This window comes from Budorcas taxicolor, chromosome 6 (assembly GCF_023091745.1).
Source record: "Budorcas taxicolor isolate Tak-1 chromosome 6, Takin1.1, whole genome shotgun sequence".
NCBI lineage: Eukaryota > Metazoa > Chordata > Mammalia > Artiodactyla > Bovidae > Budorcas > Budorcas taxicolor.
In genome coordinates this window covers 84,870,260-84,991,231 of record NC_068915.1, presented here as the reverse complement: position 1 = coordinate 84,991,231, position 120,972 = coordinate 84,870,260, and the positions used below count along the sequence as shown (strand labels likewise).

At 37.7% G+C, this 120,972-nt stretch overlaps 2 protein-coding genes across 2 annotated transcripts; both read left to right on the top strand.

Annotated features, from left to right (window-relative positions):
- Positions 1-24,816: 24,816 nt before the first annotated feature.
- Positions 24,817-47,331, top strand: LOC128049411 (UDP-glucuronosyltransferase 2C1-like). Its single transcript, XM_052641626.1, has 6 exons — positions 24,817-25,537; positions 33,513-33,661; positions 35,507-35,638; positions 37,515-37,602; positions 38,742-38,961; positions 47,052-47,331. The coding sequence occupies exons 1-6, from the start codon at positions 24,817-24,819 to the stop codon at positions 47,329-47,331; spliced, it is 1,590 nt and encodes a 529-aa protein (XP_052497586.1).
- An 18,592-nt stretch (positions 47,332-65,923) lies between these two features.
- On the top strand, positions 65,924-101,186 carry LOC128049854 (UDP-glucuronosyltransferase 2C1-like). The gene is made up of 6 exons (XM_052642174.1): positions 65,924-66,644; positions 71,811-71,959; positions 73,492-73,623; positions 91,837-91,924; positions 94,828-95,047; positions 100,907-101,186. The coding sequence occupies exons 1-6, from the start codon at positions 65,924-65,926 to the stop codon at positions 101,184-101,186; spliced, it is 1,590 nt and encodes a 529-aa protein (XP_052498134.1).
- Positions 101,187-120,972: the final 19,786 nt, after the last annotated feature.

The window sequence follows — 120,972 nt, the reverse complement described above, 5'->3', positions numbered from 1 at the left end:
AAGCTATGAAAAACCTAGTTCAGTTCAGTTCATTCCCTCAGTCATGTCTGACTCTTTGCAACCCCATGAAGCTCAGCATGGCAGGCCTCCTTGTCCATCACCAACTCCCAGAGTTCACCCAAACCCATGTTCATTGAGTCGGTGATGCCATTCAACCATCTCATCCTCTGTCGTCACCTTCTCCTCCTGCCCTCAATCTTTCCCAGCATCAGGGTCTTTCCCAGTGAGTCAGCTCTTCACATGGAAAGACATACCACAGTCTGGAATTGGAAGAATCAATATTATCGAAATTTCTACAGTATTCAAGGCAATCTGCAGATTTAAAGTAATCCCTACCAAATTACCAATGGAAATTTTCATAAACTATCACAATTAAAAAAAAAAAATTAGAGAGACACAAAATACCCTGAATGATGAAAGCAATTTTGAGAAAGAAAAAAAGAAGTAGAGAAATAAGCTTTCCCAGGAACACTACAAAGCTATAGTCATCAAGACAATATGGTACTGGCACAAAACAGATATAGATCACTGGAATAGTATAGAAAGTCCAGAAATAAACCCACAGACCTATCATCAATCTCTAACTGTGGATAAAAACACAGGATCTTCAATAGGTGGTTCTGGGAAAACTGGAAAGATATATGTAAAGAAATGAAAATAGAACATAATTTAACAACATACTCAAAAATTAACTCAAAATGGATTAAAGACCTAAATGTAAGACCAAACACAAAAACATACTTTGAATATCACAATGATATCTTTATTTTTGAATTGTTTCCAAGAGTATTGGAAATGAAAACAAAACTAACAAATGGGATCAAATTAAACTCAAAAGCTTTTGCACAACAAAACAGAACATAATCAAAATAGGAAGGCAATCTTTGGAGTGGGAAAAAACATTAACAGATGAAGAAATAGACAAGGGATTAATCTTCAAGATATAATATTTCAGCAACGCAGATAGACCTGGAAGTTATCATACTAAGTGAATAAGGAATACAGAGAAAGATAAGTACCACATTGCTTATCTGTGCAAAAAGAAAACAGAACTTATTTACAAAACAAAAAGTCTTACACACTAAAAACAAACTTAAGGTTACAAAGTTCAGTTCAGTTCAGTCGCTCAGTTGTGTCCGACTCTTTGCAACCCCATGAATCGCAGCACGTCAGGCCTCCCTGTCCATCACCATCTCCCAGAGTTCACTCAGACTCATGTCCATCGAGTCCGTGATGCCATCCAGCCATCTCATCCTCTGTCGTCCCCTTCTCTTCCTGCCCCTAATCTTTCCCAGCATCAGAGTCTTTCCCAACGAGTCAACTCTTCACATGAGGTGGCCAAAGTACTGGAGTTTCAGCTTTAGCATCATTCCCTCCAAAGAAATCCCAGGGCTGATCTCCTTCAGAATGGACTGGTTGGATCTCCTTGCAGTCCAAGGGACTCTCAAGAGTCTTCTCCAACACCACAGTTCAAAGCATCAATTCTTCAGCGCTCAGCCTTCCTCACAGTCCAACTCTCACATCCATACATGACCACAGGAAAAACCATAGCCTTGACTAGATGGACCTTAGTCGGCAAAGTAATGTCTCTGCTTTTGAATATACTATCTAGGTTGGTCATAACTTTCTTCCAAGGAGTAAGCGTCTTTTAATTTCATGGCTGCAGTCACCATCTGCAGTGATTTTGGAGCCCCCAAAAATAAAGCCTGCCACTGTTTCCACTGTTTCCCTATCTATTTCCCTTGAAGTGATGGGACTGGATGCCATGATCTTCGTTTTCTGAGTGTTGAGCTTTAAGCCAACTTTTTCGCTTTCCTCTTTCACTTTCATCAAGAGGCTTTTTAGTTCCTCTTCACTTTCTGCCATAAGGGTGGTGTCATCTGCATATCTGAGGTTATTAATATTTCTCCCAGCAATCTTGATTCCAGCTTCTGTTTCTTCCTATCCAGCGTTTCTCATGATGTAGTCTGCATATAAGTTAAATAAGCAGGGTGACAATATACAGCCTTGACGTACTCCTTTTCCTATTTGGAACCAGTCTGTTGTTCCATGTCCAGTTCGAACTGTTGCTTCCCGACCTGCATACAGATTTCTCAAGAGGCAGGTCAGGTGGTCTGGTATTTCCATCTCTTGAAGAATTTCCCACAGTTTATTGTGATCCACACAGTCAAAGTCTTTGGTATAGTCAATAAAGCAGAAATAGATGTTTTTCTGGAACTCTCTTGCTTTTTCCATGATCTGGTAACTCTGCCTTTTCTAAAACCAGCTTGAACATCAGGGAGTTCATGGTTCACATATTGCTGAAGCCTGGATTGGAGAATTTTGAGCATTACTTTACTAGCATGTGAGATGAGTACAACTGTGTGGTAGTTTGAGCATTCTTTTGCATTCTTTCTTTGGAATTGGAATGAAAACTGATCTTTTCCAGTCCTGTGGCCACTGGTGAGTTTTCCAAATTTGCTAGCATATTGAGTGCAGCACTTTCACAGCATCATCTTTCAGGATTTGAAATAGCTCAACTGGAATTCCATCACCTCCACTAGCTTCGTTCATAGTGATGCTTTCTAAGGCCCACTTGACTTCACTGAACGCAGGCGGCTGTGAGCCAGCACACTGAGCACAGCCGAGAGGAGATATGCCACGTCCGAGGTCAGTGGCAGTGGCCTAGAGTGCCAGGCTGTGATGGCGCAGGAACGGCCCGAGAGAAGCTACCCCACATCCGAGGTCAGGGGCAGTGGCCAGGAGGAGACACTCCGCGTCCGAGGTCAGGGGCGGCGGCCAGGACGAGCTACCCCACATCCGAGGCCAGCGGTGGCCGGGAGGTGACACCTCGCGTCCAAGGTCAGGGGCGGCAGCTGAGAGGAGCTACCCAGCGTCCGAGGTCAGGGGCGGCCAGGAGAAGCCAAATCGTGCCCGAGGCCAGGGGAGGTGACCCTGAGGAGCCACCCTGAGCTAAAGGCCAGGGGAGGCGGCTGGGAGGATCCACCCAAGGAGAGGTGGCTGAGCAGGCACAGGAGGGCCTAGAGGAGTTATCTCACATTGAAAGTCAGGAACGGTGGCGGTAAGGAGATAGCCCTCATCCAAGGTAAGGAGCAGTGGCTGTATTTTGCTGGAGCACCCGTGAAGAGATACCCCACGCCCAAGGTAAGAGAAACCCACGCAAGATGGTAGGTGTTGCAAGAGGGCATCGGAGGGCAGACACACTGAAACCATACTCACAGAAAACTAGTCAATCTAATCACACTAGGACCACAGACTTGTCTAACTCAATGAAACCAAGCCATACCCGCGGGGCAACCCAAGATGGGCGGGTCATGGTGGAGAGGTCTGACAGAATGTGGTCCACTGGAGAAGGGAATGGCAAGCCACTTCAGTATTCTTGCCTTGAGAACCCCATGAACAGTATGAAAAGGCAAAGTGATAGGATACCAAAAGAGGAACTCCCCAGGTCATTAGGTGCCCAATATGTTACTGGAGATCAGTGGAGAAATAACTCCAGAAAGAATGAAGGGATGGAGCCAACGCAAAAACAATACCCAGCTGTGGATGTGACTGGTGATAGAAGCAAGATCCAATGCTGTAAAGAGCAATATTGCATAGGAACCTGGAATATCAGGTCCATGAATCAAGGCAAATTGGAAATGGTCAAACAAGAGATGACAAGGGTGAACATAAACATTCTAGGAATCAGCGAACGAAAATGGACTGGAATGGGTGAATTTACTCAGATGACCATTATATCTACTACTGCGGGCAGGAATCCCTCAGAAGAAATGGAGTAGCCATCATGGTCAACAAAAGAGTCCGAAATGCAGTACTTGGATGCAACCTCAAAAACGACAGAATGATCTCTTTTCGTCTCCAAGGCAAACCATTCATTATCACAGTTATCCAAGTCTATGCCCCAACCAGTAATGCTGAAGAAGCTGAAGTTGAATGGTTCTATGATGACCTACAAGACCTTTCAGACTAACACTCAAAAGAGATGTCCTTTTCACTATAGGGGACTGGAATGCAAAAGTAGGAAGTCAAGAAACACCTGGAGTAACAGGCAAATTTGGCCTTGGAATGCAGAATGAAGCAGGGCAAAGACTAATTGAGTCTTGCCAAGAAAATGCACTGATCATAGCAAACACCCTCTTCCAACAACCCAAGAGAAGACTCTACACATGGACATCACCAGATGGTCAACACCAAAATCAGATTGATTATATTCTTTGCAGCCAAAGATGGAGAAGCTCTATACAGTCAACAAAAACAAGACCAGGAGCTGACTGTGGCTCAGATCATGAACTCCTTATTACCAAATTCAGACTCAAATGGAAGAAAGTAGGGAAAACCGCTAGACCATTCAGGTATGACCTAAATCAAATCCCTTATGATTATACAGTGGAAGTGAGAAATAGATTTAAGGGCCTAGATCTGGTAGATAGAGTGCCTGATGAACTATAGAATGAGGTAGACTACTATATTTCAAATAGTTGAACCAATAAGAACTTACTATATGATTGTGCGTGTGTATATATATATATATATCAGAGGAAATTCTGCTCAATATTCTGTAGCAATGTAAATGTGAAAAAAAATTTTAAAAGAGAAGATATATGTATTTGTATAACTGAATCACTTTGCTGTACACTTGAAACTAATACATTGTTAATCAACTATAATCCAATATAAAATTAAAAATAAAATAAATCTCCTTGCCTTAACATCTCTTAAAGTGTGTGTTTTTCTGGCATTAAGTGATGATCTCTTCTGTACCTAAAATATCTAGAAGAGTTATCAGTAAAAGAAACACTACAGAGATCTTCCTGTTCAAATGAGCACAAAAATAAAACCAGAAAAAACAATCCAAATAATCTAACCTTAATAGAATATGAAATCACATAATGTCGGGTTTTCAAATAGTACTTAGAAATTATTATGGATTTGTGTTTAAGACTGAGTAAATATTTCCTAACTCAGTGTTTTGTGTTTTATCAAGGTTTTTTTTTAATTTTTTCACTTCAAAGCAGTTGCTTTCCATTTTAATCCATAATACGAAGTACATACTTCAAAGTTCAGCTCAACCTCCTATAAACTGATTGAGATTATTAAGGACAGATCTTTGGATTGTGAGTTTCATGCATTTGGTTTAAGATTTAATTCAAGCAGGAGTTAACCATGAAGACTGTGCAAGGCTTCTGCATCCTTTTCGTGCTGCAGCTATGTCTCCTTGACTCTGGGAGGACGGGCAAAGTTCTTGTATGGCCTGTGGACTTTAGTCACTGGATTAATTTACAAGTTATTCTAGAAGAGCTTCATCTTCGTGGGCATGAGATAACTGTCCTGGTACCTTCACAAAATCTTCTGATTGATCATACCAAGATTCCTATCATGTGGAGATCCTCCAGGTTTCAGCAACTGAAGAAACTTTCATGGAAGAGCTCAGTACCATGCTCTATGAAGAAATTTTTGAACTGCCAAACTCTCATGGTGGGAAATTCAAATAAAACTGGCAAACATAGGCAGAACATTTTTATTAACAAGCAAAAGAATGTGTGACAGTGCTATCACAAACAAGGCTACAGGCAGGCTAAAGGCAGCCAAGTTCGATGTCTGTATTGCCGACCCTTTAAGTTTTCGTGGGGAATTGGTGTCTGAACTCCTGAATATTCCATTTATATTCACTTTTCGGTTTTTCTCTGGGAATGTCATTGAAAGACTGTGTGCTGGGCTTCCTATGCCTTCTTCATATGTTCCTGGTGTCACATCAAGACTGACAGACAAGATGACTTTTATACAGAGGCTGGAGAACTGGTCACTGTATACAGTGAGTGACATGACATTCATATTATGTATTTCCAGAATGGGATGAATATTACAGCAAGGTTTTAGGTAAGAATAGTATGTATATAATAAATATTCTTATATTCTATAAATAATGTAAACATTTATCTGACTGTATGAAAACTTACAAATGGTATTTTAGAGTGGCTACACTGTTGATGAAAGTGAAAGAGAAGAGTGAAAAAGTTGGCTTAAAGCTCAACATTCAGAAAACGAAGATCATGGCATTCGGTCCCATCACTTCATGGGAAGTGGCAGACTTTACTTTTTTGGGCTCCAAAATCACTGCAGATTGTGACTGCAGGCATGAAATTAAAAGACACTTACTCCTTGGAAGAAAAGTTATGACCAACCTGGATAGCATATTCAAAAGCAGAGACATTACTTTGCCGATTAAGTCCGTCTAGTCAAGGCTATGGTTTTTCCAGTAGTCATGTATGGATGTGAGAGTTGGACTGTGAAGAAAGCTGAGCGCCGAAGAATTGATGCTTTTGAACTGTAGTGTTGGAGAAGACTCTTGAGAGTCCCTTGGACTGCAAGGAGATCCAACCAGTCCATTCTGAAGGAGATCAGCCCTGGAATTTCTTTGGAGGGAATGATGCTAAAGCTGAAACTCCAGTACCTTGGCCACCTCATGCGAAGAGTTGACTCATTGGAAAAGACTCTGAATCGGGGAGGGATTGGGGGCAGGAGTAGAAGGGGACGACAGAGGATGAGATGGCTGGATGGCATCACTGACTCAATGGACGTGAGTCTGAGTGAACTCTGGGAGTTGGTGATGGACAGGGAGGCCTGGCGTGCTACAATTCATGAGGTTGCAAAGAGTCAGACACGACTGAACGACTGAACTGAACTGAACACTGTTTTCAATGTAAAAATTAATAACATTTTGTTTTGGTTTTGTATCATATGATTGAATCATAAAATTCCCTCCTCTAGGGGATCTTCCCCACCCACAGATTGAACCCGGGTCTCCTGTATTTCAGGTTGATTCTTTACCATCTGAGCCACCAGGGGAACGCTGATATATATCCAAGAAGGAATATTCTCTATATTTAAGCTTCAGTTTTTGGAGAGTCTGGAAAACTCAAATCTGACAGTGTGTTTAATTTCCATAACCTTGGACTACTCTGTGTTCTTGCTTCTCCTGTTTCAGAACCTGTTTTCTTTATGATGAACTTGCTCTTCCTAAGGCTTTATATTTGTGTTCTATGAAGGAATGGTTAATTGATGACCAGGTTTGCAATGTGATGAGCATGAAACTAGAAAATAAATAATGTAGTTTGGTTTCATTTGGTCATGTTTTCAAAAGTGTAAAAATTAAAGAAGACTTTTTCATATAGGACCATGTTTCTAGATTTTTACCTCACTTCAGTGTTTTGTTCTTGTTCTATTTAAGGTTAGAGGTCATTAGAAGTCAACTAGTGACTTTTGACCCTGAGCATAAATTTTGTCTCCATTTGAACAAGCCCATTTACCCCTTTTATTTTGCTTTTGAATAATTTATTTTATTACGTTTATGTGATTATGGTAAGGAAATTTTGCATAAGAGGCAAATTTCCTTATAGAAAGCAGTACCTTTCATGTATTAGTTAGATTTTTAAAGGTATTACTAACATGCAGCATTGTATTAGTTTCAGGTGGTGACAAAAAATTAGTCAATAGTCAACCTAGAATAGTATGGAAGATTTCATTTGAGCCAATATGAGGATTATAACTCTGGAGAAAATCGGTCAGGAAGCTCTGAGGAATGCTCTGCCCATTAGAAGTTAAAGAACTGTCATATAATATTTTGAAGGAAGGGGTTATTCTTGAAAGTGTTATCCATCAGAACATTATATTGCCAGTTTATGTAGTCCTAAAAAGTGAGTAGTGGGTCATTGTGACCCCTTAAAAGATTAAGGAAAGAATGTTAGCTTATAATGAGTTACCTTGCTGGTGCCAGGAGGAAATTACTTTTTTTGTAGAGTAAACTTTCCTGTGTCTTCTAAGGGGATCTAGTTAATGTATAATGCAGAAGCACATTGCACACTAAAACAGGGAGTGCCAGGCAGTGGCTCAACTGGTAGAAAAATTTTTATGTAAAATTATGCTTGCCGACTTAAAATAATTTTGTTTCAACACAGATATACAACAAGATGATTAGATATTTGTACCTATTGTGAAATAATCACCAAATAGCTCTCCATAATATCTGTCACTATGCATAAATGCAAATAGTATTTATTTGAGAACTTCTAATTTCTACTTCTGTCATTTTTGAGGTTGGACCCAAGTACTTCATTTCACACTCTTTTCTTGACTATGAGGGACCCTCCCATTTCTTCTAAATGATTCTTTCCCACTGTAGTACACATAATGGTCATCTGAATTAAATTCACCCATTCCACTTCATTTTACTTCACTGGTTCCTAAAATGTCTATATTCCCTCTTGCTATTGCCTTTTTGATCACTTCCAATTTATGCTGATTCATGGACTGAACATTCCAGGTTTCTATGCAATATTCTTCTTACAGCATCAGACTTTACTTCCATCACCAGTCACATCTACACCTGGGCATTATTTTTGCTTTCGCTCCATCTCTTCATCATATCTGGAGTTGTTTCTCCACTCTTCTCCAGTAGCATATTGGGCATCTACCAACCTAGGGATTTCATCTTTCAGTGTCATATCTTTTTGCCTTTTCATATTGTTTGTGGGGTTCTCAAGGCAAGAATACTGAAGAGATTTGGCATTGTCTTCTCCAGTGTACCAGGTTTTGTCAGAACTTTCCACTATGACCCGTCAGTCTTGGGAGGCCCTACAGGCATGGCTCACAGTTTCACTGAGTTAGACAAGGCTGTGGTCTATGTGATCAGTGTGGTTAGTTTTCTGTGATTGTGATTTTCATTCTGTCTGTCCTCTGATGAAAAGGATAATAGGCTTGTGGAAGTTTCCTGATGGAAGAGAACATCTGTGGGGGAAACTGGGTTTTGTTCTGATGGGAAAGGCCATGTTCAGTGAATCTTTAATCCAATATTCTGCTGATAGATGTGGCTGGATTCCTTCCCTGTTGTTTAGCCTGAGGCCAAACTTTCAACCCATGCCTCCACCAGAGACTCCTGAACACTCAAAGGCAAGTCTGGCTCAGTCTCCCATAGCCTCCAAAGTCAAATTCCCTGGGGGTTCTCAGTTGGATTTGCTGGATTCCCAGGTTGGAAAATCTGTTCTGGGTCCTAGAACTTTCTTAACAGTGTGAGAATTTCTTTTTTATAATTGTTCTGAAGTTGTATGTCATCTGCTCAGTGGTTCCTTCATAGGTTTAATGGAGACCTCCTCCATGAAGCTCATGCCACACACTGGGTAATCCAGGTTTGCTGCAGTCAGTCCCTGTTCCCACAGCAAGCCACTGCTGACCCAGACCTGTGCACGAGACACTCAAACAATCAAAGGCAACTCTGGCTCAGTCTCTGTGGGAGGGATGTCTAGGTCTTGGTGGGCACAAGATTTTTCTTGAGTCCTCCAAGCATCTCTGGCAAGTATGGGGCTTGATTCTAAATGCAATTTTGCCCCTCCTAACATCTTACTTGGGCTTCTCTTTTGCCCTTGGAATTGGGATAACTTTTTTTGGTGGACTCTAACATTCTCCTGTCCATGGTTGTTCAGCAGCTAGTTGCAACTTTGGAGTTTACACAGAAGATGAGCACATGACCTTTTACTCTTCTGTACTGTTTGTTGATGTACTTTTCATCATAGGGGACTGGAAGGCAAAACCAGGAAGTTAAGAAATACCTGGAGTAATAAACGAACTTGGTCATGGAGTACAAAATGAAGCAGGGCAAAGGCTAACAGAGTTTAGTCAAGAGAAGGAACTGGTCAGAGCAAACGCCCTCCTCATCAGCACAAGAGAAGACTCTACACATGGACATAACCAGATGTTCAACACTGAAATCAGATTGGTTATATTCTTTGGAGTCAAAGATGGAGAATAACTATACAGTCAGCAAAAACAATATGTGGAGCTGACTGTGGCACAGACCATGAACTCCTTATTGCCCAATTCAGACTTTAATTGAAGAAAGTAGGGGAAACCACTAGACCATTCAGGTATGACCTAAATCAAATCCCATAAGATTATACAGTGGAAATGACAAATAGGTTTAAGGAATGAGATCCGATAGAGTGCCGAAAGAACTATGGACAGAGGTTCATGACATTGTACAGGATCAAGTGATCAAGACTATCCCCAACAAAAAGAAATACAAAAGGCAAAACATCTGAGGAGTCCTCACAATTAGCTGAGAAAAGAAGAGAAACTAAAGGCAAAAGAGAAAAGGGAAGCTATAGCCATCTGAATGCAGAGTTCCAAAGAATAGCAAGGAGAGATAAGAAATCCTTCTTAAGTGACAAATGCAAAAAATAGAGGAAAAAAATAGAATGGGAAAGACCAGAGATCTCTTCAAGAAAATCTGAGATGCCAAGGGAACATTACACGCAAAAATGGGCACAATAAAGAACAGAAACTGTATGGACATAACAGAAGAAATTAAGAAGAGGTGGCAAGAATACATGGAAGAACTATACAAAAAAGATCCTCATGACCCAGATAACCATGATGGTGTGATCACTCACATTGAGCCAGACATCCTGGAGTCTGAAATTAAGTGGGCCTTAGGAAGCATCGCTATGAACAAAGCTAGTGGGGGTGATGGAATTCCGGTTGAGCTATTTCAAGTCTTACAAGATGATGCTGTGAAAGTGCTGCACTCAATATGCCAGCACATTTGGAAAACTCAGCAGTGGCAACAGGACTGCAAAAGATCAAGTTTCATCCCAATCTCAAAGAAAAGCAATGCCAAAGAATGTTCAAACTACCGCAAAATTGCACTCATCTCACACACTAGCAAAGTAATGCTGAATATTCTCAAAGCCAGGCTGCAACACTGCATGAACTGAGAAATACCAGATGTTCAAGCTGGATTTAGAAAAGGCTGAGGAACCAGAGATCAATTACCATCATCTGTTGGATCATAGAAAAAGTAAGAGAGTTCCAGAAAAACATCTACTTCTGCTGTATTGACTGTGCCAAAGCCTTTGACTGTGTGGATTACAAAATAATGAAAAAATTCCAAGAGATGGGAATGCCAGACCACCTTACCTGACTCCTGCAAAGCTTGTATGGAGGTCAAAAGCAACAGTAAGAACTAGACATCAAACAACAGATTGGTTTCAAGTTGGGAAAGATATACATCAAGGCTGACATATATCAAGTATAACCACTCCCTGCTTATTTAACTTATATGCAGAGTACATCATGCAAAATGCCAGGATGGATGAAGCACAAGCTGGAATCTAGATTGCTAAGAGAAATACCAATAACCTCAGATCTGCAGATGACACCACCATTATGGCAGAAAGTGAAGAGGAACAACAGAGACACTTGATGAAAGTGAAAGAGGAGAGTGAAAAATTGGTTTAACACAACGTTCAAAAAATGAATATCATGGCATCCAGTCCAATCATTTCATAGAAAAAGATAGGGAAGCAGTGGAAACCATGACTTTATTTTCTTGGACTCCAAAATCACTGCAAATGATGACTGCAGCAATGAAATTAAAAGACCCTTACACATTGGAAGAAAAGCTATGACAAATCTAGACAGCATATTAAAAAGCAGAGACATTACTTAGGCAACAAAGGTCCGTATAGTCAAAGCTATGGTTTGAACCAGTAGTTTTTTATTGATGCAACTGTTGGACCATAAAGAAGGCCAAACACCAAAGAATTGATGATTTTGAACTGTGGTGTTGGAGAAGCCTCTTGAGAGTCCCTTAGACTGCAAGGCGATCAAACCAGTCAATCCTAAAGAAAATCAATCCTGAGTATTCATTGGAAGGATTGATGCTGATGCTGAAGCTCCAAAATTTTAGCCAGTTGACATGAAGAGCCATCTTACTAGAAAATATCCTGATGCTGGGCAGGAGGAAATGGGGATGACAGAGCATCAGGTGTTTGGATGTAACTACCGTCTCAGTGGACATGAGTTTGAGCAGGCTCCAGGAGATGGTGAAGGATAGGAAAGCCTGAATTGCTGCAGTCCATGGCACTGCAAAATGTAGGACATGAACAAACAACTGAACAACAACAATAACCACACTTACACAGACATATGGTTTCCTTTTCTGTTTTCATAGGCTGCCTTCTTGTTTTGTTGATCATTTCTCTTACTGTGAAGTGTGCAGTGGCTGGTACTTGGAATTAGTTCAACTAGTTCATTTTTCATTTTGTTCCTTATACTTTCAGGTTAGTTCAGTAGCTCAGTCATGTCCGATTCTTTGAAACCCCATGGATAGCAGCTTGCCAGGCTTCCCTGTACATCACCAGCTCCCTTAGCCTTCTCAAACTCATGTCCATTGAGTCGGTGATACCATCCAACCATCTCATCCTCTGTCATCCCCTTTTTCTCCTGCCTTCAGTCTTGCCCAGAATCAGGTTCATTTCCAGTGAGTCAGTTCTTCACATCAGGTGGCCAACGTATTGCAGCTTCAGCTTCAGCATCACTCCTTCCAATGAATATTCTGGACTGATTTCATTTAGGAGTGACAGGCATGATCTCCTTGCAATCCAAGGTACTCTGAAGAGTTTTTTCCAACAGCACGGTTCAAAAACATCCATTCTTCAGTGCTCAGTTTTCTTTATGGTCCAAATCTCACATTCACACATGACTACTGGAAAAACCATAGCTTTGATTAGAGGGTCCTTTATTGGAAAAGTAATGTCTCTGGATTTTAATATGCTGTCTAGGTTGTTAATTGGAGAAGGCAATGGCACCCCACTCCAGTAGTCTTGCCTGGAAAATCCCATGGACGGAGAAGCCTAATGGGCTGCAGTCCATGGGGTTGTGAAGTGTTGGACACGACTGAGCGACTTCACTTTCACTTTTCACTTTCATGCATTGGAGAAGGAAATGGCAACCCACTCCAGTGTTCTTACCTGGAGAATCCCAGGGACAGGGGAGCCTGGTGGGCTGCCATCTCTGGAGTCGCACAGAGTTGGACTCGACTGAAGCAACTTAGCAGCAGTAACAGCAGCAGGTTGTTAATAGCTTTTCTTCCAAGGAGCAAGTGTCTTTTAATTTCATGGCCACAGTCACCATCTGCAGCTCTTTTGGAGAGCAAGAAAATAAAGTCTCTCAGTGTTTCCATTGTTTCACCATCAATTTGCCTTTAAGTAATGGGACCAGACGCTATGATCCTAGTTTTTGGAATGTTGAGTTTTAAGACAGCTTTTTCACACTTCTCATCCACTTTCATCAAGAGGCTCCTCAGTTACTCTTGGCTTTCTGCCAGGACTGTGGTGTCATCTGCATATCTGAGGATCTTGATATATATACAGGCCATCTTGATTCCAGCTTGTGCTTCATCCATCCTGGCATTTTGCATGATGTACTCTGTATATAAGTTAAATAAGCAGGATGACAATATACAGCCTTGACGTACTCCGTTCCCTATATGGAACCAGTCTGTTGTTCCATGTCCCGTTCTAACTATCTTCTCTTGACGAGCATACAGATTTCTCAGGAGGCAGGTAAGGGGGTCTCATATTCCCATCTCTTGAAGAATTTTTCCATTGTTTTGTAATCCACACAGTCAAAGGCTTTGCCACAGTCAATAAAGCAGAAGTAGATGTTTTTCTGGAACTCTCTTACTTTTTCTGTGATCCAACAAATGATGGCAATTTGATCCCTGGTTCCTCAGCCTTTGCTAATTTCAGCTTGAACATCTGGTATTTCTCAGTTCATGCAGTGTTGCAGCCTGGCTTTGAGAATATTCAGCATTACTTTGCTAGTGTGTGAGATGAGTGCAATTTTGCGGTAGTTTGAACATTCCTTGGCATTGCTTTTCTTTGGGATTGGAATGAAACCTGACCTTTTGCAGTTCTGTTGCCACTGCTGAGTTTTCCAAATGTGCTGGCATATTGAGTGCAGCACTTTCACAGCATCATCTTGTAAGACTTGAAATAGCTCAACCGGAATTCCATCACCCCCACTAGCTTTGTTCATAACGATGCTTCCTAAGGCTCACTTAACTTCGGACTCGAGGATGTCTGGCTCTATGTGAGTGATCACACCATCATGGTTATCTGGGTCATGAGGATCTTTTTTGTATAGTTCTTCCATGTATTCGTGCCACCTCTTCTTAATTGCTTCTGTTACATCTATACCATTTCCTGTCCTTTATTTTGCCTATCTTTGCATGAGATATTCCCTTGGTATCTAATTTTCTTGAAGAGATCTCTAGTCTTCCCCATTTTATTGTTTTCCTCTATTTCTTCGCATTGATCACTTAAGAAGCTTTCTTATCTCTCCTTGCTATTCTTTGGAACTCTGCATTCAGATGGATATATCTTTCCTTTTCTCCTTTGCCTTGAGCTTCGCATCTTTTCTCAGCTATTTGTAAGACTTCCTCAGACAACCATTTTGCCTTTTTGCGTTTCATTTTCTTGGGGATGGTCTTGATCTCTGCCTCCTGTACAATGTCATGAACCCCTGCCCATAGTTCTTCCTGCACTCTATCAGATCTAATCTCTTGAATCTATTTGTCATTTCCACTGTATCATCATATGGGATTTGATTTAGGTAATAACTGAATGGTCTAATGGTTTCCCCTACTTTCTTAAAGTCTGTATTGGGCAACAAGAAAGTCATGATCTGAGCCACAATAAGCTCCCGGTCTTGTTTTTGCTTACTGTATAGAGCTTCTCCATCTGCGACTCCAAAGAATAAAATCAATCTGATTTCACTGTTGACCAACTGGTTAAGTCCATGTGTAGAGTCTTCTCTTGTGTTGTTTGTAGAGACGGTTTGCTACTAGTGTCTTCTCTTGACAAAACTCTCTTATCCTTTGCCCTGATTCACTTTGCACTCTATGCCCAAATTTGCCTGCTATTCCAGGTAAATTTCTTCTTCTGCATTCCAGTCTCCTATGATGAGAAGGAAATCTTTTTTGGTATTACTTCTACAAGGCCTTTTAGGTCATTTTAGAGCCTTTAAACTTCAGCTTCACTGGCATTAATGTTTGGGGCATAGACGTGGATTACTCTGATATTGAGTATTTTGCCTTGGAAAGCAGTGGAGGTCATGCTGTCATTTTTGAGATTGTCCCCAAGTACTGCATTTTGAACTCTTTTGTTGACTATGAGGGCTACTCAGTTTCTCCTAAGTGATTTTTCCCCACAGTATTGGATATAATGGTCATCTGAATTAAATTCTCCCATTCCAGTCCATTTAAGTTCACTGATTCCTAAAATATTAATGTTCACTCTTGCCATCTCCTGTTTGACCACTTCCAATTTACCTTTATTTATGGACCTAATATTCCAGGTTCCTATGCAATATTGCTCTTTACAGCATCGTACTTTACTACCATCCCCAGTCACATCTACAACTGAGTGATGTTTTTGCTGTGGTTCTGCCTCTATTCGTTCTGCAGTTATTTCTCCACTGATCTCCAGTAGCATATTGGGTACCTACCGACCTGGGGAGTTAGTTCATTTTTCAGTGTCCTATCTTTTTGCCCTTTCATACTGTTCATGGGGTTCTCAAGGCAAGAATAATGAAGTAGTTCATCATTGCCTTCTCCAGTGGACCATATTTTGTCAGAACTCTCCACCATGACCCATCCATCTTGGGTGGCCCTACACGGCATGGCTCATAAATTCATTCAGCTAAACAGGCTGTAGTCTATGTGATCAAATTGATTAGTTCTCTGTGATTGTGGTTTTCAGTCTGTCTGCCCTCTGATGGAGAAGGATAAGAGGCTTATGGAAGCTTCCTGATGGGAGAGACTGACTGAATGGGAAACTGGGTCTTGTTCTGATGGGCAGGGCCATACTCAGTAAATCTTTAATCCAATTTTCTGTTGATGGGCTGTGTTCCCTCTCTGTTATTTGGCCTGTAATGAAGATAATGGCAACCTCCTTCAAAAGGTACCATGCTACATTCAGTGCCCCAAATCCTGGAGAAGGCCACTACCGACCCATGCCTCTGCCAAAGACTCAGGATAAAAAGAAATCCAAAAGGCATAATGATTGTCTGAGGAGGATGTTGATTAAAAAAAGATGTACAACTTGAGAGTTGTGAGTTAAGTTTTACTGGGGGCAAAATGAGGACTGCAGCATGGGAGGCAGCATTTCAGACAGCTGTGAGAAACTCTTCCAAAGCAGCAGTGGGGGAAAGACAATATATAAGGTTTTGGTGAAAGGGGAGTTCAATACCATGAAGCACTCATTTTACAAAAGGCTTTTTTTAGTCATGAGGAAGTGATATCACCATGAAGGGATTTAGTGCTTCTCTAGATATGAGGTGATGCAAGGATTGAGATCATAAAATCTATTCCTAAAAACATCCATCTAAAAACCTGTCCCAGCAGATTCCCTGGAGCACAGAGTGCCTCACTTCACCCTGAACATCCTCAGGGGTTGTTGAAGGTCAACAGCTATAGCAGCATAGGGTTCAATCTCCTTAGAGGCAGATACCAAATGCCTTTGTTGTTCAGTCAATGGCAATGCCCTTGGTAAAGTGCCAGTTTATAGTTGACAGGGCCTCATAAATAGCTTTAAAAAGAAGAGAAGCAAAATTCAAGGAAGAAAAGGTATACCAAATTTAATGCAAAGTTCCAAAAATTAGCAAGGAGTGGAAAGAATGCCTTTCTCAGTGATCAGTGCAAAGTAATAGAGGGAAACAACAGAATGGAGACTAAAGATCTCTTCAAGAAAATTAGAGATACCAAGGGAACATTTCATGCAAAGATGGGCTCGATAAAGGACAGAAATGGTCTGGACCTAACAGAAGCAGAAGATACTAAGAAGAGGTGGCAAGAATACAGAGAAGTACTATACAGAAAAATCTTCAAGACCCAGATAATCACAATGGTGTGATCACTCACCTAGAGCCAGACATCCTGGAATGTGAAGTCAAGTGGGCCTTAGGAAATATCACTATGAACAAAGCTAATGGAGGTGATAGAATTCCAGTTGAGCTATTTCAAATCCTGAAAGATGATGCTGTGAAAGTGCTGCGCTCAATATGCCAGCAAATTTGGAAAACTCAGCAGTGGCCACAGGACTGGAAAAGGTCAGTTTTCATTCCAATCCCAAAGAAAGGCAATGCCAAAGAAGGCTCAAACTATTGCACAATGGCCCTCATCTCACATGCTAGCAAAGTAATGCTGAAAATTCCCCAGCAAGGCTTCAAAACTACATGAACTTCCACATGTTCAAACTGGATTTAGAAAAGCGCAATGAACCAGAGATCAAATTTCCAACATTCGTTGGATCATTAAAAAAGCGAGAGGGTTCCAGAAAAACATCTACTTCTCTTTTATTGACTATCCTGAAGTCTTTGACTGTTTCTGTCACAACAAACTGTGGAAAATTCTGATCTGTCTCTTGAGAAATCTGCACGCAGGTCAGGAAGCAACAGTTAGAACTGAACATGGAACAACGGACAGGTTCCAAATAGGGAAAGGAGTACATCAAGGCTGTATATTGTCACCGTGCTTATTTAACTTAAATGCAGTGCACATCATGAGAAATGATGGACTGGATGAAGCACAAGCTGAAATCAAGATTGCCAGGAGGAATACTGATAACCTCAGGTATGCAGATGACACCACCCTTAAGACAGAAAATGAAGAAGAACGAAAGAGCCTCTTGATAGTGAAAAAGGAGAGTGAAAAATTTGGCTTAAAACCAACATTCTGTAAGCTAAAATTATGGCATCTGGTCTCATTACTTCAAGGCAAATAGATAGGAAAACAGTGGAAACAGTGACAGATTTAAATTTTGAAGGCTCAAAAACCACTGCAGATGGTGACTGCAGCCATGAAATTAAAAGAATGCTTGCTCCTAGGAAGAAAATTTATGACCAAACTAGACAGGTTATTAAAATGCAGAGAGACATTTCTTGGCCAACAAAGGCCCGTCTAGTCAAAACTATGGTTTTTCCAGTAGTAATGCATGGATGTGAAAGTTGGACTATAAAGAAAGTTGTTCATTTCTATTCAGTGGCTCAATCCTGTCTGACTCTTTGCAATGCCATGGACTGCAGCATGCCAGGCCTCCCTGTCCATCACCAACTCCCAGAGTCCTCTAAACCCATGTCCATCGAGTCGGTGACGCCATACAACCATCTCATCCTCTGTCGTCCCCTTCTCCTGCCTTCAATCTTTCCCAGCGTCAGGGTCTTTTCAAATGAGCCGTTTTTTCACATCATGTGGCCAAAGCATTGGATTTCAGCTTCAGCATCAGTCCTTCCAAAGAATGTTCAGGACTGATTTCCTTTAGGATGGACTGGTTGGATCTCCGTGCAGGACAAGGAACTCTCAAGAGTCTTCTCCAACACCACAGTTTAAGACTATTAATTCTTCGGTGCTTAAATTTCTTTATAGTCCAACTTCATGTCCATGGATGACTACTGGAAAATCCATAGTTTTGACTAGACGGACCTTTGTTGGCAAAGTAATGTCTGTGCTTTTTAATATGTTGTCTAGGTTGTCCATAACTTTTCTACTAAGGAGCAATCATCTTTTAATTTTGTGGCTGAGGTCACTATCTGCAGTGATTTTGGAGCCCCCCAAAATAAAGTTGGTCACTGTTTCCACTGTTTCCCCATCTATTTGCCATGAAGTGATGGGGCCAGATGCCATAATCTTAGATTTCTGAATGCTGAGCTTTAAGGCACCATTTTCACTCTTCTCATCCACTTTCATCAGGAGGCTCTTTAGTTCTTCTTTGCTTTTTGCCATAAGGGTGGTGTCATCTGCATATCTGAGGTTATTGTTATTTTTCCCAGCAATCTTGATTCCACCTTGTGCATCCTCCAGCCCAGTGTTTTTCATGATGTACTCTGCATATAAGTTAAATAAGCAGGGTGACAATATACAGCCTTGATGTACTTCTTTCCCTACATGGAACCAGTCTGCTGTTCCATGTCCATTTCTAACTCTTTCTTCCTGATCTGCATACAGATTTCTTAAGAGGCCGGTCAGGTGGATGGGTATTCCCATCTCTTGAAGAATATTCCACAGTTTGTCATGATCCACACAGTCAAATGCTTTGGCATAGTCAATAAAGCAGAAATAGATGTTTTTCTGGAACTCTCTTGCTTTTTGCATGACACAGCAGATGTAGGCAATTTGATCTCTGGTTCCTCTGCCTTTTTGAAAACCAGCTTGAATATCAGGAAGTTCACAGTTTATATACTGTTGAAGCCTGGCTTCAAGAATTTTAAGAATTACTTTGCTAGTGTGTGAGATGAGTGCAGTTGTGTGGGCATTTGAGCATTCTTTGGCTTTATGTTTCTTTGGGATTGGGATGAAAACTGAAATTTTGCAGTCCTGTGGCCACTGCTGGGTTTTCCAAATTTGTTGGCATATTGAGGGCAGCACTTTCACAGCATCATCTTTCAGGATTTGAAATAACTCAACTGGGATTCCATCACCTCCACTAGCTTTGTTCATAGTGATGCTTTCTAAGGACCTTTTGACCACACATTCCAGGATGTCTGGCTCTAGGTGAGTGATCACACAATCATGATTATCTGGGTCATGAAGATCTTTTTTGTATAGTTCTTCTGGGTATTCTTGCCACTTCTTCTTAATATCTTCTGCCTCTGTTAGGTCCATACCATTTTTGTCCTTTATCAAGTCCATCTTTGCATGAAATGTTCCCTTGGTACCTCTAATTTTCTTGAAGAGATCGCTAGTCTTTCCCATTCTATTGTTTTCCTCTGTTCCTTTGCACTGATCACTGAGGAAGGCTTTCTTATCTCCTTGCTATTCTTTAGAACTCAGCATTCAAATGGGAATATCCTTCCTTTCCTCATTTGCTTTTCGCTTCTCTTCTTTCACAGCTGTTTGTAAGCCCTCCTCAAATAGCCATTTTGCTTTTTTGCGTTTCTATTCCATAGGGATGGTCTTAATTCCTGTCTCATGTACAATGTCACGAACCTCAGTCAATAGTTCATCAGGCACTCTGTTTATCAGATCTAGTCTCTTAAATCTATTTCTCACTTCCACTGTATTATCATAAGGGATTTGATTTAGATCATAACTGAACGGTCTAGTGGTTTTCCCTACTTTCTTCAATTTAAGCCTGAATTTGACAATAAGGAGTTCATGATCTGAGCCACAGTCTATTCCTGGTCTTGTTTTTGCTGACTGTATAGAGCTTCTCGATCTTTGGCTGCAAAGAATATAATCAATCTGATATCGGTGTTGACCATCTGGTGATGTCCATATGTAGAGTCTTCTCTTGTGTTGTTGGAAGAGGGTGTTTGCTATGACCAGTGAGTTCTCTTGGTAAAACTCTATTAGCCTTTGCCCTGTTTCATTCTGTATTCCAAGGCCAAATTTGCCTGTTACTCCAGGTGTTTCTTGACTTCCTACTTTTGCATTCCAATTTCCTATAACAAAAGGACATCTTTCTTGGATGTTAGTACTGAAAGGTCTGTATGTCTTCATAGAACTGTTCAACTTCAGTTTCTTCCACGTTACTGGCCGTCAAACCTGTGCCTCCACTGGAGACTCCTCAACACTCATAGGCAAGTCTGACTCAGTCTCTTGTGGGGACACTGCTCATTTCTCCCAGCTGCTGGTGTGTGCAAAGGTTTTTTTTTCTGTTTGTTTGCTTTTTGTTTGTTTTGTTTTTGTGCTCTCCAAGTGTCTGTGTCTCCCATCCTATGGAAGTTCTATAATGACGTCCCACTGGCCTCCAAAGTCATATTCCCTGGTGGTTCTCATCTGCTCACCAGCTCTATGGTGAGGCTAATGGTGACCTCCTCCATAAGGGCTTATGCCACATGGTGCATGACCCAGGTCTGCTGCCGTCATAGTCCCTGTCACTGAGGCAGGCCACTGCTGACCTGTACCTCTGCAGAAGAAACTCAAACAATCAAAGGCCATCCTGGCTCAGTTTCTTTGGCATCTGTGTCTTGGTGCGCACAAGATTTTGTTTGAGCCCTCCAAGCATCTCTGGTGAGTATGGAGTTTGATTCTAACTGCAATTTTGCCCCTCCAACTGTCTTGTTGGGGCTTCTCCTTCGCCCTTGGACCTGGAGTATCTTCTATTTGGAGGAATCCAACCTTCTCCTGTCGATGGTTGTTTAGCAGCTAGTTGCAATTTTGGAGTTCACACGGGAGAAGATGAGCACGTATTCTTCTACTACTCCATCTTAATATCAAGATACAGTCCGTGGAATTCTCCAAGCCAGAATATTGGAGCGGCTAGTCTTTCCCTTCTCCAGAGGATCTTCCTAACGCAGGGATTTAACCCAGGTCTCCCACACTGAAGGTGAATTCTTTACTAGCTGAGCCACCAGGGAAATCCACTTATATTTTAGATATCAGATTTAAATTCACTGCCATAATGAATGTCAAGAATTATTTCCCCCCCCCCTTTTTTTTTTTGAGGATTTTATGGTTTTAGGTCTTATATTTAAGCCTCTTATCCATTTTAATATAATTCTGTAGTGGAGTAAGATCCGAGTCTACTTTTATTCTTTTCTGTGTGAGTATCTTTTCTTTTTTTTTGGTAAGAATTATTTAAAAGATTATCTTCTTTCATTGAGTATTTTTGGCTTCCTTAAGAAATATTTGTTGACTACATATGCATGAGTTTTTCTTTGGGCTTTTGCTTCTGTTATAATGGACCATATGACTGTTTTTAAACCTGCATGTATTGTTTTGATTAATATAGCTTTATAATATTTCTTAAAATCAGAGTGTGTCCTACCTACAGTTTTGTTTTTCTTTCTCAGGATTGATTTGTCTATTTGGAACTTTTTCATTCATATGAATTTTTTATTATTTTCCTTGTTACTAATTTCAACAGATGTATCTCTAATACTGTATCATTACTAAAACTTATGTTTATTCCAAAAAAACATTAAAAAGATATAGTTGTGATCTCTTATTTTATATATCCACTTCCTTTTTCCTTTTTTTGATTGAAGTGCATAGAATTCACCTGCAATGTAGGAGATCACAGTTCAATTCCTGGGTCGGGGATATTCGCTGGAGAAGGGATAAACTACCCACTCCAGTATTCTTGGGCTTATCTTATGGCTTGTCTGGTAAGGAATCTGCCTGTAATGTGGGAGACCTGGGTTTGATCCCTGAGTTGAGAAGATCACCCTGGAGAAGGGAAAGGCTACCCACTCCCGTATTTTGGCCTGGAGAATTCATGGACTGTATAGTCCATGGGGTCACCAAGAGTCACACACAACTAAACAACTTTCACTTCAGTGGAAAAAAGGAAGTGACAACATGTCTATGCAATATTTCCTCTGAGAAATTATGCAACAACTCACAAACAACATGAGTGCTTCTAAGAACTCTGCTGCCCTGCAATACGGAGTATGTTCAAAAAGTCATATGACTTAATCAAGGTCTACATGTTGCACTGAAACTTCTTCTGGGCATTTTGTGACAGAAACAGGTGCTTATATCTCTAGAAATGAATGACCCTATGAAAAGTGGACAGAAATTCACACATCCATGCTGAGAGTTCAACCTACAAAAGACAACACTGAGAAAGATAACTTAAAACTTTATCAAAGTGACATTTTCTGAGTCATGGATTAAGCCTTGAATGATCTACAACTGGACTGAAGCTGTTTGTTTACTTCTGATCCCAGCAGTCTGACACTCAGTTTAGGAACATCTTCTCCAGTGATAGGATATTACTCTGTCCCTGATTCTTCCATAGTTCTTAACAACTTTGAATATTCTTTGGTGGAATATATCAATAATCTGAGAAGAAGAGTAAAAATGTGGTAAATAGAAGAAACGCATTTGTTTTTACTCTCATCACTGTTAAAATGTTATGTTATAGATAGAATTTGGCTGTTCAGAATTTAAAATCTTCATTATATTATGTATTACAAGTACTTTTTTCAAAATTTAAAAATATAATGCATAATTTATAATGTTTTATGTATAAATTATAAATATATACTATTAATATATATCTGTATATATTTTAGGGCTTCCCTGGTGGCTCAGATGGTAAAGTGTCTGCCTACAATGCGGGAAACCCGGCTTCAATTCCTGGGTCGGGAAGATCCCCTGGAGAAGGAAATATAAATAAACATACAATAAATATATGCATGAATATCAGTTCAGTTCAGTTCAGTCGCTCAGTCGTGTCTGACTTGTTGCGATCCCATGAATCGCAGCACGCCACGCCTCCCTGTCCATCACCAACTCCCAGAGTCCACACAAACTCACGCCCATCGAGTCGGTGATGCCATCCAACCATCTCATCCTCTGTTGTCCCCTTCTCCTCCTGCCCTCAATCTTTCCCAGCATCAGGGTCTTTCCCAATGAGTCAGCTCTTCACATGGAAAGACATACCATAGTCTGGAATTGGAAGAATCAATATTATCAAAATTTCTACAGTATTCAAGGCAACCTGCAGATTTAAAGTAATCCCTACCAAATTACCAATGGAAATTTTCATAAACTATCACAATTAAAAAGAAAATTAGGGAGACACAAAAGACCCTGAATGATGAAAGTAATTTTGAGAAAGAAAAAAAAGGTAGAGAAATAAGCTTTCCTAGACAACACTACAAAGCTATAGTCATCAAGACAATATGGTACTGGCACAAAACATATATAGATCACTGGAACAGTATAGAAAGTCCAGAAATAAACCCACAGACCTATCATCAATCTCTAACTGTGAATAAAAAACCAGGATCTTCAATAGGTGGTTCTGGGAAAACTGGAAAGATACATGTAAAGGAATGAAAATAGAACATAATTTAACATCATACACAAAAATTAACTAAAAGTGGATTAAATACTTAAATGTAAGACCAAACACTAAAACATTCTTTGAATAAATCACAATGATATATATTTTTTAATATATTTCCAAGAGTATTGGAAATGAAAACAAAACTAACAAATGGGATCAAATTAAACTCAAAATAACAAAACAGAACATAATCAAAATAGGAAGGCAACCTTTGGAGTGGGAAAAAACATTTACAGATGAAGAAAGAGACAAGGGATTAATCTTCAAAATATAATATCACAGCAACACAGATAGACCTGGAGATTATCATACTAAGTGAATAAGGAATACAGAGAGAGATAAGTACCACATTGCTTATATGTGCAAAAAAAAAAAAAAGAACTTATTTACAAAATGAAAACAGACTTAAACAATAAAAAATACTTAAGGTTACAGAAGGGATTAGCAGATGTAAACTACTATATTTCAAATAGTTGAACCAATAAGAACTTTGTGTATATATATATATATATATATATATATATATATATATGTATGTATATATAAATATATATATAGCAGAGGAAATTCTGCTCAGTATTCTGTAGCAATGTAAATATGAAAAGAATTTTAAAGAGAAGATATATGTATTTGTATAACTGAGTCACTTTGCTGTACACCTGAAACTAATACATTGTTAATCAACTATAATCCAATATAAAATTAAAAATAAAATAAGTCTCCTTGCATTAACATCTCTTAAAGTGTGTTTATTTCTGGCATTAAGTGATGATCTCTTCTGTACCTAAAATATCTAGAAGAATTATCAGCAAAAGAAACACTACAGAGATCTTCCTGTTCAAATGGGCACAAAAATAAAACCAGGAAAAACAATCCAAATAATCTAACCTTAATAGAATATGAAATCACATAATATTGGGTTTTCAAATATTACTTGGAAATTATTATGGATTTGTGTTTAAGCCTGAGTATATATTTCCTAACTCAGTGTATTGTGTTTTATCAAGATTTTTTTTTTTTTCACTTCAAAGCAGTTGCTTTCAATTTTAATCCATAATACAAAGTACACACTTCAAAGTTCAGTGCAACCTTCTATAAACTGATTGAGACTGTAAGGAGAGATCTTTGGATTAGGAGTTTCATGCATTTGGTAAAAATTTAATTCAAGCAAGAGTTAACCATGAAGACTGTGCAAGGCTTCTGCATCCTTTTCGTGCTGCAGCTATGTCTCCTTGACTCTGGGAGGACGGGCAAAGTTCTTGTATGGCCTGTGGATTTTAGTCACTGGATTAATTTACAAGTTATTCTAGAAGAGCTTCACCTTCGTGGGCATGAGATAACTGTCCTGGTACCTTCACAAAATCTTCTGATTGATCATACCAAGATTCCCTATCATGTGGAGATCCTCCAGCTTTCAGTAACTGAAGAAACTTTCATGGAAGAGTTCAATACCATGCTCTATGAAGAAATTTTTGAACTGCCAAAACTCTCATGGTGGGAAATGCAAATGAAACTGGCAAACTTAGTCAGACAATTTTTATTAACAAGCAAAAGAGTGTGTGACAGTGCTATCACAAACAAGGAGTTACTCAGCAGGCTACAGGCAGCCAAGTTCGATGTCTGTATTGCCGACCCTTTAAGTTTTTGTGGGGAATTGGTGGCTGAACTCCTGAATATTCCATTTATATACACTTTTCGGTTTTTCTATGGGAATGCCATTGAAAGACTGTGTGCTGGGCTTCCTATGCCTTCTTCATATGTTCCTGGTGTCACATCAAGACTGACAGACAAGATGACTTTTATACAGAGGCTGGAGAACTGGTTACTGTATACAGTGAGTGACATAATATATTCATATTATGTATTTCCAGAATGGGATGAATATTACAGCAAGGTTTTAGGTAAGAATAGTATGTATATAATAAATATTCTTATATTCTATAAATAATGCAAACATTTATCTGACTGTATGAAAACTTACAAATGGTATTTTAGGGTGGCTACACTGTTTTGAATGTAAAAATTAATAACACTTTTTTTTTTTTGGTTTTGTGTTATATGATTGAATCATAAAATTCCCTCTTCTAGGGGATCTTCCCAACCCACAGATTGAACCCGGGTCTCCTGTATTTCAGGTTGATTCTTTACCATTAGAGCCACCAGGGGAACCCTGATATATATCCAAGAAGGAATATTCTCTATATTTAAGGTTAAGTTATTGGAGTGTCTGGAAAACCCAAATCAGACAGCATGCTTAATTTCCATAACCTTGGACTACTCTTGCTTCTCCTGTTTCACCACCTGTTTTCTTTCTGATTAACTTGCTCTTCCTAAGGCTTTATATTTGTGTTAATTGATGACCAGGTTTGCAATGTGATGAGCATGAAACTAGAAAATAAATAATGTAGTTTGGTTTCATTTGGTCTTGTTTTCAAAAGTGTAGACATGAAAGAAGACTTTTTCCTATAGGACCATGTTTCTAGATTTTTACCTCACTTCAGTGTTTTGTTCTTGCTGTTCTATTTAAGGTTAGAGGTCGTTAGAAGTCACCTAGTGACTTTTGACCCTGAGCATAAATTTTTTCTCTGTTTGAATAAGCCCATTTACCTGTTTTATTTTGCTTTTGAATAATTTATTTTTTATTACGTTTATGTGATTATGATAAGGAAAATTTGCAGAAGAGGCAAATTACCTTATAGGAAACAGTACTTTTCATGTATTATTTAGTTAGAATTTTTTAAGGTAATACTAACATGCAGCATTGTATTAGTTTCAGATGGTGACAAAACATTAGTCAATAGTCAACCTAGAATAGTATGGAAGACTTCATTTGAGCCAATATGAGGATTATAACCCTGGAGAAAATCTGTCAGGAAGCTCTGAGGAATGCTCTGCCCATTAGAAGTTAACTGTCATATAAGTTTTTGAGAGAAGGGGGTTATTCTTGAAAGTGTTATACATCAGAACATTATATTGCCAGTTTATGTACTCCTAAAAAATGAGTATTAGGTAATTGTGACCCCTTAACAGATTAAGGAAAGAATGTTAACTTATAATGCGTTATCTTGCTGGTGCCAGGAGGAAACTACTTTTTTTGTAGAGTAAACTTTCCTGTGTCTTCCGAGGGGATCTAGTTAATGTATAATGCAGAAGCACATTGCACACTAAAACAGGGAGTGCCGGGCAGTGGCTCAACTGGTAGAGAAATTTTTATGGAAACTTTCGCTTGCCAAGACTTAAGATAATTTTGTTTCAACACAGGTATACAACAAAATGATTAGATATTTGCACCTATTGTGAAATAATCACCAAATAGCTCTCAATAATATCTATTACTACACATAAATACAAATAATATTTATTTGAGAATTTCTAATTTCTACTTCTGTCATTTTTGAGATTGGACCGAAGTACTTCATTTCACACTCTTTTCTTGATTATAAGGGACCCTCCCATTTCTTCTAAATGATTTTTGCCCACAGTTCAGTTCAGTTTAGTTCATTTCAGTTCAGTCACTCAGTCGTGTCCGACTCTTTGCGACTCCATGAATCGCAGCACACCAGGCCTCCCTGTCCATCACCAACTCCTGGAGTTCACTCAGATTCACGTCCATAGAGTTAGTGATGCCATCCAGCCATCTTATCCTTGGTCGTCCCCTTCTCCTCTTGCCCCCAATCCCTCCCAGCATCAGAGTCTTTCCCAATGAGTCAACGACATAATGGTCATCTGAATTAAATTCACCTATTCCAGTTCATTTTAGTTCACTGATTCCTAAAATGTCTATATTCACTCTTGCTATTGCCTTTTTGATCACTTCCAATTTATGCTAATTCATGGACCGAACATTCCAGGTTCCTATGCAATATTCTTCTTACAGCATCGGACTTTACTTCCATCACCAGTCACATCTACACCTGGGCATTATTTTTGCTTTCGCTCCATCTCTTCATTATATCTGGAGTTATTTCTCCACTCTTCTCCAGTAGCATATTGGGCATCTACCAACCTAGGGATGTCATCTTTCAGTGTCATATCTTTTTGCCTTTTCATACTCTTCATGGGGTTCTCAAGGCAAGAATACTGAAGAGATTTGACATTGTCTTCTCCAGTGTACCAGGTTCTTTCAGAAATTTCCACCATGACCCGTCAGTCTTGGGAGGCCCTACAGGCATGGCTCACAGTTTCACTGAGTTAGACAAGGCTGTGGTCCATGTGATCAGTGTGGTTAGTTTTCTGTGATTGTGGTTTTCATTTCTGTCTGCCCTCTTATGAAAAGGATAAGAGGCTTGAGGAAGTTTCCTGATGGAAGAGAACATCTGTGGGGGAAACTGGGTTTTGTTCTGATGGGAGGGGCCATGTTCAGTGAATCTTTAATCCAATATTCTGCTGATAGGTATGGCTGGGTTCCTTCCCTGTTGTTTAGCCTGAGGCCAAACTTTCAACCCTTTCAACTCTGCATTCAAATGGGAATATCTTTCCTTTCCTCCTTTGATTTTTGCTTCTCTTCTTTCACAGCTGTTTGTAAGCCCTCCTCAAAAAGCCATTTTGCTTTTTTGCGTTTCTATTCCATAGGGATGGTCTTAATTCCTGTCTCATGTACAATGCCACGAACCTCAGTCAATAGTTCATCAGGCACTCTGTTTATCAGATCTAGTCTCCTAAATCTATTTCTCACTTTCACTGTATTATCATAAGGGATTTGATTTAGATCATAACTGAACGGTCTAGTGGTTTTCCCTACTTTCTTCAATTTAAGCCTGACTTTGGCAATAAGGAGTTCATGATCTGAGCCACAGTCTGTTCCTGGTCTTGTTTTTGCTGACTGTATAGAGCTTCTCCATCTTTGGCTGCAAAGAATATAATTAATCTGATATCAGTGTTGACCATCTGGTGATGTCCATGTGTAGAGTCTTCTCTTGTGTTGTTGGAAGAGGGTGTTTGCTATGACCAGTGCGTTCTCTTGGTAAAACTCTATTAGCCTTTGCCCTGTTTCATTCTGTATTCCAAGGCCAAATTTGCCTGTTACTCCAGGTGTTTCTTGACTTCCTACTTTTGCATTCCAATTTCCTATAACAAAAAGGACATCTTTCTTGGATGTTAGTACTAAAAGTTCTGTATGTCTTCATATAACTGTTCAACTTCAGTTTCTTCAGCGTTACTGGCCGTCAAACCTATGCCTACACTGGAGACTCCTCAACACTCATAGGCAAGTCTGACTCAGTCTCTTGTGGGGACACTGCTCATTTCTCCCGGTTGCTGGTGTGTGCAAAGGTTTTTTTTTCTGTTTGTTTGTTTTTTGTTTGTTTTGTTTTTGTGCTCTCTAAGTGTCTGTGTCTCCCATCCTATGGAAGTTCTATAATGACGTCCCACTGGCCTCCAAAGTCATATTCCCTGGGGGTTCTCATCTGCTCACCAGCTCTATGGTGAGGCTAATGGCGACCTCCTCCACAAGGGCTTATGCCACGTGGTGTATGATGCAGGTCTGCTGCAGTCATAGACCCTGTCACTGAGGCAGGCCACTGCTGACCTATACCTCTGCAGGAGAAACTCAAACAAAGGCCATCCTGGCTCAGTTTCTTTGGCATCTCTGTGTCTTGGTGTGCACAAAACTTTGTTTGAGCCCTCCAAGCATCTCTGGTGAGTATGGAGTTTGATTCTAACTGCAATTTTGCCCCTCCAACTGTCTTGTTGGGACTTCTCCTTTGCCCTTGGACCTGGAGTATCTTCTGTTTGGAGGAATTCAACCTTCTCCTGTCGATGGTTGTTTAGCAGCTAGTTGCAATTTTGGAGTTCACACAGGAGAAGATGGGCACGTATTCTTCTACTACTCCGTCTTAATATCAAGATACAGTCCGTGGAATTCTCCAAGCCAGAATATTGGAGCGGCTAGTCTTTCCCTTCTCCAGAGGATCTTCCTAACGCAGGGATTTAACCCAGGTCTCCCACACTGAAGGTGAATTCTTTACTAGCTGAGCCACCAGGGAAATCCACTTATATTTTAGATATCAGATTTAAATTCACTGCCATAATGAATGTCAAGAATTATTCCCCCCCCTTTTTTTTTTGAGGATTTTATGGTTTTAGGTCTTATATTTAAGCCTCTTATCCATTTTAATATAATTCTGTAGTGGAGTAAGATCCGAGTCTACTTTTATTCTTTTCTGTGTATCTTTTCTTTCTTTTTTTTTTTTTTTTTGGTAAGAATTATTTAAAAGATTATCTTCTTTCATTGAGTATTTTTGGCTTCCTTAAGAAATATTTGTTGACTACATATGCATGAGGTTTTCTTTGGGCTTTTGCTTCTGTTATAATGGACCATATGACTGTTTTTAAACCTGCATGTATTGTTTTGATTAATATAGCTTTATAATACTTCTTAAAATCAGAGTGTGTGTTACCTATAGTTTTGTTTTTCTTTCTCAGGTTGATTCGTCTATTTGGAACTTTTCATTCATATGAATTTAATAAAAAATTCATTTTTTTATTATTTTCTTTATTATTTCATTCATTTATTATTTTCCTTGTTACTAATTTTAACAGATGTATCTCTAATACTGTATCATTACTAAAATTTATGTTTATTCCTAAAAACATTAAAAAGATATAGTTGTGATCTCTTATTTTATATATCTACTACCTTTTTCCTTGCTTTGATTCAAGTGCATAGAATTCACCTGCAATGTAGGAGATCACAGTTCAATTCCTGGGACCGGGATATTCGCTGGAGAAGGGATAAACTACCCACTCCAGTATTCTTGCGCTTCTCTTATGGCTTGTCTGGTAAGGAATCTGCCTGTAATGTGGGAGACCTGGGTTTGATCCCTGGGTTGAGAAGATCACCCTGGAGAAGGGAAAGGCTACCCACTCCCGTATTTTGGCCTGGAGAATTCATGGACTGCATAGTCCATGGGGTCACCAAGAGTCACACACAACTAAACAACTTTCACTTCAGTGGAAAAAAGGAAGTGACAACATGTCTATGCAATATTTCCTCTGAGAAATTATGCAACAACTCACAAACAACATGAGTGCTTCTAAGAACTCTGCTGCCCTGCAATATGGAGTATGTTCAAAAAGTCAATGTGACTTAATCAAGGTCTACATGTTGCACTGAAACTTCTTCTGGGCATTTTGTGACAGAAACAGGTGCTTATATCTCTAGAAATGAATGACCCTATGAAAAGTGGACAGAAATTCACACATCCATGCTGAGAGTTCAACCTACAAAGACAACACTGAGAAAGATAACTTAAAACTTTATCAAAGTGACATTTTCTGAGTCATGGATTAAGCCTTGAATGATCTACAACTGGACTGAAGCTGTTTGTTTACTTCTGATCCCAGCAGTCTGACACTCAGTTTAGGAACATCTTCTCCAGTGATAGGGTATTACTCTGTCCCTGATTCTTCCATAGTTCTTAGCAACTTAGAGTATTCTTTGGTGGAATATACCAATAATCTGAGAAGAAGAGTAAAAATGTGGTAAATAGAAGAAATGCATTTGTTTTTACTCTCATCACTGTTAAAATGTTATGTTATAGATATAATTTGGCTGTTCAGAATTTAAAATCTTCATTATATTATGTATTACAAGTACTTTTTTCAAAATTTAAAAATATAATGCATAATTTATAATGTTTTATGTATAAATTATAAATATATACTATTAATATATATCTGTATATATTTTAGGGCTTCCCTGGTGGCTTAGATGGTAAAGTGTCTGCCTACAATGCGGGAGACCCGGGTTCAATTCCTGGGTTGGGAAGATCCCCTGGAGAAGGAAATATAAATAAACATACAATAAATATATGCATGAATATCAGTTCAGTTCAGTTCAGTCGCTCAGTCGTGTCTGACTTGTTGCGATCCCATGAATCGCAGCATGCCAGGCCTCCCTGTCCATCACCAACTCCCGGAGTCCACACAAACTCACGCCCATCGAGTCAGTGATGCCATCCAGCCATCTCATCCTCTGTTGTCCCCTTCTCCTCCTGCCCCCAATCCCTCCCAGCATCAGAGTCTTTTCCAATGAGTCAACTCTTCGCATGAGGTGGCCAAAGTACTGGAGTTTCAGCTTTAGCATCATTCCTTCCAAATAACACCCAGGACTGATCTCCTTCAGAATGGACTGGTTGGATCTCCTTGCAGTCCAAGGGACTCTCAAGAGTCTTCTCCCAACACCACAGTTCAAAACCATCAATTCTTTGGTGCTCAGCTTTCTTCACAGTCCAACTCTCACATCCATACATGACCACCAGAAAATCCATAGACTTGACTAGACGGATCTTTGTTGGCAAAGTAATGTCTCTACTTTTCAATATGCTATCTAGGTTGGTCATAACTTTTCTTCCTAGGAGTAAGTGTCTTTTAATTTCATGGCTGCAATAAATATAAATTTATATATAGTTATAAATTAATAAATAATTTATAGAATTATTCATTAAAGCATGTCATAGTTATGTTCAAATAATTGATGAGAAAATAAATAAGAAAATGTTCATTTAAAAAAATTGAGAAACTATTTATAAACCTCTTGGGGGGTAAAGGAATTTTAGGATAAGAGCACTAGGTTAGACACAAAAATGGTCCAAAAAAATCCTATAGGGCAATAAAATCATAATTTGGGAAATGATAATTTCTACCAGACAGAAATATACCAGTTAACAATTAATTTCAATGTATTTTAACTCCAAAGTTAGAGAAAAGTAAAAAACAAACAAACAAACAAACAAAACATAAAACGTGCACACATTTTCCAAAAGATATGTGCTGAGTATGAAACTGGATATTGTAATCACCAGAGTCAAGGCCCTCATTTGCTGAGATTTGCCTTGATCTATTATTGCAGATAGATCTTCCTAGGAGTGCAAAATCCCTTATATTTTTCTAATAAAAACTTTAGCACACTTAGAACATCAAGGAGAATATACACAAAACCATGAAGTGAGAAACCAGATAGCTATGATTTCCTCCCATCAGTGACATGGAGCACATATTTCTAACGGACACCAAAACTCTGGGTAAGATTAGCTATAAAATAGAAACTATTTCACCACTAGATTATTATGCAGTGCAATATTTTCACCAAAGAGGACAAAATCTTGTAAAATAGGAAATTTCATTTACTCTAGCAAAGGAGACAATCATTTTAAGAACTGTATTAAAAGTATTCAGGATGTAATTAGTTGTGACAACACACTTGAAAATAATAGAAAAAAAGATGGGTAAAACGCAAGTTGTTTTTCAACATAATCAGAGGCTTTTGGAGCAATGAGGATGAGATAAATTGGAATTCCAGAAAAAAAGGTGCGACTCTACCACAGAAGGTTGAGAATCGCTACCTAAGCTTCTTGTACTTATAGGAGCACCTGAGTGGGCTCAGGCTTAGATCAAGATGAAAGACTTCATTGACAGAGAGAAAACAACAGGCTCTTGGCTTTGCTCCATACTTAAATCTGTGTTTGAAAGTGAAAGTGATAGTCGCTCAGTCCTGTTGGATTCTTTGCGACCCCCTGGACTATACAGTCCATGGAATTCTCCAGACCAGAATACTGGAATCGGTAGCCTTTCTCTTTTTAAGGGGATGCTCGCAACACAGGGATTGAATCCAGGTCTCCGGACATTTCAGGCGGGTTCATTATCAGCTGAGCCACAAAAGAAGCCCAAATCTGTGTTTACTTATTCATAATCTGACTATGTGTACTCTTCAAGGTAAAAGTTTTTCAGTTGATTTAACTGATTCAATTGATTTAACCTGGGTTGCATAGGCTCGGTACTGGTCTTTAAGAATTTACTTAGAAAATTAGGTGAAGATATATCTTTCATTTAATATATCAGATTCCTTTCCCTCTCTTATCCTTAACTTTTATTCAGGAAAACCTACCACACTATGTGAGATTATGGGGAAAGCAGACATGTGGTTGTTTCGAAGTTACTGGGATTTTGAATTTCCTCAACCTTACTTACCTAATACTGAATTTGTTGGAGGACTGCACTGCAAGCCTGCAAAGCCCCTACCTAAGGTAATTAAATGTGCTTATTATTGTCCTACATGAATGAAGTGTGAGGTGTTAGTCACTCAGTTGTATCTGACTCTTTGCGACCCCATGAACTGTAGCCTGCCAGGCTCCTCTGTCCATGGAATTTTCCAGGCAAGAATACTGGAGTGGAATTGCCATTCCCTTCTTCAAGGGATCTTCCTGACCCAACTATGAGTATTTATCTCAAAATGATTTCTGGTTTATTGTTAACAATATTTGGTCCCCAAACGGAGAAAACAGACATATAATTTAATGGTCATTATTTTCTTAGACTATACATTACATTAAGAAGGTGAATAGCCTTTATTTTGGATTATGTATTAGTATCTAATGAAGTAGTCCTCAATGTTTTATTTTCTTGTTCAAAGTCCATTAACCATTCATAAAAATGTGTTTTATATAAATTTTAAACTATTTCCTAGTATCTTATAAATATTATGCTATAATTGAACATAGAGCTATCATATCTTTAGTCAAATCATCTCTAAACATAGTGTAATGGTTAATTTTAAGTGTCAACTTGCCTGGCCGGGTACCCAGGTATTTAGACAAACATTTTTCTAGAAGTTATTTAGAGGTTATTTTTAGATGAAATCAACTTTGAAATATGTGGACCTTGATTAAACAAATTACTCTCCATTATGTGGGTAAGCCTCATTCAATTAGTTGAAGATGTGACTAGAACAAAATTCTGAATTCTGCCTGTAGGCAGCTTTCAGACTTGAACTACAGCAGTGGCTCTTCTCTGAGTCTCCAGCCTAATAAACTGTTCTGCAGATTAAACTTGACAGTCTCCATAACCATGGGCATGAGTGCTAAGTTGCTTCAGTCTGGTCTGACTCTTTGAGACCCCATAGACTGCAACCTGCCAGATTTCTCTGTTCATGGGATTCTCCAGGCAAGAATACTGGAGTTGGTTGCCATTTCCTTTTCCAATAACTATGTGAGAAATCCCTTAATATAAATATCTTCCCTGTTTTTCAGTTTCACGCCTCAAAAACACACTTTTTTTTGTCTTACTTAATTGGCTTAGTTTTGCTAGTATTTAAACAGAGGTTGAAAAGATTTATTTCAATATGATTAAATATGTTGTCTTTATTTTTAATTCAAAGCTATATATTTCTACTATATTCCTATAACCCTCAGAGTATGCTTTATAGGTATTTCTGCATTACTTGTCTGATCAGGAGTTACCTGGCTACTTCATTCATAATTGTATATGTGGAAGATTATATAAAAAAACAAATCTAATCAAAATAGAAAATAGAAGTTTAGAAAACAAAGAAAAGTAAATATACCAAAATTATGTCATTGTACTGACCATGATTCAGCAGAAAAAAATGAAAACAACCTTATTAGCATCTAAGGCTAAATAAAAATTGCAGCACCAGAATTACTTAACTTAAAGGTAGAAATTTTCTCTGCCAGCTACTGCTATGTAGACTTGGACAAATTACTTAACCTTACAGAGATAGATCTCCCATCTGTAGATGTATACATATCTCATAAAATCACCATATATCTAAGTTAAATGATACATGCAAAGAGTTCAGCAAATGGCAAAAGATAACAGGCAGTCAATAACTTGTAAACACAAATACACATGCACAAAGACACACTCATACCTCAATATGCTTTACCAAATGAGCTTTTAGTAACAATAATTTTTAATTCACCTAATAAGGATTTCAGGTCATCTATTATACACTGATATCATTAACATATGAATGCACAGAATTGCTCTAATAATTCAGACACATTGAGAAAAGAGTGTGGCATCTATTATAACTGTAAGCTTTTATATTACAAAGACTGTTTTTTTCACAGGAGTTTGAAGAGTTTGTTCAAAGCTCTGGAAAAGATGGAGTCGTGGTGTTTACTCTGGGGTCAATGATCAAAAACCTCTCAGAAGAAAAGTCTAATATGATTGCATCAGCCCTTGCCCAGATTCCACAGAAGGTCATTTCCCCCCTTCTCCCCCACCCAGGGACAGCTGTTTTAAAATCCATGAAGTTCACAGTAAAAGTATACTTGTACAATGTAGGAAAGGGTATTGATATTGTCAGTCTCAACTTAAGTGAGCTCTAAAGAAAATGTATAAATGATAAAAGGGGATATTTGATTGCTGTCTTGCTTTAAACCTGGTATTTTTAACAGGAAATTATATTGCAGTATTTTCTTTAAATAATAAATGAAAATTAATCATTTGCTACCGTTAAATCATCAGTCAGCTTTGTGCATTAGGTTTTAAGGCATCCATGTAACGTAACACTTCTTGCTATTCTTATATGTCTTTAAATCTGAAGCATATAAACAAGTTACAAATAACATGACAGAGAATAAAGGAAAAGATAGTCAAAATAATAGTCTTGATTCTCAAAATGTCTTGGGACTATATTTTCTAGTAATTACTGATTTTGAGCATTGTCATAGTTGAACCTGGAAATAAGAGCTTAGATTCTAAAAATAATCCTAAATAATGATTGTTCTAATAATGCTAAATAATGAATCCTAAAAATCATCCTAAATGAAATCCTAGATAGTGTTTCTTCAATATTTAAAACTTTAACAATACAGTAAAAGATTTAGGAGTATACTTTACAATGTTCTAGCTTCCCTGGTGGCTCAGAGGTTAAAGCGTCTGCCTCCAATGCGGGAGACCCGGGTTCAATCCCTGGGTCGGGAAGATCCCCTGGAGAAGGAAATGACAACCCACTCCAGTATTCTTGCCTGGAGAATCCCATGGACTGAGGAGCCTGGTGGGCTGCAGTCCACGGGGTCACAAAGAGTCGGACACGACTGAGTGACTTTACTTTATTTTACAATGTTCCAGCAAACTATCATTTTTTATTGATACCATTGAGTTTTAACTGAGTGACATATTTCTTCTCAGTTCAGTTCAGTCGCTCAGTCATGTCCAACTCTTTATGACCCCATGAGTTGCAGCATGCCAGGCCTCACTGTCCATCACCAACTCCAATGGGTCAGGAAGATCCCCTGGAGGACAGCATGGTAACCCAATCCAGTAATCTTACCTAGAGAATCCCCATGGACAGAGGAGCCTGGCAGGCTGCAGTCCATGGGGTTGCAAAGAATCGGACACAACTGTGCGACTGGATGCCATGATGGTTACACAATGTGGATGTTTTTAATGCCGCCAAACTCTAGACTTTGAATATTTTAAAATGATAAATATGACTATAAATATTTTACTGTATGAGTCTACATTACTGGTAAGTATGTAAAAAATAGTTCAAAAGAGGTAAATAACATTCCTCCCCTTTGCCTCTGAAATCTTTGTCTCAAAAATCCCCTTTACCAGAGTGGCTTAGTAACACTATATATATATTTCTTTCAGATACAGATTGTCATTTTTCTTCATCTACATCTTCATCATTCGTCTTCATTGGGTTAAGTCAGAATTAACCCGAAGATGAAAGGCTATTGACTAGGATCATTGCAAGCCTTTGAAAACATGGCTGTAGTGTTTATGGTTTAAAAACATTCATTACCTAATTACATATGGACTCAGTTTGCTTGTGCACTACCTGGAGGCAAAAATTTTGATTGAAGTGAAGTCACTTAGCCATGTCTGACTCTTTGCAACCCCATGGACTATAGCCTGCCAGGTTCCTCCATCCATGGGATATTTCAGGCAAGGATACTGGAGTGGGTTGCCATTTCCTTCCCCAAGGGATCTTCCCGATCCAGGGGTCAAACCCCAGTCTCCAGTATTGTGGGCAGATTCTTTACCATCTGAACCATCAGGGTAGGTTAACTTCTTCTGATAGGATGTGATTCTAAAATCTTCTAATAAAGACATTTATCTTAATAGGTTCTGTGGAGATATACAGGAAAGAAACCAGAAACACTAGGAGCCAATACCCAGCTATATAAATGGATTCCACAGAATGATCTTCTTGGTAAGACCAAAGAGAAGAAAAATAAACAGAGCTGAATGAGGTATAATGTGAATGATTATTCAATAATGGATATCAACAAATTTGTATTTAAAATAAGAAAAAAAAAACTTTAATGTGTTCTTCACATTGCTTCAGGAGTTTTGAAAGAAAGGATTATTCATGACAATTGTTAAAGACTGTAAGGCACACTTTATTCAAGACCATCATGATAAGTAGAGTTATTAGTGCAATGGACTTTTACAATAAAACAGAAAGACTGGAAACAATTTGTATGAAGAAAGAAAAATGGGGAATTTATCACAAAAGAACATACTGAAAGTTCATTGGATGGAAAAGTGCAGAGCTCAACTGACCTAGTAGAATGCTTGCTAAAATTGGGCAATGCAGAGATAGTGGAGCCACAAAATCAAATTCTGGTTGAGAAGAGTTCAGAGGAACCTGACTAGACTTTGGTGACTCTCCCATTTATGACATAATCCCTCCCTCTTAAGGATCAAGGTCAGAGAGATTACCTTTAGATGAGGCTTTCATTAACTTTTGTATATAATATTGCAACACACTCCTGATTCTCTTCACCATATTTTCACACCTCTCTTCTCCATGGGGGGGAAAAAAATCTGGCAAACCATTTCAGCTATTTTCATATATAATATAAATGGCTGCATATTAGTGTATATTCAAATGCAAATCCTGTTTTCTTAAACAGAGTACACCATGAACTAATGTAGCCTATCTTTCTAGCTTGTTATGACAACATTTTCATATTGACACCCTGCACATGTCACCTCCTCTTTCCCACCTACAAAAAGATTAATTTCTTCAGTCCCTCCATTCTTTTTTATTGATGTATTCTTCCTGCAACAACTTGTCAAACAGGCAAATACTCTCCACCATATATTTTGCAGGAAACTTCTTAGTTGTCTGTGGAATGACTTAATGCTTTAATCACTAATTATACTTAGCCTGGAGTAATTAATTGCTGCTTTCTTAAGAACCTATAAGAATTTGTACGTGTTCTTATGACACAGAATTATATGGAAAATGTTACCTAATAGAATTTGGTTTATGCAGGTGTCCTGATTTTCTGTTTCTGACACTCTTACAACTTAGAATAATACTTTTTTTCTTTCAATTTTTAGGTCATCCCAAAACCAGAGCTTTTATCACTCACTGTGGAACCAATGGGATCTATGAAGCTATTTACCACGGGGTCCCTATGGTTGGAATTCCTATGTTTGGTGATCAGCATGATAATCTTGCTCGTATGAAAGCCAAAGGGGCAGCTGTCAAAGTAGACTTGCGAAGAATGACAAGTGAAGATCTGCTTAATGCTTTGAAAGCAGTTATTAACAACCCTTTGTGAGTAGAGAATATATTCTTAACTAAGAAGCATTTTGTTTTTGAAAGAATAATCAGCTTTATATAATTTGAAATTGACAAATTTTGCATAATTTAGAGTGTGCCTAATATCAAATAAGATTATACTTCCTAAATTTTGTGAAAGTATTTTGTCACCTACTACCACTGGGTGATAGATTATAACCTCAAAGAAATACTACATTTATTTAAAGAAAGTAATCTATTGTTTAAAAGATGAATTTTTAAATTAACAATAATTTAGGGAGAATTTAGGGAATACAACAAAATCATAAAAATAAAAATGAAAAACCACTCAGGTTTCCTCATGTCAGTTCAGTTCAGTTCAGTCGCTCAGTCATGTCCAACTCTTTGCAATCCCATGGACTGCAGCATGCCAGGCTTCCCTGTCCAACATCAACTCTCGGAGTTTGTTCAAACTCATGTCCATTGAATCTGTGATGCCATCCTCTGTTGTCCCCTTCTCCTCCTGCCTTCAATTTTTCCCACCATCAGGGTCTTTTCCAATGAGTCAGTTCTTTGCATCAGGTGACCAAAGTATTGGAGTTTCAGTTTTAGCATCAGTCCTTCCCATGAATATTCAGGACTGATTTCCTTTAGGTTGGACTGATTGGATCTCCTTGCAGTCCAAGTGACTCTCAAGCCTCTTCTCCACCACCACAGTTCAATAGCATTAATCCTTTGATGCTCAGCTTTCTTTATATTCAACTCTCACATCCATACATGACTACTGGAAAAACCATAGCATTGACTAGATAGACCATTGTTGGCAAAGTTATGTCTCTGCTTTTCAATATGTTGTCTAGATAGTCATTGGAGATGGCAATGGCAACCCACTCAAGTACTCTTGCCTGGAAAATCCCATGGATGGAGGAGCCTGGAAGGCTGTAGTCCATGGGGTCGCTGAGGGTCGGACACGACTGAGCGACTTCACTTTCACTTTTCACTTTCGTGCATTGGAGAAGGAAATAGCAACCCACTCCAGTGTTCTTGCCTGGAGAATCCCAGGGACGGGGGAGCCTGCTGGGCTGCCATCTATGGGGTCACACAGAGTTGGACACGACTGAAGCGACTTAGCAGCAGCACCAGCAGCAGCAGCAGTAGCAGCAGGTAGTCATAGCTTTTTTTTACCAAGCAGCAAGCATCTTTTAATCTCATGGCTGAAGTCACCATCTGGGTAGTTACAACCAATACCAGTTTAGAAACTTACTTCTGGTCTTTCGTTGTGTTAATTTATAAATAGAAAGAAGGCCCCAGCCTCCCTTTCCCTGATAGAGAGTAACAGTTGGACACTATGAATGAGCAAAATCAACTCTGGGAGTGCTCTAAAGTCCATGTAAGAAATTTTAGCAACACAGTAGAACAAAAAATCTGAGATTGATCACATAAGAACAGAATGATGACAGTTTTATTTTACCAGCATCATCCCCAAGCCAGCATTACTCATCACCAAGAGAGAACTTTCAGCTAGAAAGAGTTCCTTGGCAGAAAAAGAAGAATGAATTGAATGACAAATTTTTACGGCCTTATGGAGTATAGAAATAGAAAAACAAATTCTAAACTTGTGTGAAGCCACAGATATCTCAAACAGCCAAACCAGTCCCAAGAAATAATGACATTGGAGGCATCCCAATTCTTATTTAAAGCTGTACTACAAACTTATAGCAATTTTAAAAAGATGATATTGTCATAAAAATAGACATACAGACCAATGGATAGGATTGAGAGCCCTGATACCAGCCCTTCAATGTAAAGTTGAATAATATTTGGCAAAAGTGAATAATCAGTTCAGTTCAGTTGCTCAGTCGTGTCCGACTCTTTATGACCCCATGAATTGCAGCACGCCAGGCCTCCCTGTGCATCACCAACTCCCGGAGTTCACCCAGACTCGCGTCCATTGAGTCCGTTATGCCATCCAGCCATCTCATCCTCTGTCGTCCCCTTCTCCTCCTGCCCCCAATCCCTCCCAGCATCAGGGTTTTCCAATGAGTCAACTCTTCGCATGAGGTGGCGAAAGTATGGGAGTTTCAGCTTTAGCATCATTCCTTCCAAAGAACACCCAGGGCTGATCTCCTTCAGAATGGACTGGTTGGATCACCTGAGAGTCCAAGGGACTCTCAAGAGTCTTCTCCAACACCACAGTTCAAAAGCATCAATTCTTTGGCGCTCAGCCTTCTCCACAGTCCAACTCTCACATCCATACTTGACCACAGGAAAAATCATAGCCTTGACTAGATGGACCTAAGTCAGGAAAATAATGTCTGTGCTTTTGAATATACTATCTAGGTTGGTCATAAGTTTCCTTCCAAGGAGTTAGTGTCTTTTAATTTCATGGCTTCAGTCACCATCTGCAGTGATTTTGGAGCCCAAAAAAAAAAAATCTGACACTGTTTCCACTGTTTCCCCGTCTATTTCCCATGAAGTGAAGGGACTGGATGCCATAATCTTCGTTTTCTGAATGTTGAGCTTTAAGCCAACTTTTTAGCTCTCCTCTTTCACTTTCATCAAGAGGCTTTTTAGCTCCACTTCACTTTCTGTCATAAGGGTGGTGTCATCTGCATATCTGAGGTTATTGATATATTTTTCGGCAATCCTGATTCCAGCTTGTGCTTCTTCCAGCCCAGCGTTTTTCATGATGTACTCTGCATACAAGTTAAATAAGCAGGGTGACAATATACAGCCTTGATATACTCCTTTTCCTGTTTGGAACCAGTCTGTTGTTCCATGTCCAGTTCTAACTGTTGCTTCCTGACCTGCATACAGATTTCTCAATAGGCAGGTTAGGTGGTCTGGTATTCCTATCTCTTTCAGAGTTTTCTACAGTTTATTGTGATCCACACAGGCAAAGGATTTGGCATAGTCAATAAAGCAGAAATAGATGTCTTTCTGGAACTCTCTTGCTTTTTCCATGATCCAGCAGATGTTGGCAATTTGATCTCTGGTTTCTCTGCCTTTTGTAAAACCAGCTTGAACATCAGGGAGTTCACGGTTCACGTATTGCTGAAGCCTGGCTTGGAGAATTTTGAGCATTACTTTACTAGCGTGTGAGATGAGTGCAATCGTGTGGTAGTTTGAGCATTCTTTGGCTTTGCCTTTCTTTGGGATTGGAATGAAAACTGACCTTTTCCAGTCCTGTGGCTCTGCTGAGTTTTCCAAATGTGTTGGTATATTGAGTACAGCACTTTCACAGCATCATCTTTCAGGATTTGGAACAGCTCAACTGGAATTCCATCACCTCCCCTAGCTTTGTTCATACCGATGCTTTCTAAGGCCAACTTGACTTCACTTTCCAAGATGTCTGGCTCTAGATTAGTGATCACATCATCATGATTATCTGCGTCGTGAAGATATTTTTTTGTACAGTTCTTCCGTGTGTCCTTGTCACCTCTTCTTAATATCTTCTGCTTCTGTTAGGTCCATACCACTTCTGTCCTTTATTGAGCCCATCTTTGCATGAAATGTTCCCTTGGTATCTCTCATTTTCTTAAATAGATCTCTAGTCTTTCCCATTCTGTTCTTTTCCTCTATTTCTTTGCACAATCGCTGAAGAAGGCTTTCTTATCTCTTCTTGCTATTCTTTGTAACTCTGCATTCAGATGCTTATATCTTTCCTTTTCTCCTTTGCTTTTCACCTCTCTTCTTTTCACAGCTATTTGTAAGGCCTCCTCAGACAGCCATTTTGCTTTTTTGCATTTTTTTCCATGGGGATGGTCCTGATCCCTGTCTCCTGCACAATGTCACGAACCTCATTCCATAGTTCATCAGGCACTCTATCTATCATATCTAGGTCCTTAAATTTATTTCTCACTTCTACTGTATAATCATAAGGGATTTGATTTAGGTCATACCTGAATGGTCTAGCAGTTTTCCCTATTTTCTTCAATTTGAGTCTGAATTTGATAATAAGGAGTTCATGATCTGAGCCACAGTCAGCTCCCGGTCTTGTTTTTGTTGACTGTATAGAGCTTCTCCATCTTTGGCTGCATAGAATATGATCAATCTGATTTTGGTGTTGACCACCTGGTGATGTCCATGTGTAGAGTCTTCTGTTTTGTTGGAAGAGGGTGTTTGCTATGACCAGTGCATTTTCTTGGCAAAACTCTATTAGTCTTTGCCCTGCTTCATTCTGCATTCCAAGGCCAAATTTACCTGTTACTCCAGGTGTTTCTTGACTTCGTACTTTTGCATTCCAGTCCCCTATAATGAAAAGGATATCTTTTTTGGGTGTTAGTTCTAAAAGGTCTTTTAGGTCTTCATAAAACTGTTCAAATTCAGCTTCTTTAGCGTTACTGGTTGGGGCATAGACTTGAATAACTGTAATATTGAATGGTTTACCTTGGAGATGAACAAAGGTCATTCTGTTGTTTTTGAGATTGCATCCAAGTACTGCAATTCGGACTCTTTTGTTGACCATGATGGCTACTCCTTTTCTTCTGAGGGATTCCTGCCCGCAGCAGTAGATTTAATGGTCATCTGAGTAAACTCACCCATTCCAGTCCATTTTCGTTTGCTGATTCCTAGAATGTCGACGTTCACCCTTGCCATCTCTTGTTTGACCACTTCCAAATTGCCTTGATTCTTGGACCTGACATTCCAGGTTCCTATACAATAGCTCCCAGAGTCCTCTCAAACTCATGTCCATTGAGACGGTGAGGCCATCCAACCATCTCATCCTCTGTTGTCCCCTTCTCCTCCTGCCTTCAATCTTTCCAAGCATTAGGGTCTTTTCTAATGAGTCAGCTCTTCACATCAGGTGGTCTAAAGTATTGGAATTTCAGCTTCAACATCAGTCCTTCCAATGAACACCCTGGACTGATCTCTTTTAGGATGGACTGGTTGGATCTCCTTGCAGTCCAAGGGATTCTCAAGAGTCGTCAGCACCACATTTCAGAAGCATCAATTCTTCGGCACTCAGCTTTCTTCACAGTCCAACTCTCACATCCACACATGACCAAGGAAAAGCCATAGCCTTGACTAGACAGACCTTTTTTGACAAAGCAATGTCTCTGCTTTTTAATATACTCTCTAGATTGGTCATAACTTTCCTTCTAGGGAGTAAGCATCTTTTAATTTAATGGCTGTAATCACCATCTGCAGTGATTTTGGAGCCCCCCAAAAATAAAGTCAGCCACTGTTTCCACCTTTTCCCTATCTATTTGTCACGAAGTGATGGGACTGGATGCCATGATCTTTGTTTTCTGAATGTTGAGCTTTAAGCCACCTTTTTCACTCTCCTCTTTCAACTTCATCAAGAGGTTCTTTAGTTCTTCTTCACTTTCTGCCATAAGGGTGGCGTCATCTGCATATCTGAGGTTATTGACATTTCTCCCAGCAATCTTGATTCCAGCTTGAGCTTCCTCCAGCCCAGCGTTTTTCATGATGTACTCTGCATATAAGTTAAATAAATAGGGTGACAATATACAGCCTTGACATTCTCCCTTTTACCACCAGAGACATCCCCAAAAGCTGTCATTTCCACTTTGGGTCAGCCTCTTCATTCCTTTTTGGGCTGTTTCTCTATCTTCTCAAGTAGCATATTGGACACCTACTGACCTGTGGGGGATCATCTTTTGGTTTCATATTGTTTTGCCTTTTTGTACTGTTTATCGGTTTCTCATGGCAAAATGAAGTGGTTTGCCATTCCCTTCTTACGTATACTGTGAATCATGCTAAGTACATATATATTTGTAATACCTCCCTCATGAGCCTGTCTCGAACTTCCATCCCATCCCACCCCTCTGTCGTTTTGTTGCAATCTCTAAGGTGTCCAAGTCTTTTTGACCCCATCAACTGTTGCCTGCTGGGCTCCTCTGTTAGTAGGATTTTCCAGTGCAGAATACTGGAGTGGTTTGCTATTTCTTCCTCCAGAGGATCTCCCTGACCCAGGGATCAAATGTGTGTCTCCTGCTTCTCATGAGATTCTTTACCTCTGTGCCACCTAGGAAGACCCAGAGCACCAGGCTGAGCTGCCTGTGGTATACAGCAACTTCTAACTGGCTGTCTACTTTACACATGATAGTGTATATATGTTAGGGCTACTTGCTACTCGCTACTGGTACAATTCGTCCAACTGCTGTGTCCACATATCTGTACTCTACATCTGTATTTCTATCCCTACCCTACAAATGGGGTTATCAGTACTATTTTTTCCTAGGTTACAATATTAATATATGATGTTTGTTTTTCTCCTTCTGACTTACTTTACTCTTTAAAACAAGCACCAGGTTCCATCAATGTCTCTTAAACATCACATCTTATTTTTTTTGCTATATTATCAATGCAATGTTATCAAAGCTTACAATGTACTTATCTTGTCCATGACCATAATTTCCAATATCATTTAACATTAATTTCATATTTATATGCACCTAATGATGCAGTTTATGTTTTCATAGAGTATATCTATTTATTTTATTGACTTTTTATCTAATAAATATTTTGTTTCTGCATCTGTCTTGGAACTTCTGTCACTATTATTTGTTTTCCTGAGATATATTCAGAGGTACTTATTCCTTATAATCCTGTGTATTAGGAAAGGCCTGCCTGTTTTTTAAAATGAAAGGGCAACAGTACTTTGTTTATTCTTTATGTTGTATAGTTCTTTTCCTCAAAACTTTTTACATACTTTCCCATGACTTTCTACAATATAATGTTCTGTATTCTCTACCAATGATGCACTTTGGTGTGGGTGAATAACTTGCCTCCTTCACAAACCCAAGAAAATCTTGCTTCTAAGTCAGCCATTCAAAGGATAGCAAGGAGATCAAACCAGTCAATCATAAGGGAGATCGACCTTGAATATTCACTGGAAGGACTGATGTTGAAGCTGAAGCTCCAGTATCAACCCAAATCCTGGTGGGGTCTTCTGCTCCTTGACAGAAGTTAGAAGGGTTAGTTTTCTATGTATCACCATCCTTGCATCTCACCACTGCAGGTGCAGCCCTCTGTTATTGTTGTTGTTCAGTCGCCCAGTCATGTCTACTCTTTGCAACCCCATGAACTGCAGCATGCCAGGGATCTCTGTTCCTCACCATCTCCCAGAGTTTGCCCAAGTTCATGTTCATTTTAAGTGTTGCCATCCAACTGTCTCATCCTCTGATGCCCTCTTCTCCTTCTGCCCTCAATCTTTCCCAGTATCATAGGCTTTTCCAATGAGTTGTCTGTTCTCATCAGATGATCAAAATACTGGAGCTTCAGTGTCAACATCAGCCCTTCCAGTGAATATTCAGGGTTGATCTCCTTAATGATTGACTGGTTTGATCTCCTTGCTATCCAAGGGACTTTCAGGAGTCTTCTCTAGCACCACAGTTGAAGGCATCAGTTATTTGGCATTTTACCTTCTTTATGGTCCAGCTCTCACAATGGTATGGAACCGCTAGGAAGACCATAGCCTTGACTATTCAGACCTTTGTTGGCAGAGTAATGTTTCTGCTTTTCAACACACAGCCTTCTTTAGCCTGAAGAAAAATGCCATTTTCTGTTCAGTCTCAGGCCCTACTTCTTGCCCAGAGGGTCAAATGAAGCTTTTTTGCTTTCATCTGAAATGTTAGGACCATGAAGATCACAGACTGAAACCATTTCCTGTTACTGCTGAAGTCTTATTAACACTGATACTCCAGCCCAAACCTGGGGAAGAGTGAAGGGGTGGGGAAAGTGTTCCTTCTTCTCAGACCTTCCCCTCCATGCTGCTTCCTGTCACTATCATGTTCCCAATACCACACTCAGCAAGTTAGATCAAAGTTCTGTATTCTTGAGCTACACATACTGATAATCATCTTACTTCTGTACTTTCAGAATGCTATTTTCAATTGGCAATTCTGTTCTCTCCCACTTCCAATAATTACTGAGACTATAAAGCATCCAACACTTTTGAACTGATAAACTATCACATCTAGAAATATCTCAAGAGGAAACAAGTTTTCATATGCTTTTCATATTCTTGATGATATCATTTATGACACAACTTATCATATAATTAATTATGCAATATATTTTTAATAACATATAACTGTTTTAGGTATATCATGTCCTTAACAAACTTTTCAAGTTGCTATTTATATATTCAATTTTAGCTATAAAAAGAATGCTATGAAGTTATCAAGAATTCATCATGATCAGCCTGTGAAACCCCTGGACCGAGCAGTCTTCTGGGTTGAGTTTGTCATGCGCCACAAAGGAGCCAAGCACCTTCGACCAGCTTTCCATGACCTCACCTGGTTCCAGCACCACTCTTTGGATGTGATTGGCTTCCTGCTAGCTTGTGTGGCAACTGTTGTATTCCTGGTCACTAAATGTTGCCTGTTTTGTTGTTGGAAGTTTGGTAAGACAGCAAAGAAGAAAAAGAGAGAGTAGTCTTCTGCTATTTTTTAAAAACAGTTGGGCTAGAAACCTTGAAAGAGTCCATCTGAATAATCCAGCCACTGATTTGAAAAGATTTCTCCCCTGTTCTTCTGGGTTCTTTTCTATTCCTAAACTTATCATATCAAAGATCAAATACTCCAAAAATTTACCACATGATTCAGAATTAAGGTTTAAAATAATCTATTCTTTAAAAGATATGACAAGTGTATAAACATATGGAAATTTTTACCATTAAAAACTTAATGCTTTCCTTTCTTCATTGCTTTTAGTTCAACCAGTTGAGATGTTGTTTGAGGCCTCAGGAACATAATGATTAATTGTATTTCCATACTGATCAAGTTGAATATTTCTTGAATATCAAACATAATTTAGGGTTCAATATGCAATAATTATTTCATACTCTCTAGAAGAACTATACAAGGACTAATGTAGAACACACTTTAGCCAGAGCTTCTTTGCCAGTCAGGAAAATCAGAAGCCTGTTAGTATTTCTACTCTACTGTAAAGCACATTTTACACCACCAATTTTCTTCCATATCACACATTAGAGTTTCTCCTTCTTGGAATGCAAAACACCATTTTTTGTCTTTCATTTGAAGACTATCCTTCTTTTGGATATTAATAATGATAGTACTTTATTTGTATTGTAATGCTTCTTGGCTGCAGAGAACTAGCTGTTAATTGCATGTTGGCATGGCTATTGGGATGATGGACCAAAGTAAATGACTTGAATTTAATACCTACACTTTTAAACTAACTTTAAAAGTTACAATAAGGCTGTATATCATCATCCTGCTTATTTAACTTATATGCAGAATGCATCATGTGAAAGGTTGGCCTGATTGAATCACAAGCTGGAATCAAGATTGGTGCAGAAATATCAACTTCAGATACACAGATGATACCTCTCTAATGGCAGAAAGTAAAAAGGAACTAAAACCTCTCTTAATGAAGGTGAAAGAGGAAAATGTTGGCATGAAACTGAGCTTTAAAAAAGGTGAAAATCATGGCATCTGGTCCATCACGTCACACAAATAGAAAGGGGAAAAGTGGAAACAGTATTTTTTTTTTTTTTTTTTTTGTCCTCCAAAATCATTGCTGGTGGTGACTCTAGCCATGAAATTAAAAGACATTTGCTCCTCAGAAGAAAAGCTATGACAAACCTAGACAGTGTATTAAAAAGCAGAGATATCACTTTGGTGACAAAGGTCTATGTAGTCAGAGTTATGTAGTCAGGTTTTCCACACAGGCATGCATATATGTGAGAGTTGGACCATAAAGAAGTTCTAGCAGTGAAGAACTGATGCTTTAGAATTGTGGTGCTGGAAAAGATTCTTGAGAGTCCCTTGAACTGCAAGGAGATCAAACCAGTCAATCCTAAAGGAAATCAACCCTGAATATTGACTGGAAGGACTGATGCTGCAGTTGAATCTCCAATACTTAAGCCACCTGGTAAGAAGAGCTGATTCATTGGAAAAGACCCTGACTATGGGAAAGATGGAGGGAAAAAGGAGAAGTGGGTGGCAGAGGATGAGATGGTTAAATAGCATCACTGACTCAATGGACATAAATTTGAGAAAACACTGTAAGATTTTGAGGGCTTCCCTGGTGGCTTAGTGGTAAAGAATCTGCCTGTCAATGTAGAAGACTTGTGTTTGATTCCTGCTCCAGGCAGATCCCCCAGAGGAAGAAATTGCAACCCACTCCAGTATTCTTGCCTGGGAAATCCCATGGACAGAGGAGCCTAGCAGGCCACAGTCCATGGGATTGCACAGAGTTAAACATGACTTAGCAACTAAACAACAACAACTGGGAAACAGTGAAGGATGGAAGAGATTGACGTGCTGCAGTCCATATGGTCACAAGAGTTGGACATGAACAACCACAAAAATAATTACTTAATTTTAATCCTTCATTAATTTTACTTACAATATAAATATGGCAAAGAAGAAGCAAATTGTTTAGTTTCTACTGCAGATACTTTGAACAGAAAATGCACTTCTAATAAATGCTGTTTTCTATGGGGATGATTTCTCCATCAGGAACTCAAGAGTTTATCCATTTCTTTCTTTTCCTTGGTCTCACCATTTCTCCTGGTCTTCTCATGAACTGTTCTGTGACCACTATTCTAAGCACAAGTACTGGCTTCTTATCAACTAGCATCAGCCTGAAACCTGCAGCAAATATGAAGACAGTTGAATTTAAAACGTAAAGTTGTCACTAAAACCAGAATATTCTCTTTCTTTCCTTCTCTAATCCTGTAGGTAAATATGGGGGGTTCTGGTCATGTCTTTGTTTTGAAATTCCACCAAATTCTCCATTTAAAAAGTATCTCTTCATTTGTTTGTTTGTTTTTATTTGTTATTGTTTTCTTTTTTATTTTGTAATGCATTTTACAATATAATAATAAAAAGAATAGTGTGACTTTTTATTATAATAGTACAGTTCTTCCAGTTTATTCCTTGAAAAGTAATATATCTACAAGTCTAATTGCTAAACCCCAAAACAGTATCTTTTGATCATTATCAATAACTTTGTTCTTTTTTTTGCCCCATTTAAAAAATATGTTGCCATCTTCCACTGCAATCTTCCCTACCCCTAAAGCAATACTATTTTCTGTTATTTTTCCTATAGCATTTTTTTTCCTTTTTTTAAAATATTTTTTTAAACACAAACCTGTCTATTCAAATTGGAGGCTAATTGCCTTACAATATTGTATTGGCTTTGCCACACATCAACATGAATCCGCCACGGGTGTACACGTGTTCCCCATCGTGAACACCCCTCCACCTCCCTCCCCATACCATCCCTCTGGGTTATCCCAGTGCACCAGCCCCAAGCATAAAAACTTATCTTCAATATGCTTTCCAATAATTTGTTAACAAGGAAAAAAAAATATTCATTCTAACTCAGATGATGTTATGTATTGACCAAGTTCAGTAATGGTTTACCACGGACTTTGACATCTATAACTTAAGTAAAATAAACCTAAAATAACTAAGAACAAATATGTCTACCAAATATAGAAATAGAACAAATATAAAACTATCAGGATAAATAGAAATGATTTGGGCAATTATCTGTCTTTTTACAGGTATTAGAACAAAGTAATCATAATTTATTATTAGCTGAGTAGTTAAATGTTAAGGAAATATAAGGGAATAAATGTAAGGGAATATAAGAGCTAAAAATATGTTTTCTCAATTTTATAAAGCTTTGAATAATTAAATAATTACATTACTTTAAGGAATAGAGCTTAAAAATGCAAGCAAAGATGGAACTTTAAGATATGCATGCAATTAAAGCAATAATACACCATAACCCTAATTATCATAGGAAATATGATAATGAACTTTCTTATACTAGTCTTTATTTTTTTTAATTAAAAGATAATTGTTTTACAGAATTTTGTTGTTTTCTGTCAAACCTCAACATGAATCAGGTTTAGGTATATATATATCCCCTCCCTTTTGAAACTCTTTCCCATTTCCCTCCCCATTCCACACCACTAGGTTGATACAGAAGCCCTGCTTGAATTTCCTGAGCCATACAGCAAATTCCCTCTGGTTATCTATTTTACATATGGTAATGTAAGTTTCCATGTTACTCTTTCCATACATCTCACCCTCTCCTTCCCTCTCCTCATGTCCATAAGTCTATTCTCTATGTCTGTTTCTCCATTGCTGCCCTGCAAACAAATTCTTCAGTACTATTTTTCTAGATTGCCCATATATATATGTGTGTTAGAATATGATATTTATCTTTCTCTTTCTGACTTACTTCACTCTGAAGAACAGGCTCTAGGTTCATCCACTTCATAAGAACTGACTCAAATGTGATCCTTTTTATGGATGAGTAATATTCCATTGTGTATATGTACCACAGTTTATTTATCAACTTATCTGTTGATGGACATCTAGGTTGTTTCCATGTTCTAGATATTGTAAATAGTGCTGCAATGAACAATGGAATACATGTGTCTTTTTCAATTTTGGTTTTGTCAAGATATAGGCCTAAGAGTGGATTTGCTAAATCATGTGGTGGTTTTATTCCTAGTTTTTAAAGGAATCTCCATACCATCTTCCATAGTGGTTTTTCAATTTACATTCCCATCAACAGTGCAAAAGCATTCCCTTTTCTCCATACTCTCTCTAGGATTTATTGTTTGTACACTTTTTGATGATGGCCATTGAGATGGGAATACTGGACTACCTGGTCTGCCTCCTGAGAAACCTGTGTGAAGGTCAGGAGGCAACAGTTAGAACTGGATATGGAACAACAGACTGGTTCCAAATAGGAAAAGGAATATGTCAAGGCTGTATATTGTACCCCTGCTTATTTAACTTATATGCAGAGTACATCATGAAAAACCCTGGGCTGGAAGAAGCACAAGTTGGAATCAAGATTGCCAGGAGAAATATCAATAACCTCAGATATGCAGATGACACCACCCTTGTGGCAGAAAGTGAGGAAGAACTAAAAAGCTTCTTGTTGAAAGTTAAAGAGGAGAGTGAAAAAGTTGGCTTAGAAAACTAAGATCATGGCATCTGGCCCATCACTTCATGGGAAATAGATGGGGAAACAGTGGAAACAGTGTCAGACTTTATTTTTGGGGGGCTCCAAAATCACTGCAGATGGTAATTGCAACCATTAAATTAAAAGACACTTACTCCTTGGAAGAAGAGTTATGACCAACCTAGACAGCATGTTCAAAAGCAGAGACATTACTTTGCCAACAAAGGTCCATCTAGTCAAGGCTATGGTTTTTCCAGTGGTCATGTATGGATGTGAGAGTTGGACTGTGAAGAAAGCTGAGTGCCAAAGAATTGAGGCTTTTGAACTGTAGTGTTGAAGAAGACTCTTGAGAGTCCTTTGGCCTGCAAGGAAATCCAACCAGTCCATCCTAAAGAAGATCAGTCCTGGGTGTTCATTGGAAAGACTGATGGTAAAGCTGAAACTCCAATACTTTGGCCACCTCACATGAAGAGCTGACTCGTTGGAAAAGACCCTGATGCTGGGAGGGATCAGGGGCAGGAAGAGAAGGGGACGATAGAGGATGAGATGGCTGCATGGCATCACCGAAACAATGGACATGAGTTTGAGTAAACTCCGGGAGTTGGTGATGGACAAGGAGGCCTGATGTGCTGTGATTCATGGGGTCGCAAAGAGTCAGACACTAATGAGCGACTGAACTGAGCTGAACTGAACTGAACTGAAGTGAATACTGAGTGATGTGAAGCATCTTTTCATGTGTTTGTTGGCCATCTGTATGTCTTATTTGGAGAAATGTCTCTTTAGGTCTTTTTCCCACTTTTTCATTGGATTGTTTTTCTTTTATTGAGTTGTATGAGCTGCTTGTATATTTTGGAAAGTAATCCTTTGTCAGTTGTTTCATTTGCTATTATTTTCTCCCATTCTGAGGGTTGTCTTTTCACCTTGCTTATAGTTTCCTTTGCTGTGCAAAAGCTTTTAAGTTTAATCGGGTTCCACTTGTTTGCTTTTGTTTTTATTTCCGTTACTCTGGGAGGTGGGTCATAGACGATCTTGCTTTGATTTATGTCATCGTGTGCTCTGCCTATGTTTTCCTCTTAGAGTTTTATAGTTTCTGGTCTTTAACCAATTTTGCTCTTTAACCAATTTTGAGCTTATCTTTGTGTATGGTGTTAGAAAGTGTTCTAAATTCATTCTGTTACATGTAGCTGTGCAGTTTTCCCAGAACCATTTATTGAAGAGGTTGTTTTTGTCCCATTGTATTTTCTTGCCTCCTTTGTCAAGATAAGATACCCATATGTGCATGGGTTTATTTCTGGGCTTTCTATCCTGTTCCATTGGTCTATATTTCTGTTTTGGTGCCTGCACCATGCTGTCTTGATGACTGTAGCTTTGCAGTATAATCTGAAGTCAGGAAGCTTGATTCCTCCAGCTCCATTCTTCTTTCTTAAGACTGCTTTGGCTATTTGGGGGTCTTTTGTGGTTCCATATGAATTGTAAAATTTTTTGTTCTTGTTCTATGAAAAATGCCATTGGTGATTTGATAAAGATTTCATTGAAACTGTAGATTGTATTTGGTAGTATAGTGATTTTCATAATATTGATTCTTCCTGCCTAGGAACAAGGAATATCTCTCCATCTGTTTATATCATCTTTGATTTCTTTTATCAGTGTCTTAAAATTTTCTGTGTACAATTCTTTTTTCTCGTTGGGTAAGTTTATTCCTTGATATTTTATTCTTTTTGTTGAAACGGCAATTGGATTGATTCCTTAATTTCTCTTTCTGATTTCTCAGTGTTATTACATAAAGATGCAAGTGATTTCTGTGTATTGATTTTGTTTCTGCAACTTTGCTAAATTCACTGATTAGCTCTAGTAATTTTCTGATACTATTTTTAGGGTTTTCCATGTACAGTATCATGTCATCTGCAAACAGTGAGAGCTTTACTTCTTTTTTTCTGATCTGGATTCCTTTTATTTATCTATTTTTTTCTACTCTGATTGCTATAGCTAGGACTTCCAGAATTATGTTGAATAATAATGATGAGAGTGGACACCCTTGTCTTGCTCCTGATCTTAGAGGGAATGGTTTCAGTTTTTCACCATGGAAAATAATCTTTGCTATAGGCTTATCATATATGGCCTTCACTGTGTTGAGGTAGATTCCTCCTATGCCCATTTTTTAAAGAGTTTTCATTATAAATGGGTGCTGAATTTTGTCAAAGACTTTTTCTGCATCTGTTGAGATTATCATATGGCTTTTATCTCTTAATTTGTTAATATGATGTATCACATTGAATGATCTCTGTATATTGTAGAATCCTTGCATCCGTGGAATAAACCCAACTTGATAATGGTGTATGAGCTTTTTTATGTGTTGCTGAATTCTATCTGCTAAAATTTTGTTGAGGATTTTTTCATCTATGTTCATCAGTGATATTGACCTATATCTTTTTTGTGTGTGTGTTGTCTTTGTTTGGTTTTGGTAGAAGGGTGATATCTTGTAGAATGAGTTTGTAAGTGTTCCTTCCTCTGCATTTTTTTGAAGGAGTTTTAGGAAGACAGGCATTATCTCTTCTCCAAATATTTGATAGAATTTTCCCGTGAAGCCATCTGGTCCTGGGCTTTTGTTTGGGGGAACTTTTTTTTTTTTTTAATCACAGCTTCAATTTCAGTGCTTGTAATGGGGTTGTTCATAATTTCTATTTCTTCCTGGTTCAGTCTTGAAAGATTGGATTGAACTTTTCTAAGAATCTGTCCATTTCTTGCAGGCTATCCACTTTGTTGCCATATAGTTGTTCATAATAGTCTCTTATAACCCTTTGTGTTTCTGCATTGTCTGTTGTAACCTCTCTTTTTTCATTTCTAATTTTGTTGATTTTATTCTTCTCTTCTTTTTTGATGAGTCTGGCTAAAGGTTTGTCATTTTGTTTATCTTCTCAAAGAACCAGTTTTTAGTTTTATTAATCTTTACTATTGTTTCTTTCATGTTTTTTTCGTATTTCTGCTGTGATCTTTATGATTTTTTTCCTTCTACTAATTTTTTTTTCTTCTTCTTTTTCCAGTTGTTTTAGGTGTGAAGCTAGATTGTTTATTTGATGTTTTTCTAGTTTCTTGAGGTACGGTTGTATTGCTATGAACTTCTCTCTTAGAACTGCTTTTGCTGCATCGCATAGGTTTTGAGTTGTCATGTTTTCATTATCATTTGTTTCTAGAATTTTTTTATTTCCCTTTTGATTTCTTCAGTAACCTATTAATTATTTAGAAACGTGTTGTTTAATTTCCATGTGTTTGTGTTTCTTCCAGCTTTTTTCTTCTAATTGATACCTAGTCTCCTACTGCTGTGGTCAGAGATGCTTGATATGATTTCAATTTTCTTAAATTTACTGAGGTTTGATTTGTGACCCAAGATGTGGTCTATTCTGGAGAATGTTCCACGTGCACTTGAGAAGGAGGTGTATTCTTCTGCATTTGGATGGAATGTCGTGAAGATATCAATGAGATCCATCTCATCTAATGTATTATTTAAGACATGTTTTCTTATTAATTTTCTGTTTTGATGATCTGTCCTTTGGTGTGAATGGAGTGTTAAAGTCTCCTACTATTATTGTGTTACTTCAGTGTTTAGTGTTTGTCTTATTTATTGAGGTGCTCCTATGTTGGGTGCATAGATATTTACAGTTGTTATGTCTTCCTCTTGGATTGATCCCTTGATCATTATGTAGTGTCTTTCCTTATCTCTTGTAGTATTCTTTATTTTAAGGTCTATTTTGTCTGATATGAGAATTATTACTCCAACTTTCTTTTACTTCTCATTTGATGGAATATATTTTTCCATCCTCTTACTGTCAATTTATATGTGTCTTTAGGTCTGAAGTGGGTTTCTTGTAAAAAGCATATATATGAGTCTTGTTTTTATATCCATTCAGAAAGTCTGTGTCTTCTGGTCTAAGGGTTTAATACATTTATATTTAAAGCAATTATTGATATGCATATTCCTATTGCCATTTTCTTGTTTGGAGTTGATTTTGTAGATCTTTTTCTTCTCTTATATTTCTTGACTATATAAGTCCCTTCAACATTTGTTGTAAAACTGGTTTGGTGGTATTGAATTCTCTTAACTTTTGCTTGTCTAAAAAGCTATTTATTTCTCCATCAATTTTGAATTAGATCCTTGCCAGGTACAGTAATCTTGGCTGTAGGTTCTTACCTTTCTGTACTTTAAATATATCCTGCCATTCCCTTCTGGCCTGCAAGAGTTTCTGCTGAAAGATCAACTGTTAAGCATATGGGATTTCCCTTGTATGTTACTTGTTGCTTTTCTCTTGCTGCTTTTAATAGTCTTTCTTTGTGTTTAGTCTTCGTTAGTTTGATTAGCATGTGTCTTGGCATGTTTCTCCTTGGGTTTATCCTGTCTCTTGAACTTGATTGACTCTTTCCTTTTACATGTTGGGGAAATTTTCAACTATCATCTCTTAAAAAATTTTCTCACACCCTTTCTTTTTCTCTTTTTCTTCTGGGACCCCTATACTTTGAATGTTGGTGTATTTGATATTGTCCCTGAGGTCTCTGAGATTATCCTCACTTCTTTTCATTCTTTTTACTTTATATTGCTCTTCAGAAGTTATTTCCACCATTTTATCTTCCAGCTCACTGATTCCTTCTTCTGTTTCAGATATTCTGTTATTGATTCCCTCTAGAGTATTTTTAAATTCAACAATTGTGCTTTTTTTCTCTGTATGATTATTCTTTAATTGTTCTAGTTCTCTGTTAATTGATTCTTGTACTTTTTCCATTTTGTTTTCAACGTTTTTCATCATCTTAACTTGATTATTCTGAATTCTTTTTCAGGTAGTTTGCCTATTTCCTCATCATTTATTTGGACTTCTGTGTTCCTGCTGCTAAGTCACTTCAGTCGTGTCTGACTCTGTGTGATCCCATAGATGGCAGCCCACCAGGCTCCCCCGTCCCTGGGATTCTCCAGGCAAGAACACTGGAGTGGGTTGCCATTTCCTTCTCCAATGAAGGAAATGTGCTTCTAGTTTTTTCCTTCATTTGTGTAGTATTTCTCTGCCTTTTCTTTTCTTTTCTTTTTTTTTTTTTAGCTCATTTTGTTTGAGGTCTCCTTTTCCCTGGCTTCAAGATTGAATTCTTTCTTCCTTTTGGTTTCTTCCCTATGCAGATGACACCACCCTTATGGCAGAAAGTGAAGAGGAGCTAAAAAGCCTCTTGATGGAAGTGAAAGAGGAGAGTGAAAAAGTTGGCTTAAAGCTGAACATTCAGAAAACGAAGATCATGGCATCTGGTCCCATCACTTCATGGGAAATAGACGGGGAAACAGCGTCAGACTTTATTTTTGGGGCTCCAAAATCACTGCAGATGGTGATTTCAGCCATGAAATTCAAAGACACTTACTCCTTGGAAGAAAAGTTATGACCAACCTAGATAATATATTCAAAAGCAGAAATATTACTTTGCTGACTAAGGTCCACCTAGTCAAGGCTATGGTTTTTCCTGTGGTCATGTATGGATGTGAGAGTTGGACTGCGAAGAAGGCTGAGTACCAAAGAATTGAAGCTTTTGAACTGTGGTGTTGGAGAAGACTCTTGAGGGTCCCTTGTACTGCAAGGAGATCCAACCAGTCCATTCTGAAGAAGATCAACCCTGGGATTTCTTTGGAAGGAATGATGCTGAAGCTGAAACTCCAGTACTTTGGCCACCTCATGGGAAGAGTTGACTCATTGGAAAAGACTCTGCTGCTGGGAGGGATTGGGGGCAGGAGGAGAAGGGGACGACCGAGGATGAGATGGCTGGATGGCATCACGGACTCGATGGACATGAATCTGAGTGAACTCCAGGAGATGGTGATGGACAGGGAGGCCTGGCGTGCTGGGATTCATGGGGTCGCAAAGAGTCAGACACGACTGAGCGACTGAACTGAACTGAACTGAACGTTGGTTCAGTGGTTTGTGTAAGCTTATAGAGTGAGATTTGTGTTGAATTCTTCTTGGGTTTGTTTCCTTTTCCTCTGATGGGCAAGGCTGAGGGAGGTAGTAATCCTGTCTGCTGATGATTTGTTTTATATTTTTGTTTGGCTTGTTGTTTAGATGTACAGGGTGCTACTGGTAGTTGGGTGATGCTGGGTCTTACATTCAGGTGGTTTCCTTTGTGTGAGTTCTCACTATTTGATACTCCCTAAGGTTAGTTCTCTGGTAGTCTAGGTTCTTGGAGTCAGTACTCCCACTTCATAGGCTCAGGGCTTGATATCTGGTCAGGAATGAAGATTCCACAAGGGGTTTGTTATGGCATTAAGTAAGATTTTTAAAAATATTCCAAAAAGAGAAATCGAAAATGAATCCCTGTTGGGAGCCAGTGTGAGGAACTCCGCCCATGGCAAAGGTCATGAGGAGGAAGCTTGGCATACACAAAGGTGTGATCAAGCCTCAGGAAACCCCCTGTTCCCGAGCATCTGCCTCAAAACCAGAGTACTTTACAGGGAGCTCTCCCCCATAACCATTTCTCTCAGAGAAGGAGTTAACTTGCAGCTCCAGTTAATAAAAATTCCTGGGCGTGATAAGAGTGTTTCAACTTACGAACTCTGAAGGGTCTCTGGCCTGCCTGATCGGGCTCGTCCAGCCACATGTGATTGTTTACAGCCTCTCAACTGTGAGAGGCACGGGATGTTTTAAAACATTCTAAATACAGACTCTTTTGAGAAGTTAGAAGATTATTAGTATAGCATTAGTAGGAATTATATTGGTGAAGGGTTTTTTCATTTGTCCTGCCAATAATTACTGCTAATTCCCTGCCCTGGGTGTGACAAGGATGTCTCAGGTCAAACCTCTCTGCTGACAGACTAGCTTGTGTGACAACCTCTCAACCATAAACAGCACAGAGAGTTTGGAGTATTAGCATAGGGTTTTTTTCATTGATGAGTCAATGATTGCCATCAGGCCTCCATATCCTTAGGCACCTGGGAATATATTAATCAATGTATTTGGAATATAGAAAAGGAAATATAGTAGTTTTTAATGTTAGCAATACTAGACTTTTTGAGTTAATGAATCTTCTCTTTTGTTATAGATCACTATACTTTGTTATAAATCACTGTGTCCTTGCTATGCAAAAATGTAAATATAACTTTATCACTATCTTAAAACAAAATAGATCTTAAGGGGAACATTGATGAAGGGTTTACATTTGTTGAGCCAATACTTGCTGCTAAATCTCCATATTCCTGTCCTTATAATGAATATAACTAGCATGTAGGAGAAACAAGTGTTAACCTTTAAGATTAATCATGTTAAACCTTAGGTTAAGTAAATTCCTTTCTTGATTGTAACTCACTACACCCTCACCCTATAGGAATGCAACTTAATTTGGAGGGTGGCGCCTGATTTAAGAAAAAAATCACCCCTGGAAAAATAAGTTTTCTGGTTAACTGACCAGTATCAGAAAGGGCCGTAAAATGTCAGCAGACCTCATGGCTAAAAGATGATGAAGCTCATAAGACCTTTGTATAATTTTATATGAAGCACCTGATTGTGACAAGGGTCAGGTCTGCTGACCCCCGCGTGACTCTGTATTCATCCCTATGTATAACAAAAAGGTATATAAACAAACCTGAAAAATAAAGAAATGGGATCAGTTTCTGGAAAGACTGATTCCCCTGTGTCGTTTCTTTCTTGCTCTCCGCTTTCCTGGCTGAATTACCATCTGAAATGTGGGTACTCACCAAGCCTGCTAATTCTACCTGGCCTTCTGTGATCGGACCAGGGAGGCCTCAGTGCCTCCTCTCCTTTGGGAAAATGGAAAGACGCCTGTGGCCTACGTAGATGGTGATTGGGATTCCATGTAAACCAGTTATTCGGCCTCTTTTCTCTACTAATTCTCCTACTACACTATCTGTTTCTAATCTCCCTCTATATCTGTAATTAAGTAAGTTTTTTCCAGGACGCCGACTCTGTCCCTACCTTCGAATCACCCTGGATCCACCGGGGCTGGACCCCGGCAAATCCCTAACAGATGGAAGTTACAAAATCAGGCATATAATATTTAAAATAATGGAATATACATATATACATATACAACCATAAGCAAAATCAAAACAGTCCAACTAAATAAAGTACAGTAGATTGACCCAGCAAACAAAGGAAACCAAAAATTGCATCTACCGGTTAAGAGCAAAACTAAATAAAGCACAAACTGGAAAGCAAAGTGCCAAGAGGGGAATAAATGAAAACAAAACTAACAAATATGTTGAGAGGAAAGGAAAGAAAGAAGAGAAAGAATAGACGCAAAGTTAAATAGAGGTAGATAAAGATTTATATACATTAAAAATTAACTGCAAGGGGAAAATAACAATAGAAAAGCAAAGAAATAAATGTAAAAAAATAATTATTATTTTAAAAATTAAAATTAAAGAAGAGAAAAGAAAAAAAAAAAAAGGAAGAAAGAAAACAACAACAACAAAAGGAAAGCTCAACAGAACTGCAAAAGCCCAATGTAGAAGAAGAATTTTATACCAGCAATAAAAAATGCGACTGAGAAAAAAAATTAAAAAGCTCAAAAGCTTAATTAGATTTCATAGTGCCAATAACTGCGAGAGTCCTTTCCCTCTCTGGTAGTCACAGTCCACCTCACTTCCGTAGGGTGTCCTCCGACACTGTGCTGGTCTCTGGATCTGCTGTGGGGGCAGTTCAGATTCTAATCTGGTACGAGTCCTGTGTGTTCTTGCCTCCAATGTCCACAGCTATCAGAACTAGTGCATTCTGTTTTGTGGGAGCTCTCAATGTTCTTTAATATATTTCATAGACACAGTGTCTGCCTAGTTGGTCTTGTGGATTTAATCTGAAGTTTGTACAGCTGGTGGGAAGGTTTTGAGTCTTTTTCCTTAGCCACACTGCCCCTGGATTTCAATTGTAGTTTTATTTCCACCTCTGCATGTGGGTCATCCACTGGAGTTTACTCCTGAGGCTTCCCTGGAGGACTTGTGTCTGCCCCTGTGAGGACCAGGTGTGGAGGTGGTGCAGCTGCTTGGGTTGATGGGGTTCTGGCTGCACCAGGTACTCAGGGGAATTGCTGGCTAGGGAAGCAGGAAATATAATGCTCTAGAAGGATATGGCAACCAGTTATTGGCCAATACACTCCAGGATTCTTGCCTGGAGAACAACCCCCTGACAGAAAAGTGTGGCCGGTCACAGTCCACAGGGTCGCAAAGAGTTGGACACAACCAAAGCAACACTGTGTGCATACACATAAGATTTTTTTTGCCTGTGGCAGCTGTGCCCCAATGAGGGTTAAGCATGAAGGTGGCACAGCTGCTTAGTTTGCAGGGACACAAGTGGCACCAAGTGTGCAAGGACATGGACTGCCTCCGTTGCTGGAGTTATGGCCCCATCAGAGTCTTCCATGTTCCATGTCCAGTTCTAACTGTTGCTTCCTGGCCTGAATAGAGGTTTCTCAAGAAGCCAATCAGGTGGTCTGGTATTCCCATCTCTTTCAGAATTTTCCACAGTTTATTGTGATCCACACAGTCAAAGGCTTTGGCATAGTCAATAAAGCAGAAATAGATGATTTTCTGGAACTCTCTTGCTTTTTCCATGATCCAGTGGATGTTGGCAACTTGATGTCTGGTTCCTCTGCCTTTTCTAAAACCAGGTGGAATATCTGGAAGTTCATGGTTCACGTATTGCTGAAGCCTGGCTTGGAGAATTTTGAGTATTACTTTACTAAGTGCTAATAAAAACTATTTATTTGGAGTTTCATGACCTCTGACTCTCATAGTTAAACTAACATGCTTTAAAATATCTTTACTTAACAATTCACATGTGATTATATTATGAAATCCTGCTCAGGTTTTTCTGGATCATGATAATATAAAATGATAATAAGTAGACACAAGTTTCTTTGCTCTTCTGTGTACATTCATATATATATATATATATATATATATATATATATATATATAACCACAACATCGTGTTCTATATGTTATAAAAGTTATTCATGCAGTGTCATGCTTTGATTGTTAAACTTCCTTGCCTTTTAAGATAAGGGAAATATTTGCTTCTACTATGTTCTATATATTTTAGCAAAGATAATAATTCATCTGCAGACTCAGATCAACCATATTGCCTAAATTAATGGGAGTATCAACCATGATATTCTAAATGGTAATAGAGTAGGTCTTTAGAAGGATCTGATGCCAGTAGAGTAGAAAACATAAGTTCTGCAGTGTACATGAATTGCTATCTACCTTCTGCTTTTCAATTTTATTTTCTCCCTAGGTTCTTTGCTTCTGAATCTCATTCCAGCTCTACCATGGTTCTAGATTCTTGCTCTAAACTTTGCCAGATATACTGAGATCCTATCTCTCATTCTCAGTTCCTGCCATTTATTTCCCCACAATTTGGATGTATTTCCCTCATATACAATATCAGTGTCAAAATGACACCATGAAATTCAGGTATCTACCTTTCACACTTAATGCAATTTTCAGATGTAAATCATGATTCTGCATGGAGGGAAGCCACAACAGCTGTGTAAGTGCCCTCTATGTTGATTCAGATTCACCAGGATTTCTTCCCATCCATAGAGAAAATATTCATTCCATGTGTATAATATTTTATAAAGAAAGTTTATTTCTACAAACTCTATAATGGTTGAGAAATTTTGATCTACAAGCTATAAATGCTTTCATTTCCTCACTATGCTTAATAAAATATAAGTTCTGTTTAAGTTCTAACTTATAATGACAGAAAGCAAAGAGGAAATAAAGAACCTCTTGATGAAGGTGGAAGAAGAGAGTGAAAATGCTGGCTTAAAACTCAACATTCAAGAAACTAGGATCATGGCATCTGGTCCCATAACTTCATTACGAACAGATGGGGGGAAAGTGGAAATAGTGCAAATTTTATTTTCTTGGGATCCCAAATCACTGAAGACAGTGACATCAGTCATGAAATTAAATGACGCTTGCTCTTTGAGTGTAAAGCTATGAAAAACCTAGACAATGTATTAAAAAGTGAAGACATCACTTTGCTGATAATGGTCCATATAGTCAGACCTATGGTTGTCCCAGTAGTCATGTATGAATGTGAGATTTGGAACATGAAGAAGGCTGAGCACTGAAGAATGAAAGCTTTCTAACTCTAGTGCTGGAGAAGACTCTTGAGAGTCTCTTGGACAGCAAAGAGATAAAACCAGTCAAACCTAAAGGAAATCAACCCTGAGTATTCATTGGAATGATTGATGCTGAAGCTGTAACTCCAATACTTTGGCCACTTGATGTGAAGAGTTTACTCTTTGGAGAAGATTGAGGGCAGGAGGAGTAGGGGGTGACAGAGGATAAGATGGCTGATTGACATCAGTGACTCAGTGGACATGTGTTTGAGTAAAGTCCAGGAGATAGGGAAGGACAGTGAGGCCTGGTGTGCCCGCAGTTCATGGGGTTGCAGGGAGACAGACATGACTGCTCAACTGAAAAAAAGCATCACTTCACACCATTCAGAATGGCTATCACCAAAAAATCTACAAGCAATAAATGCTGGAGAGAGAATGAAGAAAAGGGAGCCCTCTTGCACTGTTGGTTGGAATGTAAATTGATATGGACACTATGGAGAGCAATACACATGTTCCTTAAAATACTAAAAATAGAACTCCCATAAGATCAGCAATTCCGCATTGGTCATATATTCTAAGTAAACCATATGTGAAAAAGATATATGCACTTCAAATGTCATTGCAGCACTATTTTCTAATACAATAGCCAGAACATAGAAGCAACCTAAATGCCCATCAGTAGATGAATGGATAAAGAAGGTGCGGTACATATATATAATGGAATATTACTCAACCACAAAAAGACATGTAACTGGATCATTTGTAGAAAGGTGGATTGACCTGGAGTATGTCATTCAGAGTGAAGTAATAATAAATAAATATTGGGAGATTGGCTTTGACTTATGTACCCTAACATGTGTAAAACAGATAAATAATGGGAACCTGTTGTATAGTGTAGGAGGGTCAACTTAATTCTCTGCGGTGACTTAGATGGTGGGATGGGGGTTCACAAAGAGGTCCAAAAGGGAGGGTACATATGTATATATATAGTTGATTCACTTTATTGTACAACAGAAACTAACACATCAATATAAAACAACTATACACCAATAAAATTTTTGGAAAAGAAATAAAACTATCACTGTTTATGGAAAATATGATACTATATATAGAAAATCCTAAAGATGCTATGCAAAGCTACTATATCTTAGGAATGAATTTCTTAAATAAACAAGATACAGAATTAACACAGAGAAATTTGTTGCATTTCTATATGCCAGCAATGAATGATCAAAAAGAAATTAAAGAAAGAATCCCATTATCACTTCATCAAAAAGAATAAAATATCTAGGAATAATCCTGCCAAGGGAGCAAAAGACCCGTGCTCTGAACAGGATAAGACACTGATGAAATAAATCAAAGATGACACAATCAGGTGAAAAGAATTGGAAGAATCAATATTATCAAAATTACTATAGTACTCAAGGCAGTCTACAGATTCAATGCAATCCTTATCAAATTACCAAGCATATTTTTCATAAATTAGAATTATTTTAAAAAATTATGCATACAGAAAAGTCCCTGAATGGTCAAAGCAATTTTGAGAAAGAAAAACAGAGGTGGAGGAATAAGATGACTCCCTGACTTCAGGCTTTACTACAAAGCTACAGAATCAAGACAGTATGGTACTGAGGCATAGCTCAATGAACAGGATAGAAAGTTCAGAAATAAACCAACAGACCTATTGTTAATTAATCTATGACAAAGGAGCAAGATTACAATGGAGAACAGACTGGCTATTCAATAAGTGGCACTGGGAAACCTGGATAAATACATGTAAACGAATGAAAGCAGAACATTATTTGACATCATACAAAAAAAAAAAAAAAAAAAAAACCTCAAAATGGATTAAAGACCAATGTAAGACTGAACACCAAAACATTCTCTGAATAAATTACAATGATATCTTTTTTTGATCTATTTCCTAGAGTAATGGAAATGAAAACAAAACTAACAAATGGGATCAAATTAAACTCAAAAGCTGTTGCACAGCAAAGCAGAACATAAGCAAAATGGGAAGGCAACCCTTACAGTGGGAGGAAATATTTGCAAATGAAGAAACAAGGAATTAATCTCCAAAATATTGCAGCAGGACAGATAAACCTGGAGGATATCATACTAAGTGAATAAGGAATACAGAGAAAGACAACTATCACATTGCTTATATGTGCAATCTAAAAAAAAAATGAACTTATTTACAAAGCAAAAACAGACTAACAATAAAACAAACTTATGGTTAGAAAAGAGGTAAGGTGGGGGGAGCAATAAATTGGGAATTGGGATTAGCAGATACAGGCTACTATATTTAAAATAGATGAACCAACAAGGACTTACTATATGGCACAGGAAATTCTGTTTAATATTCTGTAGCAAGTAAAGGCAAAAAGAATTTTAAAAAGAATAAATATATATACATATATATATATATATATATATAACTGAATCACTTTGCTGCACACCTGAAGCTAACACATTGCTAATCAACTATAATACAATATAAAATTAAAAATAAATCTCCCTGCCTTAACATCTCTTAAAGTATGCGTATTTCTGGCATTAAGTGATGATCTCTTCCATACCTACAATATCTAGCAGAGTTATCAGTAAAAGAAACACTACAGAGACCTTCCTGTTCAAATGAGCATTCAAATAAAACAAACAAAGAAGTTCAGAAACTTTAGCCTTAATAGAATATTCAGTCACATAATGCTGGATTTTCTATCATTACTTAGAAATTATTATGGATTTGTGTTTAAGCCTGAGTATATATTTCCTAACTCAGTGTATTAAGTTGTTTTTTTTTTTCCCATCAAAGTAGTTGCTTTTCATTTTAATCCATAATACAAAGTACACACTTCAAAGTTCAGCCCAGCCACTATAAATTGATTAGGATTGCTACGGAGAGATCTTTGGATTGTGTTTCATGCATGTGGTTTAAGCCCAGATTTAATTCGAGCAAGAGTTAACCATGAAGACTGTGAAAGGCTTTTACATCTTTTTCATCCTGCAGCTATGTCTCCTTGACTCTGGGAGGACGGGCAAAGTTCTTGTATGGCCTGTGGATTTTAGTCACTGGATTAATTTACAAGTTATTCTAGAAGAGCTTCACCTTCGTGGGCATGAGATAACTGTCCTGGTACCTTCACAAAGTCTTCTGATTGATGATACTAAGGTTCCCTATAATGTGGAGATCCTCCAGCTTTCAGTAACTAAAGAAACTTTCATGGAAGAGCTCAATACCATTCTCTATGAAGCTACGTTTGCACTGCCAAAACTCTCATGGTGGGAAATGCAAATAAAACTGGCAAACATAGGCAGAACATTTTTATTAACAACCAAAAGAGTGTGTGACAGTGTTGTCACAAACAAGGAGTTACTCAGCAGGCTACAGGCAGCCAAGTTTGATGTCTGTATTGCTGACCCATTAAGTTTTTGTGGGGAATTGGTGGCTGAACTCCTGAATATTCCATTTATATACACTTTTCGATTTTTCTATGGAAATGTCATTGAAAGACTGTGTGCTGGGCTTCCTATGCCTTCTTCATATGTTCCTGGTGTCACATCAAGACTGACAGACAAAATGACTTTTATACAGAGGCTGGAGAACTGGTTACTATATACAATGAATGACATGATATATTCATATTATGTATTTCCCGAATGGGATGAGTATTACAGCAAGGTTTTAGGTAAGAGAAATATGTATATAATAAGTATTCTTATAACCTATAAAAATGTAAATATTTATCTGACCGTATGAAAACTTACAAAAAGTATTTTAGGTGAAGAAGATCCAAGCCCCTGTGGCTACACTGTTTTGAATTTAAGAAATAATAACACTCTTTTTTTGGTTTTGTGTTATATGATTGAATACAGATAACATTCCCTCCTCCAGGGGATCTTTCCAGCCCGGAGATTGAACCCAGGTTTCCTGCATTGCAGGCTGATTCTTTAGCATCTGAGCTACCAGAGGAACACCAATGATATATCCAAGAAGGAATATTCTCTGTATTAATGTATGATTTCTTGGAGCATCTGGAAAACCCAAATCTGACAGTGTGCTTAATTTTCATAAACTTGGACTACTTCTTTGAATTTTGCTTCTCATCTTTCATAGCCTGTTTTCTTTCTGATTAACTTGTTCTTCCTAAAGCTTTATATTTATGTCCTGTGAAGGAACGGTTAATTGGTGGCCAGGTTTGCAATGTGTTGAACATGAAACTAGAAAATGAATAATGTGATTTGGTTTCATCTGCTCTTGTCTTTTAAAGTGTAAAAAAAAAAAGATTTTTTCCTAAAGGACCATGTTTCCAGATTTTGTAAATCACCTCAGTGTTTTGTTTCTGTTGTTCTATTTAAAATTGCATTAGAGGTGAAGTAGTGACTTCTGACCCTGAGCACAAAGTTTTTCTCTACTCTGATTTGATCATACCAATGTTCCGGATATTGTGGAGATCCTCCAGCTTTCAGTAACTAAAGAAACTTTTGTGGAAGAGCTCACGAAAGTCCATTAACCCCTTCTTTCATTTATTTTGAATAATTTATTTTTTATTATTTTTATGTGATTATGTTAAATAAATTTTGCATAAGAGGTAAATTACTTTTGAGAAAGAAGTACCTTTTTTACATCACTTAGTTTTTTTTAAGTGTTACTAGCATGTAACATTGTGTTAGTTTCAGTTGGTGACAAAAGATTAATCAAGAGTCAACTTAAGAAGGAAATGGAAAATTTTATTTGAGCCAATCTGAGGATTGTAACCCTGGAGAAAGTCTGTTAGGAAGATCTGAGGAATGTTCTGCACATTAGAAGTCAAAGCACTGTTACACAAATTTTTGAGGGAAAGGGTTATACGTGAAAGAGTCATCCATTAAAGCAATATATTGCCAGTTTATGTAGTCCTAAAAAGTGAGTAGTGGGTCATTGTGACCCCTTAAGGGATTAAGAAAGGGATGTTAACTCCTAACAAGCTACCTTGCTGGGGCCAGGAGGAAATTGCTTTTTTGTAGGGTAAACTTTCCTGTGTCTTCTGTGGGGATCTAGTTAATACATAATGCAGAAAAACATTGCACACTAAAATGAGGAGTGCTGGGCACTGACTCAAGTGGCAGAGAAATTTTTATGCAAAATATTTCTTGCCCTGCCTTAAAATAATTTTGTTTCATCACATGTATACAGCATAATGATAAGATATTTCTACATACTGTGAAACAATCACTGTAGATAATATCCATCACTACACATAGCTACGAATGGGTTTTTATCTGAGAACTCATAAGATCTACTTTCTTAGGACAATACAGTGTTAGTAACTATAGTCACCATGCTGTAAATTACTGGATTACTTACTTTAGAACTGGAACTTTGTACCATTTGACCACCTTCAACTACCTATTGTGACCATGCTACAACCTTAGCATCTGGCACCCACCAATTTTTTCAGTGTCTATAGTTTGTTTTAGTTTGGTTTTCTCTTAGATTCCACATATAAGTGATATATTTCCCTGTCTTACTTCCCTTAACATAATATCCTCAAGATCCATTCATGTTTAGGCAAATAGCAAGTTTTCCTTGTTTCTCATGACTTAATAATGTTCCACTCTATCTTTAATTATATTTTCTTTATCCATTCATGTATTTATAAACACTTAGATTGTTTCCATGATTTTGGCTATTGTGAATACTGCAGCAATGAGCTTAAGAGTGCAATGATCTGTTTTTGTTTATTCTATTTTCATACCCATAAATGGAATTTCTGGATCATATGGTAAAATCAAATAAAATCAAGTTATTTTTAAATTTTGAGCCACCTCCATAACATTTTCCTTATTGGCTGTACTGATTTACATTTGCACTAACTGTAAACTTGTTCGTCTCTTTTCACTACCTCCTCACCAGCATTTGTCTCTTATCATTTTGATGATAGCCCTCATAACAGGTATGAGATGTTAATTCTTTACAGTTTTGCTTTGAATTTTCTTGGTCACCAGTAATGTTGAGCACCATTTCAGATTCTTATTGACTAACTGAATGTTTATTCAGTTCCTCAGCTAACTTTTTAAAATTTAATTATTTGTTTATGTGCTATTGAATTGTGTGAGTTCCTTCTATATTTTAGGTGGCAGCACATACACAGGCATATGGTTTGCAAATATTTTCTCTGTTTTCATAGGCTGCCTTCTTATTTTGTTGATCATTTCTTTTTCTGTGCAGTATGCAGAACCTTCTAATTGGAAGTAGTTCTACTTGTTCATTTTTAATTTTTAATTTAATTTTGTTACTTATACTTTAGGTGTTACATTTTAAATTCACTGCCATGATGAGTGTCAAGAATTATTTCCCATTTGTTTTCCTTGAGGAATTTTATGGTTTTAGGTCATATATTTAAGTCTTTAATCCATTTTAATATAATTTTGTAGTGGAATAAGATCAGGGTCTAGTTTTATTCCTTTGTATGTGAATATCCATTTTTTTCAGCAAGAATTGTTTAAAAGATTATCTTCCTTCATTGAATATTTTTGGCTCCATTGTGAAATATTAGTTGAATAAATATGCATGAGTTTATTTTGGGGCTTTTAATTCTGCTCCAATGGACTAAGTGACTGTTTTTAGCTGCATTATTTTGATTACTATAGCTTTATAATAACCCTTAAAATCAGAGTGTATGATGCCTCCAGCTTTGTTTTACTTTCTCAAAATTGATTTTTCTATTTGGAACTTTTTCATTTTCATATGAATTTTTAAAAGTATTTTCCTTGTTACTTATTTTAATAGATGTATCTCTAATATCCTATCATTACTAAAAGTTGTGTTTATTCCCCAAAACTTAAAAAAGAAATATAGTTGTGATATCTTATTTTATATAGCCACTTCCTTTTTCCTTTTTTTGAGTATCTATTTAAATATTTATTCTGAGAAATTATTCAACATGCAGAAGCAACATGACTGCTTCTAATGAACTATGCCACTTGGCAATATATAATATGTTCAAAAAAGCATATTACCTAATTGGTGTCAACATGTTGTACTGAAACTTCTCCACATTTTGTGACAGAAACAGGTGCTTATATCTCTAGACTTGGCCCTATAAAATATGGGCAGAAACCATCACAAATTCATGTTCAGAGTTCAAGCTACAAGAGGCAACACCGAGCAAAGATAATTTAAAATCTCATCAAGCTGACATTTTCTGAGTCATGGATTTATCCTTGATTGATCTACAACTGAATTGAACTGGTTTACTTCTGGTCCCAGCAGTCTGACACTCAGTTTAGGGATATCTTTTCTAGTGATAGGGTATTACTCTGTCCGTGATTCTTCCATAGTTCTTATCAACTTAGAATATTCTTTGGTGGAATATATCAATAATCTGAGAAGAAGAATTAAATACTTGGTAAATAGAAGAAAGGCATATTTCTTACATATATATTAAAAAGCTACAAGATATAGAATTTAAAATTTAAAATCATCATTATACAATGCATTCCAAGTATGTTTTTCAAGTTTTAAGAGTATAACTCATAATTTACAAAATTTTTCATTAAAACATGTCATATATATGTTCAAATAATTGATGACTAAACCAGAAAGATAGCATTAATTTCAAAAAATTGAGAAACAATTTATAAACCTCTAGGTTAGACACAAAATTGGTCCAAAAAAAATCCTATAGGGCAATAAAATCATAATTTTGGAAATGATATTTTCTACCAGACTGAAATATGCCAGTTAACAATTAATTTCAATGTATTTTAACTCAAAAGTTAGAGAAAATTAAAAAACAAACAACAACCTAACGTGTGCACACATTTTCATAAAGATATGTGTTGAGTATGAAACTGGATATTGTAATCACCAGAGTCAAGCCCCTCATTTACTGAAATTTGCCTTGATCTCTTATGCAGATAGATCTTCCTAGGAGTTCAAAATCTCTTACATATTTCTAATAAAATCCTTAGCACACTTAGAACATCAAGGAGAATATTAAAAAAGTCTTGTAGTGAGAAATCAGACAGCTATGGTTTCCTCCTATTGGTGACACAGAGCACATATTTCAAAAGGACACCAACATTCTGGGTAAGGTTTGGTATACCGCAGTAGATATATAGAATTCAGAGATGAAACTCTGCTTGAAACTAAGGAAGATGATCCAATTCAGGGTCACTAATTTGAGTTCTTATTCTGTAAATATTCAGTTGGCTTCCAATTCAGTTCAAAGGAACCCTTTTGTACTGTTTGTTAACTAAATATGTCAAAATAGCAAATATTTCACCACCAGATTATTGTGCAATGCAATATCTTTACCAAAGAGGATGAAATCTTGTAAAATAAGAACTTTCCTTTACTATAGCAAGTGAAACAATCACTTTAAGAATTGTACTAAAAGTATTCAGGATGTAATTTATTTGTGACAGCACACTTGAAAACAGTAGGAAAAAGAAGGATAAAACACAAGTTGATTATCAACATAGTCAGAGACTTTTTGGGCAATGAGGATGAGATAAATTGGAATTTCAGAAGGTGTGACTCTACCACAGAAGGCTGAGGATCATTGCCTAAGTTTCTTGTACTTTCTACAAGCACATGAGTGGGTTCAGGGTTAGCTCAAGATGAAAGACTCCATTGCCAGAAAGAAAGCAACAGGCTTTTGGTTTTGCTGCATACTTATATCTGTGTTTACTTATTCATATTCTGACGACTGTGTCCTCTTCAGGGTAAAAGGCCAATTGATACATAAGCTGGGTTGCAAAGGCTCAATACTGGTCTTCAAGAATTTACTTAGAAAATTAGGTGGAGAAATATCTTCCATTTGCCATATCAGATTGTTTTCCCTCTATTATCCTTCATTTTTATTCAGGAAAACCAATCACACTATGTGCGATTATGGGGAAAGCTGACATGTGGTTGTTTCGAAGTTACTGGGATTTTGAATTTCCTCAGCCTTATTTACCTAATACTGAATTTGTTGGAGGACTGCACTGCAAGCCTGCAAAGCCCCTACCTAAGGTAATTAAACATGCTTATTATTTTCCTATAGGAGTGTTTATCTCTTAAATGATTTCTAGTTAATTATTATTAAGATTTGATTTGCAAACTGAGAATACAGAATAAAATTTAATGGTTATCGTTTTCTTAGACTATACACTACAGTCAGAAGGTGAATACCATTATTTTGGATTATGTATTATTATCTGTTTGAAGTAGTCCTCAATATTTTCTTTTCTTGTTCAAAGTCCATTCATATTCATGAAAATCTATTTTATATAAATTTTAAAATATTTTCTAGTATCTCAAGAATACCATGCTATAATTGAAAATAAAGATAAGATTATATTTTAAGTCAAGTCATCTATAAATAGAGTGTAATGGGTAATTTTATGTATTAACTTCCCTGGCTAGGTACTCAGCTGTTTAGACAAACATTTTTCTGGAAGTTACTGATAGGCTATTTTCAGATGACATTAACCTTTAAATATGTGAACCTTGAGTAAACGAATTACTCTTTGTTATGTAGATAAGCCTCATCCTATTAGTTGAAGATGTGGATAGAACAAAAGACTGAATTCTGCCAGTAGGTAACCTTCAGACTTGAATTACAGCAGTGGCTTTTCTCTGAGTCTCCAGCCTAATGGGCTGTTTTGCACATTAAACTTGCCAGCCTCTGTAACCATGTGAGAAATCCCTGAAAATAAATCTCTTACCTGGCTTTCCATTTTAAGTCTCACATATTTTTTTCTTGTCTTATTTAGTTAAGTTAGTTTTGCTAGTATTTAAATATAGGATGAAAAGATTTCTTTTTATTTCAGTTTGATTGAATATGCTGTTTTTATTTTTAACTTAAAATTATATATTTCTACTATATTCCTATAATCCTCAGAGTATGTTTTATAGGTATTTCTGCATTACTTGTCTGGTCAGGAGTTACTTGGCTACCTCATTCTTGATTGTGTTTGCGGAAGCTTATATAAAAAACAAATATAACCAAAATAAAAGAAAATGGAAAGTTAGAAAACAGAAAAAGTAAATATACCAAAATCACGCCATTGTGCTGACCATGATTCAGCAGAAAAATGAAAGATGATCTTATTAGCTTCTAAGACTAAGAACCAGAACTATTTAGCTTAAAGGTAGAAATTTGCTCTGCCACCTACTGCTGTGTAGGCTTGGACAAATTACTTAACCTTACTGAAATATGTAAATGTATACATATCTTATAAAATTATCATATATGTAAGCTATATGATACATGTAAAGAGTTCAGCAAATGGCAGAAGATAACAGGTGGTCAATAATTTGTAAACACAAACATACGTGCACAGAAACACACATACCTGAAATATGCTTTACTAAGTGAGCCTTTAGTAAAAATAATTTTTAATTTGTTTAATAACAAGTGATTTCAGGTCATCTATTATACAGTGAAATCATTAATATGTGAAAGTACAGAATTGTTCTAATTATTCAGACACATTGAGAAAAAAGTGTGACATCTATTATAACTGTAAGCTTTTATATTACAAACACTGTTTTCTTCATAGGAATTCGAAGAGTTTGTTCAAAGCTCTGGAAAAGATGGAGTCGTGGTGTTTACTCTGGGGTCAATGATCAAAAACCTCTCAGAAGAAAAGTCTAATATGATCGCATCAGCCCTTGCCCAGATTCCACAGAAGGTCAGATAATATTTTTTTCAGGAACAGTTATTTTAAAACCTCTATAAAAGCATACTTCTAAGACATAGAAAAGGCTATTGATATTGGTAATATCAATTTAAGTGAACTCTAAAGAAAAAGTATAAATGTTAAAAGGGGATATTTGATTGCTACCTTGCTTTAAAACTGGCATTATTCACAGGAAAATCTATTGCAGTATTTTCCTTAAATAACGAGGTAAAACTTAATCATTTGCTATTGTTAAATGATCAGTCAGCTTTGTACATAGGTTTTAAGGCATCCATGTAATCTAACTTTTTTTTGCTCTTCTTATATTTTCTTTAAATCTGAAGCATATAAACAAGTTACAAATAACACAACAGAGAATAAAGGAAAAGATAATGAAAATAATAGGCCCGATTTACAGAATGTCTTGGGACTATACTTCCTTATGATTAGTTTTTTTGAACGTGAGTCCTTGTTGAACCTGAAACTAAGAGCTTAGATTCTAAAAATAATCCTAGGGACTTCCCTGGTGGTTCAGTGGTGAAGACTCCACATTCCCAATGCAGGGGGCCTGGGTTCAATCCCTGGTCAGGGAACTGGATCCCACATGACACAACTGTTAACAAGATCCCACATGCTGCAATGAAGAAGCAGTACAAATAAATAAATAAAAATAAATAATTATAAAAATAATCCTAGATGAAGATTCTTCTAATAATCCTAGAAAATGAATCCTAAAAATTATCCTAAATAGCAATCCTAAATAATGATTCTTTTTTAAATTTATTCATTTTTTTCCAGATTTTATTTAATTTATTTATTTATTTTTACTTTACAATATTGTATTGGTTTTACCATACATCCACATGAATCCACCACGGGTGTACATGAGTTCCCAATCCTGAACCCCCCTCCCACCTCCCTCCCCATACCATCTCTCTGGGTCATCCCAGTGCACCAGCCCCAAGCATCCTGTATCCTGTGTCGAACCTAGACTGGTGATTCATTTCTTATATGATATTATACATGTTTCAATGCCAGTCTCCCAAATCATCCCACCCTCTCCCTCTCCCACAGAGTCCAAAAGACTGTTCTATACATCTGTGTCTGTTTTTTCTGTCTCACATTTTTTAATTGAAGGATAATTGCTTTACAGAATTTTGCTGTTTTCTGTCAAACCTCAACATGAATCAGCCATAGGTATATATATGTTTCTTCCCTCTTGAAATTCCCTCCCATCACCCTCCCCATCCTACTTCTCTGGTTGGTATAGAGCCCCTGCTTGAGTTCACTGAGACATACAGCAAATTTCCACTGGCTATTTATTTTACAGCCTTCCCTGATAGTTTACCTGGTAAAGAATCTGCCTGCAAGACAGGAGACCCCGGTTGGATTCCTGGGTGGGGAATATCCTCTGGAGAAGGGATAGGCTACCCACTCCAGTATTCTTGGGCTTCCCTTGTGGCTCAGCTGGTAAAGAATCCCCCTGCAATGCAGGAGAATTGGGTATGATCTCTGGGTTGGGAAGATTCCGTGGAGAAGGGAACAGCCACCCACTCCAGTATTCTGGCCCAGAGAATTCCATGGACTATACCCATGGGGTCGCAAAGAGTCAGAGCAACTTTCAGTTCACTTCTTCACTTCATCTATTCTACATATAGTAATGTAAGTTTCCATGTTACTTTCTCCATATATCTCATCCTCTCATCTCCTCTCCCATGTCCATAAGTCTGTTCTCTATGTCTGTTTCTCTGTTGCTCCCCTGCAAATAAATTCTTTGATGCCATCCTTCTAGATTCCATATATATACATTAGTATACAATATTTATCTTTCTCTCTCTGACTCACTTCACTCTATATAATAGGCTCTAGTTTCATCCACCTCATTAGAACTGACTCAAATGAGTTCTTTTTTATGGCTGAGTAATATCCCATTGTATATATATGTAGCACAATTTATTTATCCATTCATCTATCAATGGTCATCTAGGTTGCTTTCATATTCTAGCTATTGTAAATAGTGCTGCAATGAATATTTGGATACATATGCCTTTTTAGTTTTGGTTTCCTCAGGGTATATGCCTAAGAGTGAGATTGCTGGGTCATAGCTGGGCTTCCCTCATAGCTCAGTTGGTAAATCATCTGCCTGCAATGCAGGAGACTTGGGTTTGTTTCCTAGGTCAGGAAGATCCCCTGGAGAAGGAAATGGCAACCCACTCCAATATTCTTGCCTGGAGAATCCCATGGACAGAGGAGCCTGGCAGGCACAGTCCATGGGATTGAAAGAGTTGGACACAATTTAGTGACTAAAACACAGCACATTGTGGTTTTATTTCTAGTTTTTAAAAGAATCTCCATACTGTCCTCTGTAGTGGCTTTATCAGCTTACATTCCCACCAACAGTGCAAAAGGTTTCCCTTTCTTCCACACTTTCTCCAGCATTTATTATTTGTACACATTTTGACGATGGTCATTCTGACCGATGTGAGGTGATATCTCATTGTAGTTTTGATTTGCATTCCTCTAATAATGAGTGATGTTGAGCATCTTCTCATGTGTTTGTTAGCCATGTATATGTCTTCTTTGGAGAAATGTCAGTTTAGGTCTTTTTCGCACCTTTTTATTGAGTTGTTTGTGTTTTGGTATTGAGTTATATGAGCTGCTTGTATATTTTGGAAGCTAATCCTCTGTCAATTGTATCATTTGCTATTATTTTCTCCCACTCTGAGGGCTATCTTTTCACCTTGTTTATAGCTTCTTTGCTGTGCAAAAGCTTTTAAGCTTAATCAGGTCTCACTTGTCTACTTTTGTTTTTATTTCCATTACTCTAGGGGGTGGATCATAGAGGATCTTGTCTTGATTTATGTCAGTGAGTTCTCTGCCTATGTTTTCCTCTTAGAGTTTTATAGTTTTTGGTCTTACATTTAGTTCTTTAATACATTTTGAGTTTATCTTTATTTATGGTGTTAGGAATTGTTCTAAATTCATTCTTTTACATGTAGCTGTCCAATTTTCCCAGCAACACTTATTGAAAAGACTGTTTTGCTCCATTTTATATTCTTGCCTCCTTGTCAAAAATAAGGTAACGATAGGTGCATCAGTTTATTTCTGCGCTTTCTATCTTGTTCCATTGGCCTATATTTCTGTTTTTGTGACACCATACTGTCTTAATGACTGTAACTTTGTAGTATAATCTGAAATCAGGAAGTTTGATTCCTCCAGCTCCATTCTTCTTTCTCAAGATTGCTTTGGGTATTCGGGGTCTTTTATGCTTCCATATGAATTGTGAATTTTTCTATTCTAGTTCTGTGAAAAATGCCAGTGATAATTTGATAAAGATTGCATTGAATCTGTAGATTGCATTTGGTTGTATAGTTATTTTCACAATATTGATTCTTCCTATCCAGGAGTATGGACAATCTCTTCACCTGTTTATATCATCTTTGATTTCTTTCATCAGTGTCTTATAATTTTCTGTGTGTAGTTCTTTCATCTCCTTCAGTTCTGTTCAGTCACTCAGTCATGTCCAACTCTTTGCAACCCCATGAATTGCAGCACGCCAGGACTCCCTGTCCATCACCAACTCCCGGAGTTCACCCAAACTCACGTCCATCGAGTCGGTGATGCCATCCAGCCATCTCATCCTCTGTCGTCCCCTTCTCCTCCTGCCCCCAATCCCTCCCAGCATCAGAGTCTTTTCCAATGAGTCAACTCTTTGCATGAGGTGGCCAAAGTATGGGAGTTTCAGCTTTAGCATCAGTCCTTCCAATGAACACCCAGGACTGATCTCCTTTAGAATGGACTGGTTGGATCTCCTTGCAGTCCAAGGTTAGGTAGGTCTATTCCTAGATATTTAATTCTTTTTGTTGTAATGGTGAATGGGGTTGATTCCTTAATTTCTTTTTCTGATTTTTCATTGCTGGTATATAGGGATGTGAGTGTTTTCTGTATATTGATTTTGTATCCTGAGACTTTGCTAAATTCACTGACTAGTTTTAGTAATTTTCTGATAGTATCTTTAAGGTTTTCTATGTGTACTATCATGTCATCTGCAAACAGTGAGAGCTTTATTTTTTCTTTTCCAGTCTGGATTCCTTTTGCTTCTTTTTCTTCTCTGATTGTTGTAGCTAGAACTTCCAAAACTATGTTGAATAATAGTGATGAGAGTAGACACCCTTGTCTTGTTGCTGATCTTAGGGGGAATGTTTTCAGTTTTTCACCATTAAGAATAATGTTTGGTTTGGGCTTATCATATATGGCCACTAATCAATAATGATTCTTAAATAGTTAAAACTTTAATAATATAGTAAAAGATTTATAAGTGTACTTTATAATATTCCGGCTATATACTTTTTAATTTTTTCCTAGTTTTAGTTAAAACAGACCTTTACAACATGTTTAAGTTTCAAACAATTATGACAATTCTTATATTTATATCCAAATTCCTTTCAAAAATTGCTTTCTAGAAGTAGTATCCATTTAAACATCTAAAAGGCATTATCATAAAAATATTCAACTTTCAATTGTATTAAAATACAATGTTTAAGAGTGGTGTCAACGAAGGGTTGGAAGAACCAAAAACTGTCTCTCCAAAACTATGTTGAATAAAAATGGTGAGAGGGAACATCCTTTTCTTGTCCCTGGTCTTAGAAGAAGTGCTTTCAGTTTTAATCATTGAGAGTAATGTTTGCTATGGGTTTGTCATGAAAGTGAAAGTCATTCAGTCGAGTCTAAATCTTTGTGACTCTGTGGGTATACTCCATGGAACTCTTTAGGCCAGAACACTAGAGTGGGTAGCCTTTCCCTTCTCCAGGGGATCTTCCCAACCCAGGGATCTAAGCCAGGTCTCCTGCATTGCAGGCAGATTCTTTATGATCTGAACCACAAGGGAAGCCCAAGATTATTGGAGTGGGTAGTCTATCCCTTCTCCAGCAGGTCTTTCCAACTCAGGAATGGATCTGGGGGGTCTCCCATCACAGGTGAATTCTTTGCCAACTGAGCTATCAGGGAAGCTCTGGATTTGTCAAATATAGTCTTTATTATGCTGAGGTAGCAAACCTCTATTCCCACAGTCTACACTTTTTATCATAAATGGGTGTTGAATTTTGTCAAAAGATTTTTATGCATCAGTTAAGATGATCATATGGTTTTATTCTTTAGTTTGTTGATTTGGTGGTGTATCACATCAATTGATTTGTGTATATTGGACAATCTTTGCATCTCTGAAATAAATCCCACTTGATTATGGTGTATGATCCTTTTTATGCCTTGTTGGATTCAGTTTGCTAGTATTTTGTTGCAGATTTTTGCATCTATGTTCATCAGTGATATTGGCCTGTAATATTCTTTTTTTGTGATATCTTTGTTTTTGGTATGAGGGTGATGGCGGTCTCATATAATGATCTTCAGAATGTTCCTTCCTCTGCAATTTTTTGGAACAGTTTCAGAAAAATAGGTGTCAATTCTTCTCTAAATTTTGACAGAATTTGCCTGTAAAGCTATTGGGTTCTGGTCATTTGTTTGTTGGAACATTTTAAATCACAGTTTCAATCTTAGTACTTGTGATTGATTTGTTTATATTTTCTGTTTCTTCCTGATTCAGTTTTGGGAGACTTTTCTAAGAAGTTGTCCATTTCTTTCAGGTTGTTTTTTAATGGCATACAGTTTCTTCTAGTAGTCCCTTATGATCCTTTGTATTTCTGTATTGTGCATTGTAACTTCTTTTTTATTTCTTATTTTATTGATTTGAACCCTTTCCCTTTGCTGTTTGATGAATTTGGCTAAAATTTTATTAGTTTTGCTTATTTCTCAAAGAACCAGATTTTAGTCTCATTGATCTTTGCTACTGTTTTCTTTGTCTCTATTTCATTTATTACTGCTTTGATTATTATGACTTCTTTCATTCTACTAACTTTGGTTTTGTGTATTCTTTCTCTTGCTGCCTCAGGTATAAGGATAGGTTATTTATTTTAGTTTTTTATTACTTAAGATTGTATTATTAAAAACTTCCCTTCTTAGAACTGCTTTTGCTGTGTCCCCTATGTTTTGGATATTGCATTTTTGTTGTCATTTGATTTATTTTTTAATTTCCTATTTTATTTCCTCAGTGATCCACTGGTAATTTAGTAACATTGTTTAGCCTCCATGTGCTTGTGTTATTTTAGTTTCCACCCCCCCCCCCTGTTTTTTCCCATGGTTTCAAATCTCACAGTGTTGTGGTCAGAAACAGATGTTTGATACAATTTCAATTTTCTCAAATTTACCAAAATTTGCTTTGTGACCCAACATGTGATTTATCCTGGAGAATTCTCTGTGTGCACTTGAGAAGAAACTATACTCTGCTGCTTTCAGATGGAATGTCATAAATATCAATTAAATCTATTTAATCTAATGTGCCATTTAAGACCTGTGTTTTCTTATCGATTTTCTGTCTGGAAGATCTGCCCATTGGTATAAGTGCCCCCACTATTATTATGCTATTGTTGATTTCCCTTTTTATGGCTGTTAGCATTTGCCTTATATAGTGAGGTTCTCCTATCTTGGGTGCATATACTTTAAAAGATGTTGTATCTTCTTCTTAGATTGATCTCTTGATCATTATGTAATGTCCTTCCTTTTCTTTTGTAGCAATTCTTTTCTTAAAGTCTATTTTGTGTGATATAAGTATTACTACCTCAATTTTCTTTTACTTTCCATTTGCATGGAATATCTTTTTCCATCTCCTCACTTTCAATCTGTATGTGTCCCTAGGTCTAAAGTAGGTATCTTGTAGACAGCATATATATGAGTCTGGTTTTCTTTATCAATTATCAGTCTAGGTCTTTTGGTTAGAGCATTTACTACATTTGCATTTAAGATAATTATCAATATGTATACTCCTATTGTCATTTTCTTAATTCTTTGGGGTTTGTTTCCACAGATTGTTTCTTCCTTTCCTTTTTGCCCATCTTGTCTTGTGGCTGGATGATCATATTTTGCTTTGTGTTTTGATTGTTTTTTCTCTTTTATATGTGAATCTATTGTAGATTTTGCTTTGCATTTCCCATAAGATTTTGATATAGCAGTCTATATATATACAGGGGTCTTCCCTGATAGCTCAGTTGGTAAAGAGTCTGCCTGCAATACAGGAGACCCCAGTTCTATTTCTGGGTATGGAAGATCTGCTGGAGAAAGGCTAGGCTACCCAATCCAGCATTCTTGGCTTCCCTTGTGCTTCAGATGGTAAATAATCCACCTGCAATTTGGGAGACCTGGGTTCAATCCCTGGGTTGGGAAGATTCCCTGAAGAAGGGAAAGGTACCCACTCCAGTATTCTGGCCTAGAGAATTCCGTGGACTATACCCTCGGGGTCGCAAAGAGTCAGACACGACTGAACGACTTTCACTTTCATATATAAACAAGGTTGTTTTAAGTTGTTGATCTTTTACTTTCAAATATCTTTTCAAAATGCATTTCCAATATCCTACATCTGTAATCTCCACTTGTCATAGTTTCTGGTTTCAATATCATATTTGTGTGTGGATGTTATCCTGTCTTTACTGTGTGTTTTCCTTACTAGGTAGCTTTACCATTTGAAGTTTTCTTTTTTCTAGTTGTCACCTCAACTTTTTCTACTATCCAGAGAAGTTCATTTAGGAAGTACTAACCATGGCAATTGGAGTGAAAAAATAAAAATAAAAAGGAATTTAAATTTGACATGATACTATACATTGAAAATCCTAAATATGCTACCAAAAAAACTGCTAGAGCTCAAGAATGAAGTTGGTAAAGTTGCAGGATACAAAATCAATACACAGAAATCTCTCACATTCCTATGCACTTAACAACAAAGACCAGAAAGAGAAATTAAGAAAACAATATCATTTACTATCACATCACAAAGAAAATATACCTAAGAGTAAACCTAACAAAGGAGGCAAAAGACCTATATTCAGAAAACTATGAATATTGATGAAAGAAATCAAAGATAACACAAACAGATGGAGAGAGAGGCTATGTTCCTGGTTTGGAAGAATCAATACTGTAAAAATGGCTATACTACCCAAAACAATCTATAGATTTAATACAATCCCTATCAAATTACCAATGGCATTTTTCACAGAATTAGAACAAAAGATGTACACTTTGTATGGAGACACAAAAAACCCCAAATAGCCAAAGTGATCTTCAGAAAGAAAAATGGAGTAGGAGGAATCAGGCTCCCCAATTTCAGACTGTACTACAAAGCTACAGTAATAAAGACAATATGGTACTGGCACAAAAACAGAAATACAGATCAATGAAACAGGAAAGAAACTCTAGAAATAAACTCACACACCTATGGCCAATTAATCTATGACAAAGGAAGCAAGAATATACAGTGGAAAAAAGACAGTCTCCTCAATAAGTGGTGCTGGGAAAACTGGATAGCTACATTTAAAGGAATAAAATTAGAAAACTCCCTAACACTATACACAATTTTAAACTAAAAAAGACCTAAATGTAACACCAAATACTATTAAACTCTTAGAGGACAAAATAAGCAGAACACTCTCTGACATAAATCTCAATGAGATCTTTTTGATCCCCCACCTAGAGTAATGGAAATAAAAACAAACAAACAACAACAACAAAAAAAACAAACAAAAAAAAAAAACGAATGGGACCTAATTAAGCTTAAAAGTTTTTGCAAGCAAACGAAACCATAAACAAAATGGAGACAAGCATCAGAACTGGAAAATAATATTACAAATGAAGGAATTAATCTCTAAAATATACAACCAGCTCATGCAGCTTAAAATATATTTAAAATATTTTAAATGGTGGAAGATCTAACTAGATATTTCTCTCAAGGAAACATAAGATGGCCAACAAACACATGAAAATTAGGAAAACATCACTTATTAGAGAAATACAAGTCAAAACTGTAATGGGGTATCATCACACACTGAAGAGAATGACCATCATCAAAAAATCTTCATACAGTAAATGCTGGAGAGGATGAGGAGAAAGGGGAACCCTCCTACAATATTGGTGATAATGTAAAGTGGTACAGCCACTATGTTGAGCAGTATGGAGATCCCTTAAAAAACTAAAAGGGCTACCAAATGATCCAACAATCCCATTCTTGGGCTTATATTTGGAGAAAACAGGAAGACACATGCACCAACGTGTTCAGTAGCAACACAGTTTGCAATAGTCAGGGCATGAAATCAACCTAAATGTCCATCAACAAAGAAATGGGTGAAGAAGATGTGGTACATGCAATAGAATACTCAGTCATAGAAAGGAACAAAATAATGCCATTTACACGAATGTGAATGTACCTAGAGATTGTCATATTGAATGAAATTAGTCAGACAGAGAAAGACCAAGAGCATTTGATATCACTTATATGTGGAATCTAAAGAAGGGGTACAAATGAACTTATTTGCAAAATAGAAATAAAGTTATAGATACGGAAAGCAAACTTATGATTACCAGAAGGATGGGGGGGTGATTAAAATTAAAAGATGCTTACTCTTTGGAAGAAAAGTTATGACCAAATTAGGTAGCATATTTAAAAGCAGAGACATTACCTTGCCAACAAAGATCCGTCAAGTCAAGGCTATGGTTTTTCCACTGGTCATGTATCGATGTGAGAGTTGGGCTGTGAAGAAAGCTGAGTGCTGAAGAATTGATGCTTTTGAACTGTGGTGTTGGAGAAGACTCTTGAGAGTCCCTTGGCCTGCAGGGAGATCCAACCAGTCCATTCTGAAGGAGATCAGCCCTGGGATTTCTTTGGAGGGAATGATGCTGAAGCTGAAACTCCAGTACTTTGGCCACCTCATGCGAAGAGTTGACTCATTGGAAAAGGCTCTGATGCTGGGAAGGATTGGGGGCAGAAGAAGAAGCGGTCGACAGAGGATAAGATAGCTGGATGGCATCATGGACTCGATGGATGTGAGTCTGAGGGAACTCCGGGAGTTGGTGATGGACAGGGAGGCCTTGTGTGCTGTGATTCATGGGGTCGCAAAGAATCGGACATGACTGAGAGACTGAACTGAACTGAATTGGGTTGAGGGAGAAATTGGGAGATTGGAATTAACATGTACACAATACTTTATATAAAATAGATAAAAAGAATTACCGTAGAGCACAAAGAACTCTACTCAATACTCTATAATGAATTACATAGGAAAAAATCTAATAAAGGTGAATATATGTACATATATAACTGAATCACTTTGCTGTACATGTGAAACTAACACAATATTTTAAATCAGCTATACTCCAATATATATATATATATATATTTAAAAGAAGCTGTCTGAAGTAACCATATTGGAACTCTGAGTACTTGCAACTTGCAGGGTAAAGCCAGACTGGTAAACTGTAGTTAATTTGGTCATTTCAGCCCTTTAGCACAGCACCAGCTTCAAAACCTCCATGATCCAACCTGCTGGTAGTCAGCATGCCTGTGTACCCTGTGTAATTTAGTGGCACCATGATGTGCAATAAAGACCCTATTCTTTACATATTGGGGTTCTTTATTGCTGATTAGTGCCCTTGATCACTGAGCTGTAGTCCCACATATTGACCACAATTATTTCAAATCCCATTATCAGAAGCTTATATATTTTAACCTTTATGATAAAGTATAATTAGAATAAATATAAATCTAGAGATTAATGCAATGAGTGGGATGTTTGGAGACTTTTGACACATTTAAGAAGATCCAGTTATTCGGGTCCACTTATTAGATACCATCTTTCAAATAGTGAATGCTTTCTGAAAGCAGAGGCTTAAACTGTTAGTATTTAGAGCATAAATGGTTATTTTAGATATTGAGTTCATACATAGGAGGGGACTATTGTGATCCATGAAAAATCAGAACAAGTCTATTAAAAAAACAAAGAAAAAAGAACAATTGATAGCATTCAGACTCAAAAGACTTACTTGCTCACTGAGTTAAGATTATCGACTTAGAGTCATATAGATCATGTTTCAATCCTGGCTCTGGTACAAGAAAATTAGATAAACTCTAATTTGAAGTTTTCCTCATATATAAAATGTGTATATAATGCCTCCCTCATAGACTTGTTATGGAGAATAAAAAGAGACAACATATGAAAGTACTTACTACAGTGTCTAGCACACAATCACCAGTCAATAGCTGAGATTACTGTTATTGTAAAGATTTCTTCCTGGAAACTTCCTTGGCAGTTTATATCAGGGAGTATGAGTTACACCTCTGGTTGGGAACTAAGATCCTGTGTGCCTCAAGATATAGCCAAAAAATTAAAAAAAAAAATTAAAGTCCAGCTCATTTGGAGAAATAAAAAACATCAGCACTATTTTAAAAAATTGTGTCCCTTTTTACCTTCATTTGAGAATCACACATTAAAGAATTAGGCTATTTAAAGAAAACTCACATACAGCAAACTTTAGAAAGCTGTATTCATATCCAGGAAAAGAATCAGGTTCATAAAAGTTCTGAAAAGACCTTAAAGTCCTAAGGCTTTAATCATAGCCTGATTCCTGGAAAAGATAAATTCTTCAACAATCAAAAAATTAAAAAATTAGACACTAAGAAGAAGGGTGAACCTGATTTCTAGAATTAGTGCATTATAAAAATCAAAAGTACAGTTTTCAACAAATACAGCAAGATAAAAATTAGATAAAATATGTTTCAATCAAAGGAATAAAATTAATTGAGAGAAACTATTCCTGAGCAAGCCTGGATTTTGCAATTACTGGAAAAAAAACCTTTAAAACCACTGTCCTAAAGATGCACAGAGAGCAGAAAATGAAGTAGAAATGAAGTAAAATACTGATAAAGGGGGAAATTAAAAGAACAAAAAATATTTCTGGAGCCGTCAGGCTCCTCCGTTCATGTGGATTCTCTAGGCAGGAATACTGGAGTGAGTTGCCATGCCTTCCTCCAGGGGATCTTACCAACACAGAGACTGAATCCTGGTCTCCCACATTGCAGGCAGATTCTTTACCACCTGAGCCAACAGGGAAGCCTAGACAGAAGTAACTCATCACATGAAAGATATTTTCACTAAGATGATCAGCAAATTTCTCATCAGAAACCCTGGAATCCAGAAGGCAGTAGATTGATAAATTCCAACTGCTGAAAGAAAAATAAATAAATAAATAAAAGTGTTAACTGAGAATTTTATCAGGCAAAATTTTCTTCAAAGTTGAGGTAGAAATTAAGACATTACTAGAAAAACAAAAGTTGGCATACAGTATTACCACTAGACTCTGTCAATAAAAACATGCAAACGGGACTCTTTCTGGCTGAAAGGAAAAGCTGCTGGAAAGTAACACCAACCATATGAAGAAATAAATAGCTTCAGTAAAGGTAAAAACAAAGGTAATTTTAAAAGCTGGTATCATTCTAATTTTGGTTGTGAGTGAAAGCCACTCAGTTGTGTCAGACTCTTTGTGACCCCATAGGCTATACAGTCCATGGAACTCTTCAGGCCACAATACTGGAGTGGGTAGCGCTTCTCCAGGGGATCTTCTTCCCTGGAGAAGGGATCTTCCCAACTCAGGAATCAAACCCAGGAATCTTCCCAAGTCAGGAATCAAACCCAGGAATCTTCCCAACCCAGAAATCAAACCCAGGTCTCCTGCACTGTAGGCAGATTCTTTACCAGCTGAGCCACAAGGGAAGCCCTCCCACCTGCCAGATGGTGGTCAAAAAGTATTAAAAGAAAAAGCCAAACAGGACAAAGCAAAAGTCATTGTTTTCCTGGACTTTTGGTTGTAAGTCCATTTTTTTTTTTTAATGTTCTCAATACTTTTAAAAATACATAAAAATGATTATTAATTTATATAATTAGGAACACTGATTAAATATGTAATTTATGACATCAATTACAGGAAGGCTTGGATGGAAATATTAAGGAGCAGAGTTTTTGTATGTTTTGAAGTTAAGAATAGGTCAAAGAATAAATCCCAAGAAAAATTAAAAATAGTTTTTAAATTAATGAAACAGAAGAGATCGAAACAAGAGATGCAGAGGAAACAGGGATCAGAGGGAAATTTATAGGTAAATGTGCTTAACTTTAGAATAAAGAGAGACCTAAAATCAATAACCTAATATCATACCTTGCTGCTGCTGCTGCTAAGTCGCTTCAGTCGTGTCCGACTCTGCAACACCAGAGATGGCAGCCCACCAGGCTCCCCTGTCCCTGGGATTCTCCAGGCAAGAACACTGGAGTGGGTTGCCATTTCCTTCTCCAATGCATGAAAGTGAAAAGTGAAAGTGAAGTCACTCAGTCGTGTCCAACTCTTAGAGACCCCATGGACTGCAGCCTACCAGGTTCCTCCGTCCATGGGATTTTCCATGCAAGAGTACTGGAGTGGGTTGCCATTGCCTTCTCTGATATCATACCTTAAAGAACTATAAAAAAAAAGTGAAACTATACCCAAAGTTGGTAGAAAGAAATAATGAAGATTAGCACAGAGATAAAAGAAAGTTAAAAGAAATAGCAAATCAATAAAACTGAAAGCTACTTCATTGAAATGATCAGCAAATTATCAAAACATTAGCTAAACTGGGAAAAGGGAAAAAAAATAAATGAAAATAGTTCAAGCCAGAAATGAACCTAGAGAGATTACTAATGGTTTTATAGATATGAAAAGGATTATAAGAAACTGTGATAGAAGTGCAGCCGAGATGGCAGAGTAAGGAAGACTCTGGGCTTGCTTCCCTCTGGCATACCAAAGAGCAATAATTTATTGCTCTCATTAACTATTAATGAGGATACCCAGATGACTAGCAGAAAAGACCTTGAATCCACATGCATAGGAAACAAACTGAATGGTCACCTTGTGACATATACAAAAAATCAAGTCAAAAATCTATCAGAGGATTTTGAAGTAAAACGACAGCACTTTTACAAGAAAATCCTAAGGGAAAATTTCACCATGGTGGATTCTGCTTTCATAGGTAAGACACCAAATGCAAAAGAAGAAAGAAAAAATATATAGACTTCTTTGAATTAAGAACTTTGTGCATCAAAAGATACTATTAAGAAAGTGAGATAAAATATGCAGATTGTGAGAAAATCTTTTCAAATTATGTATCTGATAAGGAATGAATGTGCACAATACATAAAAAACTGCTACAACTCAATAACAATGACAACAACAACAAAAATCTAACTGAAAAATGAAAAAAATACTTGAATAGACTTTTGCAAAGAAGATACAAAAAGTCAAAAGTATATGAAAAGAAGCTCATTTATCATTATGGAAATGCAAATCAAAGGCACATAGAAATAACACCACTCATTGAGATAGCTATTATCAGAAAAGAAAAAAAAAAGGAAAATAATAAGTGTTGGTGAGAAGTGGTAACAAGTTGGTAAGTTGGTAACAAGTGTTGGTGAGAAGAAAATAACAAGTGTTGGTTCTCTACCAACAAGTGTAGGTAGAGAAATGGAACTTGGTGTACTGCTACTAGGAGTGAAAAATGATGCATCTGCTGTGGAAAACATTCCTGTGGTTTCTTGCAAAGTTAAACATAGGATCATATGACCTAGAAATTCTAAACTTGGTCCATGTATTGAAAGGAATTTAAACCAGGGATTAAAACAGATATTTGTACATCAATAATCATACCCATTTGAATGTAAAGTCCAAAAGAATAGCAAGAGGAGATAAGAAAGCCTGCCTCAGTGATCAAGGCAAAGAAATAGAGGAAAACAATAGAATGGGAAAGTCTAGAGGTCACTTCAAGAAAATTAGAGCTACCAAGAGAACATTTCATGCTAAGATGGGTACAATAAAAGACAGAAATGTTATGGACCTAACAGAAGCAGAAGATATTAAGAAGAGGTGGCAAATACACAGAAGAACTGTACGAAAAAGATATTCATGACCCAGATAATCATGAGTTGTGATCACCAACCTAGAGCCAGACATTCTGGAATGTGAAGTCAAGTGGGCCTTAGGAAGCATCGCTACAAACAAAGCTAGTGGATGTGATGGAATTCCGGTTGAGCTATTTCAAATCCTGAAAGATGATGCTGTGAAAGTGCTGCACTCAATATGCCAGCAAATTTGGAAAACTCAGCAGTGGCAACAGGACTGGAAAACGTCAGTTTTCATTCTGATCCCAAAGAAAGGCAATGCCAAAGAATGCTCAGACTACTGAAGAATTGTACTCATCTCACATGCTAGGAAAGTAATTCTCAAAATTCTTCAAGCCAGGCTTCAACAGTACGTGACCCGTGAACTTTCAGATGTTCAAGCTGGTTTTAGAAAAGGCAGAAGAACCAGAGATCAAATTGCCAACATCCTTTGGATCATTGAAAAAGCAAGAGAATTCCAGAAAAACATCTATTTCTGCTTCATTGGCTATGCCAAAGCCTTTGATTGTGTTCAGTTCAGTTCAGTCACTCAGTCATGTCCAACTCTTTGTGACCCCATGAACCGCAGCACACCAGGTCTTCCTGTCCGTGACCAACACTCAGAGTCCACCCAAACCCATGTCCATGGAGTCAGTGATGCCATCCAACCATCTCTTCCTCTGTCATCCCCTTCTCCTCTTGCCCTCAATCTTTCCCAGCATCAGGGTCTTTTCAAATGAGTCAGCTCTTCTCATCAGGTGGCCAAAGTATTGGAGTTTCAGCTTCAGCATCAGTCCTTCCAATGAACACCCAGGACTGATCTCCTTTAGAACGGACTGGTTGGATCGCCTTGCAGTTCAAGGGACTCTCAAGAGTCTTCTCCAACACCACAGTTTATTGTGATCCACACAGTCAAAGGCTTTGGCATAGTCAATAAAGCTGAAATAGATGTTTTTTTTCAGGAACTCTCTTGGTTGTGTGGATCACCACAAAGTCTGGAAAATTCTTAGATGGGAATACCAAACCACCTGACTGACCTCTTGAGAAATATGTATGCAGGTCAGGAAGCAACAGTTAGAACTGGACATGGAACAACAGACTGCTTCCAAAAAGGGAAAGGAATACGTCGAGGCTGTATATTGTCACCCTGCTTATTTAACTTATATGCAGAATACATCATGAGAAACGCTGGGCTGGAGGAAGCACAACCTGGAATCAAGACTGCTGGGAGAAATATCAATAATCTCAGATATGCAGATAACACCATCCTTATGGCAGAAAGTGAAGAACTAAAGAGCCTCTTGAAGAAAGTGAAAGAGGAAAATGAAAAAGTTGACCTAAAACTCAACATTCAGAAAGCTAAGATCATGGTATCTGGTCCTATCACTTCATGGCAAATAGATGTTTCCACTTCATGGAAACAGTGGCAACATTGGCAGACTTTATTTTCTTGGGCTCCAAAATCACTGCACATGGTGACTGCAGCCTTGAAATTAAAAGATGCTTGCCCCTTGAAAGAAAAGCTATGATCAACCTAGGCAGCATATTAAAAAGCAAGAGACATTACTTTGCCAACAAAGATCTGTCTAGTCAAAGCTATGATTTTTCCAATAGTCGTGTATGGATGTGAGAGCTTGACTATAAAGAGCACTGAAGAATTGATACTTTTGAACTGTGATGTTGGAGAAGACTCTTGTGAGTCCCTTGGACTGCAAGGAGAGCCAACCAGTCCATTCTAAAGGAAATCAGTCCTGAATATTCATTGGAAGGACTGATGCTAAAGCTGAAATTCCAAAACTTTGGCCACCTGATGCCAAGAACTGACTCGTTTGAAAAGACCCTGATGCTGGGAAAAATTGAGGGCAGGAGGAGAAGGGGATGGCAGAGGATGAGATGGTTGGATGGCATCACCAACTCAATGGACATGAGTTTGAGTAAACTCTGGGAGTTGGCGATGGACAGGGAAGCCTGGCCTGCTGCAGTCCATGCAGTCACACAGAATCGGATGAGACTGAGTGACTTTAATGAACTGAACTGAACTGAATCATAGCAACAATATTAATGATAGCAAAATGAATGGATAAAGAACTTTTTTTTAATAGGAGTATAGTTGCTTTACAATTCTATATTAGCTTCTACTGTACAGCAAAGTGAATCAGCTATATGTATACATATATCCCATCTTTAGTGGATTTCATTCAAATTTAGGTCACCACAGAGCATTGATTAGAGTCCCCTATGCTTTACAATAGGTTCTCCTTAGTTACCTATATTATACTTAGTATCACTAGTGTATTGATGTCAATCCCTATCTCTCAATTTATCCCACCTGATTTCCCCCTTGGTATCCATGCATTTGTTCTCTATGCCTGTGTCTCTATTTCTGCTTTGCAATATATATATGTAGGCTTCCCCAGTGGTCAGACAGTAAAGAATCCACATGCAATCCAAGAGACCTAGGTTCAATCCCTGAGTTGGGATGATCCCTTGGAGAAGGGCATGGCAACCCACTCCAGTATTATTGCCTGGAGAATCCCCATGGACAGAGCAGCCTATTGTGCTACAGTTCATAGGGCCTCAAAGAGGTGGACATGACTGAGCGGCTAAGAACCCGTGTATGTATATATATGTATATATAATGAAACATTATTCAACCTTAAAAAAGAAAGGAAATTCTGATATGTTGCAAGATCCATGAACTCTGAAATAAAATAATGCTAAGTCAGTGGAAGACAAATATAACATGGTTCCACTTGTACTTGTTACCAAAGTAATCAAATTTATAGAGACAGAAAGTAGAACAGAAGTTATCAGGGGCTAGGGAGTGAGAGGAATGGGAGTTATTTAATGATACAGAACTGACATGAAGGATGATGAAAATATTCAGTGTGCAGATAGAGTTGATGGTTACACACCATTGTGGGTGCTTTTAATGCCACCAGTCTCAATAGCTACAATACTTTAAAATGAAAAATATCATTACCAATATTTTACTATATGAGTTTCTGTTACTGGTAACTATACTAAAAAAAGATCAAAAGAGGTAAATAATATCCCTTCCTTTTGCCTCTGAAAATTTTGTTTCAAAAATCCCCTTTACCAGAGTAGCCTAGTAATATCAGTATGTTGTTGTTTCAGATATAGATTGTCATTTTTCTTCATCTACAAGTTAGAGTTAATCCAAGGATGATAACCTATTGACTAGGATTGTTTCAAGCCTTAGAAAATATGGTTGTCGTGTCAATGGCTTAAAAACACTCATTACCTAATCACTTAGGGCCTCAGCTTGCTTGTTTATTACCTGGAGGCATCAGACCTGATTAATCTTTGGTTAACTGCTTTCTTTTGACAGGATTTGATTCTAAAAATCTTCTAATAAAGACATTTATCTTAATAGGTTCTGTGGCGATACACAGGAAAGAAACCAGAAACATTAGGAGCCAACACTCGACTATACAAATGGATTCCACAGAATGATCTTCTTGGTAAGACCAAAGAAAGAAAAATAAACAGAGATGAATGAGGGATAATGTGAATGATTGCTCAATAACAGATAAATCCAACAAATTTGTATTTAAAATAACAACAACAAAAAAAAGCTTTAATGTTTTCTTCACATTTCTTCTGGAGTTTGTAAAAGATTATTTCTGACACTTTTTAAAGACTAAGACAAACTTTATTCAAAACCATCATGTTAAGTATAGTTATTAATGCAATGGACTTTTATAATATGACAGAGAGCCTGGAATAAATGCTGCATGCAGAAAGGAAAATAGGAGAATTTATCACAAAAGAGTATAGTGAGTGGAAGTTCATTGTATGGAAAATTAGAAAGAGGACATGTCAGGTGCAAAGGAACAGTCTAGCAAGACTAACCTAATTAGATTCTTACTGAAGGCACATTAAGGTCATCACGTATCACTTGGGGGATAGTGAAAGAAGAGGTGACAGCTATAAAAGATGATCAGACACCAAGACTGATCTGCTAAACTGACTTAGTAGAGTGCTTGCTAAAATTGGGCAAGGCAGAGATGAAGTAGAACTAAAATCAAATTCTAGTGGAGAAGAATTCAGGGAATTCTGACTAGACTTTGGTCAAGGATCTTTGTCAAACTGTAACACAAATATCAAATTTATAATTCTCTCATTTATGATATAGCCTCTCCCTCTTGAGAATCAAAGTCAAATAAAGTATCTTTATATCAGGCTCCCATTAACTTTTGAATAAAATATTGCAGAAACTTCCTGATTCTCTTCATCCATTTTATCCCACTTCTCCTCTCTTTTGCCTACTACAATCATATGGAAAAAAAAAAAAAAAATCTGGCAAACCATTTCACCATCCATAATACAAATGGCTCTCTATTACTATAGAGTTAAATGCTTTAACAGAGTACACATATAATTGCTGTAGCCTTTTTGTATGATGCACTCAATATGCCAGCAAATTTGGAAAATGCAGCAGTGGCCACAGGGCTGGAAAAGGTCAGTTTTCATTCCAATCTGAAAGAAAGGCAATGCCAAAGAATGCTCAGGTGAAAGTGACAGTGAAGTTGCTCAGTCGTGTCTGACTCTTTGAGACCCCATAGACTCCAGGCTCCTCTGTCCATAGGATTTTCTAGGCAAGAGTACTGGAGTGGGTTGCCATTTCCTTCTCCAAGAAGGCTCAAACTATCACACAATTGCACTCATCTCACATGCTAGTAAAATAATGCTCAAAATTCTCCAAGTCTTCTACAAGCAAGGCTTCAACAATATGTGAACTGTGAAGTTCCAGATATTTAAACTGGTTAAAGAAAAGGCAGAGGAACAAAAGATCAAATTGCCAACATCTGTTGAATCATAGAAAAAGCAAGAGTTCCAGAAAAACCTCTATTTCTGCTTTATTGACTATGCCAAAACCTTTGACTGTGTGGATCACAATAAACTGTGGAAAATTCTGAAAAAGATGGGCATACCAGACCACCTGACCTGCCTCTTGAGAAATCTGTACAGGTCAGGAAGCAACAGTTAATACTGGACACGGAACAACAGATTGCTTCCAAAAATGGAAAGGAGTACATCAAGGCTGTATGTTGTCACCATGCTTATTTAACTTATATGCAGAATACATCATGAGAAATGCTGGAATGGATGAAGCACAAGCTGGAATCAAGATTGCTGGGAGAAATATCAATAATCTCAGATATGCAGATGATACCACCCTTATGGCAGAAAGTGAAGAAGAACTAAAGAGCCTTTTGATGAAAGTAAAAGAGGAGAGTGAAAAAGTTGACCTAAAACTCAACATTCAGAAAACTAAGATCATGGCATCTGGTCCCATCACTTCATGGCAAATAGATGGGGAAACAGTGCAAACAGTGTCAGACTTTATTTTGGGGGTCTCCAAAAATCATTGCAGATGGTATTGCAGCCATGAAATTAAAAGATGCTTACTCCTTGAAAGAAAAGTTATGACCAACCTAGATAGCATATTAAAAAGCAGAGACATTACTTTGCTGACAAAGGTCCATCTAGTCAAGGCTATGGTTTTTCCAGTAGTCATGTATAGATATGAGAGCTTGACTATAAAGAAAGCAGAGCACTGAAGAATTGATGCTTTTGAATTGTGGTGTTGGAGAAGACTCTTGTGAGTCCCTTGGACTGCAAGGAGATCCAACCAGTCCATCCTAAAGGAAATCAGTCCTGAATATTCATTGGAAGGACTGATGCTGAAGCTGAAACTCCAATACTTGGCCACCTGATGCGAAGAACTGACTCATTTGAAAAGACCTTGATACTGGGAAAGACAGGAGGCAGGAGGAGAAGGGGATGACAGAGGATGATGTTTGGATGGCATCACCGATGCAATGGACATGAGTTTGAGTAAACTCCAGGAGTTGGTGATGGACAGGGAAGCCTGGCGAGCTGCAATCCATGGAGTTGCAAAGAGTCGGACACGACTGAGCAACTGAACTGAACTGAACTGATGCTAACATTCTGGTATGGAAACCCTGCACATCTCACCACCCCTTTCCCATCAACAAAAGTATTTTCCCACTAACAAAAATATTTGGTTTCTTCAGTCCCTCCATTCTTTTTTGTTGATGTATTCTCCTTCCAATAACTTGTCAAATGACAAGTACTCTTCATTATTTATTCTGCGGGAAAATTCTCAGTTGTCTGTAGAATGACTTATTGCTGGAATCACTAATTATACTTAGCCTGGAGTAATTAATTGCTACTTTCTTTGGAGCCTATAAGAATTTATATGAGGCCTCATGGCACAGAATTATATAGAAGATGTCACTTAATAGAATTAATGATTTATGAAGGTATCACGATTTTCTGTTTCTGACACTCTTACAACTTTGAATAATATATATATATTTTTAATTTTAATCTTTAGGTCATCCAAAAACCAGAGCTTTTGTCACTCACTGTGGAACCAATGGGATCTATGAAGCTATTTACCACGGAGTCCCTATGGTTGGAATTCCTATGTTTGGTGATCAGCATGATAATGTTGTTCGTATGAAAGCCAAAGGTGCAGCTGTTGAAGTAGACTTGCAAAGAATGACAAGTGCAGATCTGCTTCATGCTTTGAAAGCAGTTATTAACAACCCTTCGTGAGTAGAGAATATATTCTTTTCTAAGAAGAAACATCTTGTTTCTTGAAGAATAATCAGTTTCATAAATTTTTAAATTGACAACTTTTACATAATCACCAGCACATACCTAATAGCAAATTAGATTATTTTATGTTTCCTAAATTTTGTGAAAGTACTTTGTCACCTAACACTAATGAGTGGTAGACTACAATCTTGAAGAAATGCTACATTTATTTAAAGAAAATAAGCTATTGTTGAAAAGATACAAATTTTTATTAATAATAATAATTTTATTACTTAAAAATTGCAGATATTATCACTATAAAGAGTTTAGGCAATATGACAAAAACAAAGGTAAATAAAAATAAAAACTCACTCAACTCTCCTCATGTAGCTATAATCAATGACAGTTTAGAAACTTCTGCTATTTCCTTGTGCTAATTTATAAATAGAAAATAACATAAAGAATTTTGTTTAAAAATAGGACTATATTTGTTAGTTAAAAATTTCTTATATTGGTAGATTTTAAATTGAAGCCAGAGAAAGAGAATGAAGGAAAATTGAGAGATCCAAGGGAGGTAGAGAAGACCCCAGCCTCCTCATTCCCTGACAAAGAACAACAATTAGACACTATTCATGAACAAAATCATTTCTGGGAGTACCCTTAAAGGCCATATAAGAAATTTTAGCAACAGAGTAGAACAAAAAAATTGAGATAAATCACACGAGAACAGAATGATGACAGTTTTATTTTACCAGCATCATCCCCCAAGCCAGCATTACTCATCACCAAGAGAGAACTTTCAGCTAGAAAGAGTTCCTTGGCAGAAAATGAAGAATGAGTTGAGTGACCAATTTCTAAGGCCTTCTGGGGCACAGAAATAGAAAAACAAATTCCAAATTTGTGTGAAGCCACAAGAGATCACAAACAGCCAAAGCAATCCCAAGAAATAATGAAGTTGGAGGCATCCCACTTCTTATTCCAAACTGTACTACAAAGCTATAGTAATTTTTTAAAAATGTCATTGGAATAAAAATAGACATACAGACCAATGGAAAGGATTGGGAGCCCTGAAATGAACCCTCATATGTAAAGCTGAAAATATTTGAAAAAAAAAGTGAAGAATACTCAATAGGAAAAGTGTTATCTATTCAATAAGTAGTACTGGGGAAACTAAATAATTATATGCAGGAGAATGAAATTTGGACCCCATATTACATTACCTATAAAAATTGACTAGAAATAAACTAAAGACTTAAGCAAAATACCTGAAACCATAAAGCTGCTATCTTAAAACAGGAGGAAAAGTTACTTGACAAGTGTCTTAGAAACAAATTTTGGGATATAACACCAAAAATACAAGGAACCAATGCAAAGCTCAATAGGTGGGGCTATATCAAGCTCAAAAACTTCTGCATGGTAAAATAAGTTATCTATAAAATGAAAGGGAATCTACAAAATTGGAGAACATTTTGAAAAGTATACATCTGATAAGAGATTAATATACAAATGATTTAAGGAACTCATTGCTGCTGCTGCTGCTAAGTCACGTCAGTCGTGTCCGACTCTGTGCGACCCCATAGACAGCAGCCCACCAGGCTTCCCCGTCCCTGGGATTCTCCAGGCAAGAACACTGGAGTGGGTTGCCATTTCCTTCTCCAATGCATGAAAGTGAAAAGTGAAAGTCAAGTCGCTCAGTCATGTCCGACTCTTCCTGACCCCATGGACTGCAGCTTACCAGGCTCCTCTGCCCATGGGATTTTCCAGGCAAGAGTTCTGGAGTGGGTTGCCATTGCCTTCTCCAAAGTAAATCATTACTCAATAGCAAAAATAAAAATAAAAATAATGAGCAGAGGTACTGAATAGAGATTTTCCCAAAGACATGCAAATGGCCAACAGGTACATGAAAAGGGGCTTCATGTCACTAAGCATCAGGAAATACAAATCAAAATCCCACCTCATACCTGTTACAATTGTTGTTGATGCTGTTCATTCACTAAGGTGTGTCCAACTCTATGACCCTACAGACTGCAGCATGCCAGGCTCCTCTGTCCTCCACTATCTCCCAAAGTTTGCTCAAATTCATGTTCATTGAGTTGGTGATGCTATCTAACCATCTCATCCTCTGCCGCCCCGTTCTCCTTTTGCCTTCAATCAGTGCCAGTATCAGGGTTTCTTCTAATGAGTCGGCTCTTTGCATCAGGTGACCACAGTATTGGAGCTTCAGCTTCAGCATCAGCCCTTCCACTGAATATTCAGAGTTGATTTCCTTAAGACTGACTGATTTGATCTCCTTGTAGTCCAAGAGGCTCTCAAGAGTCTTCTCTAGCACCACAGTTAAAAGCATCAAATCTTTGGTGCTCAGCCTTCGTTATGGTCCAGTGGTAAAGAATCCATGTGTTAATGCAGGTGCCACAGGAGATGCAGGTTCAATCCCTGAGTTGAGAAGATTCCTTGGAGTAGAAAATGGCAACCCACTCCACTATTCTTGCTTGGAAAATTCCTTGGACAAAGGAGCCTGGTGGGCTACAGTCCATGGAGTCTCAAAGAGCCAGACTTGACTGAGCACACATGCACAAAATAACATTCATGCATGACTACTGGAAAAATCATAGCTTTGACAATGTGGACCTTTGTTGGCAAAGTGATATCTCTGCTTTGTAATACACTGTCTAGGTTTATCATAGTTTTCCTTACAAGGAACAAGCTTCTTTTAATTTCATGGCTGCAGTCACTGTCCAGTGATTTTGGAGCCCAAGAAAATTAAAGCTACCACTGCTTCCAATTGTTCCCCTTCTATTTGACATGAAGTGATGGAACTGGATGCCATGATCTTAGTTTTTTGAATATTGAGTTTCAAACCAGCTTGAAACTGTTAGAAATGCCATCATCAAAACACAAGGTCTAAGAGGTATTGGTGAGGATGTTGGAAAACAGGAACTCCAGTGCACTCCAGGTGAGAATGTAATTTAATACAGCCCTTATGGAAGTTAGTATGGGAACTCCTCAAAAGATTAGCAATAGAACAACTAGATGATCTGCTGGAGAAGGCATAGGCTACCCACTCCAGTATTCTTGGGCTTCCCCTGTGGCACAGCTAGTAAAGAATCTGCCTGCAGTGTGGCAGAGCTGGGTCCAATCTCTGCGTTGAGAAGATCCCCTAGAGAAGGAAAAGACTACCCACTCCATTATTCTGGCCTAGAGAATTCCATGGACTGTATAGACCATGGGGTAGCAAAGAGTTGGACACGACTGAACGACTTTCAGCGACTTTCACTCACTGGGACTGAGTAATCTCACTTCTGAATATGTATCTAAGGAAATGAAAACAGAATGTGGAAGAGATGTCTTCACCCCAGTGCTAATTGCAGCATGATTCACAATAACGAAGACATGACTAAAACCTAGTATTTGTCAGTGGATGAATAAAGAAGATGTGGTATACGTATGTAAAGGAACATTATTCAGCAAATAGGACAAAGGAAATACTGTCATTCGTGAAACCATGGCACTGTGCCAAGTGAAGTAAGTCAGACAGTGAATGACAAATATTTTTCAATGTCAATTATATATGTAATCTAGAAATTCAAACAGAGAGGAGAATGGTGTTTTCAGGGCCTAGGACTTGAGAGACTGGTGAGACAAGCTTTGAATAATAAGGCACAGGTCTGAGTAATAAAATAAATAAGTTCTGGGGGAACTGGTGATTAGCTGTGATCATAACATAAATTTTCAATAATAAAAGATTACATTTTATTTATATTTTATGTTTTCATATAAATATATTCTTTGGAAAAGGGAACTATATTAAAATTAAAAGAAGTGCCAGGCTTGGATAAATATTCCTTTAATATCAGATAAATTCATACTAAAAATTTTGCATAAATCTATAAATAAGTATTGACATTAAAGATTAAAATAATGTTTTAAATATTTCATTTTTTTCAATATTGAATGACTTTTCACTATGAAGTCAATTAACGTCCTACAGTATCTCTCTTTTTGGTTTAACTTATTTTTAACTGGAGAATAATTGCTTTACAATGTCATATTGGTTAGTACTGTACAACAATGTGAATTATCCTTAAGTATACACATATTCCCTCCCTCTTGAGTCTGCCTCTGACCCCCATCCCATCCCATCTCTGTGTCTGTGTGTGTTGGCCAGTCATGTCTGAGTCTTTGTGACCCCATGGACTGCAGCCCGTCAGGCTCCTCTGTCCATGGAAATCTCCAGGCAAGATTACTGGAGTGGGTTGCCATTTCCTTCTCCAGAGATCTTCTGACCCAGGGATCAAACCTCAGTCTCCTGCATCTCCTGCATCGTCAGGCAATTTTTTCTTTTTTTAACACTGAGCCACCTAGGAAGCCCCAGAGCACCAGGCTGAGTTCCCTGTGTTATACAGCAACTTTTAACTGGCTTTATCTAATTTATACATGGTGTCAGTGCTACTCTTTCAGTTCATCCCACCCCCTCCTACCCTGGCTGTATTCACAAGTGTGTTCTCTATGTCAGCATTTCTATTCGATTGTACAACTGGGGTTATCAGTACAATTTTGTCTATGTTCCAATATTAATACATGATATTTGTTTTTCTCTTTCTGACTTACATCACTCTGTATAACAGGCCCCAGGTTCCATCAGTGTGCTTTAAACATCACATCTTAGATTTGTTTGCTATATTATCAGTGTAATGTTATCAAAGTTGATAACGTGCACATCTTGTCCATGACCACAATTTCCAATATCATTTAGCATTAGTTTCAGATTTATACGGATTTAATGATGCAATTTGTGTTTTATCATAGTTTTCAATTCATTTTATTAACTTTTTATCTGATAAATATTTCGTTACTGTGTCTGTCTTGGAACTTCTGTTGATAGTTTGTTTTTCTGAGATGTATTCAGAGGTACTTATTCACTATATTCTTCTGTATTTAGAAAGACCTCCCTGGTTTTTTAAAACCAAAGGGGAAAAGGGTTTTGTTTAAGTTTTTCTGGTTTATAGTTCTCTTCCTCAGAACTTTTTACATGCTGTCCCACCATTTTCTACAAGTTAATGTTCCATATTTTCTATCAATGATGACTGCACTTCAGCGTGGCTGAATAATCCCCCTTCTTCACAAACCCAAGGAAATCTTGCTTCTAAGTCAGCCATTCAAAGCTTTAAACCAAAACCCTGGTCTGTTCCTTGACAGAAGTTAGAAGGATTAGTGTTCTAGCAATTGCCATCCTTCCATCTCACCGCTGCACATGCAGCCCTCGGTAGCCTGAAGCAAAACTTGCAGCATCTATTCAATCTCAAGCCCTACTTCTTGCCCAGAGGGTCACATGAAGCTTTTTATTTGCATCTGGAATGTCAGGACCATGAAGATCACAGACCAAAACCATTTCCTATTACTGTTGAAATCTTATTAACACTGATACTCCAGATCGAACCTGGGGAAGAGTGAAGGGGTGAGAGAAGGGTTCCTTTTTCATAGATCTGCCCTCAATGCTGCTTCCTGACACTATCATGTTCCCAATGCCACACTCAGCAAGTGAGATCAAAATTCTATATTCTCAAGCTACATATTAATCCATTCTTATTTCTGTACTTTCAGAATGCTATTTCCAACTGGCAATTATTTTCTCTCCTACCTCCAATAATTACTGAGACTCTAAAGCATCCAACACATTCCAACTGATAGGCCATCATATCTAGAAATATCTCAAGAGGAAACAAATTGTCATGTGCTTTCTGTAGTCTCGGTGATCTCATTTATCACATCTTATCATATAATTATGCAATATACTTTAAATAATATACAACAGTTGTAAGCATATGGTGTCCTTAATAAACTTTTCAAGTTGTTATTTATATATTCAATTTTAGCTATAAAGAGAATGCTATGAAGTTATCAAGAATTCACCATGATCAGCCTGTGAAACCCCTGGACCGAGCAGTCTTCTGGGTCGAATTTGTCATGCGCCACAAAGGAGCCAAGCACCTTCGACCAGCCTTTCATGACCTCGCCTGGTACCAGCACCACTCTTTGGATGTGATTGGTTTCCTGCTAGCTTGTGTGGCAACTGTTACATTCCTGGTCACTAAATGTTGCCTCTTTTTTTGCTGGAAGTTTGGTAAAACTGCAAAGAAGAAAAAGAAAGAGTAGGCTTTTTTTTTTTTTTTAGCAGTTGGCCTGGAATCCTTGGAATGGTTCATTGAAGTAACCAGCCATTGATTAGTATAGACTTCTCTCCTACTCCACTGGATTCTTGTCCATTCCTCAGTTTATCAAGCCAAAGATCAAAGACTTACTCCCAAAATATGCCACATGATTCAGAAATAAGTTTTAAAATAATCTATTCTTGAAGTGGAGAATATAAGCAATTAAACAAATGGAAGTTACTACCATTAAAGTCTTAGTGTTTCATTTATCAATTTCAGCTCAACCAGTTGAGCTGCTGTTTGAGGTCTTAGGAACATAATGATTAATTCTATTTTCAGTACTGAATGTGTTGAATAGTTCCTGAAAATCTAACATGATTTTGAGTTCAGTATATACTCATTATTACTCATTCTCTAAAGGAACTGGACAAGGAGTAATGTAGAGTACACTTTAGCCAGAGCTTCCATTCCAGTCAGGAAGATCAGGAGACTCAGAGTTTCTCCTCTGCTATGCAACACATTTTGCTGCCTGCTGCCTGCTGCCTGCTAACTCACTTCAGTTGTGTCCGACTCTTTGTGACACCCTGGACTGTAGCCTGCCTGGCTCCACTGTCCATGGGATTCTCCAGGCAAGAATACCGGAGTGGGTTGCCATTCCCTTCTCCAGGGGATCTTCTCAACCCAAAGATCGAACCTGCATCTCTTATGTCTCCTGTATACACAGGCAAGTTCTTTACCACTAGCACCACCTGGGAAGCCCTAAAGCACATTTTACACCATCAATTTTCTTTCAGATGACACATCAGACTTTTTCCCATTTGTAAACACTATTTTCTGTCTTTCATTTCAAGATTCCCCTTCATTTGGGTATTAATAGTGATAATACTTCATTTGTATTATATTAATAACCCTTCCTGGCTTCAGAGAAATAGCCGATTATCATATGTTAGCAAGTTTCATGGTACAATGGAGCAAAAGTAATGATTAGAATTTAATACCTATCCTTTTAAATTAAGTTAAAAATCTATTTAATTCTTTCCTACATTAATTTTACTTACAAAGTACATATGTGAAAAAGAAGAAGCAAACTACTAAAAAGCTACATTGCAAATACTTTTGGAGGAATATGTATTTCTCAAAAATGCTATTTGCTATGTGGATAATTTCTCCAATAAATGGAAACCCAGGAGTTTGCACATTTCTTCCTTTTCCTTTGTCCCATCACTTTTCCTGGTCCTTTCATGAACTGTACTGTGACCACTAAACTAAGCACAAGTACCTAGACGTCTTATTGACTAGTGTCAGCCAGAAATCTGCAGTAACATGAGGATACAAGTTGATTTTTAATAAAAATAAAGATGTCTTTTCCTTTCTTTTCTAAAAAAATCTATCTTCCAGTATGTTGCCCTTGAGGTCTATCCTCCAGTATGTTTTGACCTTGAGATCAAACAATTATTCGGTCTTACCATGATAGCATTACACAGTAGTAATCAAGTTCATTAAATGATCTATCACAGCTTTTGATATTTATAATCCAAGCTTGTGTCTGTATCTTAGAATAATTATAAATCACTTGGGCAGTTATCTGCTTTTACAACAACAGTGGCATAAATAAGAACAAGGTAAAGATAAATGTAATTTTAGATGTGGAATTAACTATAAAGATATATTCTTAATTTTATGAGGTATTGAATAATTAATTATAATGATTTAAGGTATACAGTTTAAAAAGTGTAAACATAATGCTGTCTTGCTTATGATAAAATTAATGTAACCAAACCTACAATTTACCAGAGTGCTATATTCTGGCAATAACATAATGTTCTTTCTTAAAATATTCTTTAAAATCAAAATTTAACTTTTTGTTACTTTCTACCAACAAGATATACCTGCACTTTTTTGTTATTACCAAATGAGACAGCATAAAGGAGTTTAAGTAAACTCATGATATGGATACCTTGAACAATTTCTGAGTTTATACAAAAGAACTACCATAGCAAATAAATGAATAAACTCTATCATGTAGAGACCAACACTTTTCACCTATTTAAATATCTATACATTATTATATTAAATATATTAACAACATGGTAGTAATTTTAGGTATGCGCAAGCTAAACCTTTGTAACATGTCATATATATCCAGTTTAAGTCTGATAAAATATTTTTCAGGAGTTTGATGATCTCTGATGTTTCTTGTTAATTAAAACAGCATGCTTTAATATACTTCATTTTTTAAATATTTATACTTTATATGTGACTATTTTATGAAATCCTGCTCAAGTTTCTTCTTGGTTATTACAAAAAACCTTCATTTTTTGAATGTTGAATTGTAAGCCAGCTTTTTCACTTTCCTCTTTCATTTTCATCAAGAGGCTCTTTAGTTGTTCTTCACTTTCTGCCATAAGGGTGGTGTCATCTGCATATCTAAGGTTATTGATATTTTTCCCAGCAATCTTGATTTCAGCTTGTTTTTCTTCCTGCCCAGCATTTCTCAAGAAGTACTCTGCATATAAGTTGAATAAGCATGGTGACAATATACAACCTTGACGTGCTCCTTTTCCTATTTGGAACCAGTCTGTTGTTCCATGTCCAGTTCTAACAGATGCTTCCTGACCTGCATACAGGTTTCTCAAGAGGCAAGTCAGGTGGTCTGTTATTCCCATCTTTTGAAGAATTTTCCACAGTTGATTGTGACCCACACAGTCAAACGCTTTGGCATAGTCAATAAAGCAGAAATAGATGTTTTTCTGGAACTCTCTTCCTGTTTCAATGATCCAGCAGATGCTGGCAATTTGATCTCTGGTTATTTTGCCTTTTCTAAAACTAGCTAAAAATATGGAAGTTCACAGTTCATGTCTTGTTGAAGTATGTCTTGGAGAATTTTGAGCATTATATTACCAGTGTGTGTTCAGTTCAGTTCAGTTGCTCAGTCGTGTCTGCCTCTGCGATGCCATGAACCACAGCACACCAGGCCTCCCTTTCCAGCACCAACTCCCAGAGTCCTCCCAAACCCATGTCCATTGAGTCAATGATGCCATCCAACCATCTCATCTTCTGTTGTCCCCTTCTCCTCCTGCCCTCAATCTTTCCCAGCATCAGGGTCTTTTTCAATGAGTCAGCTCTTCGCATCAGGTGGCCAAAGTATTAGAGTTTCAACTTCAGCGTCAGTCCTTCCAATGAACACCTAGGACTGATCTCCTTTTGGATGCACTGGCTGCATCTCCTTGCAGGCCAAGGGACTCTCAAGAGTCTTCTCCAACATCACAGTTCAAAAGCATCAATTCTTTGGCGCTCAGCTTTCTTTATAGTCCAATTCTCACATCCATACATGACCACTGGAAAAACCATAGCCTTGACTAGACGGTCCTTTGTTGACAAAGTAATGTCTCTGCTTTTTAACATGCGGTCTAGGTTGGTCATAACTTTCCTTTCAAGGAGTAAGCATCTTTTAATTTCATGGCTGCAATCACCATCTGCAGTGATTTTGGAGCCCATAAAAATAAAGTCTGCCACTGTTACCACTGTTTCTCCATCTATTCCCCATGAAGTGATGGGACCCGATGCCATAATCTTCATTTTCTGAATGTTGAGCTTTAAGCCAACTTTTTCACTCTCCTTTTTCACTTTCATCAAGAGGATCTTTAGTTCCTCTTTACTTCTGCTGTAAGGGTGGTATCATCTGCATATCTGAGGTTATTGATATTTCTCCCAGCAATCTTGATTCCAGCTTGTGTTTCTTCCAGTCCAGCATTTCTCATGATATACTCTGCATAGAAGTTAAATTAGCAGGGTGACGATATACAGTCTTTATGTACCCCTTTTCCTATTTGGAAGCAGTCTGTTGTTCCAGTTCCAGTTCTAACTGCTGCTTCCTGACCAGCATACAGATTTCTCAAGAGGCAGGTCAGGTGGTCTGGTATTGCCATCTCTTTCAGAATTTTCCACACAGTCAAAGGCTTTGGCATAGCATATGAGATGAGGGCAATTTTGTGGCAGTTTGCTATCAAAGCAGTGCTCATAATTCTCCAAGTAGGGCTTCAATACTATGAGAACCAAGAACTTTTAGATGTTCAAGCTAGATTTAGAAAAGACAGAGGAACCAGCGATCAAATTTCCAATCACCTTTGGATCATCAATAAAGAGTTCCAGAAAAACTTCTACTTCTGTTTCATGACTATGCTAAAGACTTTGACTGTGTGGATCACTACAAAGTGGAAAATTCTTCAATAGATGAATTGAGGCACCTTACCTGCCTCCTGAGAAATCTGTATGTAGATTATGAAGCAAGAGTTATAACCGGGCATGGAACACACACTGGTTCCAAATTAGGAAATGAGTATGTACAGGCTGTATATTGTTTCCTTGCTTATTTAGCTTATATGCAGAATACATCATGTGAAGTGCCTGGCTGGCTGGAGCATAAGCTGGAAACAAGATTGCCAGGATAAATATCAATAATCTCAGATAAGCAGATGATACCACCCTCATGGCAGAAAGTAAAGAGGAGCTAAAGAGCCTCTTGGTGAAAGTGAAAGAGGAGAGTGAAAAAGCTGGCTTAAAACTCAACATTCAAAAAATGAAGATCATGGCATCTGGTTCTACCACTTCATGGTAAATGGATGGGGAAACAAGGGATACCATGACAGACTTTATTTTGGGGGGCTCCAAAATCACTGCAGATGATGACTGCAGCCATGATATTAAAAGACACTTGCTCTTTGAAAGAAAAGCTATGACCAACCTAGATAGCATATTAAAAAGCAGAGACATTATCTTGCTGACAAAGGTTTTCTATAGTAAATAGATGGGGAAACAATGGAAACAGTGACAGACTTTATTTTCTTGGACTCCAAAATCACTGCAGATGGTGACTGCAGTCATGAAATTAAAAAATGCTTGCTCCTTGGAAATAAAGCTGTAACAAACCCAAACAGTGTGTTTAAATGCAGAAACATGACTTTGCTAACAAAGATCCATATAGTGAAAGCTGTGGTGTTTCCAGTAGTCATGTATGGATGTCAGAGTTGCATAATAAAGAAGCCTGAACACAAAAGGATTGATGCATTTGAGCTGTGGTGTTGGAGAATACTCTTGAGAACTGTTCGGACTGCAAGAAGTTTAAACTAGTCAATCCTAAAGGAAATCAATACTGACTATTCGTTGGAAGGACTGATGCTTAAGTGAAGCTCCAATACTTTGGCCACCTGATGAAAAGAGTGGAATCATTAGAAAAGACCCTGATGCTGAGAAAGATTGAAGGCAGGAGGAGAAGGGGTCAACAGAGACTGAAATGTTTAGATGGCATCACTGACTCAAGAGACATGAGTTTGGGCAAGCTCCAGGAGTTGGTGAAGGTCAGGGAAGCCTGTTGTGCTGTAGTCCATGAGGCCGCATAGAGTTGGATATGACTGAGTGACTGAACAATGAAGTGTATATATACACATATGTGAACACAAAGTCACATTCTATACATTATTAAGAAATACTCATATTTTCTGTTCTTAATTTCAAACTTGCTTGCTTTTTAAAATGAGGAAAGCATTTTTTTTTCTGTCATGTTTTATCTATTTTACCAAAAATAATGATTTTCTGTGTTTCAGGTTTATCACACTCTTTACATTTATGAGATTATAAACTGTATTTTAAATGGTAATATAATTGGTACTTAGAACGGTCTGCTATTGTAAAATAGGGAACCACAAGTTCTGCAGTGCACGTTGAATTACTATCAACCTTCTGCTTCTCAATTTTATTTCCTTCCCAAGTTCTTTGCTTCTGAATCCACTCCAATTCTACCAAGGTTCTAGTTTCTGACTCCAAACTTAACCAAGGAGACTGAGATCCTAATATCTCATTCTCGTTTCTTTCCCCACAGAGACAGTCTTTAATACTCTCAGATAAAATTGTATATGATATCAGTAACCCATATGGCAACATGAAATGAAAGCACTTTTCACCCTTAAAGGATTTGTCAGATAATAAAAATTATGATTTTTTTATCAAGGGAAGCCACCCCACTATCCTAGAGAGTCTTTACCACAATTAATATGCTTCAGTTAATTCTTGTCTCCTTTCCAGGCAACCTCCTTCAAAAGGACTTACGCCCTCACTGCTGTTTTCAGTGGCCCTGACCTCACAACAGGCCACTGTCCTCCCATGCCAGAGACTCCTGGACACTCAGAGGCAAGTCTAGGTCAGTCTCTTGTGGGGTCACTGCTCCTTTCTCCTGGGTCCTGGTGTGCACAAGGTTTCTTTATGCCCTCCAAGTGTCTGTTTCCCCAGTCCTGTGGAAGTGCCATAGTCATGCCCCACTGGCCTCCAAAGTCAAATTCCCTGGGAGTTCTCAGTCCCTTTGCCAAATTCCCAGGTTGGGAAATCTGTTGTGGGTCCTAGAACTTTCTTAGCAGTGTGAGAATTTCTTTGGTATAATTGTCCTGCAGTTTGGGGGTCGCCTGCTCAGTGGCTCTGTGGTGGGGCTAATGGCAACCTCCTCCAAGAAGACTTACGCCACACACTGCGTGTGTCAGATCTGCTGAAGCCAGGGTGCCTGTCCCCAAGGCAGGCCACTGCTGATGCGTGCTCCACAGAAGACACTCAAACACTCAAAGGCAGGTCTGGTTCAGTCTCTGTGAGGTCTCTGATAGCTAGATGCATATGAATGAAATGATTTCAGTAAGCTCAGAGGTTTACAACTTCCATTACATAGATGATCTCTAAATCTTTTCATGTGAGAAATTTAGCTTTAAACAGTAGCCTTTTAATATTCAGATCACCTGTCCCTCTTTGCAAAACTTATTATATAGCCTAGCTTCTCTCTTACCTCCTTGAAGTCAGCTTTCTCCATGGTTGCCAAAGATGCTGCCTCTTGGCTCAAGTCCTGATGCTGCTGCTAAGTCATTTCAGTTGTGTCTGACTCTATAAGACCCCATACACAGTAGCCCCCAGGCTCCCCGTCCTTGGGATTTTCCAGGCAAGAACACTGGACTGGGTTGCCATTTCCTTCTCCAATGCATGAAAGTGAAAAGTGAAAGTGAAGTCGCTCAGTCATGTCTGACTCTAAGGAACGCCATGGATTGCAGCCTACCAGGCTCCTTTGTCCATGGGATCCTCCAGGCAAGAGTACTGGAGTGGGGTGCCATTGCCTTCTCCATCCTGATATTTCCACCAAATAAAACCTAACTCTCAGCTTTCAGGTTGTGCATATTTTTTCCAGTCAACACTGCAAAAGGAGGTACAATTTCAAAATGCATGTGTAATCAAGTACTTTGGGTTTCCGTGGTAGCTCAGCTAGTAAAGAAACTGCCTGAATGCAGGAGACCTGGGTTCGATCCCTGGGTTGAGAAGATCCCCTGGAGAAGAGAAGGGCTACCCACTCCAGTATTCGGACGTGTAGAATTCCATGGACTGTATAGTCCTTGTGGTTGAAAGATTCAGACACTACTGAGTGACTTTCACTTTTAGTCTTTGCAGTCAGTTGGGGAATAGCATACTTGGTGTGTCACCTAAGACAGATGGCATGGGCCACTATGAGTCCTTTTAAATTGTAAAATGGAGATTAGAGACCAAAAGTCAGTCTAAAGATGGTTAGTTCCTCTCTGGTTTTAAGTGGGAAGAAGCAAGAGAAATTTAGCCATAGGTTCCTGAATTTACTGTCTCTTCACTTGCCCATTCATTTCCTAATTTATTCATTTGACCATGCAGTCTCAGTTGCAGCATGCAGGATTTTTTTTTTTTTTTTTTTTTTTAGGTTGTGACATGCAGGGTTTTTAGTTGTAGCATGTGAACTCTTTAGTTGCTGCAGCATGTGAGATCTAACTCTCTTACCACGGATCAAGCCCAAGCCCTCTGCTTTGGGAGTATGGAGTCTTAGCCACTGGACTACCTCACCTGCCCAGTCAGAATGTGACTTAATCAATTTAATTGCTTCTGAATAATCAGATCAACAATTCTAACTTTCTCAGCTAGGACTGAACATGTATAAACTTGGGGAAAAAGTGGCAGAGTCAGGTCTATCCTATAAAAAAATAAATAAGCCCCTTTCTTTAAAATCTTCTTTAAAATTATAAGATCAGTCTGAGTTTTCTCAATTTTTTTTTGTTTTGTTTGTTTTTTAAACTACAGGCTAGGTTCTTTCTTGTTCTGAATTCTTTCCAAACCGCCTACACAGAGTGTTATTTTAGAACTGGTCTTGCATGTACTTCATAGCAATTTGTCCTTAAAATATATATATATATATATATATATATATATATATATATATATATTCCAGTAATTTCAGATTCTCTGGGATTTTACTCTATTGATTTGGTTGCATAATCAAGCTTTAGTTAGATTTATGATGTTTTACAGATTGTTTTAGATATTTATAGATGTTTATGATGTTTTATAGATGTAAATTATATCACCTGAGAGAACATCCTGATAATTTTCACATTTTCTCTAATAATGAGAAACTGACTATAATATGGCTGATCATTCTTGCGGCTATGTGAATAATAACATTTTTATTTCTGTCATTCCTGTGGTTTTTTTTTTAATATCTGTTAGGTAGTTAGGATAGGAAAAAGGAGTCCAGAATGGTGGTGGCTAAAAGATAAGGAAGGGAAAAGCCTGCGAAAATAGAACAAAGGAAGGTCTGAGGACTGGAGTGAGGACCTCAGGTGAAAGAAGCAGCACTTCTGGCTAGCCCAATTTACACAGGGCAGGCCCAGGGGAAGGAGAAAGAAACATGCAAAAAGAGGAGCCAAAATTGGGCTGGGGGCCTCTCTTGCCTTCATGTCTTTTGGGTCAGCATGCTGTCATGCCTCGAGGATGTATTTTCCTTTACTTGCTAAATAAAACTGACATGTACACGGAGCTGCAGCTGGTTTGTCTGAGGGCTGTAATACTGATCCATCCATTGCTTCGAATTTTTGTTGTGATGAGACAGAACCAAGGGAATTACAAACTCCCCTGATATTTCTATATCAAAACTACTGACAAAACACATTAGATACAAGTCAATGACTTCTGTCTACGATATTCAAGAAAACGGGTTTTCCCACAACTATATCATAAAAAATCAGTTATATTGCCTCTCTAAGAAGAATAAATTTTATTCATACACTCACATCAATGGCGATAGTATTATTCAGTACACAATATAGAAAGATATAAATTGCCTGAGAAATATCTTATGGGTAAGAAACATAAGCAAGTGACTACAAATAGACTCCCCCCAAAAATAACAACGATTATAGTAAAAATAAATGAATAAATAAACTGGCTTAGAGAATACTTAAATCAAAAAAAGTAAACTGTTAATATAAATATTGACATTAAATTTGCTGCCAGTGAGTGCTCAAAAGGAAATGAAAAGCATGTGATTGGAAACTGGAGGAAAGGTAAATCTTTCATCAGAAAGCTTAAAGTATTTATCAGAAAGCTTAAAGAAATTGTGTCCTATGCCTACATGAAATGAAGGATTTGTAAGTGACAAGCTTGTACATCTAGCTGAGATTTGCAAGAAAAGCTTCAAGATACTAACTGGTTTCTTCTGCTGATTATAGTAAAATATGACAAGAGAGGCAGTAAAGTGATGAAAGAACTGTTAAAAAGTAACCTGGACTTGATGGCTTGTGAAATTCAGGCTGTCCACATTGCAAAGGAAACTAGTATTAAGAGATTCACTGTAAAACAAAACAAAAATGCTCTGGAGAAAAAACCAAGTGTGTGGTTATCAAATCTTTTGCTAATACTTCAGAAAGATCCGGAGAAGGCAATGGCAACTCACTCCAGTACTCTTGCTTGGAAAATCCCATGGACGGAGGAACTTGGTAGGCTGCATGCAGTCCATGGGGTCAGAAGAGTCGGGCAAGACTAAGTGACTTCACTTTCACTTTTCACTTTCATGCATTGGAGAAGGAAATGGCAACCCACTCCAGTGTTCTTGCCTGGAGAATCCCAGGGACGGCAGAGCCTGGTGGGATGCCGTCTATGGGGTCACACAGAGTCGGACATGACTAAAGTGACTTAACAGCAGCAGCAGCAGCAGAAAGATCAAAAGATCAAGGTATACAGTCACACAAAAGACTCTTTGGAGACACTGAAGGTGTGAATCATTCAAACCAGAGGGAGTGGTGGAAGTTCCACTTTATCCCCATTTCATCCTTTGAAACACAGTGTCTATAGTGTTATGCTAGATCTGTCATCATTATATTTGGGGAGCAGATAACTTGTTCCTTAGACTCAAAGGAGAGGGATTATGCTCCATAATGGATCATATCCAGAGCTTCTCCAATGCCTAATTGAGATGATATAAAGGGTGAGATTTAGGATCTTGAGATTATGTTGTAATGTGTGGAGACTTTTAGAAACCTAAGGATGAGGTGAATATAGTTTGCGTGTGTGATAAACATGAAACTCTGGGGCCCAGAGGATAGACTGTGGTTAGCAGAATAGTGACCAACAAAGACATCTAACCCCTAATTCCCAGACACTGAAATGCCAGCACATGTGGTGAATTTTAGTGAACTTTGCAGATGTTATTATAATTAAAAACTTTGAGGTGAAGAGAATATCTTGCATTATCCGGGTCTAGCCCATCTGATCACATCCAAATTTCCTTAAAAGCAGAGAACTTTACCTAGGTACAGAGAACCAAAAACATAGCAAGATGAGAAGAAATCAATCTGCTAATGCTGAATTTGGAATGGAGGAAGGGGTTGGAATGCAGAAACTAGGGGAGAAATGCACCAGGGAATGCAGGCAGCCTCCTGAAGCTGAGAAAGAAAAAGAAACAGATTCTTCCCCTAAGCCTCCAGAAAGACATGCTTAGCTGTACCAGCACCTGGAGTTTAGTTCATCAGACTTCTGATCTAAGAAGTAAATGTATAAAGTTTAAAGTTCTGAGTGTGTAGTAAGTTGTTACACCAGCAATTTAACAAAATAACTAATAAACTAATACAAAATTAAATTCTATGATTCTGTCCTTCCCATCATGGAAGGAAAATATTTCTTTGTATTAACAGCTTCTACAGAGATAGGGTGATAAGAAACAGAACACCTTAAGACCCAATACTCGTTTTGTAAATGGATCACTGGAATATTCTTGTTATAGCTCATAGATACAAATACTGAAAGCTAAAATAAAATCAACCTGAGAAATAATAATTCAACAAGAAACCATTTGATTTGCAACTCAAAGAATGACTCCAAGCAGGGTTCAATCCTTGGGTTAGGAAGATTCCCTGGAGGAGGGAATGGCAAGCCACTCCAGGACTCTTGCCTAGAGAGTTCCATGGACAGAGGAGCCTGGTGGGCCACAGACCATGGGGTCACAGAGAGTTGGACATGGCTGAGTAACTAGCACTTTCACTTTCATGCTCTTTCAAGTGCTAATTACCTCTCCTCTGGAAATTAGCCCCCAGATTAGCCCCAGATTAATCCTCCAGATTAGCCCCCTTTTTGTGGGGTTCTTTCATCTCATATCTACATTCTCACAACCTACCATAAGAAAATTTTCAAAAATGAAATAAAGAAATATCTCTCCAGGAATTGAAGCTTTCCAAGGCTCTTCACAGCTTACAGAGCAAATATTTATATAACTATAGTAAATTTCTCCTCATACTCGAAGGAAACTGTGTTCCTTCAGGCTTCCATGCTTTTTCACATTGCTCTCTAAATCTAAATTGCCCCCCGCATAAATTTTATATTTGAAAAAACACTAGTCAGTACTCACTCTCTGCACAAACATCACTTTATGAACATCACTTTACTCTCCCAGGGAGACTTGTTCTTTGTTCTAAAGGGACTTACAAGGGGCTTCATAACCAAAATAGTCATAACTAAAACTAATGCCTCCATCATAGGCATGCACTATCCATTTCCCTTTCCTTTTCTAGATTTTCAAATCTATATTTTCCCTTTAATTCTTTCCTCAGTGTCCAGGAAATCAAAGCTTATTTCACTGGCAGAATGAATGTTTTGCTTAGAATTTATATCCAAATCCTTCTTAAGAGAGATTCTCCTCTCATTCCAGGTCAATAGATTATTGATATCATGAAAACAAATCTATCATGTTATATGCATCTTCCCCTTCCTGCTTCTAATTTGATGGGAATTTCTAGTAAGATTTTTGATATAACATACCTCAATTTAAAAAGTAGGCTACAAAATGAAGTTCAGAAGAAGGTACTTAGAGGATAAATTCTTTCGAAGAGTAAGTTTTGAGAAAGTATAGAAGAAGTGAGAGGAATAGAAGGAAGGTTACAAATATTTAGAAAAGGAAATGATCATAATTCAGAAGCAATATTCTTAAAGAAAGGTGACTAAAATTATACTAAACTGATTAAAGTTATACTCAAAGGATGCTCATGTTCATATAAAGAGGAAAAAAGGAAGGAATAACTTCAGTGAAAAGAACAAAGGTGAGCTAAATGAAATGGAGCTAATAAAATAGGTGTAAAAATATGCAGAAAGAAATGCTTAGAATGCTCAGATAAATCAGAATGTATCTGTGTTGACACATGCTGCTTCCTTATCTGCAAATTCCCTACATCCTAGGTAGTTTCCTCTTACCCTAGAGCCAGAGCATTTACAGTGATACTGGGATTTATTGTACAGAGAAGCACAGAATCATCTATGTTTTTCTTTATCTATTTGCTTTCCAAAGCCTCTGAACTGGATATTAGCTTGCAGAGAAATTGCTAAGGCAGACTCTTGGAAATAGTCTTTAGCTCATAGTCCTTGTGACCTTACCAAGTGGCAGTTATATTTTAACTACTTAATTGATTCTGTCCCAGATATGAGGGAGAGCTACCTCTGACGTTAAGGAAGTTTATGAAGAAGGTTTGGATTTTATCAAGATGTCTAAGAGATGGGCTTTTCATCTTGTGCTTTCTTTTTATTTCAGCTGTGACTTCTGTGAAAAGGTGCTGGTATAGCCAATTGAATAGAATCACTGGATCAATTTCAGGACAATTTTGGATGAACTTGCTCAGAGGGATCATGAAGTGACTGTGCTAGCATCTTCAGCTTCCACCCTGGTGGATCTCAGTAAACCCTCTGCTCTTAAATTTGTGTCTTATCCTATATCCGTCACTAAGAATGAGCCTGATTTGCATTTTATGAAATAGATCAAGGTATCAGTTCAGTTCAGTCACTCAGTAGTGTCCAACTCTTTGCGACCCCATGAATCACAGCACGCCAGGCCTCTCTGTCCATCAAAAACTCCCAAAGTTCACTCAGACTCACGTCCATTGAGTCAGTGATGCCACCCAGCCATCTCATCCTCTGTCATCCCCTTCTCCTCCTGCCCTCAATCCCTTTCAGGATCAGAGTCTTTTCCAGTGAGTCAACTTTTCCCATGAGGTGGCCAAAGTACTGGAGTTTCAGCTTCAGCATCATTCCTTCCAAAGAAATACCAGGGCTGATCTCCTTCAGAATGGACTGGTTGGATCTCCTTTCAGGCCAAGGGACTCTCAAGAGTCTTCTCCAACACCACAGTTCAAAAGCATCAATTCTTCAGTGCTCAGCCTTCTTCACAGTCCAACTCTCACATCCATACATGACTACTGGAAAAACCATAGCCTTGACTGGACAGTCCTTTGTTGACAAAGTAATGTCTCTGTTTTTGAATATGCTACAGAGGTTGGTCATAACTTTTCTTCCAAGGAGCAAGTGTCTTTTAATTTCATGGCTGCAATCACCATCTGTACTGATTTTGGAGCCCCCAAAAATAAACTCTGCCACTGTTTCCACTGTTTCCCCATCTATTTGCCATGAAGTGGTCAGACCAGATGCCATGATCTTCGTTTTCTGAATGTTGAGCTTTCAGCCAACTTTTTCACTCTCCTCTTTCACTTTCATCAAGAAGCTTTTTAGTTCCTCTTCACTTTCTGCATAAGGATGGTGTCATCTGCATATCTGAGGTTATTGATATTTCTCCCAGCAATCTTGATTCTTGCTTGTGCTTCCTCCAGCCCAGCGTTTCTCATGATGTACTCTGCATATAAGTTAAATAAGCAGGGTGACAATATACAGCCTTGACGGACTCCTTTTCCTATTTGGAATCAGTCTGTTGTTCCATGTCCAGTTCTAACTGTTGCTTCCTGACCTGCATACAGATTTCTCAAGAGGCAAGTCAGGTGGTCTGGTGTTCCCATCTCTCTCAGAATTTTCCACAGTTGATTGTGATCCAGACAGTCAAAGGTTTTGGCATAGTCAATAATGCAGAAATAGAGGTTTTTCTGGAATTCTCTTGCTTTTTCCATGATCTAGCGGATGTTGGCAATTTGATCTCTGGTTCCCCTGCCTTTTCTAAAACCAGCTTGAACATCAGGGAGTTCACGGTTCATGTATTGCTGAAGCCTGGCTTGGAGAATTTTAAGCATTACTTTACTAGCATGTGAGATGAGTGCAATTGTGCGGTAGTTTGAGCATTCTTTGACATTGCCTTTCTTTGGAATTGGAATAAAAACTGACCTTTTCCAGTCCTATGGCCACTGCTGAGTTTTCCAAATTTGTTGGCATATTGAGTGCAGCACTTTCAGAGCATCATCTTTCAGGATTTGAAATAGCTCCACTGGAATTCCATCACCTTCACTAGCTTTGTTCGTAGTGATGCTTTCTAAGGCCCACTTGACTTCACATTCCAGGATGTCTGGCTTTAGATTAGTGATCACACCATCGTGATTATCTGAATCATGAAGATCCTTTTTGTACAGTTCTTCTGTATATTCTTGCCACCTCTTCTTAATATCTTCTGCTTCTGTTAGGTCCAGAGCATTTCTGTCCTTTATCGAGCCCATCTTTGCATGAAATATTCCCTTGTTATCTCTAATTTTCTTGAAGAGATCTCTAGTCTTTCCCATTCTGTTCTTTTCCTCTATTTCTTTGCATTAATCACTGAAGAAGGCTTTCTTATCTTTTCTTGCTATTCTTTGGAACTCTGCATTCATATGCTTATATCTTTCCTTTTCTCCTTTGCTTTTCGCTTCTCTTCTTTTCACAGCTATTTGTAAGGCCTCCCCAGACAGCCATTTTGCTTTTTTGCATTTCTTTTCCATGGGGATGGTCTTGATCCCTGTCTCCTGCACAGTGTCACGAACCTATTCCATAGTTCATCAGGCACTCTATCTATCAGATCTAGGCCCTTAAATCTATTTCTCACTTCCACTGTATAATCATAAGGGATTTGATTTAGGTCATACCTGAATGGTCTAGAGGTTTTCCCTACTTTCCTCAGTTTAAGTCTGAATTTGGTAATAAGGATATGGGCCTATGAATTACCAAAGGGTATGGCAACCCACTCCAGTGTTCTTGCCTGGAGAATCCCAGGGTTGGCGGAGCCTGGTGGGCTGCTGTCTATGGGGTCGCACAGAGTCGGACACGACTGAAGCAACTTAGCAGCACACTAAGGGAATGTGATTCAAAGATGCAAAAAAAAAAAAAAAAAAAAATCAAAATATTCTGATACTGTTGAAGAGCTCTGTGTGGATGGAATCTTAAACTACAAACTTATGAAAAAACTGATTGAGGTCAGATTTGATGTTCTTAGAGATGCAATTTCTCTTTGTGCTGAGCTGCTGGTTAAACTGTTTACCCTACTTTTGGTTTACAGTCTTCAATTTTTCACAGGCAATACATATGAAAAACTCTGTGGTGGGCTTATATTTCCTCCTTCCTACATACCTATTATAATATTTAAACTAAGTGACAAAATAGCATTAATGGAGAAAGTGACAAATATTGTGTATGACTTATATTTTAACTTTGCATGAGAGTTTTAACAATAAGTGGGATAAATTTAACAGTGAAGTATTGGTAAGTCTGGTTTTTCACATTTTCCCTCCAGTAGATGAAAAGAAATCTTACTTTCTTTGCATGGGTTAGAATGGTATAATTTGTATTTTCTTATGTTTAGTGTCAAAATGGAAATATAACAACTTCTTAGTCAAAAGGTATCAACTATTCAGGAGAGTGTTCAAAGTAGTCTAGAACTCTGTGATACTGAAGATGTTCCTCTGTTTGACAATAATAATCCAATATGTGAATATTCTTGAGGTTTATTTGTTTTGAAAGCTACATATGCACTGCACTTTTTTAAATCATAATGTCTGTTATTTATTGCTGTAAAATAAGCTATCCTAAAACTCATGGTTTAAAAGAGAAACCATACTGTTTGCACATGATCCTGTGAATCAGAAATTTGGGCTGGGTTTAGGAAAATGTCTCTTCAGTGGGTTTTGCCTGGGCTTAATCTTTATGCAACTGTTAGTTACCAGGCTTGGCAGGAGTGGAATGGTCCAAGAAAGTGTCACTCAACTGGCTGGGGTTTGGCAGATTATCAGGATACTTTGATTGTCTCCTCCACGTGACCTCTCCAACAGAATACCTTGGACCTTTTTAGATGATAGAAGAATTCTAGTATAGGTTGCATGAAAGTTTTAGACTAGATTTGAAAGTCACACAAAATCACTTCTGCCACTTTCTATTGGTAAAACAGGTCAGGAGGAAAGCCCAAATTCAAAGGGTGAAGAAATAGCCTCCACCTCTTAATAGGAGGAGTTACAAAGAGTATTAGCCATTTTTGATATGCTATAGTAAGAAATTTCATTAACTATATTTAAGAATCAAATGAAGTTTAGTCATGAGGAAATATCTTTTTAAACCTGGATCAGTAAAAAAAAAAAAAAAAAAAAAAAAAACAACTATGTCTAGAGCAATCTGATATATTGTATAAACTTTGTGTTTACCTGTCTTTAAAATTAGACATTTCTATGAACTCATAGCTGAAGTTCCGTTTAGCTTTCAGAATCAAAATTCCTGACTTCTCCATCTAGATTCAATTCTTCTATTATTTTAATCTCTCTAACATCTCCATCATCTAGTATCTCTATTGAGAAGAAAAATTGCTTAGTTGTGGATGAATTTCTCTGGGAATTATCTAGTATTACTCCTTCCCTATCAATGGATTCAATGTCATTTACTAAGTAAACCTCTAGTCTTTCCCATTTTAATACTTTCTCTATTTCTTGGGATTGATCACTTAGGAAGGTTTTCTTATCGTTCCTTCTCCTTGCTCTTCTTTGTAACTCTGCATTCAAATGGCTATATCTTGCCTTCTCTCCTTTGTCTTTAGCTTCTATTCTTTTCGCAGCTATTTGTAAGGCCTCTTCAGACAACCATTTTGCTGTTTTGCATTTCTTTTTGGGAGAATGGTTTTGATCATGGCCTCCTGTACAATGTTATGAACCTCTGTTCATGATTCTTCATGCACTTTGTCTATCAGATCTAACCCCTTGAATCTATTTGTCACTACCACTGTATAATCATAAGGGATTTGATTTAGGTCATACCTGAATGGTCTAGTGGTTTTCCCTACTTTCTTCAATTCAAGTTGAATTTGGCAATACGGAGTCCATAATCTGAGCCACAGTCATCTCCCAATCTTTTCTTTGCTGACGGTATAAAGCTTCTTCCACTTTGGCTACAAAAAATATAATCAATTGGATTTTGGTATTGACCATCATCTGGTGATGTCCAATTCTCCAATGAACACCCAGGACTGATCTCCTTCAGGATGGACTGGTTGGATCTCCTTTCAGTCCAAGGGACTCTCAAGACTTCTCCAACACCACAAGTCAAAAGTATCAATTATTCAGTGCTCAGATTTCTTTAGAGTCCAACTCTCAAATCCATACATGACTACTGAAAAAACCCTAGCTTTGAGTAGATGGACCTTTGTTGGCAAAGTAATGTCTCTGCCTTTTAATAAGCTGTCTAGAATGGTCATAACTTTTTGTATGGTCATAACTTTGAGAATTTACTCAACTAAGCAATTTTTCAAAATCTCCTGTTTGGTCACTTGCAAATTACCTTGATTCATGGACCTAACATTCCAGTTTCCTAGGCAATATTGTTCTTTACAGCATCAGACTTGACTTCCATCAGCAGTCACATCCACAACTGGACATTGTTTTCACTTTGGTTCAGCCTCTTCATTCTTTCTGGAGTTATTTCTCCATTCCATTCTTCTCCATCAGCATATTGGGCACCTACCAACCTAGGGAGTTCATCTTTCAGTGTCTTCACTTTTTGTCTTTTCATACTGTTACTGGGGTTCTCAAGGCAAGGATACTGAAGTGGTTTGTCATTTCCTTCTCCAGAATTTATTTTATTGGGCTCCAAAATCATTGCAGACGGTGACTGCTCCATGAAATTAAAAGACACATGCTCCTTGGAAGACAAGCTATTACAGACCTAGACAGTATATTAAAATAAGCCTAGACATGTTAAAAAATAAAGACATTACTTTGTTAACAATGGTCAGTGTAGTCACAGCTATGTTTTTTCCAGTAGATGTGTATGAATACAAGCGTTGGAGCATAATGAAGGTTGAGTGCAGAAGAATTGATGCTTTTGGACTGTGGCATTGGAGAAGACTCTTGAGAGTCCCTTGAATAGCAAGGAGATCAAACTAGTCAATCCTAAAGAAAGTCAGTACTGAATAGTCATTGGAAGAACTGATGCTGAAGCTGAAACTCTAATATTTTGACCACCTAGTATGAAGAACTGACTCTTTGGAAAAGTCCCTGATGCTAGAAAAGATTGAAGGCGGGAGTAGACAGGGATGACCAAAGATGAGATGATTGGATGGCATCACCAAATCTTGGACATGAGTTTGAGCAAGCTCTGGGAGTTGGTGATGAACAGGGAAGACCTGGCATGCTGCAGTCCATGGGATTGCAAAGAGTTGGTTAGGACAGAGTGACTAAACTGGCTAAGTAAACCTAAAACATCAGAGATTAATATTAGAATATAAAAAAGCATCAGGGGATAATATTTGAATTATCAATGTCTGCTTTCTGATTTTAATACCTTCAGTTTGAAAAAGTAAGCAAAAGGTGAGAGTCCGATAGATTCTTCATATCTGGATGATTACTTTTTTTTTTTTAATTTTTATTAGAGTCTAATTACTTTACAATATCATAGTGGTTTTTGCCATATATTGACATGACTCAGCCATTCCAGAGCAAGACATACCATGCATATCTGGATGATTTCTAATCTTGGTTCTGTGAGTACATCCATTCAACAACAAATATTTTTTGACTTCCTCTTCTTTTCTGTTGTTTACTAATTTGGGGAGCAGAAGGAAATTAGTAAATATTTGTTGAGAATTTACTCTCTTCCAGGATATCGAAGTCCATCATATTTATTAATTCATAGGATAGAGACATAGAAATCTTATTCATAGGCAGTATTATTCTCATTTTATACATACATGAACTTAAGTAAGGTAACCTACTCAAGTTTTCATGGGGAAGAAGTGACAGAGATGGGATTAAAACATAGAAATCTGGCCTTGGAGTAACCATTTTGCATATTGTGTTTTATGAAGAAAAAAGAAAAAAGCATGAGACTCTAATGTCAAAACTTCATCTATGATTTGGAGAAATATTATGGTAAGCATCAAGTGCGCTACAGTATAGAGAAGCTTAGTTTCTCTTTATTGTGGTGGTCTTCATAACAGACGTTCTCCATATCACTCAACTAAGCAAACTTCAATTGCCAAGAGAGATGTTCCCTCACTACCTTTAACTTAAATATATATATATATATATATATATATATATATATATATATATATATATCTTTGTGTTTGGAAATTATTGTAAAAATTTTGGAAACCATGCTTGGCAGAAATTCATTATTGCTGTCAATGGCTAAGAAGTATTACAAGGTTAATTTAAGATTATATATATATTGCATAGTGTCAGACTTTATTTTTTTAGGCTCCAAAA

What these genes read in the sequence shown, in the direction of transcription:
- LOC128049854 (XM_052642174.1), top strand. Translation starts at nt 65,924, where the DNA reads ATGAAGACTGTGAAAGGCTTTTACATCTTTTTCATCCTGCAGCTATGT. An exon ending in TTGCCCAGATTCCACAGAAG is followed by an intron (nt 73,624 to 91,836) that starts GTCAGATAATAT and finishes TTATCTTAATAG; the next exon opens with GTTCTGTGGCGATACACAGG. An exon ending in GCAGTTATTAACAACCCTTC is followed by an intron (nt 95,048 to 100,906) that starts GTGAGTAGAGAA and finishes ATTCAATTTTAG; the next exon opens with CTATAAAGAGAATGCTATGA.
- LOC128049411 (XM_052641626.1), top strand. Translation starts at nt 24,817, where the DNA reads ATGAAGACTGTGCAAGGCTTCTGCATCCTTTTCGTGCTGCAGCTATGT. An exon ending in TTGCCCAGATTCCACAGAAG is followed by an intron (nt 35,639 to 37,514) that starts GTCATTTCCCCC and finishes TTATCTTAATAG; the next exon opens with GTTCTGTGGAGATATACAGG. An exon ending in GCAGTTATTAACAACCCTTT is followed by an intron (nt 38,962 to 47,051) that starts GTGAGTAGAGAA and finishes ATTCAATTTTAG; the next exon opens with CTATAAAAAGAATGCTATGA.